Genomic DNA, 110,039 nt, shown 5'->3' with positions numbered 1-110,039 from the left:
ATCAAAATCTGAGTGTAAGGAGGGCTCATTGGTAGTGGTTTGGTCATTGTTTCTTGGTTTTAGTGGAAAGAGCTAGGAAATAAGTATTTAAGAAGAAACACTACATGAGTTTATACTGATACTTCCAATCCAGCTCAGGAGTACAGGGTTTTTCATGTAACCTCATTGATCTTACATCTGCTCTTCTTTCTCTCATTCTGAAGACCTCCTTCTCAAAATCACCAAAATAATTATACATTGTTTTAAATCCTCAGACTAACAATGCAATGATAACAAAATCATCATCAAAAAATTACTGAAAACAGTTAAGATTTTTCTTTCTCAGTTCTTTTTGTCCTTAGGGTTTCTGCTATTAGGGATGGACAATCAAATAACTTGGAATAGTTCCTCTCTCTGTGGTTATGCCCCAAGCTTGAATCAGGGTTATGGTTATCCGCTTTGTTTTGCTTAAATTTTTAGAGATTGTTTTAATTTTTAAAAGTAATTGTGTAAACTATTTACATGGTTCCAAAGTCACAAAATGAGCTGTAATCCGAGAAGTCTATATACTAACCCAGTCCCCTCCACCCTACGTCCTCCTTCTACCATAGATAATCCCGTTTTTTCCATTTTACCCTTCCACTTAAAAACATATAAACACATGATAAATGATAGCATACTAATTCATTTCACACTTTCCTTGATCTTGCTTGTTTTCCTTAACAATATATTGAATATTATCCCATAGAACCAGATGGAATGTTCTCCTATAAAATGCTCCATTATGAGGACATACCATTGTTTATTCAACCAGTCACCCTTGACTGACATTTGGGTTGTTTCCTTTTTTTTTTTTTTTTTTTTTTTTTGCGGTAGGCGGGCCTCTCACTGTTGTGGCCTCTCCCCTTGCGGAGCACAGGCTCCGGAGCACAGGCTCAGTGGCCATGGCTCACGGGCCCAGCCGCTCCGCGGCACGTGGGATCTTCCCAGACCGGGGCACGAACCCGTGTCCCCTGCATCGGCAGGCGGACTCTCAACCACTGCGCCACCAGGGAAGCCCTAAACCATAAGAACTTTAAAAAAGCATAACCTCAATATTAATCACACCTAAAAAATCAGCAATTCCTTAATACCTTCAAATATTTAGTCATTGTTCAAGTTTCTGAGTGGCTCGTGATTTTTTTGTTTGAATTAGGTCCATGCTCTGTAATTTGTTGATTCACTTCTTCAATCTCTAATCTGTAGCAGTGGTTCTCACGCTTTGGCATATATTGAGATAACCTGGAGGCTTGTTGGAAGAAGCCTCCTTTGTCCTTGTTAGAAGGTCCTTTGTCCTACAGAATTTCTCACAGTCTGGGTTTTCCTGAGTCTGTCTCTGTAGTGTCTTTTTTTTTTTTAACATCTTTATTGGAGTATAATTGCTTTACATTGTCTGTAGTATCTTTTAACATGGTCCTCTGTCCTATTTATTTCTTATATATCAGTAGTTATATTTAGAAATTCAAGCAGACTCCAGTTAGGTTTATTTTCGCAAGACTACTTTATTGGTGGTGATAGGTTCTTCCAGGGGGAGCCGTATCATCTCTAGTTGCCTCTCTTTTCTGATGTTAGCAACTACTGATGATTATTCCATAGATCCACTACTTCTTTAGGGGTTGCAAGTAATATTCTAGTGCTACTGTTTCTTTGTTTATTAGCTGGCATACCTTATAAGGAGAAACTTCCTTTCATCAGTTATTTGGTTACCCTGAGGTTTGGTTTGTACAGGAAAGACTGGGTAAATTTTTGACTTTTTCCCCTTTGTCAGTTTCCAGGGTGGTTCCCTGGCATCTTTCCAAGCTGTCCAGGGAGAGTTGTTTTCTTATTGGATACATTATGAACTCATGGTTTAAACATATTTGATATGTATGTTTCAATCCATTGCAGTTATTATCTTACCTGTCACTCAAATTGTCCTCTTTGGCTCTTGTGAACTGCTTCAAGTTGGCTGATTCTTTTTGACATGACCCTAGTAGTCTTTAAAGAGTTTTGTAGTTATCTTGTATGACAAGATGTTTCAAGCTCATCTTGTATATTTTATGCTCCAGCCCTGAAGTTATCGATTTTTTTGCCCAGGGATCCCTGGTCCCTTTCAGTGGGGAATGGTCATTAGAGATCAAAATCTGAGTGTAAGGAGGGCTCATTGGTAGTGGTTTGGTCATTGTTTCTTGGTTTTAGTGGAAAGAGCTAGGAAATAAGTATTTAAGAAGAAACACTACATGAGTTTATACTGATACTTCCAATCCAGCTCAGGAGTACAGGGTTTTTCATGTAACCTCATTGATCTTACATCTGCTCTTCTTTCTCTCATTCTGAAGACCTCCTTCTCAAAATCACCAAAATAATTATACATTGTTTTAAATCCTCAGACTAACAATGCAATGATAACAAAATCATCATCAAAAAATTACTGAAAACAGTTAAGATTTTTCTTTCTCAGTTCTTTTTGTCCTTAGGGTTTCTGCTATTAGGGATGGACAATCAAATAACTTGGAATAGTTCCTCTCTCTGTGGTTATGCCCCAAGCTTGAATCAGGGTTATGGTTATCCGCTTTGTTTTGCTTAAATTTTTAGAGATTGTTTTAATTTTTAAAAGTAATTGTGTAAACTATTTACATGGTTCCAAAGTCACAAAATGAGCTGTAATCCGAGAAGTCTATATACTAACCCAGTCCCCTCCACCCTACGTCCTCCTTCTACCATAGATAATCCCGTTTTTTCCATTTTACCCTTCCACTTAAAAACATATAAACACATGATAAATGATAGCATACTAATTCATTTCACACTTTCCTTGATCTTGCTTGTTTTCCTTAACAATATATTGAATATTATCCCATAGAACCAGATGGAATGTTCTCCTATAAAATGCTCCATTATGAGGACATACCATTGTTTATTCAACCAGTCACCCTTGACTGACATTTGGGTTGTTTCCAGTCCTTTGCTATTAAAATACTGCAACAATATGCACTTGTCTTTTTTGCATTTTTGCCTTTCTATCTCTAGGGCCTATTTTTCCTCCATAAGGATTATACTACTTTCTATCCCCACGAACAATGTATGAAAATTTGTGTCCCTAAAACCAAAGAAGGCCCCAGTGGTGTCCCCAGTTCTCACATCTGTGCATCCACCAGACTCTCCTTTGGAAGGACAGAGAAGCCTGAATGGAGGGCTATTCCACAGCTAGCCCACCCGCCTGTCCTGGACTTCTGAGTAGCAATCAACATTCACTAGGAAGACATGAGGGACAAGCCAACGGGATCACGGGCTCCTGAGGGATGGAAAGTTAGCTAGGTTTTGGGATAACTTTAAAAAATCATCTTATTTTTAAAATGTTATACTTACAACACTAGAAAACTAAAAGGAAAATAAGCCAAAAACAAAATATCACCGCATGGTCACAATAAACTGCATGGTCATGGTCACTGCATGGTTTATTGGGCATCTGAGCATGTGCCCCAAGGAGAGACATGGTCAGCCTTGAATGGGTCCACCAGCCACTGACTCAGCTTTCACCAAGATCACAGTGCAGGGAGAGAAAAGCGGATTTCTACGACTTTTACCTTGTACAATGAAAATCTGTAGGTGTTTATAAGCTGCATAAATATTCCTGGATATCTACAGTGTTCCAGACACTGTTTTAGTTGTTCAGAATACAATGGATGAGAAGATGGACAGAGACTCTGACCTCATGGTACTCTTACACTACAGCAAGTGAGAAGATAATATATATACACAAGAAAAGTGTGTGATTTCAAAGAGGGATGAGTGCTATGAAAATAAAGGCAGCAAAAGCGGGTGGTCAGTATATACTAACTGGATGCATAAGTAGACATAGATATATCATCCACGTAGCCTAGGTGTTGCAAACACTGTGATCGTGTGTGGTGACAATCAGATTTCATTTCCTGGTGTTTGGAATTAGGACTCAGAATCTCAAGGGTCTGAAGGAAGTCGTGATGTAAAGCAAGGCCTGGGATGACCACCTTGGGCTCATCTACACAGAGAGGACGATGATGCTACATGGGAAGAAAGGAAGCTTGCAGGGAGGGAGCCTAGTTTTCTGTTCTGGTTGTTACTGCTGTATAAAATATCCCCAAACTTAGCAGCTTAAAACAATTACTTTATTATGCTCATAAATTCTGTGGGTCAGGAATTCAGACAGAGCACAGTGGGGTGGTTTATATTTACTCCACAATGTCTGTGCCTCCCTCAGCTGGGAAGACTCCTTGGCTGGGGGCTGGGCTTACCTGAAGGGTCACTCGCTTGCATGTCTGGCCTGGGCTGGGATGACTCGGAGACTAGCATTGACAATGGGAAAACTATCCTTGGACTCTCCTTGTGGGTTAGCTTTCTCAGAGCATGGTGGCCTCAGAGTAGGCAGACTTCTGACATGGTGGCTCAGGGCTCTTAGAGTGCATGTCCCAGAAAACAAGGTAGAAGGCTGCATGGCCTTTATGACCCAGCCTCGGAAGTCACGTAAGGTCACCTCCACCACACTGTTGGCTGGCATAGTCACAAGCAGCCACTGAGTCGAGGGAAGTGGACATGGACCAGTGACCTCACTGAGTTGAGTTGAACCGAGAGGTTTCAAAGGATTTTAGGGCCATGTTCTTACCGTGCCACTCCTGCTTTCCTGCTTAGGGCTCCAGTGCCTCCTGAAATCTGGCTTCCGACCTGTGGGTTTCATCAGATAGCCCTTTTGGGTGTTCTCTGCAAACAGATGATCCCTGCGTAAGACAGGGTTTATACTCAGGCCGGGAGATAAGATCTTCACATATCTCACCAGGGACAATGGGAGAAACAGAGTTAAAGTCCCCATGCATGGTGCTGCAGGTTCACCAAGCTCAGAGGTCGAGGGAAGGGCTGCGACCAGTTCATGGAGGAGCTGGCATTGAAATGGTTCTTACTAGGGAACTCTAGTGGGACGTGCAAGCCATCTCCTGGTATACTCACTCGCACAAGGAGCATTGCCAACAAAATCCAGCATCAGCAAAGCCATGGGAAAGTCAGCTGACATGCACCCAGGAGAGTATTATGACTTGGTGAAAACTGGATTTGGGCTGACAGAATTTTCTGAGTCTGACCACCACCTTCAAATGAAAAATCAGATTTTCTCCGTCTAGTTCTTTACCTCCAGGAAGCTCTTTAGATACACTTTTTAGAGGAAAAACAGGCTCCATGGTACGTATACCTTGCTGGCCTGAGCCAGGATTCACAACCGTCACGTGGTGGCACCTGGACAGTATCTCGCCTTCCTTCCCTTTACAGTTGGCCGAGTGGTCAGACATGGTGCTGGAGATAAAGATCTCTGTTTCTTAGACTCATCTGTCCTCCCCACCCAAGCCATCAAGTTCCATCACAGGGAGAGTTTGTTTTGTTCCTCACCCCTTGCCAGAGTCCTGTGGGCTAAGCTGAGCTGTGTGCTCATTCCTGCCTTCCTGCCTTCAGCTGGCAGGCAGTGCCAGACTGGGTTGGGGACTGGGCCTTGGAAGCTGGAGAAAGGGCACCATCCTCTAAGGGGTCTTTCTCCCTCCAATGCTGGTTCTACAGTGGTTTGGAGTCTGCCCACGGGACAGATGTATCTCTGCAGTTACTCGGCCACGTGGAAACGCAACATGTTCAGTCCTGATCACTGTTGCCCTGAGTGCAGCCGGATCTTAGCGGGCAACCCCACATCCCAGAGCCCTGAGTGAGCTGGCCCCTGCCGACCTCCTGGACCACTGCCTGTGATGCTTCCAAACGCACCCGCCTCCTTCCTTGCCCTGGACCCTGCCAAGCCCACTCCTACCCTGGGGCTCCTGGGTCTGCCGTTTCCTCCTTGCTCTCTCATTCTGTTCTCCACTTGGGTGGGTTCCAAAATCCCCTCCCCAGAGAGGCCGTCCCAGCCGCCCTTGCCAGTGCTGCTCACCCATCTGCCATCCCTCTCGATTACCTTTCCCTGTTTCGCTTTCTTCAAAAGTACTTTTCACCATCTGAAATGATCGTATTTGCTTACCTGTTTTCTGTCTCTCCCCATAGCATGAAGCCTGTTGGATGCCCATCCAATATTCATTTCCCTTTTCCACCTTCCATAAAGAAACCTGTTCTGCTCAGAGCCCCTTCCCTCCTTGTTATGAGTTGAACTGTGTACCCACATCCCAATTCTGATGTTGAAATCCTAACCCCTAGTACCTCAATGTGACTCTATTGGGAAATAGGGTCTTTAAAGAGGTAATTAAGTTTAAATGAGGCCATTAGGGTGGGCTCTAATCCAACAGGACTGGTGTCTTTATAAAAAGAGATTAGGGAACAGACACACACAGAGGGAAGACCGTGTGAAGACCCAGGGAGAAGACAGCCATCTACAAGCCAAGGAGAGAGGCCTCAGAACTCAGCCTTGCTGACACCTTGATCTCAGACTTCTAGCCTCCATAATTGTGTCTTGGGTCCTTTGTGATGGCAGCCCTAGTAAACCAATACACTCCTCATTCCAGCCTGTGACTCAGGGGAAGGCGATCACCCACCACCCACCCTCCAGGCTCCAAGACAACCACAGTGAATGTCCCAGGCAGAATGAAGGGAACGGCTTTCTTATTACATGGTTGGAAAGGTCTCTATCTTTTCCACTGAATAAGAGGGAATATGTCCTCACGGTTGCTGCTGGAAACCATTTTACGGACAATGAAAGAAGCTAGTATAAGGAAAAAGCCTCCTGGTGAAAGGCAGAGCCAAATGGAGCCGGGGTCCCAACCGAAATACCCCTGGAAACTTTCCTGCCTCTGGACCTCCTGTTATATATGATAATGTGGTTATGGTTTAAGTGGGTTTGAGATGGAATTCTTGTTGTTTGTAGCCCAAAGCATCCTGGATCTAACTGGCTGGAATCCCAGCTCCATGAGAGCAGGCATCTTTCTTTTTTTTTTTTTTTGGCCGTGCTGGGTCTTTGTTCCAGCATGAGTGCTTCTCTATTTGTGGTGCGTGGGCTCCAGAGCACACAGGCTCAGTAGTTGCGGCTCGAGGGCTTAGCTGCTCCGCGGCACGTGGGATCTTAGTTCCCCGACCAGGGCTCCAACCCGTGTCCCCTGCACTGGAAGGTGAATTCTTAACCACTGGACCACCAGGGAAGTGGTGCAGCCCCAGCACCTGCTCTCCCCGGCAGGTGCTCAACACTTGCCTAGAGACTGATGACTGGAGAACTTTAAATCGTGAGGACCAACGTGAATGCATTAAGAGGGGCCACCCATCGCACCCACAAACAACTTGGCTTTAATTTAGTTTGTAAAGATCAGGGCCCTGAGGCAGTGGATTGGGGAAGGGACTATTAGAAAGATGAGTAGGAAGGAAACAGTAGTGAGAGCCTCCTAAAGATGGAAATCCTTAATGGAAACCCATGGACAAGGTGACAGACAAGCCGCAAAATATTGGGTTGGCCAAAAGGGTCATTCCACTTTTTCGCTATTGGCCAACCCAATAAAAGAGCTGGCGATCAGGGCAAACATTGGCAAATCTGGCCAAATCGCTCCTATTCTCCCACCTCTGGGCACTTCTGCCCCCTTGTGGTTCGGTCACACTACTGCAGAGTTCTTTCCCTTCCCTGATGGCATCTGGCCCCACTCAGGTGGAGGCTGCGCTGACAGCTTAGGTGCCTACCTGTGTGACACAGTGAACTGCTGGCCCACGATGTCCGCAGCATGAGAAAAATATCATCCTTGGTTGTTTCAAGCCACAGAGATTTTAGAGTTGTCACTCCAGCATAACTATCCTGACTGATGCAGGGCAGAAAGGGAAAAAAATAAAATAAGGGAGAATCCCTCCATCACTGATGATGAGATCATGCTATGGACTGAGGGGTGGGATGAACTCAACTCCTTATACGTGCTTAACACCAAACAAACACAAAAGCCACACACACAAGTGATACCTTAAACTGCAAAACTGGGCTACAGTGGTATGTCTCAAAGGTTGAGGTAGGCTTCCCAGCAACACGGAGGAGTTTTAGGAGGCCCCAAAGGCCCAACCTCTTGCCTCGGGAGCAGAACAGGCCTTGTGTTTTGGCGGGACTGTGTCCGCCAAAAAGGTATGTTCGAGTCCTAACACCTGGTACCTGTGAATGTGACCTTGCTTGGAAATAGGGATTTTGCAGATGTAATTAGTTAATTAAAATGAGGTCATACTGGATTGGGGTGGGCCTTAACCCAATGACCAGTATCCTCGTAAGAAGAGAAAACAGATGCAGACATACACAGGGAGAGAAGACAGAGGTAGAGATTGGAGTTAGGCTATCACAGCCAAGAAACGCCAAGGACCGCCAGTCACCACCAGAAACTAGATAGAGGCAAGGAAGGATCATCCCTTGGAGCCTTCAGAGCGTGGCCATGCCCACCCCTTGACTTCAGACTTCTAGCCTCCAGAACTGAGAGAGAATACATTTCCGTTGTTCTAGGCACCGAGTTTGTGGTCCTCTGTTACAGCAAATGAACACACCTTGTATCCTGGCCTCCTCTGCAGAGCATCTGCTGAGGGTCAACCATCCCACCTCACCGAGGGAGGGGGCACCTCCATTCTGGGGAACTTGGACAGCCACCCAGTGCCAAGCACACTCTTCTCTTCAAAAGCCCACATCCCAGCCTGGTCATTCTTTTCTTTGTCAATAATCTTGGAGCACTTACAAGTGATTAAAAAAACGATCAACTTGTGTAATTCCTGCTCAGTTGAGAGTCAGAGAAGAAGACCACTTTGCAATGAGTGCAGAGTCACGCTGGGGACGCTCAGGAGGCTAATTTTCAAACACTGTGGCCTTCTTTCTTTTTTTTGAAAGAGAAGTTGACTAATTTTATAACCAGCAGTGACATAATTCTACTTATTTCAGCAGTAAGAGCTGAAACAAGGGGCTCAATCAGCATATTTCATAAAGAGATTCACTGAGTCCAGATAAAGGAAGGAATTTGGACTCTTCATCCCAACCCTGGATTATGAGCCTAGAAGACTGGACATGAAATCAAAACCATTCTCCCCTCAGGGTCTGCAGGATCAAAAGCTTCCTCTCGCAGCTCTCCTCCCCTCCCCACAGCCCCTACCCTGGGTCCCCTGCACCCCTACCACCTCTCCAGCAACATTCCTGCAGCAGCAGGAAAGGCGGCTCTCCCTGCTCCCCCCTCCCCCCAAGTGCAGCCTCAGAAGTCCCCTCCCCCATGGTCTACAGTGAATGAAACTGCTGTCGTTCACAGCGGGGACATCGTGGAGCACGTGAAGTACCAGATAAAGTCAGGTTCTGCCCTAAAAACCGGAATGCAAGGCCTGCATTTCCTTTTCCTCTGACACACACAGAAGGGGAACACAGTTTATAAGTTAGATCAAAAGTGAGTCGAGGTATAAGCTAGATCAAAAGTGAGTCGAGGGACTTCCCTGCCGGTCCAGTGATCAGGACTCTGCACTTACACTGCAGGAAGCACTGGTTCCATCCCTGGTGGGGGAACTAAGATCTCCCATGCGGTGGGGCGTGGCCAAAAAAAAAAAATTGAGTCAAAAGAAATGGACAGGGAACTTCCCTGGTGGCGCAGTGGTTGAGAATCCACCTGCCAATGCAGGGGACACGGGTTCGAGCCCCGATCCGGGAAGATCCCACATGCCGCAGAGCAACTAAGCATGTGCGCCACAACTACTGAGGCCTGCGCTCTAGAGCCCGCGAGCCTCAACTACTGAGCCTGTGCTCTAGAGCCCCCAAGCCACAATTACTGAACCCATGCACCACAACTACTGAGCCTGCGCTCTAGAGCCCGCGAGCCACAACTACTGAGCCTGTGTGCCACAACTACTGAAGCCTGCATACCTAGAGCCCGTGTTCCACAAGAGGAGCCACCGCAATGAGAAGCCCGCGCACCGCAACAAAGAGCAGCCCTCCCGCCCCGACTTGTGTAGAAATCAGCAATTTTTTAGAACATGGCTGCTCTCATCTGCCGATGCTGGACTTCAGCTGCAACATGTCCAGCCTCCAGCTAACCCTGCTCGCTTCAGACTGGCCCCCACAATCTGAATTGGCTCTGGCCAGTCCATCCTGTTACCGAAGGCAGTGGTTTTTGTATACTGACAGACTCCCTCGGTTTGTCTCAAGTCTCAAGTCAAGGGAAGATTCTATTAGCAACCAAGGACCTCTGTGCAGTCCCGAATGGCGGGTTTTTCCTCCAATTCCAGGGATTGTTCCTATACTTGGTGCTCCTAAGTGTATAGTTATCCCACCCCTTAGATTGTCTAGTTGGTGAATATATTGTGCAGTGTTAAGTACATCGCACCCATAAAGCTGTTTGCCCATTTTGTCTTTATTTCAAAAATCTGAACAAATGGCTAGCATATGCTTGAACTCTTGGTGAAATTTAGATGTTAATAAAATAGTATACACCCCCCCAAAAAAAGAGTAGCCCCCTCTTGCCGAAATAGAGAAAGCCCATGCACAGCAACGAAGACCCAACACAGCCAAAAATAAAAAATATATATATAAAATAAATAAATTTATAAAAAAAAAAAAAAAAAAAAAGGACAGGAATTCCGCAGAAGTTCCTTCAGAGCCGGGGCCTTCCCTGAATGAGAAACCATCCTGCCGTGTCCTCGGGCATCACGCACACAATGCCCTCCCACTGCTGGACAGGAAAGGGTCATTTCCTAGCACCCCTCCGTCTCTTGCTTGCCACACTTTGATAAGAGCGAAAAACTGCTCGGCTGCCAGCCAACCTTAGGGGGAAACCAAAAATTGAAACAGAAGCCACAGCTTTTCAAAACAGGCTGCTCTGGGACTCACACCACCCAGAAACTACACCCATTCAGAGCGTGAGCATGGCAAACTCTCAAGTGTAAACTCCTAACACCTGCTCACTTGCAGGGACAAGACCACCGGCTCTTCCAGCAACTCTATACTTGACAAATTCTGCCCCACTCCCGTCAAGGCCATCCCAGGACTGACTCAAAAACTCTGTGTTGGGCTTCCCTGGTGGCGCAGTGGTTGAGAGCCCGCCTGCCGATGCAGGGGACACGGGTTCGTGCCCCGGTCCGGGAAGATCCCACATGCCCAGAGCGGCTGGGCCCGTGAGCCATGGCCGTTGAGCCTGCGCGTCCAGAGCCTGTGCTCCGCAACGGGAGAGGCCACAACAGTGAGAGGCCCGCGTACCGCAAAAAAAAAAAAAAAAGTCTGTGTTTATCTTTCCCTAACTCCCTCCTGTTGAGCTGCCCCCAGTCCCCAGAAATGCAATCTCTGTCTTGATGCAGCAAATTATAAACCTGCTTTGTGGACCCTAAGGGGGTGCCGGGTGGTCTCCTGACTGATGGGCACCAACCTCCAACGTGAGCCACCAGGGATCCACCTGCTCCCCAGATCCACACACACTGGTAGGCGGTGACCAGCTGGGAGGCGTGTGCTAGGTAGCTGGCGACTGGTACTAGTTAAGAGGCCCAAGTGTGGAAACGAGAGAAGGAACCGTGCCAAGCGTGGAGGGCCCCTCACCCGTGCACACGCACACGCGAATGTCACACAGAGGGAGGCGTGTGCGCGCCGGGCTGACACACAGGGGACCCTGGCCGTCAGCCAGCCTCCTTCCCTTCTGCCTGTCTGGGGACGTACCTGAGCAGAAGGACCCATCATCCCCATCTGCGCTGTTTCATGGTTTGGCCTCTACCACTTGAATTCTTAAACATTTTAAGAAATCACTTTCATCCTTTTCACCTAAAGGGCCACCCTTCTTCCTATGGATGGGGGAAATATTTTAATGATTAATGACTAGTGAGTGAGGGCCTTTTATGTGCCTGATCCTCGCAGGGCATACAGCCTTCAACAAGACAGAGACACTGCACACCCCTTGTAACGGTTCCAGAGTATCAGGGAGGGCAATTTAAGGGGTGTGAGGGCTGCTGAGCCCAATGGAGGGTGGAGGGCGAGGGATGCCCTTGCCTTAAGTTCGCTAAAGCTGCCCCCAACACAGAGAAAACGTGGGTGAGGCCTCAGAGAAGAGGGAAGGCCAGTGAGGGCCTGAGGCCATGGACACAACTGCTGGCCTGAACCCCCATTTCCCACTCCTGCAATTTGACCTGGACGGTTCTGAACAGACCCTCGCTAATTCGTGGGTGGGCCCAGGAGGCCGGTTCCATAGTCCTTCATGCAGCCGCAGCACCTCAGCCACGGTATCTTGCTGAAATTTGACAGAACAGGGGCCGAAGGCAGCAGCAGTGTCTCCCCATCTGTTCCTCCTTCCCCTCTTGCCTTCTGGCCCCCCAGATGGGGGGGCCTGCACATCCCATTCGAAAGTCACGGTCATTTTCCCCCTTCTTTTTTCTGGTGCAGATCTAGCTGGAAGGCGCATCCCCAAGAGCACAGCCCTGCAGAGCTGCTGGCGGTCTTGCGCGAAGCTAGGCGGCTTCTGTTTCCTGACGGGCGGCTCACATCACCTCCCCAGCTTGGGAAGAACACAGAACCCTTCACAGCTGCACAAGGACAGCCATTCAGCCCCTGAGACAATCAGGAATTCACTGGGACCAGGTTTTCCTTCTTCATGGACTGAAATGACTGTTCTATGTTCCTCTGGCTGAAATAAGGAGCATTTCTGTTGATTCCGGGTTCACCTAACTGAGCTCAGCTCCACGAGGAAGTTGAAGTTGGCTTGCAGTTCTCAGGCACACAGAAGGCTGAAAGAGCTCGTGTGTCAGCAGATATGGGCTGAATCACAAATCTGTTCAGGAAGTCCAAGATTAAAGTCCAGTTTATATTATTATGTAACAAACTTACCTGCCAAGCAACACATCCAGGCAAATAAATTGGAAATATTTTTGCGCAGGATACAGCTGGGATACAAAACTCGTATTTATTTAAGACTTATGTGAACGGTAAATAAGGCCACTTCTGTGGAACCACAGAAAAAGGCAGTTTAAACATTTGGAGCAGGAACGAAGGCCCTAAATACTCAGGAATGAGGAGCATCCTGCCAGGAAGATGAGTTCCTGGACCGCCAGGCAGGAAAGGGGGATTCTGAAATAAAAGGACCAGGAAGATGGCACACATTCAGTCTTCATATCAAAGATAAATATTTCTAAAGTACAGGCATGAAAAAAAAAAGTCAAATACTTAAAAGTGAACTGTTGGGGCTTCCCTGGTGGCGCAGTGGTTGAGAATCTGCCTGCTAATGCAGGGGACATGGGTTCAAGCCCTGGTCTGGGAGGATCCCACATGCTGTGGAGCGACTAAGCCCGTGAGCCACAAGTACTGAGCCTGCGCATCTGGAGCCTGTGCTCCGCAACAAGAGAGGCCGCGACAGTGAGAGGCCCACGCACCGCGATGAAGAGCGGCCCCCGCTTGCCACAACTAGAGAAAGCCCTCGCACAGAAATGAAGACCCAACACAGCAAAAATAAATAAATTAATTAATAAACACCTACCCCCAACATCTTCTTTAAAAAAAATAAAAAGTGAACTGTTGTTACCACTTCTGGAATGACAAAGAATCTCTGAAACCTACTACTCCATAAAAGGCCTGAGAGAACACTGGCAAAAACAGTGAAAATCAACTTTTTCAGAATTCTGGAAATTAAAGCCTTACAACAATTCAAAGAGAATTTACTCATGAAAAACAGCTGCATCTGGGTAAAATGCCTCGTGACAATGACTTGCCCTAATCTCACTCTCCTCTCCCCAGCTCCACAGCAGCCTTGAAAATCAAGAGCCCCAAAATGACAACTGAAAACCAGGACCCATAGTCCCCCAGACCAGGCAGAAGAGATGGGGAGCTCCTCAAAAGCTGAATTCACTCCTCCCTAAATGGTCTTTGATTTGTATGACAGTTCACACTACATTCTCAGGGCCTGTCTTCAGCTGACCAGACTCAAAAGCAATAAGCACATCCAGCATCCAGATCTTGGATTGTAACTACTACAGATTTTCCTCAACTTACGATGGGGTTCGGTCTCAATAAACCCACTGTAAGTTGAAAATATCATAAAAAATGCATTTAATACACCTCACCTACTGAACATCATAACTTAGCCTAGTTTACCTGAAATGTCTCAGAACATTTACATTAGCCTATAGTTAGTTGGGCAAAATCATCTAACATAAAGTCTAATTTATAATCAAGTGTTGACTATCTCATGTAATGTATTGAATACTGTACTGCAAGTGAAAAACAGGAGGTTGTCTGGGTACAGAATGGTCGTTAAGTTCTTGGTTGTTTACTCTCATGTTGCAGGGCTGCCCATCATGAGAGCGCGTTCTACCACATACCACTAGCCCAGGGAAAAGATCGTAACTCAAAAACCCAAGCATGGTTTCTACTGAATGCACATCACTTTCACACCATCGTGTGTGAAAATCACTAAGTGCAACCATTTTAAGTTGGGGACTGTCTTCTCAATTAAAAGGAATCTGGGCTCCTTAGAGAAATGGCCCACTCAAGGACCGAGCTAGGAACATACAAAACAAGTCTGGAGCACCTCTTCCAAGTTCTTAAAGCTGTTGGCAGGATTCAGTAATTTGTGGTTTTAAGACTGAAGCTCCCATTTCTTCCCTGTCATTCTGGATACAGTTCTGGATACACGGCCCTCTCGAAACACGGCAGCTTACTTCAGGGCTAGTAGGGGAATCTGACACTTCTAATCTTTGACTTCAGGAAGAGCCCAGTCTCTTCTAAGGATTCATCTGATTAGTTAGGGTCCACCTGGGATCATCTCCCTTTTGATTAACTCAGAATCAACTGATTTGAGATCTTAGTTACACCAAAGGTAAAAACCACTTCATCTTTGGCATATAATTTAAGTTAACCGTGGGAGTGAAGTCCATCCTACTCACAGTAATGCTCACACTCAGCAGGTTATACAGGCTGTGTTCACTGGGGACGAGGAATCTTGGGAGCCGTCTTAGAATTCTACCTCCCACAGAGGGGGTAGGAAAAAGGGAGGATACAGGGAATCACTCGTTTTCATTAAAAACCTTTTTATGTTTTCATAATTCATTAATCCAAAGTAAATCCCATAACAAATTTTATTTCACAGTAAATTTTTCCCTATATACATAATTTCATTTAAAAATTACATTCAGGGCTTCCCTGGTGGCGCAGTGGTTGAGAATCTGCCTGCTAATGCAGGGGACACGGGTTCGAGCCCTGGGCTGGGAGGATCCCACATGCCGCGGAGCAACTAGGCCTGTGAGCCACAACTACTGAGCCTGCGCGTCTGGAGCCTGTGCTCCGCAACAACAGAGGCCACGATAGTGAGAGGCCCGCGCACTGCGATGAAGAATGGCCCCCACTTGCCACAACTAGAGAAAGCCCTCGCACAGAAACGAAGACCCAACACAGCAAAAATAAATAAATAAATAAATAAATAAATAAACTCCTACCCCCAACATCTTCTTTAAAAAAAAAAAAAAAAAATTACATTCAACCAAATCTAAATGTCAGTAACTTAATAAGAGCCATCATTTTTAATGTACCAATAAGAAAAAATAACCTGCCAATGAAAATATGATATTCTATCAACTGTAAAGTGCATCCCAATTTCAGAGATGTCGACCACAAAAATAAATACACTCGTTTCTTACTGTGTGCTGCCTGCAGGAGCCCAGACGGTGAATACAGCCTCCGGTGAAGAGGGAGGTAAGTGGGGACCCGTGGCCTTTGGATGGACAAAAGTAGCTTATCCTTGGCTCACATGTATTAGCCTGCCTTTGGCTGCAAGTAATATAAAGCCCAAATCAAAATGGCTTAAAACAGTAAGGAGAATATATGATTTCATGTGCCATAACATGAAATCTGAAGGTTGGCTATCTCCTCTCTAAGAGCGGTGAATTCCATGGTTCAGTTGTTCTCACGGACCCAGCTTCTTCCCATCTCTTTTCTCTGTCATCTTCAGCTGCTTAGCTGGCTCCCCTTGAGGTCCCTAAGACCGCTGCATCAGTTCTGGGAGTCTATTTAGACATGGCAACGTCTAACCTCTTCCCGTCTATCTCAAGAGATGTTAGCTTTTCCAGAAGCACACCAGAGGACATGAATTCGTATTTAAAGCTTAACCCAATTACTGGCAAGAATGGCACTTCCATTAGTTGCTGAGACCAGTGGTTTTCAACGGCCGTATGTAGAATCATCTGGGAACTACTGAAAAATCTCATGTCCGCATCCCAGGCTTCCCCCCCAAACTCCCCAAAATCACAATTTCTGGGAGTGGGCCCCAGGCATCAGTATTTTTTTTAACCCCTCAATGGTTATGTTTATTAAAACTAGTCAGTGAACTGAGGTACCTGTGCTGGAAGTCAGGAATCCTATTAAGACAGGGAGCAGGTCATTCAATACCTCTGCGCCTGAATTCCTGACATTCTACAACTAGATCAACTTAACACACTGGAAGACTACATACTTGACTTATATTCTCTTACCAAACGACAAAAATTGAGTTTTGCTGTCACGTGGCTTTCAGTAACTGACCGTAAAAAAGTTATATGAAACCTGTCACGAAGAATCTTAGAAATAAGAATTCTCTCCATTCTACTCAGTGATTTCCATAATGAAGACCTACATAAGAACCGTTTTATGAAAGTATTATTAGAAGAGTTAGGCTTTGCACTCTCCCTCTTTTCTGAAAATGAGAGGTAAATAGATAACCACTTCATCCTTTTTATTTGGGCTCCAAAAAAGATCAGAGATAGGGCTTCCCTGGTGGTCCAGTGGTTAAGACGCCATGCCCCCACTGCAGGGAACATGGGTTCAATCACTGGTCGGGGAACTAAGATCCTGCATGCCACGCAGTGCAGCCAAAAGAATTTTTTAAAAGATCAGAGATAAATTTAATACAGCCATGATAACCATGCTGACCAAATGACATGTAAATCCATGTACAGCTTTCCCCATTACAACTTTCTTGCTTATATTTCCTCTGGTTCAGATTTTTTTTTACCTGTGGTATTATTATACTCATACTTGCTTGGAGCTGCATCAAGGGTCAGTGACATTTACTTCATAAGAGGAAACCCAGGGAGCAGAGAGGAGCAGAGGCCGATGGGCACTAGAGCCTCGTATGGCCGAGATGGCCAGACTTCAGAGCACTTACAACCAGGCAGACAGACAGACCCTGATTCAAGGTACAACACAGTGAAGGCATGACTGAAGCAGTACATTGGGAAATCTGCTCTGAGGAAAAGCTCTCTTTAGAGAATTGTAGAGAAGAAAGTGGAAATTGGAGGCTGGAGTCCAGTTAGAAAGGGCTGTAATAACCCACAGACTAGAGACCCACAGCCTGATGGCTGCTTTAGGTGCACAGGGCACATCTGAGGGAAAACGTCTCTCCCTCAACTTGATTTAACACAGGTTAAGAGATTTCACTGACACAGCGATGTTTGCCTCTTCAAAATAATGATAGTTGTAGCTATTTAAACTTCTCTAATTCTCACTCCCTCAAATCTCTGCTTGGTCTTTTAAGTTTACAGGTGAAATGGGTACTGCCTCTTGGAATATAAGAATTACTTTTTTCTTATACATAAACTTTATGTCAGCCAATGTTAGCTTACGTACAGATTGGCCATAAAATGTACCTTCTACAATTGTGCCCTATGACAAGATCTTGAATTCCTTTAAACTGCGTGTGATCTTTAAAGAAGATGTGAAGTATCAATTCTACAGGTAATATAACCACTCCCTTGCACAATTTCATTAAATTATTGAAGCTTCTTGTAATGAACCCTCTTAAAGCATCAACTCAGCCCCTCTCCCCTGTGACTTCCTCTGGATGATTCTAGTGCATCATCTTTCCCTCCTTCCTATCACAGCCATGGAGTGAACATGGAAGACTGCAATGGGCGCTGAGAGATGACTCACTCTCAGCTCACATACCCCTGATGCTAAAGGCCCAGGATCCATCGTTGTTTCTTACTTTCCCAGGTCTTGTCTGATATACCTTTGCTTGAGTATAAGCAATTCCCTTTCTTGCTTTTTTGGGATTAGGTTACAACCAAAATAATTCTGACTCATATTTTCAGACAAGACTTTGATAAGAAGCGTCACTAACTTTGGTAGACTCTAATGTATACAGCCAGTTAGTGATGCTATTATTTTTCCCAGCAATAAAACAATATTATGATAATAGTTTCAATTTCATTTTTCTAATAATAATCAGTACCACTATATAAAAGTACATATTTAGAATCTTATTATTCATGCTTGGAAAATTTTGTATCTAAATATTATATTAAAAATATCACCACACTCCTAAAATGTATGTTCTACAAGTGTATAATCTGACTACAGTTTATGAACCAATGAGAAAGATAACCGTTCTTATATTTTAACAACAAAAAATTTAAGAACTCCAGGTTTAGGAATGGTATAGCAAGAGACACTGCTCCGTTTTATTTATAACAGTAAGAAATCGGAAACAACTTTTTTGTTCAACAATAGGAAACTGGTTTTAAAAAATCCCAGAACCATAATTTAAGCCATAAAACAGAACTGCGAGCAAACAGTAAAAATATGTTGTGAATGTATTTAACGACATGAAAAGATCTAGCTGTATATTCATTGTCTATTATCCCAATGTCTTCCTAGTGGAACCTAGTAGTTTTCTCTCTTCCATCCTCACTCAGCCTAACCTTCTTCCTATTTTATTGAGAAAACGCAATCAATCAGAAGAGACTGCTGCAATCTACTACCACAACATTTACCCACCAGCCAGCATCTCTGTCACATATGCTCCTCCCCTGTTTCAATGGCTGGAACCATCTTGGTGAAGACCAACCCTTCACTTAGACACTACATTCTGTCCCTCGGCGCCACCCACTGAAGAGTTGCACATCATTGTAATGACACAAGAGGGCGCTTTAAATGAGGAATCTTGTAAACCACTCCAAATCAAGTCTTGAATAGTCTTGAACAGGCAGACACAAGCACTTTTCACCCATACAAAGCTACAGAAGAAAAGAGAAAACAGAAACACATGAGCTGGTAAAAATTACCAACTTAGCTACCGACTCCACCAAAAGCAACATGCACAGAAGAAAACTAACACAAAAATCCAAACTGAATTAAATATCCCAGTTTAGGTATATGAAAAAAAAAACAAACAGCTTGAATTGCAATTCAAAAACTTAAGTCCAAAACTGAACCAAAAAAATGGAAGTAGCCATAAAAAAAGAACAAAATTGAGTTATCTGTAGTGAGGTGAATGGACCTAGGGTCTGTGGAAGTCAGAAAGAGAAAAACAAATACCGTACGCTAACACATATATATGGAATCTAAAAAAAAAAAAAAGGTTCTGAAGAACCTAGGATCAGGACAGGAATAAAGACGCAGACATACATAGAGAATGGACTTGAGGACACGGGGAGGGGGAAGGGTAAGCTGGGAAGAAGTGAGAGACTGGCATGGACATATATACACTACCAAATGTAGAACAGCTAGCTAGTGGGAAACAGCCGCATAGCACAGGGAGATCTGTAAAGGGGCAGGAGAGGGAGGATGGGAGGGAGACGCAAGAGGGAGGCGATATGGGGATATATGTACATGTATAGCTGATTCACTTTGTTATAAAACAGAAACTAACACACCACTGTAAAACAATTATACTCCAATAAAGATTTAAAAAAAAAAGTAATGAAACAAAAGTTGACTGACCCAGAAATGACAGAAGAAATAGTAATCACATCAAAAATGAAGACTATAATACAGACCAGATTTGAATGGAAACTTAATAAGGGTAATTGGACAAAAGTGGAAGAATAAAAATTAGATGAAGAAAGTAAAACAAAGACCAAAAAAAAGAAAAACCATCAGAGATAACATAATATACATAGTAACTATAAATCAAACATTCTGTCATTTCAATAAATGTGAATGGATTCACTTACCAAAAGAAAAAAATGGATTTCTGGTTTGGTTCACAGAGCAAAACCCAACTATATGCACTATTAAAGAAACAAACCTAAACTGACTCAGAAAAGCTAAAAATAAAATGACGGGCAAATGAATATCAAAAGCAAACACAAACAAATCTCTGGCTGCAATGTAGAATCTGAAACCACATCAAGACATTTTCTGTACTGTTACATTAAAATCTATTAATCTACATTGTAGGTTGGATGTATATTTTATACACAGGCATATTTTATAATATCATGCATTATTTATTTGGAAAATATTACCTTATTAATTTATGCAGATCTTTCAAATGCTTCATTCTACAGCACTTTAAGAATCACGTTCTTTAATATCATCACCAACCAATCTTACCAAAAAGTCTTTAAGTATAGGAAAGCTTTCAAGCTCACAGAGGCAGATCCAAACTGTTCCAAAACTGTAATTTTTGCTCAAAAGCCAGAACTTTATCATCAATAACATATACTTTCAGTTGTTTTTTTTTTTTACATCTTTATTGGAGTATAATTGCTTTACAATGGTATGCTAGTTTCTGCTTTATAACAAAGTGAATCAGTTATACATATACATATGTTCCCATCTCTCTTCCCTCTTGCGTCTCCCTCCCTCCCACCCTCCCTATCCCACCCCTCTAGGTGGTCACAAAGCACGGAGCTGATCTCCCTGTGCTATGCAGCTGCTTCCCACTAGCTACCTGTTTTACGTTTGGTAGTGTATATATGTCCATGACACTCTCTCGCTTTGTCACAGCTTACCCTTCCCCCTCTCCATATCCTCAAGTCCATTCTCTAGTAGGTCTGTGTCTTTATTCCTGTCTTACCCCTAGGTTCTTCATGACATTTTTTTCTTAAATTCCATATATATGTGTTAGCATACGGTATTTGTCTTCCTCTTTCTGACTTACTTCACTCTGTATGACAGACTCTAGTCCATCCACCTCATTACAAATAGCTCAATTTCGTTTCTTTTTATGGCTGAGTAATATTCCATTGTATATATGTGCCACATCTTCTTTATCCATTCATCGGATGATGGACACTTAGGTTGTTTCCATCTCCTGGCTATTGTAAATAGAGCTGCAATGAACATTTTGGTACATGACTCTTTTTGAATTATGGTTTTCTCAGGGTATATGCCCAGTAGTGGGATTGCTGGGTCATATGGTAGTTCTATTTTTAGTTTTTTAAGGAACCTCCATACTGTTCTCCATAGTGGCTGTACCAATTCACATTCCCACCAACAGTGCAAGAGTGTTCCTTTTCTCCACACCCTCTCCAGCATTTATTGTTTCTATATTTTTTGATGATAGCCATTCTGACTGGTGTGAGATGATATCTCATTGTAGTTTTGATTTGCATTTCTCTAATGATTAATGATGTTGAGCATTCTTTCATGTGTTTGTTGGCAGTCTGTATATCTTCTTTGGAGAAATGTCTATTTAGGTCTTCTGCCCATTTTTGGATTGGGTTGTTTGTTTTTTTGATATTGAGCTGCATGAGCTGCTTGTAAATTTTGGAGATTAATCCTTTGTCAGTTGCTTCATTTGTAAATATTTTCTCCCATTCTTTTGGTCTTGTTTATGGTTTCCTTTGCTGTGCAAAAGCTTTGAAGTTTCATTAGGTCCCATGTGTTTATTTTTGTTTTTATTTCCATTTCTCTAGGAGGTGGGTCCAAAAGGATCTTGCTGTGATTTATGTCATAGACTGTTCTGCCTATGTTTTCCTCTAAGAGTTTGATAGTGTCTGGCCTTACATTTAGGTCTTTAATCCATTTTGAGTTAATTTTTGTGTATGGTGTTAGGGAGTGTTCTAATTTCATACTTTTACATGTACCTGTCCAGTTTTCCCAGCACCACTTACTGAAGAGGCTGTCCTTTCTCCACTGTATATTCTTGCCTCCTTTATCAAAGATAAGGTGACCATATGTGCGTGGGTTTATCTCTGGGCTTTCTATCCTGTTCCATTGATCTATCTTTCTGTTTTTGTGCCAGTACCATACTGTCTTGATTACTGTAGCTTTGTAGTATAGTCTGAAGTCAAGGAGCCTGATTCCTCCAGCTCCATTTTTTGTTCTCAAGATTGCTTTGGCTATTCGGGGTCTTTTGTGTTTCCATACAAATTGTGAAATTTTTTGTTCTAGTTCTGTGAAAAATGCCAGTGGTAGTTTGATAGGGATTGCACTGAATCTGTAGATTGCTTTGGGTAGTAGAGTCATTTTCACAATGTTGATTCCTCCAATCCAAGAACATGGTATATCTCTCCATCTATTTGTATCAACTTTAATTTCTTTCATCAGTGTCATAATTTTCTGCATACAGGTCTTTTGTCTCCTTAGGTAGGTTTATTCCTAGATATTTTATTCTTTTTGTTGCAATGGTAAACGGGAGTGTTTTCTTAATTTCACTTTCAGATTTTTCATCATTAGTGTATAAGAATGCCAGAGATTTCTGTGCATTAATTTTGTATCCTGCTACTTTACCAAATTCATTGATTAGCTCTAGTAGTTTTCTGGTAGCATCTTCAGGATTCTCTATGTATAGTATCATGTCATCTGCAAAAAGTGACAGCTTTACTTCTTCTTTTCCAATTTGGATTCCTTTTATTTCTTTTTCTTCTCTGATTGCTGTGGCTAAAACTTCCAAAACTACATTGAATAAGAGTGGTGATAGTGGGCAACCTTGTCTTGTTCCTGATCTTAGTGGAAATGGTTTCAGTTTTTCACCATTGAGGACGATGTTGGCTGTGGGTTTGTCATATATGGCCTTTATTATGTTGAGGCCTCTATGCCTACTTTCTGCAGGGTTTTTATCATAAATGGGTGTTGAATTTTGTCGAAAGCTTTCTCTGCATCTATTGAGATGATCATATGGTTTTTCTCCTTCAATTTGTTAATATGGTGTATCACGTTGATTGATTTGCATATATTGAAGAATCCTTGCATTCCTGGAATAAACCCCACTTGATCATGGTGTGTGATCCTTTTAGTATCCAGCATAGGTTTTTTGCAGAAATTTACAAGCTGATCCTAAAATTTACATGGAAAAGCAAAATACAGGCTAGCCAAAACAATCTTGGAAAAGAAGAACAAAACCAGACAGCCTGCAATTCCTTATTTCAAAACTTAGTACAGTCACTCCTCCATATCTGCAGCTTCCGCATCCACAATCAACTGTGTATCAGAAATATTTGGGAAAAAAACTCCAGAAAGTTCCAAAAAGCATAACTTGAACTTTCCATGCGTCAGCACAGCATTTACACTGTATTAGGTATTATAAGTCATCTAGAGATGATTTAAAGCATACAAGAGAATGTCCTTAGGTTATATGTAAATATGCCATTTTATATAAGGGACTTGAGCATCCATGGATTTTGGTATTTGTGGGATCCTGCAACCAATTCCCTTTGGATACCGAAGAACAACTATATAAAGTTATAATGATCAAGACAGTGACAGTATATAAGGATAAACATTATAGATCAAGAGAACACAACTGAGAGCCCAGAAATAAATCCTTACATTTAGTTCAACTGATTTTTGACAAAGGTGCCAAGGCAACTCAGTGGGGAAAGGGTAGTTTTTTAAAATGCTTGCTGGAACAATTGGGTATCTACATGCAAAACAAAAATTTGGATCCTAACTCACACCATTCCCAAAAATTAACTCAAAATGAATCACAGACATAAATACAAGAGCTAAAACTTTAATAGTTAGAACATAAAAGTGAATCTTGTGACCTTGGATTAGACAAAGAATTTTTAAACTCCAAAAGCATGATCCATGACGAAAAAAACACTGATAAAGTGTACTACTACAAAATGACAACGTTCATGCTTCAATAGACACTCTTTTTAAAAGGAAAGCACAAAGTGGGACAAAAAGACAAAGCCACAGATTGAGACAAAATATTTGCAAATTATATATCTGATAAAGGATTTGTATCCAACATATATAAAGAACTCTTACAACTCAATAATAAGCTTACAACCCAATTAAAAAATGGGCAAAGATCTGAATCCACCAACAGCACATGAAAAGATGCTCAACACCATTAGTCATTAGAAAAATGCAGATTACAACTACAATGAGATTCCAGCTCACCCCTAACAGAAAAGCTATAATCAAAACAGCTGACAGTAACAAGCATTTGTGAGGATGTGAAGAAACTAAAATCCTTCTGCATTGCTGTCTGGAATGTAAAATGATGCAGCCACTTTGTAAAACAATGTGGCAGTTCTTAAAAAGTTAAACATGTATTTACTGTCGGACCCAGAAATTCCACTAAAGTAGTAACCTACTCAAGATAAATAAAAATGTATGTCCGCAAAGCTAATAATAAGCTCATCCTGATTTTTCCGCCTACCAATACTTCCTTGATGCAACCTAAGGTTTTCTGTGATCTCAGGTAGTCACCTCTTGATCCCATGACCTAGAAATATGTCATCTCTGCTTGAGGAAATGAAAAAATACTTCAAATTAATACAGGTCCAAATCTACCCTGAACTGACAGCCACCCCACCAGCACCAAAAAGTTCCACAAAACCCACCTGTTCCTAATTGTACCACCAAAAGGGAAAAAAGTCCTTAGATGAGAAGTTCCTCAAGAGAATATTCATTTATGCATTTGGTAGCTTCGTAACATTGATCTTGTGTGATATCTCCAAGGCATATTTTGACAATATATTTAGAGTTCTCACTTTCAAAAAAAAAAGTATGTCCACAACACAAAGATTCACACACAAATGCTCACAGCAGAATTATTCATAATAACTAAAAATTAGAAATAACACAAATATCAATTGGTGGAAGGATTAAAAAAAAGTGGTATATCCATACAATGGAATAATGGAGCAATTTTTTTAAAAAAAATCACTGATATATGCTAAAGCACTGATGAGTCTCAAAACCATTACACTATATGAAAAGAACCAGAAGCAAAAGACCACATGCTGGGGCTGCCCTGGTGGTGCAGTGGTTGAGAATCCACCTGCCAAGGCAGGGGACACGGGTTCGAGCCCTGGTCTGGGAAGATCCCACTTGCCGCAGAGCAACTAAGCCCGTGTGCCACAACTACTAAAGCCCACACACCTAGAGACCATGGTCCGCAACAAGAGAAGCCACTGCAATGAGAAGCCCGTGCACCACAACTATAGAGAGCCCACGCGCAGCAAAGAAGACCCAACTCAGCCAAAAATAAAAAAAACGAAACAAAAACAAAAAAAGACCACATGTTGAAATTTATATGAAATATCCAGAAAAGGCAAATCTAGAAAATTCATTAGTGGTATTGGGAAGTGACCGCAAATGGGTAAAAGGAATCTTTTGGGGGTGTCAAAAACCTTCTAAAACTAGATTTTGTGATGCTATGCAACTCTGTAAATTTACCAAATAATATTGAATTATACACTTAAAACAAGTGATATATAAATCATACATCAATAAAGCCGTTTTTAAAAAAACTAACAAAGTAAAAGGGTCCAAAATAGTCAAGGTGCTCCTGAAGAACAACATTAGAAAAATTATCAAACTATATCAAAATCCAACAAAGCTCCAGTAATTAAGGCAGTAGAGTACTAGAGCAAAAGACAAAAGGAACAGAACAGAGACCCCAGAAATAGACCTCTGTTTGAAGGAAACTCGATATATACCAGAGGGGGCATGACAAATGAGTGGGGAAAGGGGAGTCTTTTCAGTTGAATGGTTCTGGGAGATTGGTTATCCGTATGGGGAAAAAAAAGAAAAGTCCCTAGAGCACACTGTTTAAAAAAAAAAAAAAATCAATTAGTCTTAATTCTTCCCTTTTCCCTATACCCACAGCTGCCCTCTTTTTCGTGTAATTAAAAAATTTTTAAATTGAGGTATAATTGACATATAACATATATTGGCTTTAGGTGTACAACACAGTAACTCAGTATTTGTATAGATTGAGAAATGATTGCTACAATAAGTCTAGTTACCACCTAACACCATACATACTTAACTTTTAGGATTAACTCTCTCAGCAACTTTCAAGTATGCTCTACAACATTACTGACTACAGTCACCATGCCGTAGACTACAGCCCCATGACCTATTTATTTTATTGCTGGAAGTTTGTACCTCTTGATCCCTTTCTTCACCTGTTTCACCCACTGCCCAATCCCCATCCCCTCTGGTAACCACCACTCTGTTCTCTCTATCTATGATTTTGGTTTGGTTTTATTTGTCCATTTGTTTTGTTTTTTAGACGTAAGTGAAATCCTAATGGTATATTTCTTTCTCTGACTTATTCTGCTTAGCATAATTCCCTCAAGGTCCCTTCAGAAAAACTTTCATGTAATTTAGCAATTCCTCCCACATGGAAAGTACAGAAAGTAGAGTATACTTTCCTACTCCTGACTTTGGGCTTGGCTATGTGACTTACTTTGGTCAACGGGTTGTAAGTAAACATGATGTGATACAAACAGGGCCTTGCCCTCTTGTCCTTCTGCCAATGCCATGAGAAAAACATGCCCCAGCTAGCCCCTTGGTCCCAGGAGGAGAGTGAGACAAATGTGGGGCAGAACCATCCCAGTGGTTCTGCTTTATGAAGCACAACCAACCCAGTCAGAGCCAGCCTGTATCAGCCTATTCCCAGCCAATCTGCAGATGCATGGAAAAAGAAATGTTTACTTTTATATGCTACCGAGTCTTGTGGTTGGTTTTAAACACCATATTGTGACAACTGTTAACTGACAGAATTTCCAAAGGATTAAAATATAAATGTAAAAAGCAAAGCTACAAAAACCTAAAAAAAATTAAAGTACTTTACAGCCTCATGATAGGGAAGGATTTCTTAAGTAAGACACAAAACACAAAACCTACCATAAAGAAAAAGATTGCCAAAACAAGTAATTCTGCTCACTGAAACACCTTTAAAAAAGCGAAAAGACAGCCCACAAAATGGGAGACTTGTCACACATACATCACAAACAATTTATATACAAAAATCAATTTATAAAGGAGAATCAGCCCAATAGAAGCATAGGTAAAAGACATTAATGGCATTTCACTGGAGATGAAGCTCCAAAGCCAGTTAAGCATAAGAAAAAATGCTGAACTTTATGAAAATAAAGCTATGTGGCACCATTTTTACACCCACTAAATTGGTCAAAAAGTTTAAAGTCGTGACAATATAAAGCATTAGTGAGTGGGGAGCAACAGAAATTCTTTTACACAGTTGATGGCAATAAAAACTGTTATAAGTACTTCAGAAAAGACTGGTATTATCTTAAGTTTTAAGATGATACAACAATTCTATTCCTTGGTACACTCAGGACAACTCACACACATTTTCATCAGAAGACACGTAAAACAGTTATTTATAATAACAGTTTATATTTTAAAAATTGAAAATAACCTCAATGTCCGTCAATAGTAGAATGACTAAATAATTTGTAACATATTCATAGAATAAATGCTATACAAGAGTAAAAATGAATGACAGCTGCATGCATATACATGAATGAATCTTACAAGCATAATGCTGAGTGAAACAGCAAGTCACCAATAGGTATAGAATATGATACTGTTTAATATCTAAACCCAAGCAAAACTAAATATAATATTTGGTGAATCATACACATTTGGTAAATTTACAAAGAAACAAAACAGGAGAATAAAAACACAAAAAGACAGTGACAAATCCAGAAAGGGAAGTAGGTCCATGGAGATCCACATATATATCTATTTATATGTATCAAATATTTTATAAGGTTTTAGTGGGGTAGGAGAGAGAAAAAGACTTCTATTTGAGAAAATGTAAAAAGGCCTATGTCCCCATGCCGATTTCTAGAGACATTTCAGAGGGGGAAAAAAGTGTTAAATCATTCATTTTACCTTTTTTATGTATCTTATTTTCATGACGACTTCTTTTCAGGATTCAAAACCTAGCATGGGGGAAAAAAATCACACAATCATTTTTATGCATTAAATTCAGGTACATCATCATACTCTTGTAATTGTCTAAAGATTCCAATAATACTCATCCTAGTAATCATCTAATAATATTTACTATAAGGGGAACTGGAAAATAACTTTTATATTTATCCCACATACATTCATGCTAATAAACAACCAAATATTCGGTATAATTTCTAATTCCAGGGTAACCCTTCATATTTCACAACTAAAAATATCCAGAAGCAAGGACCTCTGACTTTCTAATATTTGCATATAGTCAAGGGAACTTCTGCCGCAAGATGGAATGGTTTGGTTTTAAAAGAATCTTTTATTTTCACTTATATTTCAGTTTAATTTTGAAGAGACTAGCTCCGATTAACACATGGGAAATGAAAGAACATAAACAACTATTATTTTTCAATTATCTTTTCTTACATCTGAAAGAATATTTGAGGAAAACTTTGAAATAACTACTTAAGTATGTTTTGATGTAACCCTAAAATATTTATCAACCAATGATCCTTAACTTTCCTTCTAAGAGTATAACAGGAGTACTATTTCTCCTATTTGCTTTGTTTTCCTTTGGTTAACTTAGCTACTAAGGTTGCTAACTACACTGAAGGTTTTAAGAACATTCCAATTTACACCAGCAGTAAGTATAAATTTTCCTTTAAGTTACAAGGAAAAATATACAAATGAATTTTCTAAACTGAAGTAAATCCTTAGATTATCAGTCCTAATATAATCCATATGCTACCCTATGAGGCACTCTCCTTAAGGAACTGTGTCTTTTCAAATTCCACCCTTAGTTCAAAAGTATTCTTTAAAAAAGAAAAACAGGGCCTTCCCTGGTGGCGCAGTGGTTACAAATCTGCCTGCCAATGCAGGGGACACGGGTTCAAGCCCTGGCCCGGGAGGATCCCACATGCCGCGGAGCAACTAGGTCCATGCGCCACAACTACCGAGCCTGCGCTCTAGAGCCCGCGAGCCACAACTACTGAGCCCACGTGCCACAACTACTGAAGCCTGTGCGCCTAGAGGCCGTGCTCCACAATAGGAGAGGCCACTGCAATGAGAGGCCTGCGCGCCGCAACGAAGAGTGGCCCCCGCTCACCGCAACTAGAGAAAGCCCGTCGCGCAGCAACGAAGACCCAACACAGCCAGAAACAAAATAAAAAATAAAATAAATTTTTTAAAAAAAGAAAGAAAAAGAAAAATTAAAATTGTACTTACTTTAGCCAACAGTTCTTGTGTTTCAGCAGTCAGTGGATCATGTGAAAACTTGCAACATTCTCCCTGATAACATTTTGCTCCTGTATGGTAAAACTTGCAAGGATACTCATGTTAACCCAAATGTTAAGGAAAAGAACAACTGTAACCAACTAAAATAATTTGTTATTAATTTAGTAACTTTATTTTTCCTACGTAAAGTTCTTTTCTTCTAGTAGAAACAAATTCTCTATTTAAAATATGAGACAGTAAATTATTAACTAGGTTATAAGAAAAATCCAATTTTAGGATGATTATAAAGTTTATTGGCTATCACAGGACACTTTTATCCTTCATATCCATTCTTAAAATAAACTACAGGTATATTTCACCGATATAAGAGAGGGATGTGTATTTTAAATACTTGGAGAAATGGGATTCTTTTTAAAGCATTCTTTTGCGGTGGGGGGATTAAAGTCAATGACAATGATATGTCTTACAAATCTGGATCCTTCATATATTAGGTTTGTATAAAATAGGAACAATTTATACAGCTTCAATATTGTTTTCCAGGAAAAATTTCTCAAGTTAGAATTTGCGATTCCTTGTATTGAACGACTGAAGGCAAACAACTTTTGTGTTGGTCAATGGTCCAATTACCCTGAAATGTTTATGTTCGTATTTTTACAACATGTCTAGACCATTTACACTGAAGAGTTAGGGTTATTCTTCAAATTAAGGGACAATTAACCTCTATACAGTACAGAATGTGCAGAAAATGAGTACTCCCAAACTGTGCAATTCCTGCCTCTTTTATGAAAAGTAAAGTTACTGTACCTTGTGATAAAGGATATTATGCAAATACAGGCAGTTTTCACCTCTGGTACAATATCCTTGTACATAAAACTTACACATTTCCTTTTTCTTCTCTATCTCTGCAGCATGATCAAATTTACACTGGTCTCCCTGGGCCAAAAGAAGGACCAAGGAAAAACCATTATTCCTCATAGTTAAGTCATTACAATTCCTACTTAACTTAATGATTCTACAAGAAAACAAAGTCTTAGAAGCAGTACAGCCTAATTCTTAATGAGCTATCATAACCACATCCCATGTATATATCTACTTAAAAATCGGTCAAGTCCTTAATATTTTTAACACAAAGCATTTTAAAAAAATTATCTACTTTCGTAAACACAAAAGAATATTTCAGTAAAATTTTCTAATTGAAACTTTCCCAGAAGGAAATGGTTCTAAAATTGTACAGGTATGCTTTTGGAGTGTCTAATGGAAAGAGGAGTTGGTTTTAGTACATTTTTGCTATATCTTACATTTTAGTATATTTTTGCTTACACATTTTTTATACCTTAATACATTTCCTTTCAAGAAAATATTTACAAATTTGTTTTCCCTGGCGTTGCACCGTATGTTGGTTGATGAATCCCTGACTCATTCTCACAGGCTGCTGCTTCTCTTTAGGTTTACCATCCTTTGAAAACAAAAACAAAAAACTAAATGTGAGAAATAAAAAATTAAATATTTTATTCCATTGTACAAAAAAATGTGGTTTTAAATTATTTATTTATTTATGGCTGCATTGGGTCTTCGTTGCTGTGTGCAGGCTTTCTCTAGTTGCGTCAAGCGGGGGCTACTCTCTAGTGTGGTGCACGGGATTCTCACTGCGGTGGCTTCTTCTGTTGTGCAGCACAGGCCCTAGGCACACGGGCTTCAGTAGTTGTGGCACACGGGCTTCAGTAGTTGTGGCTCACAGGCTCTAGAGTGCAGGCTCAGCAGTGTGGCGCATGGGCTTAGTTGCTCCACGGCATGTGGGATCTTCCCAGACCAGGGATCAAACCTGTGTCCCCTGCACTGGCAGGCAGATTCTTATCCACTGTGCCACGAGGGAAGGCCATACAAAATTATTTTAAACCACCTTTAAAAACATTAAAAAGTAACTCTTCTGAATTGGCCTGCAGGTAAGATGTGGACTTTTGTACATCAGTTGAAAAAAATGTATGTTTTGTCAGTTTCAACAGCATTCCATCACTGAACATTATGAATATGAATATTTTATTGTACCTTGCCCTCCTTTTAAAAAATTAATTTAAAAAATTTAAAAGGAAAGTACCACTACTTCTGATTAAAAAGTGAAGTCTAAGAACAAGGCTCTTTAGAACAATGGGGACAAATCTCAAAATCATAAGGTAAACCGAAAGTAGTGTGATCTTTCATTACAATGAGATGCTCACTACGTGTGAGCTGAGTGTACTGACGAGCTCAAATTAACAAACATAATTAGAAATATACCCTCAAAAATGGCAATAAAGATATGAAAACAAAAGGGGAATTTCATTTTACATCTTTAGAAACATAAATCATTTTTCGTGTGTTAACTTGTGGTACAACTTACAGCTTCTATGTACCATATACCCGCATACAGTCTTAGGAATTCAGTAAGTACAAAGAAGGGAGCTGGCTGTATATTTATGTGATCTGCTTTGCAATAATGTCAGACTTCCACTTAGCACCATCAAAATTATGTATCTAATAAATGTCAGTTTTAACTCTGGGTTTTATTTTGATTATGTTATTAAATTCTAACATATATGTTTACAATTTGTTCCTCATGTAGCAGGGCTGTCAGCTTTGGCTGAATAATCATTTGAGTCAATCTAAACCAAACAAAAGGGGGGACTTCCCTTGTGGTCCAGTGGTTAAGACTCCACGTACCCAGTGCAGGGGGCCCAGGTTGTCAGGGAACTAGATCCCACATGCCACAACTAAAGATCCCGCATGAATCAACTAAGACCTGGCGCAGCCAAATAAATAAATAAATATGTAAATAAATATATATTAAAAAAAAAAAAGGAAAGGGAAACTACCTGGGTCTAGCCCTGCCCTGGCCCTTGTAACTACAGGCAGTTACCTAAACCCTAGGGCTTCGGATTCCTCCTTTGTAAAACAGATTTTATATAAATACATTTCAATCTATAATATTTGGTATTTCTAATATTTTACCACCCTCAACTGTTGCCTCCTGAACCAAGCCTAACAAAAAAAAAAAGGTGGCCATCCAGCTTAGAAGCCCTCAGAAGAGCAGAGTCCAGAGGAGTCACTTACTGTTCTACCGTGATCATATCGCAGACCAAGGAAGAGGAACTTCTACAAAGCAAAATCAAAATTCCAGGAGGGTAGGGAGTGTCTGATAAGGTCAAAGCTCAAAAATATTCATTTTTAATTTCCAGAGGGAGTCAAAAACCAACAGACCAGGGACTTTAAGAGTAGAAACTCTGTAAGACTCTGTGGCCTTTGGAATGTCCTCATGGCTATCTTATATTCTCCATGCCTCCCATATCTGTTTTTGCACAGCCCTCAGAAATCAGGGGGCTTGTGTGCATATATACAGGGGCAACAGGTACGACACTAAGGCCTGAGTGCGCGCTGGCAGGTAATGAGTGTGAGGGAAGGCAGCCCAACAGTGAGAAAGAAGAACCCACGGAGCCCACTGGAGGTAAGAGGAGATCCCACTGGGGTGCAAGATAAAAACCCAAGGGCAGGCAGTGCCCTCCGACAGGCGTATATTCTCATACCTGTTCCTGTGAGCCATTGTTCCTCAGGGAAGCATTTGATCCTTTGTCTCCAGTGCCAGGCCATTTTCGCTTCATTTTCTTCTGTTTACCATTCTTGTGAACAGCTTTAAGGTTTTTGTTTTTATTTTTATTTTTTTGTTTAACAGCTAAAAGCAAGAAAGTTAAATTTAAAGATGATATAAAAGTACAATAGCAGTTTACTCTTAAGAAGTATATTCTATAATAATCCAGGAAAACTTCTCCACTGCTCAAAGAGTAAAAACTAGGATGCTGCTGACCTGTCTTTCTAGAAGCTCTTGGATTAATATATTCTGGATCCCAAATTAACTCTTTGTGAAAATATATAAGGTATTATTGGGGAAAACAACAAGATAATTCATGAAATCAATCTTGCTAGCCATCAGCCAGATCCTTTTGAAGTGTTCAGAGTACAATGGATCTAAGTAGGAACTGCTGTAACACTGTAACAGTAAAACCTTCAAATGTTTTAAATGACCTCATATATGGCTGTCAGATTACTCACTGAAAACATTTTATATATTAAGTTTATCTATAGATCCATTTTAAATAGAAGAATATTTAAAGAGGGGAAAAAAATAAAATGAGAAGATTAAGAATTTCATTTACAATTGTCATTTATTCTCATATCTGTGGCTTAATTTCATTTTAGTAATCTAAAAGAATATATTTGAGTTTAGTCTGACACACTACCATCCCAGACATTAATTAAACCCATTCTTCTTTAGAGGACAGCAAACAGGTATTTCCTGTCCTTCACACATGCTGAGGCCAGGGATTTAGCATTCTCCCTTTCAAAGTAGTCATGTCCTTTGAAAACCCTCCTGCACTCTCCACTCCTCCAGCAAACTAAGCGTTTGTACACCAAGGGACCAGCTCACATTTGGTGTAAAGATCCAGGAAAACGTGATCTTATCATGAGATAAAATGCAAGTGAACCCCTCCCCCCCATCCATATATGGACAAATGTGACTGCTTCTCTAGATAACTTTAAATGATAAAATAATTGGGACTCTTACCTTTACCCTTCTGGGTATCCTTTGCTCCCTCTTTCTTCACAGATTCTTCAGGAAGAGATAAGGATTGAGTAACATTTGCCATCTCTTTAGCTTGTATATATTGTTGAAGCTCTTTAGCAAAATTATCTTCTGATTCCTGACTGCAGATATCATTATCACTATATACATCATAGTCCTTACTTCTTGATTTTCTACGTTGCAGATTCTTCCGTGATGTAGAGTTTCCAAAGTGCCTAAACTAAGTGAAAATTACATTTTCAATTTTTAAAACCTAGCATGATTCAAAACGATCTGGTTATAAAGAAGAAGCAAAGACTGGCCATGAATTGATCACTGTTGAGGTTGGGAGATGGGTACATAGGGGTTTCATATGCTATTCTTTCTGTTCTTATGTATATGAAATTTTCCAGAATTAAAAAAAAATCTATCCTTAAAGATGGTTTGAGGGAAGATTCTGAATTTGTACACTGTGTGTACTTTACTGAATTGAAAGACTAAAGCCCCGGTGGGTGGGACGAATCGGATTTTGGGATTGACATATATACACTAATCTGTATAAAACAGATAACTAATGAGAACCTGCTGTATAGCACAGGGAACTCCACTTTGCCGTACGGTAGAAACTAACAGGACATTGTAAAATAACTATACCCCAATAAAAGAAAAGAAAAAAGAAAGACTAACGCCCTATATCTTAATTATTTGATATAAAGGAACTACAGAATTATAGTTCACATTTTATTTCTCCCTTTGCATAGACTACACTTTTAAACGGTTTAACTCAATAGCTCGTCATTTCATAAAAGAACAAGTACACTGTAATGGCCCAACTGAAAATCCGCTATACTAAGTAAGATACATCACACATACCAAAGCCTATTTTTTCCCTGTAACTCACAGCACTGGTGGCATAGAATGTGGCAGCAATGATGAGAAGAAAGAATTGCCCCATTGCCCCATTCTCTGTAATTAAGTTAATTTTACTTTCAGAAATAGTCTTCTAACTCCATTATTGGAGCTGCCCCAAGGTGACAGCTACAAACACAGGCATCCACTGGAACAGGAACTCAGGTATGGCAGCTGACCCTGAAGCAGCCTGAGGTGATCAAAGCAGACAACTTAAAAGCATTTTGCATATAAAAATTTCCAAGTACTGGTTACACAGGTGTCTATACTTGGTGACACAGGTGTATCAAGCTGTATAATTACAACCAGTACATTTCAATTAAAAAGTTAATTTTTAAAAAGCCCAACTGCCAAAGGGCTCCTATTCTGATCTCAGGAAGAGATGATATGTCTATCATTAAATTGGCCAATTATCCTGCTCCAGAGCTTTTGGGCCTGGTCTCATCTATCTTCACATAACTGATGAAGGCAGCAAAGGAGAATCACAAAATATACTAGGTGGTCCAGTTTAATGGTTTACCTTTGATGGTTAACTTCCAAGCTAGGAGCTGTACCACTGGAGGGTTGACTGTAGCCTAGAAAATGAATTTTCCCCCTGCTTGAAGAATCCAAACAAGCTGAGAAGGTTGCCTAACCTGACAAGGGCTTCACTGTACATCTTATCTTCATTACACCAGACAAGACTACCAACCAATCCAATCTTCAAGCCTCCAAGTTTCTCATCTCCGAGTCCTCAAGAAAAGAGCACCCTTTTCCAACATACCATAGAACAAACTTGTAAACAGCTTCGGGTCAGAGGTTAGGCCTGGCCTCCTGCTTTTATAAATAACGTTTTGCTGGAACAGTCACACTCATTCATTCATTTATGGCTGCTTAGCTGTGACAGAGACGATATGGCTCACAAAGTCAAAAAGATGCACTTATCTGGTCCTTTATGAAAAAGTTGGCTGACTCCTATGATAATTATTATGTTTACCTTGGTTTTGGCCTTTAATTTTATTTAGTAGGCACAGGGAGAACCAAAAAATCATTCAATATGCAACAGTTCACAAGAAGTTTAGCTCAAACATGAGATTCTATTCAGTGCATCTGAATCAAAATATTACGAGGATCCAAATGAGTGATTATGTGTTCCCCCTCCCCCGCACAAGATGTGGAGGCCTGCAGTACTGAAGCAGACCCCTTTTCCTACAAGTAGTAACAAAACTGACTTATTTGTATTAAATGAAGAGATGAGATGACTTGGCAACATTATAAAACCAGGACAATCATCAACTATGTTGTTTTACTATAGAGAAGTATTTCTAATTGATATGATTCTTTTCAGAGGGCACCGAAATACACAAGATACAAATGATTGCTTAAATACTTTTCTTCGTGCAGCTAACTATAAACTCATTGCTTCGATGTCTGTTGTTCTCTATATAATTTGCAAAGTATAAGAACATGATATTACAACTTTTTTATGTTTTATAAAGGAGTCTACATAAAGCATTTTTCTTCTTTTTTAAGTAAAAGATTTTCTTGCATGTGATTCAGGATGGTATACAGAACTCGTATGGCCTCCTGAAATTCCACAGAAATAAAAGTACAGAAATACAAAAATTAATAGTCCTAAAATAGCGTGTGTAAAGGAGACGGGGAATGAAGTACACTCATTAGGAATTAAGAAAACTTCAACAAATTCCTGGCAAATTTCTGACGAACAAAAAGCAAGTTATAATGTGGAGGTTGGGCTTAGGGTGTGGTGTGAGAAATGGGGCTATAAATGAGAATGACTTAAAATTCTACATAAAAACAAACAAAGCTACTGTAACAAATTATCTCTGCCCACCCACCCCCAACCCAGAATACAATCAAACAAAAATTTACCCTGGGCAGGGGACTTCCCTGGTGGCGCAGTGGTTAAGAACCCGCCTGCCGATGCAGGGGACACGGGTTCGAGCCCTGGTCCCGGAAGATCCCACATGCCCCGGAGCAACTAAGCCAGTGCGCCACAACTACTGAGCCTGCGCTCTAGAGCCCACGAGCCACAACTACTGAGCCCACGTGCCACAACTACTGAACCCGCGTGCCTAGAGCCCGTGCTCCGCAATAAGAGAAGCCACTGCAATGAGAAGCCCGTGCACAGCAACGAAGAGTAGCCCCCGCTCGCCGCAACTACAGAAAGTCCGCACGCAGCAACAAAGACCCAATGCAGCCATAAATAATTTTTTAAAATCTATTAAAAAAAAAAATTTACCCTGGGCAAAAAGAGAGCTATTCGCTAAAGAAATGTATTAAAATGTCTGATAAAAGCCAAGTCTTCTTGTATGGGTACTAAGACCCCAGAGTGAAGTCCTCCATATTCTGACATTTGGGAGCAACTCCCACCAGAAAAACACTCTATCCACTCACCCTATATCAGGGTTCTTAACCTGCTGTCCAGAGACGGCTCCACCCCGCCCTGCCCCTGGCCAAGCGTCTATGGATAGAATTCAATGAACTTGGATAGTAATAAAAATCACACATTATTTTCATCAACCTCTAAATTGACATTTGGCATTTTCTTCTGCTTTGAACTACAGCAAAAAACCACAGTAGTATTAGCAGCAGCTGCGACTCTCACCACTAGAAATCACAGGCACTTTCATATATTATAGTTATTGCAGACCTCAAAATATCTTTTATGTTCATCACTATGTCAAAATTACAATAATTAGACCTAACGCTGGATCTTATTATTTAGTGCATTTATAAAGAGCATATTACTCCCACCACATTTGTTCTTTAATATTTTGATAACTGTTTCAATAAGATCAATTTCCATTATAATCCAACATATTTTATACACTTAAAAACATTATTATGAGGGGCCCATGGGCTTTACCAGACTGCCAAAGGGGGTGCATGGCACAAAGAAGGTTAAGAACTACTATGCTGCTGGAAACCTAGAGATGCACACAGCCCACTCACATACTGAATGCCCCATCAGGCTTTCCATTTAGAAGAAAGGCCTATGGAGACATAGACCTACCAAAAGACCAGCAAAGAACATCCATCAGCTCTCCAGGCCTTTCTTAAATCAAGAGACATAAAGAAAAACAAAAGCTAATGATGAAATCTAGAGCAGTGGTCATTAAAATATAACCAAGGGCCAAATCTATCCTGCTACCTGTTTTCATAATAGTCAGCAAGCTAAGAATGGTCTTTACATTTTTTAAATGGTTCGGGGAAAAAAAATGAAATAACATTTCATGACACGAGAATTATATACAATTCTAATTTCAGCATCCATAAAGTTTTATCAGAACACAGCCATGCTCACTCATTTACGTATTACACCGGCTGCTTTCAGAGCTGAGCAGATGCAAAAGAGACCGTAGGTGGCTGTGGCTCTCTCATCACTTTACACTCATGCTCAGCATACCATGAATTTCAGTGACAGGTATAACGTTTTAATAAATAAATAAATAAATTTATTTATTTATTTATTTTATTTTGGCTGCTTTGGGTCTTCATTGCAGCACGCGGGCTTTCTCTAGTTGCTGCGAGCTGGGTGCGCAGGCTTCTTTGTTGCGGTGCGCAGGCTTCTCATTGCAGTGGCTTCTCTTGTTGTGGACCACGGGCTCTAGGCACGCGGGCTTCAGTAGTTGTGGCTCACAGGCTCTAGAGCACAGGCTCAGTAGTTGTGGCGCACAGGCTTAGTTGCTCCGTGGCATGTGGGATATTCCCGGACCAGGGCTCGAACCCGTGGTCCCCTGCACTGGCAGGAGGATTCTTAACCACTGCGCCACCAGGGAAGCCCTGACAGTTATAACTTGACAGCATGTTGAATACGTCACATATCACCAAGTCATGATACTTTTTTGTTTCATTACCAGTGCACACCCACCATGTCAAAACATGAAAAGCAGACTTTGAATGCCATGCATTTAAGACACAGTAAAGTGTGGATTATTTTACTGTCAAATTAGATGGCAAAGCATTACGGTTATTACACAATGATACTACAGCAGTGTTGAAGGAACACAATATATGTTGACATTATTGACAATATTAAGCATTCATCACAATAATCCCAACTCACAGGAAGCCATGGTGAGAAAAATTAGAAAATTTAAGCAAAATATCTCATCACAAAATTATTTCCTCACAAAAATCAAAAATGAAAATGAGGTTGCAATCAAAGTAAGTTTCTGAGTGGTTCATTTGTTAGCCAAAGAAAGCTGATGGTGTGTTAATTAAATCATGTTTGATTGCAGCGATTGAAGAACTGTCCAGAGAAAAAGTTGTTTAAGAAAATTGGCCTTTTGGCAACAACAGTTTCTCAAAGACGTGAGGAAACTGGGAGAAACTCTGACAACTAAAAAAATAAGACAAATGATATCAAGTGGTTTTCCTTGGCTCTTGATGAGTTGACAGATGTTACTGACATTGCTCATATCACTGTGCTGTCCAAAGTTAAAAGAAGAAGCAAGATCTCTATTCTCACGCAAATTTGCAGTAGATTTATCTTCCAAGCTCAAACTACAGTTCCAGCAGTGTTTTTCAGATTTTAATATATATGCAAATGAAATCGCTATTTCAAAATCCATTTAACTGTGCAACTGAGGAGTTATTACCTAACCTTCAATTGGAAGTAATTAATCTGCAATGTAATGACATGCTAAAAGACAAATCTCAAGAGAAAAATCTAATAAAGTTTTAAAAATGCCTTCCAAGCAATGAATATACTCAATAACAATCATGCTGGTGAACTGATAAGAGTTTTCTGCAGTACCTACAGTAAAAAGACACCTTTAAAGATGAGATGTAGAGTCTAATTACAGATCGGCACTAACAGATGAATCTTTGCAATCAATTTTGATAGGGAATACTAACTTTGAACTCCAGTTAAACAAATTATTACCCCAAAAGAAGAATCCCCCCGTTCTCATTAGTAAACCTGTACAACAAAAAACTCATTTATTATTATATGTTAAATTTTGTCAATAAAAATGCTGTGGAAATTTGTTTTCTCCCACTTGTTATACCAGTAGCTACATTCTACCCTCAATTTTGCTTTTCGCTTGCAAAGCCTATCCTTTACAGAAAATATTTACTGACTCCTGATCTACAGAATAAAACAAAAAAGCAGGAGAAAGAGAAAACCTGATCCAGAAGAAGCAAATACAATTCAAGGAAAAGAAAAGAGCACAAAAAATTTTAAATAAATACACAAAGATATCAAGATGGTATATTTTTTTTAAATGCTAGAAAGCTATAACAACAGAATAAGAAAGAACTCTTGATAATTATGATTTATGAAATGAAGATAAATAGAAATAGAGGAAATGTCTTAGAATATAAAGAAAAAAGGCAAAGAGAATAAAAATAGAAGATATTCCCTGTACATGAAGGGTATGAGTAAACAGTCTCACCAAACACTTAAGCACAATGACTGAAAAAAGATTCACAGTCTCTAACAATACCAAAAATAAAGAGAAGACTCTGAAAGCTTCCAGGGAGAACAGGATACTTAACAAAGTAACTAGAATTAGATTGCCAAGACTTCACACTAGCAACACTGGACAGTAGAAGAAAATGGGGCAATAAGCTCAAGCCTAATTCTATTTCAGCCAAATTACCTATCAGCTATGAGAATAAAGTCAAGATATTTTCAGAAATGTTACAAGAACTCAAAAGTTTAATTCCATGCATTCCTATATAACAATGTATGCCAGCTAAATGAGAAAACAAGTTAGAAAATGGTGCTTAAAAAAAAAAGAAAAAGGATGTAACTCACAATAACCTCATCAGACACCTAGCAATAAATCTAACAAAAGGTATATAAGATGGAAGACATCTACAAAGAAAATTATAAAACACTGCTGAGGGCTTCCCTGGTGGCGCAGTGGTTGAGAGTCCGCCTGCCGATGCAGGGGACATGGATTCGTGCCCTGGTCCGGGAAGATCCCACATGCCGCGGAGCGGCTGGGCCCGTGAGCCATGGCCGCTGAGCCTGCGCGTCCGGAGCCTGTGCTCCGCAACGGGAGAGGCCACAACAGTGAGAGGCCCGCGTAACGCAAAAAAAAAAAAAAAAAAAAAACACTGCTGAGATAAATTAAAGAGGAGTTAAAGATTGGACAATCCAATATTCTAAAGATGTCAATTCTCTTCCAAATGACCTGAAGATTCAATGCATTCCAAAGTGAAAATCCCAACAGGATTTTTTGTGGAACTTTACAAACTCTTTCTAAAGTTTATATGGCAATGCAAAGGGCTAAGAATAGCTGAGACAGTTAAAGAAAACAACGTGAGAGGACTTGCTTATTTGATATCCAAACTTATTATAATAAAACTGTAATAATCAACACAGTGAGGTCTTGGGGGGAAGGGACAGACATATAAACCAGCAGATGAGACGAGAGAGTCCAGAAACGGACCCATCAGAACACAAACACTTGATTTTTCACACCAATGACACTGCAGACTCATGGGGGAAAAGACAGCTCTTTCCCCCCAATGAATGGTGCTGGAACAATTGGGTATGATAACGAAAAAAAAGTAAAACGAAATTTGTCCCCTCTACCTCATAGTATACACAAAAATCAATTCTGGGTCATTATAAACATAAATGGGAAAGAAAAACAACAAAACTTCTAGAAGACACGGTAGGGAAATATTTTTATTACCTCAGGATATTTAAATAAAACATATAAAACATTAACTATAAAGGAACAGATTAATAAATTTGAATACATTAAAATTATAAACCTTTTATCAAAAACTGTCATTGACTGGAAAGACAGCCACAAAATGAGCAGATACTTGCAACACACAATCCACAAAGAAGGGGAAAAAATCCCCTATATCCAGAATAAAGAAAAAAATGAAAAAAAGACTTAAAGTGGCACACAAAAAAGGCAAATCCAAGTTGGACAAACATGAAAAGATGCTCAATTGTAATCAAGCAAATGCAAACTAAATAACAATGAAGGTATCTCACCAGATGGCAGAAAATAAGAAAGGTAACAAATATCAAGTGTGCAGCAGTAGAAATACAGCCTCTCATACACTGCCTTTGGGAATAAAAATCAGTAGAACCACTCTGGAATACAGTTTGGCATCATGGTAAAGGGAAAGATGCTTGTACTCTAAGACCCAAGAGTTCCACTCCTAGGTAAACATAGAATAGATGTGCAGCAGGATACAAGTGAGAGACGTAGCAGCACTGCCCATAACCCCCAAAACTGGACATGAGACCAAATGTCTACCAACACCAGAACCTAGTATATTCAAATAATGGAATGCTATGCAGCTAAGAAAATGAACAAATCAGTATATGCCCCTTGTGTATACTACGTATATACTACATGTATATATCGTGTATACTATGATCCTTATAAATATAACGTTGAGAAAAATAAGACAGCAAAGAGCACATACAACACTATTCTATTTCTATAAAGTGCAAAAACAGGCAAGAGAAAACTGCATTCTGAAGCGTGACAGCATTAGCAGTAAAACTGTAAAGAACAAGGAAGTGATTAGTACACAAGTTCGGACAGTAGTTATCTCCAGGAGGAGAAAAGGGAATACAACTGAAAAAGGAGGCATCAGAGGCACTGTGGGTAAAGCTTTCTTGACTTGCACAGTGGCTACTTGGGTGTTCTCTTTTTAATTAGCTGTGATACTATACATTTATGTTTTACACACTCATAAGTAAAGAGCCTGGCCTGAAGTAAGCCTACTTAGAAATAATCTAGGTATCCATCTTCTCACAGTATTGTTTCTGGGAAACTCCTTAAGATAATCGTAGAAGGCTGTACCTGCCTATCTCCTGTGTGGTGTTATACACGGACTGGGGAACTTTAAGTGGGCATGAAAGACTGGGACCTACATGACTAAAATAGCATAAAAAGGGTGTGGGAAACCCAAACTGCAGTTCCTTGGTGTCAACCACAGCTCTCGTCCACAGCAGCCATATATGCCCCAAAGGGCAAAAGAAGTTATGTACTTGGGTAGCTGAGAGGCTTCCTGAGATGAAGATGCTGTACCTGCTGGATTTTCTGTCCTGCATCCTTTTATAAAGCTGAGTATAAGAATATCGTATTAAAGCCCATGTGTGTCTTGTGAGTCTCATTGCCAATTTGAACCCATTCTTTTGCAGTGCGTTAAAATTCACAATAAAAAAAGTTCAAAAAGAGAAAAAGCAAGAAAGGAGCAGATATTGGTGTTGCTGTGGGTGGACTGTGTCCTCCCCAAATTCTTATGTTGAAGTCCTAACCCCCAGTAGCTTAGAATGTGACCTCATTTGGAAATAGGGCCATTATATGTATAATTAGTTAAGATGAGGTCATTAGGGTGGGCTTTAATCCAATATGGCTGGTGTCCTTATAAAAGTGGGAAATTTAGACACAGACGTATTCACACAGGGAGAATGCCCTTCAAACATGAAGGTAAAGATCAAGATGATGCTTCTGGAAGCCAAGCCAAGGAAGACCAAAAATTGCCAGCAAACCAACCAGAAGCTAGGGCAGAGGCATGGAACAGATTCTTCCTCACGGCTGTCAGAAGGAACCAACCCTCCCGACAGCTTGCTCTTGGACTTCAAGCCTCAAGAAACACAAGACAATAAATTTCTGTTGTTTAAATCACCCAGTATGAGGTACTTTGTTACGGCAGTCCTAGCAACTGAATACAAGCTTCAAGCTATAAATCACTACGGTTAGTTAAGTTTAGCAAATCAAAATTTTTAATTTAATTTGAAAAGAAAGAAGTTTTTGAAACCGTTAACAACCATTTCAAAGATAGGGGAAACCAAAATACAGACAATGCACTAAAAACAGTTCATGTTAAACAACAAAGCTCTTAAATGATTAATTTTTTTTTAAGTATAACAAGGTTTCCTTTGATATAAGTAACCTGGTCTCAAATGCTGACTAAAAGGAGACAAAAAGGATCCCTAATCAACTTCTCACATCCATTTCTGTCTGTTTTTTCAATACATCAACTTAATCTTACTTTTTTGGAAATTTGCTCACACTTCAGTTTTACTTTCCATTTTACTTTCTCTTCTTGTGTTTCTTCAACTTCTGTATCATCTATTTCACCATCGATTCTGCAGCAAAAATATCAAATAACACAAGGGTTTTTCAACATGAAAAGGGTTCATACCACAACATTAAAATTCACTGCTTTGGTTTACCTTCAACTTGCCCTCAAAGAAATTCCAAATTCAAAATCTACCCCAAATATTCCAGAGAAATAAGGTACAAAATTAGGATGAGTAGTAAATGTCAACATATGTTTATGAGTAAACCGCAAAGCTGAAACTTTATATTACATAACCTTAACGTTTAACTATTAGCAGCTATAGAAATCATCCATTCACTCAACAAATACTGAGTATCCTCCGTACACCAGGCTCTGGACCTTAAATCCTGGAATACAACAATGAAAAAGACCTTGTTCCTGCCTTCTAAGAACTTTCTATCTACTTGGGAGAAAAAAAGAAAGCAACTTCAGTATGGTGTGCTAAGTATCAGTGCATACATGAGGAACACTTAACCTAGATTTGGGGGCCAAAAGTTTTCCTAACCTAAAAGATACGTAAGAATTAAAAACAAAGAGGAATGTCAGGGAAAAGAGCATTTCAGGTAGAATGCAGGGTGCCTTCCGAGGTCAGGAGAGAACTCAACTTATATTCAAGTGGGAAGATGAAAAAGAAAAGTTGTGGGGAGGGGGAAGGGTAAGCTGTGACAAAGCGAAAGAGAGGCATGGACATATATACACTACCAAACGTAAGGTAGATAGATAGTGGGAAGCAGCCGCATAGCACAGGGAGATCAGCTCGGTGCTTTGTGACCGCCTGGAGGGGTGGGATGGGGAGGGTGGGAGGGAGGGAGATGCATGAGGGAAGGGATGTGGGAACAGATGTATATGTATGACTGATTCACTTTGTTATAAAGCAGAAACTAATAAAAAAAAATAAAATTAAAAAGAAAAAGAAAAGTTGTTTTCAGGGTCATTAGGATCGAGAAGCTGAACATGCACAGATACCATCTGAGATGACTACTTGAGGTTATTCCAGCAAAACTAAAAATAACCCGAGAAAGATGAAGATGGGAAATAAAAGAAACAAAGAAGCCAATAAAGTGTACAGGTAAATCTAAATAATGGTTGATGCTACAGACACAGAAGTCTGAAGACAACTGTGTCTCAGCAAGTAGTGACCAAGAGATAAAAGCTTAAGATCTGAGTTGCACACCAGATAAAGGCAAGGACTAGGCAATGTGTATGTTCTCAAAAGAACATGTTGCGAGTGGAAAGGCACTGCTAGCACTGGAATGTGAAGAGTGGTTTTGTGCTCCTTTCAAAGTTACAGGAGGAGCTCAGGCTTCACAGCCTCATCCAATCCAACAGTTTACGACGCCCATCTGTCCCTAGTCAGAGCTTCAGTCACGTCCATCAGATGAGAGACCAAGGTGTGTGCCTTCTACAGAGGCCATCGTTACAAGAGCCAATAAACCAAATGCTGGGGACTTTCACTGTTCTAGTTTTCAGTTAATGAATCATCTTACGGAGTAGGAAGCAACCTCTCCTTAGGCAGAGCAATAATGACCACAGCAGCAATAACAGCAGCAGCTGACTCTTGCATTACGCTTACTCTGTGCCAGGCGCTGGTCCATGCACATTACACACATCAGAACAGCCCTATGACATATATACTATGGTTTAAAAGCCCATTTTACAGATAAGAAAACGGAATACGGAAGGCTTACGTAACCTGCCTAAAATCTAGCAAATGGTGGAGCTGAGATTTGAGTCCAGGCAGGCAGAGCCAACTTCCTATTCAAAATATGCACCTGGATATCTACTAGACAAAATCTCAATATATCCAAAACTGAACTTTTTTTTCCTTTTTTTTTGGCCGCGCTGCACGGCTTGCGGGATCTTAGTTCCCAGACCAGGGACTGAACCTGCGCCACGGCAGTGAAAGCGCCGAGTCCTAACCACTGGACCGCCAGGGAACTCCTCAAAACTGAACTCTTGATCTAATCCTCCTGCAATCTTAAACAGCAACTCCAACCTTCTAATGATACAGACCAAAAACCTTGAAGTTGACCTTAACTCCTCTTAACTTGCCCATCCAATCTGTGAGGAAATAGTTTATCTTCCAAATATATCCTTACCTGACCACCTCTTGTTGCTAAAACTACGATCCAAGCTACTCTGCGCCCCACCCCCGTTCTACTCTCCACATAACCAGATGGTCCCACTAATATGTCACTCTCGGCTAAAAACCCTCCAAGACCTCTCACCTCCCTCAGGGTAGGAGCCAGAGTCCTTATTACGGCACCTACAAGTCCCTACACAAGCTGCCTCCCTCTCCGCCCCCCATCCCAATACCTCTCGAGTTCCTCTCTTCCAGACCCACTATTCTTACTCCACGCCAGTTGTCTTTCTGGCTACTTCGCTCCCAACACCCCATCACGGCTAGCTCACTCCACCTCAGGGCCTTTATATGGAATACTCTTCCCACTAGATAATCAACCTCTCTCACCTCCTTCAGGTCCCTACTCAAATATTAATTATCCATGTTATTAGTGAGGCTTTCCTGACCTCCGTTCCTTAAAACACCTACCTCCTCCCTACCATCCCATCCTCTCTTACCTCCCTAAACTGCTTCCATTTTCTCCGTGGCAGTCTCAATGCCTTTTTCAACCTAAAGGAAACAGTATATCCCAATGGAGTTCGCTGCTCTATTATGGTCTTTACGATCTTCCGACGTAAATCAGGAGACTCTTTATCCCTCACCGCACCTCTGTTCTACCCAAAAGCGCCTACCTAGCACGTGTAGTGAGAATGACAAATGATCTCTGTCCCCTAGGAGCTGACTGCCTGCAAGGGCAAAGCGCTATGGGGCCGCAGGCGGGTTTCCACCCGGCCGGAGGGGCCGGGGCGCAGAGAAAGGGGAGCATCCCGGGCCTCCCTGGCCGTCTGGGCCCCGCCGCTCCCCCCGGCCCAGGCTCCCGGCACCGCTAGCCCCGGCGGCCTAGGAACCGGGCCCCATCCCCGGCTTCTAACCCCTGCCCCGGAAAGACCTGTGGGCGCCCGGCCGTCGCACCGGCCCGGCCGGCCCGACTCGCTCCCCGCGGGACCTGGCGGCCCTGCCTGCGCGGTCTCCCGAAGGAACAAAGGGGCGGAACCTAACTGCATCCCCTGGTTCAAAGCATGAAAAAAACGGGGGTCACCTTTGGTCAGAGTCCGTGGCGGGCTTCTTGCCGAGAGCCGGGTTAGGGGGTTTGGAGAAAAGATTCTCAAAATCCATCATTCTTGTCAGAGCCCAGCAGCTACCGAGGAACAGGCACAGCGCGAGGACAGCGCCGCGCACCACGAGAAAGACGCCGCGCACCACGGGCAGGACGCCCCGCGCATGCGCTTTTCCATCCCCGCCTCTGCGCATGCCCGCTCTCGCCCCCGCCCCCACGGTCCTGCGCAGGCGCTGTCCTCCTTCTGGCCGTTTGCGTGTATACTTCTCGACACGTTATCTCAAGTATTTAGTAGAATTTTAAAACTTAGTCCTGCTTTATTTCCCTTTAGTGAAAACTCTTCGATCGAAGTCACAGTGTTTCTAAGGCATGGTAGCTGACGTTTATTTGAGCGCTCACTTTGTACCAGGCATCATTTCACATTTTTGCTCACCTAATCTTAACAACAGCCCTCTAAGAAATACACTGTTACCTCCCACATTTTCAGATGAGTAACCAGAGCGGTGGACTGATTTTGCGACTTGCAGACTCTTTACAATCTAATGAGATTAAAATAAAGATGGCTTTAAGGCCGAAAAGTCCACTGAAAGTACCACGTGCTAAGAGAAATGTGTGGAGGGGGTCCAAAGGTTAAAAAAAAAATTGATTTAAATTAATTAATAAGTAGGTAGGTAAAATGTTTTTAAAAGACGCCCAGACTTTAGGAGTGGGGTCCGGGCATCAGCAGGTTTTGGGCAGTTCCCTAGGTGATTCCAAGGTTGAACCTGGGCTAATTCAACAGGTGGGCTTAAGAATGATCAGAGCCAGCTGTGTTCCTGACCTGGGTAGGCGTCCCTCCATTTCTTGTTCCCTGTTTTGTTTTTTTGCTCTGTGTGTTTTTTTTTTCTTTTGGGGTGGGTGGGGGGGTTGTCTGGGTTTTTTTCCCATCTTGTTAATGAGAATGGAAATGCTTGTTCTTCTTTCCTCTCAGACTTGTAGTAAGATCCTGAGAGAAAAGAGTTGAAAGGCTTTGAAAAATATCAACCACAGAATACACCTAAGATACTTGTTTTTCCTCGTTCTAAGTCTCTGCCACAGTGAGGCCTTGGAGTAGGGTTGCCAGATATCACAAATAGAAATACAGGAGACACAGTTACATTTGAATTTTGGCTAAGCTACAAATAACTTTTTTACATTTTAGTAGGAGTACGTTCCAGGCAATATTTAGGACTTATACATGTATACGAAACGCTTGTTTGTATTTTATCTTGGCGCCTCTTTCCCTGCTGCAACTAACAGGGGTGAGGGCCCTGGGCTTTTCACTGGAAGCTGCACACCTGTGGGGCTACCTTTGTTTGGGGGATTTTTTTTGTTAACCATCATTGTGAAGGAAGGCATTTCTAAATCTCTGATTTAAGAGGTGGGTCCTGTGTAACCAGCCCAAGCCAATAAAGGGCTGTAATGAGTGGTTGCCCCTCTGCTCTGCCAGTCACTGATTCTCACTGAGTGGAGAGCTTGCTTTTAAAATTCAATGAAGGAATATCCATTTATTTAGATTTTCTTTCATTTCTTTCATCAGAGGTCTGTAGTTTGCCTCATATAGATTATGTACATATTTTGTTAGCTTTACACTTCAGGGTTTTTTTTTTTTGGTACTAATGTAAATGATTTTAAGTTCACATTTCAGTTGTTCATGGCTAGTAGGTAGGAAAGCAATTGACTTTTGTATAGTAACCTTGCTTTAATTGCTTATTAGTTCCAGGATTTTGGGCCAATTATTTGGAATCAGCAGTTGCCAAGTGCTGGGTTGGGGGTAGGGTAGGGAAGGGGGAATGAATAGGAAGAGCACAGCAGATGTTTAGAGCCAGGACACTGTTCTGTACACAGTAATGAGGGCCACGTGTTGTTATATGTCTGTCAAAACCCATAGAATGTACAACACAGAGCGAATCCAATGTAAACTGTGGATGTTAATGTATCAATATTGGTTCAACAATGGTAACAAATATACCAAACTAACATAAGATGTAAATAATGGGGGAAACTTTTTTGGGGGGGCAAGGAAACTTTGTACTTCTCAATTTTTGTATAAACCTAAAAGTGCTCTAAAACAAAGTCTATTAAAAAACAGTTGATAGGGGCTTCCCTCGTGGCGCAGTGGTTGAGAGTCCGCCTGCCGATGCAGAGGACGCGGGTTCATGCCCCGGTCCGGGAGGATCCCACATGCCACGAAGTGGCTAGGCCCGTGGGCCATGACCGCTGAGCCTGCGCGTCCGGAGCCTGTGCTCCACAACAGGAGAGGCCACAACAGTGAGAGGCCCACGTACCAAAAAAAAAAAACAGTTGATGGGGGCTTTTCTGAAATGAAGATGCCCAGGGTTAGTTGGGGGGAAAAAAGTGGGTACTAAGTGCCAAGAGGATTCAGAAGAGAAAAAAGCACATTGGTTGGGAAGGCTTCTTAAAAGGGGTATATTTGAGCTTGGTCTTGAGGTAATTTCCATTCGAAGAGATGAAGTTAAATGGGCATCACACGTGGAGAGAAATGTATCAAGGCAGGAAAATAAAGTACAGTCTGAAAAATGGGGAATTATTTAGTTTTGCTTAATATAATGCCAGTATAAGGGAATCGTGGGGTAAAAAACCTCAAAAGGTAGGTTGGACCAATGATAGAGAGCCTGACTTGCTTCTCTTAGTGAAGGACTATTTGACTCCTGGCAGGAATCAGGGTCCACTTCACAGACAAGACAAGGGAAGTCCTTTGAAGCCAGACATCTTCCCAGAGAAGCTGTACTTTCCCCTGTTGTTTATATTATTGGCAGTCACCTTCTTTTGTACATGAATCATTACTAAAAATTAAGAGGGAAATTGAATTAAGCTACCTTTAGTATCCTTTCACTGGAGGAAAGTGCTGTATTTCAAAACTCAAATTATAGGACTTCCTGGTGATCCAGCGGTTGAGACTCCACGCTTCCACTGCAGGGGGTGCAGGTTCCATCCGCAGTCGGGGAGCTAAGATCCCAAGTTAAAAAAAAAATTATTACCATACATACTTTTTCACATAAAATGTCCAGCATACAGCAAAAGATAACCAGGCAACCAAAGGAAATTAAAGTGATAGGTTAAAAAAAAACACACACACACACAGGAAAATCAGCAAGCAAGAAAAACTTACCTGCAAAGGCTTCAGATACTAGCCTTTTCAGATAAAGACTATAAAAAGCTATACATATGTTTGTAGATTGAGTCCCAAATGGCCAGTAGCAAAAATGATTGTAGTGGTTATGAGTATTTCATGCTCAATTTGATATGAATGTGTATGTGCACACATACATGCGTGTGAAATATAAATATGTATATTTTACATAATATATGAAATCTTCCCCTCTCCCGTTCTCCTATAACACATGATATATTAATAGTAGTTCACTTTATATCTCATGACTCAAGTTATTTGATATGAAAGGAGTGTGACTGAGCTAAAGGAAAAACTAGAAGAATAAATATCACCCAAAGATGGAAAAGAGAGTTTTTATCCTTTTTAGGGGAAAGGGTGAACATGTTTTTGGCTGAACATTGTGTAGCTGCATCATAATAGGCAAAGGCATGACTTTACTATTGTTGTTATTCTGGATGGAAGTTAAGTATGAGTTAAAGTGGTACATATGGGTGCCTAGTTGAAAGGTGTGTACTTGGTGGTTTTCTAGTGTGTCATCTCGGCTGGGCTGCTCTACATTTTGCAGGATTCCTATCCTTGCATGTTTCCAGTTAGAATGGGCTATCAGAGAGATTTTTGCACAAAATTTGGAAGGTGGAAGTGAAAGAGCAGTCATATTGTTTTTATACTCAGGAAGTTACTGCAGGGGTGACAGATGCTGGTGCAACACATGCACATTATCATTTACCTGCTAGTTCACCCTGCTGAAATGGGGCAACAATCAGACCTTCAGCTGACACACTTTCTCACAGATCTTCCTTCAGCTTCTCCAAATTCTGGGCAAGGTATGTTTAGCTCCATGATAAAAGGCACAAGATTCTCCTTCAAAGCACCCACATCATAAAAGTTGGATGTGGTGAGAGACTAATACAGGTTCTAGTTTGTCCTTAAGGGTTCCAGTTCATTTCTACTGTCCTTCTTTACATCCAACTTCCCTTCCTGAACCCGTGCCTTGAAGATCTTAAGTTCTAGACTCAGACAAAAACTTTACAGAGATTATTTTAAACAGTTCCCACAACTGTATAAGACCAACTGCCTGTAAACGTATCTATCTCTTAGTGATTCTGCTTCTCTGACTGAACCTTGATTAATAAGACACTCTTTAATAGAAAACTAGACAGGGTGGAAGAGGAAATTAGTGAACTGGAAGACAAGTCAGAAGAAACTATCCAGAGAGACCTCCCCACCTTTAAAAAAAGAATCTACAAAAGAGACTATTAGAAATAGCAATAATAAATCAAAATGTCTAAATATAATTAACTTTAATCACGAGAAGAGAAAGAGAACAAGGCAGAGGAAATGTTTGAAGAGAAAAGGCTAAGATTTTCCAGAACTGATGAAACATAGCAATCCACACATCAAGACACTCAACAAATACCTAGCAAAATAATTAAATGAAATTCACGCCTAGACACATCATAGTGAAACTGCAGAAAAGCAGAGAAAAATTTGAAATCAGCCACAGAAAAAACAAGTAAATGTGTCAAAAAATTAGATGGATTGATGGATGGATAGAGGGAAATATAGATAACTAGTAGTACACTAAAGCAAATAGAGTAAAATATTAACAAAGTAACAAGAAACAGAAAATTGTAAGAAACCACTGGGGATCCAAGGGTAATGGTGGAGTTTACAGGAGGAGGTGCTACTTTGAAATGTTGTCCATGGTGTGTGTCTTGAGCTTGGGATGGGGGCAGCTTGGGAGGTTCGTGGGAGGAGAAAATAAAAAATAAACTTTTCTGAAACAGAATCACGGACATTTGAGAGAATTTATATTTTCTTAAGCATGCATGGAATATTTATAAAAATTAATCATGTACATAAAGCATCAATACATTTTAAAGAATAGATATTATATAGACCATGCCCTAGAACACATGATAGTTGAGCTAGAAGTTAAGGATGAAAGCTTTGGGCTATGAATTTCAGAGCAAGAAGCCAACAGGAGCCTGTGTTTATAATGACTTCTGTGAGCACTTGCATCAGTCTTGGACTCCTACATCCAGATATATTGTAATTAAAGAAACTTAAAACCTGTTTTAAGTTAAGCCATATAGCTGAGTTTTCATTATATGCAGTCAAGTTCAATTTTAACTGAGTAAGCACCCTTGACCCCAATTAGTATTTTGATAAATGCAAACTTCACAAGTGCAAATTATTAGACTCTAAGCTCCATGAGAACAGACATCCCAAGTAGTTTATCCACAACTCTGTGCTCAGAAAATAGCACAATATCTAAAGCATACTGACATGATCAATAAATCCTTGCTGAGTAAACAAATCAGTGATTCAATTCTTCTAAGATTAAAAGGTGGGGGTCAGGGATATATAGAGCTCAGCACATACCATTCCTACTACTGGAAAAAACAAACAAACCCACATTTCTACTGCAGGTGTACATAAGTGATATCCTAAAATAAAGACTATTTTTTTTTTGTTTTTTGCATCAGAAAATGCTTTCACAACTGCTGAGAGCTGCCTCTGAGTTCATTATCTTTGGGGAAGAATAATAAAGAATTTGGAGGCAAGTATTTAAGAAACAGGCTTAAGGAAGTTCTGATGACTTTTTTTATTTTTGGCTGCACTGTGGAGCTTGGGAATCTTAGTCCCCCGACCAGGGATTGAACCCTGGCTCTTAGCAGTGAAAGCTGGGAGTCCTAACCACTGGACGGCCAGGGAATTCCCCTGATATGACTTATTGACCTCTGAATTCTACGTTTGAGACAGACACCTGAAGTGTTCTATGGACCAATCCTGACCTTTTCCATCTGAGGCTATCAGAGAGCATGAACTAGAGAAGGGACCACCGCCGTCTTTTCTGGAGATGGAGCCTGCCATCTGTGTCAGTATCTTAATCTTATTTGGAGGCAACATTTTGAAAGCACTTTTGCAAAGCCTGGGCTAATATCCAGGTGCTTGTTTTTCTTTGGAAAATTTCCAAAGAATGTGATTAAAACAGGTATTTGTAATGCCCCACCCCCGCCAGAGACTGGGAGACAGGGGCTTATCTTCCTGATGATTACATTTCAAAGGAATGGCTTTTAGGTCCTTGAGAAAGACACTCCTGAATTGTAGGAGAAACAAAAGTACAGGGGTCAGGGGCCTGTGTCATGTGTTGGCTAGAACAAACAGTAATTCTCCTGGCAGCATTGAGCTTTCTCAGACGGGCGTTTTAATGGGAGGTGGGAGTCCTCCTAAAGGTCTGGTCTTATGCTGCTAGAAGTCATGCTAGAATACAGCTGTCTCTTGGGGCAGAGGTTTCCCTGGAGTTGTTATGTGCAGAGAGTTCTGCAGTTCTTATGGTCCATCTTTCAATGTTAGGTAACATTTACGTGGTTGAAAACTAACGACCTCGTTTAATCTCTGTGATGAATGCATGCCTTCTTTTTTTTTTTTTCCGGTACGCGGGCCTCTCACTGTTGTGGCCTCTCCTGTTGTGGAGCACAGGCTCCGGACGCAAAGGCTCAGCGGCCATGGCTCACGGGCCCAGCCGCTCCGCGGCACGTGGGATCTTCCCGGGCCTGGGCACGAACCCGTGTCCCCTGCATCGGCAGGGGGACTCTCAACCACTGCACCACCAGGGAAGCCCCCTTCTTAATTTACGCAGTTAAAGGTGAGGAATGCTGAGTTTGGATTAGCCCTCAACTTAGATATATTTTATCTAACATCTCTGAGCACTTTTAGATTAGAAACACATAGCTTCAAAGGAGCACCACCTCCTGCCCTCCATACCACCCACATTGTCACTCCCTTTCAGCTACCCAAGGGAAAAGACCAGGGCCTGATGGCCTATTAAGTGGTGTGCATCAAGGGTTAGGAAGGAGGCTTTTCCTCTAGGGAGAACTGTATTCATTGTTCCACACCACAGCAAACCAAAGGCCCTAAAGAAAGTTCGAAAGAGATCCTGATGCCCCCACCTATAGGGGAGAGGAAAAACTGAAGTGCAAAGAAGGAACAGCAACTGTTTACCTCAAACGTTCTCGGAAAACTGCAAAGAAATGTCTCTCCTAATTAGCTACAGTAAGATCTAAGTAACATAGCTACAATAGAGACAAAGTAGAGATTCTAATGCAACTCCAAACGCTCATATAGCTGCTTTTTAAAGTTTCCTAGAAATGTATTATGTCCAAACGTGGCAAGTGCCTCCAGAATTATCCATCAGTGTACATCTCCTGTCAACGGCTGCATTCAACTTAGAAAAAAAGAAAAAAGCGCGATTTTTTTCAATACACATATCCACATTTTTTAATTGAAAATTTAATCTAATTGCAATTGCTTCTAAATGCACTGCACTTATGCATCAGCAAAACACATTTACTCAAAGGAAGTCAGATATTTGAGAGGATTAATCAATCCATCACGTTAATAAAAAACAAGGACCTTCCTTCAAAACTAAGTAGCACACTAAACAGGCCTAAATGTTGTCATTAAAAATTCTTTTTCTGAAGATCACGTCCATAAGTGTAAAGAAATGTAATAGCTAGTTGTTTTTATTTATAAAATATTCGTATGTATTTTGCATATAAAATATCAACGTTTTTATGAAATAATTCAAAACCTATATGATTCTTTTAACGATTTTTCTGTCATTATTAACTAATAACCGGGTAGGTAAATTTAATATTAAATATCAGAAAAAGTTACATGCCAAGTTTTCCTCACAACGTGATTCTGAGTATTAAACATTACAAAAAGAGACATTCGCTACAACCTTGAACGAGAAAGTACATTTCCCCATTATTTAAGCAACCAAGGTTTTTTGTTTTTTGTTTTTTAATGACGACTCAAGAAACGGAATAAATGACGACTCAGCAGCCGCGAGTTATTATTACCCCACCCGGGCTCACAACCGCTCATGGCTTTAAGGGCCCGTTTGTTAGGACACGTCTGAAACTCCCCATCACTGGGAGGCGGCGTCTCGCAGGGAAAGCCTCGGACCGGCGCGGACCGGCCCTGGAGGCGCGGAAGGACTGCAGGTCCCGCGGGACGCCACCCCCTCCCTGAACTACAAGCACCGCCCGGCACCGCCATCAGAGACTGCCTCCTCCGCCGCTTCGCAGAGGAAGCGTGAGAGCTCGCCCCCGGAGGTGATTGACGGGGCGTCTCCTCCAATGGGCGGCGCGCTCGGCCCCGGCGGGCTGGGCAAGGGCCGCGGCACGCGGAGGAATCTCTCCTGCCCTTTAGTCCCGGGCTAGGTGTTGCGGCAGGCGCCATTTTACCGAGTCGCCTGTCGCGGGTGCCGCCATGTTGGTGAGGAGAAATCACCGTTACGGCCACTGTCCAAATCCCCGCGTCGCTGCGCGCCGCCCGCCCGCTCCCAAGCCTCAGCCACCGGCGGCGAATAGAGACTAAAACGGCAGCGCCGGCAGCGCGGGGCCGTGGCCCAGTGTTTGCAGTTAGAGCCCCACCTCTCTGGCGTGGTTGTTAATAGACTGGAAAGTCTGTGTCTGTGTCGCTCACTAGTAACCGTGAGTTTTTACCACTTCGTCACCTCCCGGCGGCGGCCGGGAGCAGGTACCCGCAGGCGGCGCAGGGATCCTCCCCGCGCCCCGCCGCCGCCGGCCTCGCAGACCTGCCCTCCAGCCCCGCCCCGTTCTTGACCAAACATGACAGACTCTGAACATGCAGGGCACGACAGGTCGGGAACCCTTCTTGTCTGTCTTTCTGTCGGCTGAGAGGAGGGGTCTGGGGCGGCGGGAGCGGGCCGGGGCCGCGCGCCTCCTGCATGACTTAGACGTCTCTGTGTGGCTCCATCCGTCCCATGACGTGCGCCCGGATGGAGAGCCCGGGCCCGTGGCCGCGGGGAGGCCGGCCCGGCCGCGCCCGCCTCCCCGCGCGGGGTCCTTCCCGGCCGGCCCCGCCCCCGGCCGCACGTGCGAGCCCCCCGCCCCCGGGCGGGCTCGGCGGCGCCGGGCGGCTCCCGCGCGCCGGCTCGGGGCTGCGGTCCAGTCCGCGCTCGGAGGAAGCGGTTCCCGGTGCGGGCCCCGGCGTCCCAGTCCGACGAGGACCCGCCAAGAATTGTCAATAACTGGTGATTTATTTGACTACTACCCTAGTACACTCCTAAAAATAAACATGTGTGGTTTTTTGGTGTTTTTCTAGGAAAATTTTAAGCAGCTCCTAAAGGCCGTGTATGTGTACAGGCTTACCCCTCGCAGTTCGAAATGGCAAGTTTCAAATGTTAACACAAAATAGTTAGACTTTGCAAACCTGAGTGTAGCACAGATCTCTCCTAAAGTAAAAACTCCACGGATCGTCCAGTCTAGCCCGATTTTCTAAATACTGTGATGTATCATTTGAACATTTAACTGAGATTCTGATTTTTTATCTTTACTATGGCTTAAGAGGCCTGTTCTTCGTTCCGTTTAACGGTTTGCGGGTATTTACTATTTTAAATAGCGCAAGTAGCATCCTTAAGTTTCGGTTAGGTTTTGAATTCATATTGATATCCATCTTAATCGTTAAAAAAGAAAGGGTGGGCTTTCATTCATTAAAATTGCTGGAACAAAATCCATTGCATCTGATTCTTATTTAGAATATTTAAAAGATCCAGAACCCCGGCAGTTACTCCCTTGTGAATAGCATTAATCAAAAGTATACGTTGTACTCTAGGCTGTATACAGATTGCTGAAGTTTTGCCTGTGGAGTAATGTGACCTGTTTTGGTAAAGTATACCAAACACTTTTTTTTTTTTATCCAAAAGTAGAAATCACAAACATTACTGAAATTTGAAATATCGAAATATCTGGCAACTTTGAGAGGGATAAAAATGTTATTTTAACAATCTTGGTACAGTAATAATAAATGTAGACAGCCAGAAGGAAGTTAATTAAACGTGTCGTAATTTTTTAGAAAGTCAAAGATGCTCTTAAAAAAATTATGGGTATGTAAGCTTGCACTTGACACATTTTTCATGATTATTTTACATTATCCTGTTATTAAAATGAAATTCTTGGAATGGGTTAACTAATAACCTGCGAAGTTTCCCACTCTGTCTGTGGACAAACCAATGATGGGGTTTTGCAAATACAGCCTAAAATTCTTTCTTTTGTGTGAAAGAAGGAAATCTGTTCTCCTCTGTTAGTTCACAGAGCAACTTCAATATGTAGAATTATGTATTCTACATAAGGAAGCAACCATGTTGCCCAATTCAGATATCGAATTAATTTTCTAGTAAGGAACTGTGATGCCAAACTTTAAAAAGAATTTGAAATTTTAAAATAGTTAGAAATTTAAAATAAAATTTTAAATAATTCTTTGTAAGATATATAACCAGCTTGGTTGTAGGAAGTAGGGATTAAGCAGTAGTGTATTTAGTCTTTTCTTTGTTTTATATTAGGATTAAGAAAAATATTTTCTAGTGATTTCTGAAGCAAAAAGATTAGCTCTGTTTTAATTTATCCATTTGGTAAGTGGCCGTACTATTCTGAGGCAAGAAGTTTTATCTTCACACCTTTTTTAGTCAACCTACACGAAAAACAAAACAACTATATCTAAAAACAAAGTGAACTAGGATTCAGGAGAAGTGGTTCTAGCTCCAACTTTGCTACCACTTAGCTTTGTGAACTTGAGCAGGCTTAGTCTCTTAATTGTTAAGAGGGTTGTGTAAGAATTTTTCGAGTTCTACAGAATCAGTGGTTCTCAACCTTCTCTGGGGAGCTTTTTAAAAAATGTTGAAATTGTTTCCATTGGTCTGAGCTTTAAGATTTTTTTAAGCTCCTCAGTTAATTCTAACATGTATCAAATTGAGAACCACTGTACTAAATCAATATTAGCTAATCATCAGAATCACTTTGAGGAGTAAAGATTTTTGTCCTGTCCAGAGCAACTGAATCAAAATCTCTAGGGGGGAAAAAAAATCTCTAGGGGAGGATTGTGGTAATCTGTATTTTGTTTGTTTGTTTGTTTGTTTTGCGGTACGCGGGCCGCCTCTCACTGCTGTGGCCTCTCCCGTTGCGGAGCACAGGCTCCGGACGCGCAGACCCCGCGGCCAGGGCTCACGGGCCCAGCCGCTCGGCGGCATGTGGGATTTTCCCGGACCGGGGCACGAACCCGTGTCCCCTGCATCGGCAGGCGGACTCTCAACCACTGCGCCACCAGGGAAGCCCCTAATCTGTATTTTTAATGGGCTCCCTGGGTAATTCTTAAGAAATTTGGGGAAAAATGGACTAATCTGTGGAATCCCCAAATATTCTGTGCTTTCATATTATAGTTATTTTATACTGTAATAAAACTTTCCGTGAATTAGATGGAGAAGATATATGAATTCTGGTATTTGGAGCTTGGCATTGTCTAAAGGATATTCTTTTTTTGTCATTTTTGAAAACATATTGGAAAAAAGATACAGGAAAAAAGTTAAATCTATGATTTTTATTTACAATTGCTATGATTATACAAATTAAAATATTACTGTGATTGTTTACATGAGAATGAGATTCTACATGTAAATGGAAATTCACAGAATGCACAATTTTTTCTTTTAAAAAATTTTCTTGTACATGTTTTATATGGTGAACATTTTGCATAGGATGTGTTTGCCAAATGAGTTAACTTTAAAAAAAAAACACCCATTTGTACTTTCCTTTAAATATTTTTGTAGACTGTTAGAAGAGGACTTCTGCATAGATCTTTAGAATTAATTAATAGAGGTGGAGGAGTTGGAGCAAGTCAAAGGGAGATTAAAGTTCTTGTCTCTCTTTGCATTCAGTTCTTCCCTTTCAGCCAGTTCTCTTAGGCACAGCTCCAGCCACCTAGCTTTATATTTCAGCTGGATGTTGACCTAATTAAAACAACTCACAGATAACTCTTAAAGGCTAAATACTATGAGGCCCTGCTCTGGACACATCTACAGTTGAGAAGGAAAGATAAATACGTGCCCAAGTAATTGTTACATATTTTTTGAAATATGCTAAAGGTAAAAAGTTTTAAGGGCCTACACTGGGGAAAAGGATAATTTTAACATGATCAGTATGAGAGCTTGTGATTCTCACAGTCTAACTGATAGGAGGTATGGGTAATACTTTCCTTTGGGAGGAAGTTATTCTTTGCCCATGATGAACAACCTTCCCACCCTCTTTCCCTCCTCTCCCCGCTTTCCTTCCTCATGTAAACTGAGATCACCAAAACTCCAGCTAGTCAGAATTGTAGTAGTTTATATTTCCCCTTCCTTTCTCTCCCCCACATAGCAATTGAAACCTTACACCGGAGAGTGTGAAGAGGTGAGGGTGAAGAAGATGATTACACTTTCCATTTGTAACGGGGCTTTCCTTTGATTCGCACATTAATCCCATGAGGTAATATAGTATTGCAATGTTCAGTAATTTCTCTGAGATCCCACAGATAGAGCCTAGGTAAGAATCCAGAATGCAAACTCCTACCTGCAGTGTTATTTTTAACCCTTCATTAAGTTTGCATGGGGAAGTAATCCAGTAAGTTCTAGCCTTTACTTCTTGAATTGTTTGGGATTGAAATGTGGTATATTTAAGAGAGCTCTGTTTTCTGAATGAAACCTTGGTTCTGATCCTAGTTTTTCCTCTAGCTTGGTTAATGCTCTCTTCTTTTTCATGATTATTTTTCTTATTTGTGAAATAAGGTAGTTGAACTAGATTACTTCCAATCTCCCTTCCTACCTTAAGAAGTCAATAATTTTCATTTAAACAGTTGCAGATGCCTTTTCTTACATCAGAGTTCACTTTGATGTCCTACACAATGTCTGGTTTTACAAACAACCAGTCAAATCATTATGCTGTACACCTTAAACTTACACAGTGCTGTATGTCAATTATATCTCAATGAAACTGGAAGAATAAATTAACTAATTGCCTAGTGAGGGAAGGCATTGACTCCAGTAAACAAGAGATTGGTAAATTTCCCACATTCACAGAGTAAATCAGTGGGAACTCAAATAATCTGACTCCAGAGCCCACACTTTTATGGTAGAATAGACATCTTCATCACATGAGAATGTATATATATATATCAGAATGCCAATTTAGTCATGTAAAACGAGGAGTTTTTAAGGTGTCCTAAGTTAATTATCATTAAAATTATAACGTAAAACCACATAAAAGTAATCTGTTTATAAAAGTGGTACAAAAATAACCTAGATTTAGAACTCATGATTCTCAATATTATACATATGTTGCTGTTTATCATTAACGTACTTGAATTCATTTGGTCCATATAGAAAGAACAGATATTAAGGTCTTCATATTATAGTTTCGGAAACAGATTTAGAGGGTAAATAACTTGACCAAGGTGGCTAAGCAGCTGAGAAGCACAATCTGTGTCTTATGGCATTCGGTTTCAGTACTCTCTGTTGCCTCTATTTTGTCATAAAGATAGGAAATCTGATACCAGATGCTGGGTTGGATTTGGGACACTTAAAAATTTTTTTTTTGGTTTTTTTTTTTTTTTTGAGGTATTGATCACAGACAATTTCATCCTAGTTCACTATAAATTCATCTTATATGACAAAGGGTTTTTCTAAATCTTAAAACATTAAAAGTTGAATTTATAAAGGATATTACTTTTTTCACATTATTTTAAAAGGGATTAGGAAATCAATGAAATTAACTAATTTAAATCTACAAATTTTTAACTATAGAAAACATAAGTTTCAAACTATTAAGGGAATTCATTGAAAATTCGTAAGAGGTCAGAAGAACCGATACCTCTTTGCTTGGATTTTCCTTGAATATTTGCAGCTGACAATAAAATGTTAGATCACTGGTACTTGTGTGTGGGGTTAAGTTCTTTATAACCTCTACTCTTTGGCCTATAAAGGAGGTTGTGGGTTGATTTCTACACCCTTAGAGTACATAGGAGTCTGTTTTAAAATTATGTTTTGTGCAAGCAAATAAAAATGAAATAGAATAACGCATCTAAGTTAGAAATATATTACATATATATATATATATACTTTTTTTTTTCCGAATGCCAAATGTCCAAGTGTGAAAAGCAGTATTTGACTAAAGCTAGGGCTGAGGCCATAGATTAAACTTTTGAAATATGTGAATAAATCTGAAATATTGTCCCTCAAATTATTACAATTTATTATTAGAAATTTTAGTGATCTAATTTTTAAAATAGGACATTACAGTACAGTAACAATAATTTTCAGCACTGCCTCTTGTTAGGTGCTCCTGTGATTACTGTAATGCACATGACCATGAATGGAGGGTCATTTTCAGCTGAGATTAGTGGAATTCAAGATAGTTGACGGAATTTTTTTCCTCTAACATTTTCTTTTTTATATATTTTTTAACTCTCTGGGGCAAACATGATTGATTATGTTGCACATAACTGGAGTTTTTTCTCATGAAATTTTGAGGTAGCAAAGTTAACATTTTGTTTTTCATTTATCCACCAAAGATATGAATTCCCAAATGGGATTTTTTTTTCTTGAAAGATTTATGGAATTAAATAATTAAAAACTAAACATAGTCTTTAGAAGTTATTTTGTTGAATGATGTGAATATTAGTATGCCAAATAATTGAACAAAGTTAGAATTATGACATATAATTTCTATTATTCTACTTTGCATTTTTTATTTAAATTTTTATAATTATTTGTCAGTTCAAAAAGGATATAATATTCTTTCTAAAGTCATCAACTAACTCTTGCAGTATTATTTCTCTATTTTTCTGTTTGACTATTTGAAAATTAATTTCTTTTGTATGTAAAATAGCTTTCATAATCATCAATTGTGACATTTTTCTCTTGCATTAATAATGTACATTTATACTTCATCTAATTCATAACATGTCAATATATAAAACACACAAGGAGATTCTAGTTCTAAACTGTACCTAAAATACCTTCTTAACTTGGAAATTGAATATTCAGATACTGACAGTAAATTCACTTGATATGGCCTTTTAATATATGACCTTGTTACACTAAACTAATGACCACACAATCCCTGATCATGTCACATTCAGGGATACCAGAGCTGACTTGAAGCAGGCCAAGGCAGAACGAAGAAAGGTACTTTAGTTGGATACTTCAGGCAAAGGCTATTTTGGATTTAAAAAATATATATACTCCCACCACACTCCCCAAATCCTGGAGCCCCAGTTCCTCATATTATAGTTAATCTGGTTATCAGTTAATTTGGGATATTGGACACTTATATACCAAGTATCCTTTTTGGATATTATTGGGTCACAGGCAGTTTTACCCAGCTCATTATAGATTCATTCAACAAGACTTCTTCAACTTTTGTTTTGATATCATGATGCCTAGAAGATTGTTTTCTGGCTTTCAAATTCTAAGGGTATTTTATTTGCTGAGGTTCATTTCTGTTGGATTTCTAGCTTCTCTGGTCAACATCAGAGGACCTAAATCAAAAGGATAAATTGAAAGGGAATGAAAGTAAATGAATTTTAGCTTAGTGAGATAGCAAAGATAGTGAATGAAATATAAAAAAGAATTTTAGGGAGAGGCCTACTGGTTAGGATTCTGGGCTTTCACTGCCGTGGTCTGGGTTCAGTCCCTTGTCGGGGAACCAAGATTGTGCAAGCCACATGGCGGGGCCAAAAAAAAGGAATTTTTTAAATGTAGTCTCAAAAAGAATTATGGCAAGCTAATTCAGTTTTAATTATGTTACAGTCTCTGCTCATGGCATGAAGGAAGTTTGAGGAATGGTATGGTTTTCCTTCATGATGTTAAACATACAAGTTTAAGGATGTGTTTAAAAATTTAATTTCATGAATTAATACACAGCAGTACTTATTCTAGCTGGCATTGGATGGGGACAGGGAATTAAGCATTAACAAAGATTTTATCAGAAACTAAATTTGTGAATTTTTTTGAAGGAACTCAAAAAAAATACATGGCATGCCTTCCTGTCTTACTAAATAGACAGTTACTGACTTAGCTGTTTCTTAGTTACTTAGGATCATCATGAATATGTATTGTCATCATAATCCCTCTGAATACTAGGTATTATACTCCATCTTGTGTCTTGCTGCATTCAGGAGACTTTGGAAATATGGAAGCTTTCACACAGACTGTCGCTGCTAGGTGTTGCTTAATGATAGGATAAGTAGAAATACCCTCAGGAACAGACTCCAAACTTAGTCTACCCCAGATTCCTTTCTGCTTCTACTTGTTTCAGATAGTTTTTCATTGTTATTCTCTGAAGGAAAACAAGAAAAATTTCCCGTTAGAATCCATGCTCCTTGGATTTATAACCTTTCCCAGTTTCTGTGGAAGTCCCTGTAGTCTAGCATACCCATTTTATTCAAATGCATGTATTTCAAGTAGATCACAAGAAGAAAGGAAACTTGCTGAGGGCTGTCTACTAGGTACAGTGCTAAGTAATTACCTAACTTTATCTCACTTAGTCCTTAATTCTGTGCTGGTAAATTGATTCATTACATTTTGTAGTTGAGGAAACTGAATATTAGAGGTTGGGATCATTTGTTCAAGGTCATGTACCTAGAAGCAGAATTTGAACCCGCATCCTTCCGGCTCTAGAACCTTTCTTCTTCTGCTATGATTTTTTTTAAGTATTCAGTTTTAACATATCACAAGTTTAAAGCATTAAATAGTCCTTTTAAGAAATCTGTTGTTGGTTACTTTTCTTGTTTAACACTCCTACTTTAATTTCCAGGTTCAGGTGACCTCACTTTGCCAGAGCCCTGGGTCCTCATTAAATAAGAGAGGTTTTTTGGCTCTTTGATTTTGGTTTGGGTCAAAGCCAACTACCTTATTAAGTATTACACATTCTTTTCTGGATGTTGATGCTTAGCCCCGTCTTGTTTTAATTGAATGGCAGGCCTTAGTAATAACATAGCAATTTTCGTTTCATTCAACATTCCTCTCTTTTCTTCCCCTCTCTGACTTTGATGTAGAGAATTTCATTTGGTAGGCGGTTACCTGAACTGCACCCCTTTTTATCAGCTTGCTTGGAACCCTGAAATGAAATAGGGAGACCCATTTTCCAGCTCTCATGATTTGATCAAGTCTTTTTACCTCTTTTTTTAATCTGTTCAATAAAAAAGTTTTCCTTTGAGCACTTAAAAACATACTATTCATTAAAAAGAAAACCCTATAGCATCAGTCCAACTGGTCTACGCTGGTGGCTCTGTTTCCTGACAAATATTAAAATAACTCCTGTGGAATTGAAGTAACTCACATTTACTCTTTTTTTAAATTAATTTTTATTGGAGTATAGCACATTTACTTTACATGTCAGAAATGCAACTTCCAGACTGCAGCAGTTTCTCTGTATCATCTCTTAAAATACCACCCAAATCATGTGTTGAAGTTTCTTTTTCCCCAAATTTTATTACTTTAAACATACAAAAATGTTGAAAAAATTTTTACAGTAAACACCCTCATGTGCTATCCACCATTTGGTACGATTCTTAATCTCTATATCAGCTACTATTAAGGGGTTTAGCTATTTGCACTTTCTTCCTAAGACCAAACACATGTTGTGACTATTATAGCAACAGGGTTAAGAAAGATGGGCCTGGGAATCAGACGGCCTAGGCTGGGTTCTAGCTCTGTCGTCTACTAGCAGAGTTAGTTAAGCTTTTTGTCTCCTTTCTTCACCAGTTTAATGGGGATAATAATAGTTACAGTTGACCCTTGAACAACACTGGTTTGAACTGCCTGGGTCCACTTGCACTTGGATTTTTTTTTCCAATAGGGAAGACTACGTACTACAGGAACCTGGGTTGGTTGAATCTGCAGATACGGAACCATGATTTTGAGGAACTCTGATATAGAGGGCCGACTATAAATTACATGTGGAGGGTCAGCACCTCTAACCCACGTGTTGTTCAAGGGTCAACTGTATTTCATAGAGTTAACATGAGGGTTAAATGAACTGACCCAACATGCCTGGCAGCCTAGTAAGTGCTCAGTAATTGTTAGCAATCGTATTATACGATGATATAAAAATAATTTTATTTTTGCACTACAAATTTGGATTAAGATGTTATTTTACTTCAGAATTAATATTAGTTTATCATGAACACATTAGGTGGAATTGAAGATAGACAAATAGTGAAATAATTAGATGACAAAAAGTATAGACAAAAAATTGCTGAGGAATGTTTTTAAATTATTTGTTGAAGTCATATATACATAATCCTCTGATGGCCCCAAGCTTTTGAAAGGTTCTGTTCCAGGCAATATTTTGGCCTTTATGGGGAAACAAAGTTAACTTACTACAGCTAAAATGGAATCATTTACACTTTTTGTTTGTTCCTATCTAGATTTGAATGCTTGCAGGACTAAGACAACCTGGTACTGTAGTGAATGGGGACTTGTAATGCTTCTTTAAAAGATAACTTTTAGTTTTATTTGTATTCTCTATTGTTTTTCTCTATTTTGTTGATTTATGTCCTCTTATGTATTATTTTCACTCTTCTTTTCAGTTTACCCATTTCCAAGTGCTTTAGTTGAATGTATAGATCATTTGTTTTTAATCTTTGTTATTCCCTGAAAATGTGTTTAAATAAAAGCATAAATCTCCCTCTAAGGACTCCTTTTCTTTGTTCAAAAGGTTTTTAATTTAATAACTTCATGGTGTACTCTGCACCAAATTTATACTGGGAAGTTCACCAGGAAGTTACATTGCTTGAATTTAGATGTTTCTTTATTATGCTACTGATACATTCATTACTGCATCAGGTAATTATAATGCCTTCTTTGAATAATTTGAGGCTTAAATGATTGGGATTACGTGCTGCTATGATAGAGAAGATTAACATATTATTCATTCATATCCTTACTATTTTTAAGGGGAATCTTGACCCTATTCAAAGGAATGGACTCAGCAATAATGAGGTGACATTTTAAAGGTATTAATCATGGGAATGTTTGTAATATTCACAGAGGATTGCCTGAAGGATAATGGTCTATTCATTTCTCGATATTAGTAGCTTTCAGCTAATTTTTTTTCTTTCTTTTTTTTTTTTGCCTCAACACTGTTGGAGAAAAAACATTCCTATCAGTAACAGAGTGACTGTATTCGAGTGGAGTGCGTCTAGTATCAGCATTTCCATATCTGTTCCATTCTTCTTTTGGACTCACGTTGGATGGTTGCAGTGGCATCCTGCTTTTCCTGTATCTGTTTTGTCTCTCCTCTAGATCTGTTTTTCACTCTCAAGTAAATTTGTATTTCAAAGTGGAGATCTAATTACAATGCCTCCTTTCCTGGAAACACGTCCAGTGTTTTTTCATTTCTCTAGGATAAACTCCGAACATGCCCAAAGCCCTGCATGACCTAGTGCTACCCGTCACTCCAGTATAATTATGAACCAGCTTCTCCCCTTTCCTCTGTGGTCCAGTGACACTGGCCTTGTCTCCGTTCCTGTCTCACTTCTCATACAAAGAAATTTTGCTCATCCTATTTTCTCTGTCTGCCAGAGGCCCTTCCCTACCCCTGTTCTCCTAGGCTAACTCATCATCTCAGTTCATTCATGACTTCCTCAGGGAAAGCCTTCCAGACTTCCCTGACAGATGATTTTTCCCCATTGTATACACTCGTAGCACTTTTACCTCCTTCATATATGGTTGTTATTTTATATTTATTTGTGTGATTCTTTGATGTCTGTCTCCGCCATCACTAGATTGAAAACTTCATGAGAGAAGAAAGCCGTGTCTTTTTTGTTTACCATCGTATCCCCAGTTAGACAGTAGTGAATAAATATGTTAAATCAATGAATGGCACTTTTTTTTTTTTTTTGCTGGGAGGGCAGAAGATTCTTATAAACATATAGTTTTTGAGAAATGCTGCTCTAGATGTTGTGGTTTTCATCCCTAGATTAAATCAGAACACCAGACAGTTGTATACTTGGACAATATTACTTTGTTTCCTCATATAATTGCTTCTTCTCAATTGAACTTTGGCATCATGCCCTTGGTTCAAATTGGGGTATGCTGTAAGTGATAAACTGTTGTATGAACACTATTGAAGATAGTGTCCATTGTATCGAGTACTGCCCATTGTATCTGATAATATTTATAAGGACTCAGAGGAGAAATTTCTCTCCCTTCTCACTCCTAGAAACAAAATTGTGCTTCTCTTGAGCAACTGATCTGTTCTTGTCCTAAAAGCACTGTTGTCTTATACCTTATCTTGTTTCCTAAAGCTCAGGGTCAGATTTGCAGCTTACATCTAGAAACTAGTCAGGGATTTCTGGCATGCTGCTATGTAACCTAATCTTATTCTTAGCATTGTTTTAATCTTTATAATTTTAACTGTGATTTATTTACATATTTTATAGTTTGTTCAATAAAAGTCTATAAATAGCTTCCAAGGAATAATAGAACTCTATCAGAACCTTAAAAAAAAAGGCAAAATTAATCTGTTAATCTGCTTGCTGGCTAAGAAACAATTTCAGTGGGTCTCTCCATGCTGAAAGTGGAAGGGATAAAGAGGAATATAAAATGTTTATTACATATTGGGAGGAATTCGAGGTATTAAGTTCTGATTGGTTCATTTGGGAAATAGAAATTCTTCCTTTTGATTTTTTTCTGCTTCTGTCACAAAAGCACAGGCATTGCTTTATGATGATGTCTGAGGAGGGATATGAAAGTGTCTGTTAGGCTCAAGGACACACAGCACTTTTTTTGTATGCGCATGTTGGGAACTTGGCAGAACCTTAACAGTATCCCCTTGTCCTACTCACATAAACAGCAAGTTAACATGTACACTACGATCTTGTAGGAACTCTGATTAAAGGCCTTGGCTTAACTGAGTCCCTTTGTTTTCCTTCTGTTATAAAAATAAATTTTTGTACCATCTCATGAAATAACAGCTGTGCAGTAGCGTATCTGACTCTGGAGACCAGGTGTTGAAAGAAAAGTAAGAGTATCCATGACTGTTAAAAGGAGAAACTGGAAGGCACTTGAGAATGATGACCAAAGATTCCTCACTTGACCAGGAGGTCAGATGTTAAGGCTCCTGCTGAGTCCACATTTGATAGCCAAGTTGTCTTTTAGTTTGAGTGTAGGTTGGTCAACTTTCCTTATGGAATTATTCCATAAGAAGCAGGAAGTATCAGCCATATTGTATATTTTTTCTTGGCTTGCCAGGAAGAAGTCCAGGGCTATGCTGTTATCTACAACCACTTGGATCAATGACTTTAGTTTGTTGTACTTTTAGGGCTTTACAGTATTATTTATTCTTTCAGTCAATGTTAATAACACATTTTTGATATATTTTTCAAGTTATATGACCCCCTTAGTTGAAGATAGAGCCCTAAGGATTCTAGCTTTAAGGGAGTAACAGTTTTTTTTTTTTTTTCTCTAGGGAGATCAGTGTCCCTTCTGACACTCCCAGAGAAGCATGGTCTCCCGAAGGAGATAGGAAGGAAATATCTAAAAATGTCTAATTATTACATTGTTATATATACTTTTTATTTATATATGCAAGTTAGGTTTTGATGAAGTAAATATGAGAAAGCATGTTGTTGATTCAGGAAATAAAGATTAGAAGGGTCACACATAGTTTTAAAAACAAAAGAGCAATTACTTGTAACAAAAGTAACAAAGGAATTCTCAGTTATCTCTGGGGTACAGATAACATACATAGAATTAAACAAAATTTGCAAAGGTTGTCATAGGACTATGAAGGCTATTAGGCTAGTTAAAGTATATAATTTTGCCCATATATTTGTACAAAATCCCATTCCTGAAGGAATTTGTATTTGGGTTGAGACTTTGACTAAGTTCTAAGACTAGCTTGGGGAGTAAAACAAGCCAAGTGAAAATTGCCATGGCTGTAGATAGTCATTTTAAAGGGATAAGCTGAGTTTCTGCAAACCAGTACATTCCAGAGGGTGTAAGAATGTATTGGGTAAAGGATAAGGATAAAAGTGACTTGAAGGCTGGTAGGTATCCAGATTTTACCACTGGTAATTTGTAAAGACAAACTTTCTCTGAAACAAATGGTGATAAACCACCTAGGATGTAAATGTTCAAGGTCCAGTTTGGGATAAACATAAAAGCACAAAAACTCAAGTTAGGTAGCTCTTTTTTTTTTTTTTTTTTTTTTTGCGGTACGCGGGCCTCTCACTGTTGTGGCCTCTCCCGTTGCGGAGCACAGGCTCCGGACGCGCAGGCTCCGGACGCGCAGGCTCAGTGGCCATGTCTCACGGGCCCAGCTGCTCCGCGGCATGTGGGATCTTCCTGGACCGGGGCACGAACCCGTGTCCCCTGCATCGGCAGGCGGACTCTCAACCACTGCGCCACCAGGGAAGCCCTAGGTAGCTCTTTTATGACCCCAGTATGGCCAGCCAGTGTTTTCCTTGAGGGGAAATACCTAGATTTGGAGGTATAAGGTAGGGAGTTAGGTTCAGGCTTAATCAAGAGGATCATACATAAACTATACAGATTGAGGGAAACAATCAGAGTAGGCATGGGCAAATCCTAGACCCAAGCAAGTTTTTTGTGACACCTGCCTTACAGGTTCAGCAAGTAAGATTCAGAGAGTTTATTTCATACATAGACGACAAATTCAATATCAGCATAGGGTCAGCTTCTTGTGTCCCTTGTCCTACAGGATAACACTGAAATCAAAGAGGCCAGAGGATTGTAGGTTATGTGAGTGGTAGGGCACTCTTGTTGCTGAGGAACAGTTTCCATGCTGAAGCTACGCAGTTTTCTCAGCCTGCAGCTGTACACTTAGGAGTGGGCAAGGTGGAAAATCTAAGTCCTCACCGGAAGCAGGGGAGGTAGGTGAGAAATTGCCTTATAGCAGCCTCCCACGAAGTAAGGAGGTGGGTGAGAAATAGCCTTGCAGAAGCACCTATCTTTCCATACTTTGGGGGGACCACAGGGCATCTGCTAAGGTTTAGGTCAGCCTGTGGTTGAGCCTTGCCTGTGTGGCCTATGTGGAGACATGTAGGGTTGCCAGGGCGCTGGTACAGAGCAGTTCCCCTACGTTATCATCCATGGTAAGGGAGAAATGACAGGATGAATTAGAACAAAGCATGAAAAGTGCTACAAGCAATCATTTTCAAGCATCTAGAAAATTGGTGTTCTCTTGGTTTTAGGATAATCAGTTTACTTCTATAAACTTGTCTACTCTGAAAAATGTCTTTTTTGTAGTGATCATTATCAGCTTATCCCAGGAAGCTTGTGTTCATGAGTAATATCTTTGTAATATCATCCATCAGGAGCACTTCTATAGTCTTTTATTTTATTTTATTTATTTATTTTTTTTGCGGTACTTGGGCCTCACACTGTTGTGGCCTCTCCCGTTGCGGAGCACACGCTCCGGACGTGCAGGCTCAGCAGCCATGGCTCACGGGCGCAGCCGCTCCGCGGCATGTGGGATCTTCCTGGACCGGGGCACGAACCCGCGTCCCCTGCATCGGCAGGCGGACTCTCAACCACTGCGCCACCAGGGAAGCCCTATAGTCTTTTATTGAGGCTTTTGTGTTACTTCCAGAAAACTCAGTTTCTGATCTATAGCTTGTAACAGGAGCCTTTAGGCAAGCATAAAGAAAAAGCAGACACTACCTGTGGAGGTAAGACTGAATGGTTCAGGTTAATTTATTTTAATAGCCAACAATATCAAAATGGAGAAAAGTAGAATTCTCTATTGAGGCATATCAATTTGTAAGGATTTAGTGACTAATTACCTCAGAATAAGAACAGTGAGGGCATTGACCAGTTTCGGAGTCTTTAATTTATACTACAGTGTATTATGATTTTCTCTAGTTGTCTCCAGTCTAGATATTTAAATCTAGAGATAAAATCTTTTAAAATTTTATTTTATTATTTTTTAAAATGACAGCTTTATTGAGATAGAATTCACCTTTTAAAGTATACATTTCACTGATTTTTAGGATGTTCCAGAGTTATGCAACTGCTACCACTATCTAATTTTAGAACACTTTCATCACTCCTAAAAAAAAACTCTGTACCTATTGGCAATCATTCCCCATTCTTCCCTCTAGTCTAACTGTCTTTATGGATATGCCTGAGAGAAATTCTTTTAAAAATAATTTTGTTTATTAACTGGATGGTTATGTACATGTCTGTGACATGAATATGACTCCTTCTAAAAAGGACATAATCATTCTATTATTTATTTATTTATTTATTTATTTTTGGCTGTGTTGGGTCTTCGTTTCTGTGCGAGGGCTTTCTCTAGTTGTGGCGAGCGGGGGCCACTCTTCATCGCGGTGCGCGGGCCTCTCACTATCGCGGCCTCTCTTGTTGCAGAGCACAGGCTCCAGACGCGCAGGCTCAGTAGTTGTGGCTCACGGGCCTAGTTGCTCCACGGCATGTGGGATCCTCCCAGACCAGGGCTCGAACCCATGTCCCCTGCACTGGCAGGCAGGTCCTCAACCACTGCGCCACCAGGGAAGCCCCCTATTTTTACATTAATAAAAAGTCACCCATATATGGTTGACTTAGGAACTTTTATTTTTTATTTATTAAATTTTAAAAAAATTATCTTGGGTTTAGTAACCACAACAGCTTTCATAATAGTGTTAATTCAAAATCTAGAGAATGCCAAGCACTCTTAATTACTTCTATTATCTCTTCTATTTTTGATTTTTCACAGAGCTGGATTAGTGTCTGATACATTGGTAGGTGCTCAATTAAGAAAGCTTTATTTTATTTTGGTGACAGAGCTAGAATTAGAATCCAGTTTTCCTCCTACTAAGTCTCCTCTTTCCATTATGCCACACATGCTTTCCATCTGTGCCCAAAGGTGGTTTTTTAAAGCATTGGAAGCAACTCATAGAAGTGTGGATCATTGTTCTTCATTTCCTTTTACTCTCCTTTTTTTGTAACCAAACATAAATTTACAAATTTAAATGTGTTATTGTATGAATGTTGAAATGATAAAGAGGCTAAAGGAAAAGAAAGAAAAATTTTAAAACTTTCAGTGTTTTATGTTTAATAACAAATATAAATTCTCATATGTGATAGGTAAAGAATTTAAGTAAAGTAGAACATAATCATGTGCAGCATTTTCAGCTTGAGTACTTTATTTAAATAGCTCTAGTTAAAAATGCTAATTATGAATTAGTGGTTTTAAGGTATGTTTTAAGGAGCTCAAGCTGGAGGAGAATGGTGGTAAAAGAAAGGATGAACACCTGTAGATTTTGTTGTTGTTTGCATTTAGATTTTACATATAGACAGTAAAATGCACAATTCTTAAATGAATTTTTAAGAATTGATGAATTTTTACACACATGTATATGTAGTAATCACCATACCCATCTATAGAGAGTATTTTAACATCCTAGGAGGCTTCTTAGTATTCCTTTTTTGTCAGCTATAGCCCTCCAAGAAGTAATCACTGTTCTAACTCACATGACCATAGATTAGTTTTGCCTGTTCTTGAAGTGCATATAAATGGAGTCAGACAATAGTCCCTTGTGTCTGGCTTCTTTTGCTTATGTCTATAACATTCATCGTATTATGTGTAGCAGTACAGTAGTTAATTTTTTTTGGCTTTATAGTATTCCATTATATAAATGAAACACTATTTATCCATTCATCTGTTCATGGAGATTTGGGTTGTTTACAGTTTTTTACCATCATGACTAAAGCTGTTAAAAAACTTTCTTATACTTGTCCTTGGGTGAATATATGCACTCATTTTTCTTGGGCCATAGGTATTACAGTGTTACGAAAGCTCGAAACTTTTTAAATTAAAACAGCCAGTATGCTGAACCTGCCTCACATGAAATTTTCAAGTCCACCTAAATAGACATATACCTCTGATTTTATGATGGAAACTGGAGAAAAACAACATGGACTTCACAGTCAATACAGGGTGATATTATGTGCCTGTTCTATAATTGCAAGGGTTATGGATATTTTACATTCAGTCATTCAGTAAAAAGCAGGGCACCGTGCTAGGGGTTAGGAGATACAGCTATGAAAGACACAGTCACATACCCCGCTTTCACCAACCAATAAGCAAGTCATTCAGACATAACGTGTAGAGTGCAGAGATAAAGACATGAGCATTATTAGGGGAGTGCTTAGGATGGAGCAGCTCACCTAATCCTGAGCAGTCAGTGGAGGCATCTTGCAGGAAGGGACATCTAAACCGGGTCCTAAAGATTGAACTGGACTTAGCCAGGTGAAGGAGGTGAGAGGGTGGACGTTGAGAGGAGCAGGGTAATGAGAGTTTTTAAGGCAATGTTTAAGGCTTGGGGACTTGAAGTTAGCTGGTTAATCAGGGACTCAATTATAAAGGGCCTTCTGGAGTCAAGGAGCGTTGGCATCATCCTCAGGTCAGAAGGGAATCACTGATACTGTCTTTTTTATTATGGAAAACTTCAAACACATATTGATAGAATGGTAGAATAAATCCTCATATACACAACCCACAGTTTCAGCAATTACCAACTCATGGCCAGTCTCGTTGAGACCACTTCCTTCATCCTCGGGATTGTTTGAAGCAAATTTGAGACATCACATCATTATTGAAGATTTTTAGCAGGAGAGTGCTACATGATCAGTTTTGCATCTTAGAAATCACACATTTCTAGTCATTTAAAAGTATCTTTAAAATGCACACACCATAGTTTGTGTGCTTCTCATTTGCTTCCAGTCACAAAAGACGTTTATCTTTCTGTATCACCACGTAACATTTGGAGTTGTTTGCATTTTTTCAAGCTGTATGGAAACAGGATAAAGTTAAAATTATTTTATGTATTTATCTTCCCATGTAGATCAGTTGGTTAATTTGCATTTAAAATACTGTTAGTGAACATTTGGGCTTCTGTAACTATAAAAATGTCATAATTAACATAAAGATTTATAGATTTTTGGTTTTACTCTGAATATTTTTTACAGATTCAAGTTGAGGAATTTATTATTCTGCTTTTGTGGTTCAGGTTTCAGTAGGTAGATTACTTATCTACCTATTGAAATTTGTCTTCTTATTGAAGTTTACTCTTATGGTGCGAATTAATATATTACATTGCTTTTATTTTAAAGCTATTTATAGCTGTCTACAGGCCACTAAGTTAAATTCCTTCCTGTAGTTAGAATGTTTGCTTCCTAAAGTGTTTTAATTTCTTTCGTCCTCCCTTTCTCCCTCCCTCCCTCCCTCTCTCCCTCTTTTTCTTTCTTTCTTCTTTCTTTCTTTCTTTCTTTTTTTAAAGAAGATGTTGGGGGTAGGAGTTTATTAATTAATTTATTTTTGCTGTGTTGAGTCTTCGTTTCTGTGTGAGAGCTTTCTCTAGTTGTGGCAAGCGGGGGCCACTCTTCATCGCAGTGTGCGGGCCTGTCACTATCGCGGCCTCTCTTGTTGCGGAGCGCAGGCTCAGTAGTTGTGGCTCACGGGCCTCGTTGCTCCACGGCATGTGGGATCCTCCCAGACCAGGGCTCGAACCCTTGTCCCCTGCATTAGCAGGCAGATTCTCAACCACTGCGCCACCAGGGAAGCCCCTTTCTTTCTTTCTTTCTTTCTTTTTTATGGTAGCTTAGTATTTAGATGGTAACTATTGCTGTATTACCTTGGGATAGTATTGCATTCATGCATTCATTCGTTTGTTGAGTGAGAGTCAATGCTCTTAACTCTAAATCAGAGGTTGGCAAACTATGGCTGCTGAAATTGCTTCTCACATTCTTGAAGGGTGTTGTAAAAAAAGAGAGATTTTGCAACAGAAACCATATGTGACCTGCAAATTTAAAATGTTTACTATCTAGCCCTTTATAGAAAATTGGCCAACCCCTGATCTAAATGAGTATAACTTAAATTCTTGGCTCATGCTTTTTTTTTCTTTTGGAACTGTTTCTGTAAGATTCTCTTTAGAATTGACATTTGAAAATTAAAATTTTCATTGTCTTTTACAGAGAAGATGGTGAATTAGAAGATGGTGAAATAGATGATGCAGGATTTGAAGAAACACAAGAACAGGAAGCAAAAGAGGATGAAAAGCAGAAAAATGAGAAAGCCTACAGAAAATCAAGGAAAAAACACAAGAAAGAAAAAGAGAAGAAAAAGTCCAAAAGGAGAAAACGTGAGAAACATAAGGTTAGTTAGAATCTACTTTTTATTCTTTTGGTAAATTTTTATGAAACATAAAACACTGAAAATTATAAAGTATAAATCATTGCCTATTTTCTTATAAAATATATGGATTAGATCTTTTCATGTGCTTAAGAAATTTTCTGAACATAAAGATTATATGAAATGTTTTAAAGATTTAAAAAATATTCATGAGAACCTTACTGTATAGCACAGGGAACTCTACTAGGTTCTCTGTGGTGACCTAAATGGGAAGGAAATCCAAAAAAGAGGGGACATATGTGTACGTATGGCTGATTCACTTTGCTTTATAGCAGAAACTAACACAACAGTATAAAACAACTCTACTCCAATAAAAAAATTAAATAAAGTCACTTTTAATGCAAATTAGAATAAATCTTTTAAATTGATGGAAGATTGTATGCAAGAATACTGAAAGCTTAAGGAAAGAAAGTTTCATTCTCTACAGATGTAGATTAACAGCATTAATTGTCCACCCATTCATTTATTTATTCATTTGTAAGTATTATTGCGTGCTTGCTGTGGAAATCTCTGTGCTATATGCTGGGGGTTATAGTAATGAATGAAATGGTCTCTGCTGTTATAGAGGTTACATTGAAAAGGGAAGGAGAGAGGCAGTAAACAATTGAAAAACAAATGCTATCAAGAGAGCAACTGGGTGCCGGATACAGAATAATGTGGATTGCGGTTGAGAAGAAGGGAAACCTATACTGACAGAGAACTCAGAGAAAAGTTGGCAGCAGTGGTGGCGTAGTTTTTGAAACTCCCTGAATTTCCCCCATAAAAACAGAGCAATTAGAATAGCAAAACCAAAAATTCATTGGCAACATCTACCAAAAAATGAAGTAACAAGTTATCTCCACAAACCTCAAAAATAAAAAAGGATAAGGCCAAACCACAGAGAGCAACAAGACCAGAGCAGGATCAGCAATTGTGTGAAATGAAGCAGAGGAAAGGTAAAAAGAACTTCCAGAAAACAAATTACCAACAGGTATTCATCTCAATGAAGTAGTCCCCAGTGAACATGGAAAGCCTGTCGGCCAAACTGAGAAACAGCAATGGAAACTGAGAGGGGGGCTTTACTAGCTCCCAATTCCCACATGAGTATAAGGTGACCACGTAAAATTGGATGGTGCTAGAATGGTCTGTGCCTGATGAATACTAATCAACTAAATCTCTTCTAGGACAGAGTCCCACCCTGAGGAGAAAACTGCTAGGAGTAGAATCTAAGTTGAGAGGACAAGAATACTAGGGCCAAGGAAAGAAAATGGGGGAAGGGAGCAGGGGTGGCATATCTCAGAAGATACACAGCCATGTTTTTTAATACTTCATGTGCTAACAACAGAAGAAATAACTCTAGAGAGTGAAGCTAGGAAAGTTTTCCTGGCTCATTCCTCCTTTGACACATGAGCAACAAGATTGGACCATGATCACATTCCATATAAGTTATTCTTATTAAAAAAAAGAGGAAAATGGGGAGAATAATATTCTTCCAGAAAGAAAAGAATGCCCACAAAACATGAAAAACTTAACATTTCAAAATGATTTTTAAAAATTAAGAAAATAATACAGACTATGATCAGAGAGCATCAGCAGAACTGGGGGAAAAGGGAATCCTTTGGTCATTTAGGCAAAAAGACCAAGCCACTTATTAAGAAAGGAAAATCAGATTTATAGAAAAATTTTTGATATCAACATTTTATGCCAGAAGATAATGGAGTAACATATTTGAATAAAATGCAAGCCAAGCATTTTATATCCAGCTAAATACCGAACTTCAAATATAAAGTCCTCAGAAAAACTGTATATAATAGAAGTCAGGAAATGTTATAAGACTTCTCATAGAATCTCCTAGAGCACACGTTCAGATAACCAAAATGGGTGAAAAAGTGAGAGTGATCTACATACACTACATATTAGTCTGTAAAGCTAAGACTAAATGATGGAGATGGGGGGCAGTATATTATGTATCGAAACATGACTGTAAAAAGTGTCAGGGAAAGCAGAAGAATATATGGCAAGCAGGATAACCTTCATGGTAGTTTTTTAGTTATTAACTGAGAATTTTTAAATATACTTCAACTTATTATCCTGGTAATGAAAGAGAGGAAGTAGAAGAAGAGGTTACTGCCTAATTTCAATATTGGTCCTACTAGTAAACAGATAGTATGCAAAGAAGGGATAGGGACTAAGGTTATTGGAAAAGGACAACTTGAAAGAAATAACTGAAACAAAAATATAATCTTTCTAATACCAAAAGATATACCTCCCAACAATGCAAAATCCAACTCTAAGCTATGTAAAAGAGAAAGATTTAAAAAGTGGGTAGGGCTTCCCTGGTGGCGCAGTGGTTGAGAGTCCGCCTGCCGATGCAGGGGGCGCGGGTTCGTGTCCCGGTCTGGGAGGATCCCACGTGCCGCGGAGCGGCTGGGCCTGTGAGCCATGGCCGCTGAGCCTGCGTGTCCAGAGCCTGTGCTCCGCAGCGGGAGAGGCCACAACAGTGAGAGGCCCGCATACTGCAAAAAATAAAAAGTGAGTAAAACTGTTGTAAAGCAATTATACTCCAATAAAGATGTTAAAAAATAAAAAAATGCAAAGTGGGTAAAGCTATACCAGGCAGATGCAAAGAAAGAAAAGGCAGAAATCACAGTGTTGATATATGAAAAAGTCAAATTTAGGTCAAAAAGGCATTGAAAGAAACAAAGAAGGGCATTTTATAATGTTAAGGTTATAATTCACAGTGAAGATTTATTTATTTATTGTTATTAATATTTAATATCCCCTTAAACATCAGTTTTCATAAAGCAGGAACTATAGGAACTATGAGAAGAAATAGACAGGAATACAGTAATAATAGGAGATACACCAGTATACCTCTCTTAACCCAAAGAGATTAATCAAATGGATGAAAAGGTGGTAAGGATATTAAAGAAATATTATAAATATATAGTAAGCTCTGAATCCTGAGAATATATCTTCCTCTCAAGTATACTTGGAATATTCATAAAAACAGACCATGTCATAGGCAACAAAAAAAACTCCAATTAATTTGATGGAGCAGAAATAGTACAAAGAGCAATCTCAAACCACAATGCAATAAAACTAGACATTAATAACAAAGTCGAAAGACAGAAACACCTTTGAATGCAGACGAAATCTGCCGAATTTCATGAAAATAATAATAGAATTTGACATATGGAAGATAGCTAAAAAATTATCAGAAGAAAAATTATTATAGTATTAAAATCTAGAAAACAGCAAAGTAAGACAGAAACAAAAAGGAAGGGCTTAAGTTATAAGCAGAATTTAACAAATTAGAATGAAAAGTCAGTAGTTTTTTTTTTTTTTGGCCATGCCGCACGGCACGCAGGATCTTAGTTCTCCCATCAGGGGTCGAACCTGTGCCCCCTGCAGCACGGGTTGGCCAAACTAATTAAGAAAAAAAGGATGCGCAAAAACAAAGTTAGATATTTTGAGGCTAAGAACTTTTAAAACCATCAAGTCCTGGTTCCTTTTTAACAGTTCTTCCTTTAATTCATCTATCTTCCCTCATAGATAGGTACTTTCAACATTTTGCTTGAAAATCTTAACTAGATCACCTAGTTCATTAGACACATTTTCTACTTTCCATATTGCTGAATGTAACAGTGTTGCTAGATTTCTGCCACTGCATAACAAGGATCTCCCTTTTTCCAGTTTTAATAAGATCTCTCTCACTTTCCTTTAAGTCGCCCCAAAGTCTAAAATTTTGCTAACAATCATTCAGGGTGATCTAGGCTTTCACTAGCGCCCTCTTAAAATCATTCCAGTTTCTATCCACTGCCTGGTTCCAAAACCAGTTCTACCTTTTAGATATTTGTACTGGCAGCACCGCATTTCCAGATACCAAAACCTGTATTAGTTAACTATTGCTGCGCAACATATTACCCCAAACTTAGAAGCTTAAAACAACAAAAGTTTGTCTCCTAGTTTCTGTGGGTCAGGAACGTGGGCACGGCTTAACTTGGTATTCTGGCTCAGCGCTTCCTGCGAGGTTGCAGTCATCTCCTGACTAAGGCAGATCCTCTTCCAAGTTCGGTCATGTGGCTCTTGGCAGGCCTCCGTTCCTCACCATGTGGACTCCTTTACATACCACTTCTTCGACCTCGTGCTTTGGCTGGCTTCCTCCACAGCAAGAGAGCAAGAGAGAGCACCCAGGATGAAAGCTACAGTCTTCTTTATAACCTAATCACTTCTGACAAATTCTGTTTGCTAGAAGCAAGCTTCTAAGTCTAGTCCACACTCAAAGGGAGAGGAATTAATCTCCACCTCTTGAGGGTAGGAGTAATAATGAATTTGTGGACAATTATTATTAGAGAAATGCCATTTAATTGATTTTATATTTTGCATTTTCACTTAATAGTACAGATAAACATTTTGTTGTTTCTATAAAATCTTATAAAATACCATTTTAATTGATTGCTCTGTATTGTATTATACTTTAGTATCATTCTCTTACTATTGGACATGGAGATTTTTTGTGATAAATCTTGAAGGACAGGTAGGAATTAGCTCGTTGACCAAAGAGACACAGAGAATACAAAAGCAAAAAGTGTGAAAAGGCTGGCATGGTTTGGGGAAGTCACTGAAGTCTCTAAATTCTTTCTGTTACTGTTTGAATATTTAAAGGGGTCACTAAATGGCTATCCTGTTAATTAGTTCTTGACTATGTCTTTTGCCCTCTTTACTCACCACGTTGTGGTGTCATGTTTGTTAAGAGTTCTATAGAAAGCATAATCACTGAGACTTGAACTTTATTTATTTTTAAAACATTTATTTATTTGGCTGGGCCGGGTCTTAGTTGTGGCATGCAGGATCTTCTTTGCAGCATGCGGGATCTTTAGTTGGGGCATGCGGACTTCTTAGTTGGGGCATGCGGACTTCTTCGTTGCGTCATGAGGGATCTAGTTCCCCAACCAGGGATCGAACCAGGGGCCCCTGCATTGGGAGCATGGAGTCTTACCCACTGGACCACCAGGGAAGTCCCTAGACTTGAACTTTAGTACTTACCAACCAAGTGTATTGAAATAAATAATCCACCAGTGTATGATAGGTAAAATAGCAAAGGAACACTTTCAAACACTAAACAGATACCAAACAATAACCAAAAAAAAGAAACTCAAAAATTCTGAAATTAAAAAAGTATACTATCCTTTTCACTTAAAAATTTAATAATTTTTAATTACTCTCTACTATTTCCAGCTATTTTTAATGTAGTCCAATTGCTAATTTTGGGTTAATAATTACTTCTTATTACTGTAGGTGAGCCACATACATATTTTTTTTATAATAGCCTTCCTAATGACTTCTTAAAGTCTGTGTTCTAGACTCATTTTTGGGGGCTAGCCTGAAGAATCTTCTCCCTTAAACAGAATCTTCTCTTCTCTGATGGCTCTTCCTGAAGCAGTGCCTTTGTTTGAACTTCTTCTTAAGCAAGCCTTACCCCTTTAGTGTTCTTCAAATGAAAGGTTTTCTTTTGAGCCAGAGCTGACTTCTGTTAGTAACAGAGCAAACTTGGCTTTTAAATGGACAATATTTATTTCAAGTCCTAACCAAAAAGATTAGGTAGTTAAGCTTGAAGCATTTCATAACATAATTATTAAAAGATCTTCATATCACCTATCAAATCAACAAAAGCAGAATTAACAGCACCCCAAAACTAAACCCCAGAACATTTAAGAACAAGGTAGAGGAAAACAGTTTGTCTTCTTAAACCAGCATTTAAGAATGGAGTAGAAGAAAACAGATCCTTCTACTGTAAAAGTATCAAGAGGTCAATTTAGTTTAGCACATTTTCACTGAGTTTGTTCTAGTCTTAGATGCTGGGAATGCAAGGATGATAAAATACAGAGGCAGCGTCTTTGTTGATAAGAACTTCACAAAATTTTTTTAAAGAGGGTGCTCAGGGCTTCCCTGGTGGCACAGTGGTTGAGAGTCCACCTGCCGATGCAGGAGACGCGGGTTCGTGCCCCGGTCCAGGAGGATCTCACATGCCGCGGAGTGACTAGGCCCATGAGCCATGGCCGCTGAGCCTGCGCGTCCGGAGCCTGTGCTCCGCAGTGGGAGAGGCCACAGCAGTGAGAGGCCCGCGTACCGCAAAAACAAACAAACAAACAAAAAAAGAGGGTGCTCAACCTGGGAAGGTAATTATTTTGTCTAGATGGAGGATATTTGGTGATTTTTTTTTGAAATTGCATTCATACTTGAAAAAGCTTATTCTTGATATTTGTCAATCACTGTCAATTACTTGTGGTTTGCATTTCATCTTTGTTCAATTTTGTGGGTTGGATTTATGTTATATTTATAATTTGGAATGTTTTGATATCTTTTAGATTTAGGGTACTTATGCAATAGATTAAGAACTCTAAAGCTGTTTTAGGTAAAAATAAATTAATTCATACTCTATTCATGTTCTAGGACTCTTTTTGGTGATGAGGAACCAATTTTATTTCCTTTAAGATTAACTTAGGGGCTTCCCTGGTGGTGCAGTGGTTAAGAATCTGCCTGCCAATGCAGGGGACACGGGTTCGAGCCCTGGTCCAGGAAGGTCCCACATGCCCCGGAGTAACTAAGCCCGTGCGCCACAACTACTGAGCCTCTGTTCTAGAGCCCGCGAGCCACAACTTCTGAGCCCACGTGCCACAGCTGCTGAAGCCCGCGTGCCTAGAGCCCATGCTCCACAGCAAGAGAAGCCACCACAGTGAGAAGCCGTGCACTGCAACGAGGAGTAGCCCCCGCTTGCAGCAGCTAAAAGCCCGCGCTCAGCACCAAAGACCCAGCGCAGCCAAAAATTTAAAAAATAAAGATTAACTTAAATTTAAGATCACTTTAGAGCATAGAGGTGCAGTGTTTTCTATTTGAAGTCCTTGGGCCAAAGGGATGATGGGAAAAATGCTGCCATTAAAATCCCCGAGAAAAGAGGAAGATGTACTATTCCTCAGAAAATTTCAGAGAAGTTGGGGTGGAGGTGGTCTTTGGAGCAAGAATTTTCCAGTTAATACTTCAGAACCTACTAGGATAATATAATCTATTGGTTGGCACCTCTGGCTGAAACAAGCTTATCTAGTTACTAGTTAAATTTTCTTCCTTTTGTAAATGTAACATTTTTGGTTTTTCCTTCTTTTAGCATAATTCTCCATCCAGTGATGATAGTTCAGACTACAGCCTTGATTCAGAGGTCGAACATACAGAAAGTTCCCACAGAAAAAGAAGTGGTTTCTACAGGGATTATGACATTCCATTTCCTCAGGTATTGCCTTTATTTTTATTGTCATAAAATTTACCATTTTAACTATTTCTTTTTCTCTCTCTCTCTTTTTTTTAAATTGGAGTATAATTGACCTACAACACTGTGTTAGTTCCAGGTGCACAACATAGGATTCAATATTTCTATACATAAAATGATCACCACAATGTTTGGTTACCATCTGTCGCCATACAAAGATATTACATTATTATTAACTGTTTTCCCTATGCTGTACATTTCATGCCTGTGACTCATTTATTTTGCAACTGGAAGTTTGTACCTCTTAATTTCCCTCACCTATTTCATCCCCATTCCCCTCTGGTAACCACTTGTTTGTTCTATCTGTGAATCTGTTCCTGTTTTGTTATGTTTGCTCATTTGTTTTGGTTTTTAGATTCTACATATAAGAGAAATAATAGTGATATTTATCTTTCTCTATCTGCCTTATTTCACTTTGCATAATGCCCTCTAAGTCCATCCTTATTGTCACAAATGGCAAGATTTCATTCTTTTTTATGGCTGAGTAATATTCCATTGTATATATACTGCATATACTGCGTGTGTGTGCATATATATATATATATATATATATATATATATATATACTGCATCTTCTTTATCCATTCATCTATTAATGGACACTTAGGTTGCTTCCATATCTTGGCTATTATAAACAATGCAGCAGTGAACATAGGGGTGCATATATCTTTTCAAATTAGTGTTTTTATTTTCTCTGGGAAAATACCCCAAAGTGGAATTGCTGGATATTTGGTAGTTCGATTTTTAATATTTTGAGAAATCTCTGTACTGTTTTCCACAGTGGCTGCACCAATTTACATTCCCACCAACAGCGTACAAGTGTTCCCTTTCCTCCACATTTTCACCAACACTTGTTATTTCTTGTCTTTTTTTTTTTTTTTTTTTTTTGTGGCACGCGGGCCTCCCACCGCTGTGGCCCCTCCCGCTGCGGAGCACAGGCTCCGGACGCGCAGGCTCAGCAGCCACGGCCCACAGGCCCAGCCGCTCCGCGGCATATGGGATCCTCCCAGACCGGGGCACGAACCCGTATCCCCTGCATCGGCAGGCGGACTCCCAACCACTGCGCCACCAGGGAGGCCCTATTTCTTGTCTTTTTGACGATAGCCATTCTGCCAGGTGTGAGGTGATATATCCTTGTGGGTTTGTTTTTTTTTAATTAATTAATTATTTTTGGTTGCATTGGGTCTTTGTTGCCGTGCACCGGCTTTCTCTAGTTGCAGGGAGCGGGGGCTACTCTTCGTTGCGGTGCACGGTGGCTTCTCTTGCTGTGGAGCACAGGCTCTAGGCACATGGGCTTCAGTAGTTGTGGCGCACGGGCTCAGTAGTTGTAGTTCACGGGCTCTAGAGCACAGGCTCAGTAGTTGTGGCGCACGGGCTTAGCTGCTCCGCGGCATGTGGGATCTTCCTGGTCCAGGGCTCAAACCCATGTCCCCTGCATTGGCAGGCGGGTTCTTAACCACTGCGCCACCAGGGGAGCCCTATCCTTGTGGTTTTGATTTGCATTTCCCTGATGATTAGTGATGCTGAGCATCTTTTCATGTGTCTGTTGGCCATTTGTATGTCTTTGGAAAAATTCTCTATTTTCACCATTTTAAGATATACAGTTCAGTGACATTAAATTTATTTATAATGTTGTGCAACCATCACTCTGTCCATTTCCAGGACTTTTTCATCTTCCTAAACAGAAGCCATGTACCTATCAAGCAATAATACCTAATTTCCCCCTCCCTCCACTCCTGGTAACCACTATTCTACTTTCCATCTCTGTGAATTTGCCTGCTCTAGGTACTTCATATAGGTGGAATCATGCTGTATTTGTCCTTTTATGTCTGGCTTATTTCACTTACCATAATGTTTTCAAGGTTCATCTGTGTTGTAGTACATATCAGAATTTCCTTCCTTTTCAAAACTGTATAATATTCAATTATGTGTATATACCACATTTTGTCAATAGATACTTGGATTGCTTCCACCTTTTGCGTATTGTGAATAATGCTGCTATGAGCGTGGGTGTATAGGTATCTCTTTGAGACTCTGCTCTCAATTCTTTGGAGTATAGACCTAGGAGTGGAATTGCTTGATGATATGTTACTTCTACATTTAACTTTCTGAGGAACTACCAACTGTTTCCCACAAAGGCTGCACCATTTTACATTTCCACCAACAATGCATGAGATTTTTCTGATTTCTCCACATCCTTGTGAAGCTTGTTATTTTCTGTTTTTGTTTGTTTGTTTTGTTTTGGATAACAGCCTTCCTAATTGGTGTGAAATGATATCTCACTGTGGTTTTTTTTTTTTTTTTTTTTTTTTTTTGTGGTACGCGGGCCTCTCACTGCCGTGGCCTCTCCCGTTGCAGAGCACAGGCTCCGGACGCGCAGGCCCAGCGGCCACGGCTCACGGGCCCAGCCGCTCCGCGGCATGTGGGATCCTCCCAGACCGGGGCACGAACCCGTGTCCCCTGCATCGGCAGGCGGACTCTCAACCACTGCGCCACCAGGGAAGCCCTCACTGTGGTTTTGAGTTACTACTTTTTAAAGAGAAAAATTAAACTTTCAATTTCATTCTTTGCTTTCTGATATTTAAAAAAATATTTTATAAGACATATGCTACAAATTTTAAACCTTTGAAAATAAAGAATACGTCATGTATTTGTCTGTTAGGGCTGCCATAACAACATACCACAGACTGGTGGCTTAAACAACAGAAATTTATTTTCTCACAGTCTGGAGGCTAGATCTGAGTCCAAGATCGAGGTGCTGGCAGGTTTGGTTTCCTCTGAGGGCCACAGGGGAAGGATCTGTTTAGGTCTTTCTCCTTGGCTTGTACATGGTCACCTTCATGCTGCTTTGTCCTCACATGATCATTCCTCTGTGCACGTGGACTCTTGGTGTCTCTGTGTGTCCACATTTCCTCTTATAAGGGCAGCAGTCAAATTGGATCAGGGCCCACCCTAACATCCTCATTTTAACTTAATCACCTCTTTAAAGGCCCTTTCTCTAAACACTCATATTTTGAGGTACTGGGGGTTAGGGCTTCAGTATATGAATTTTGTGCCACCTACCTCTTCAAGTGCAAACATTATTTGATGTGTTTTAAACAGAAAAAAAATTAAAACAACATGATATACTTTATGTCTTCCTTAAATATGTTGCACTGTATGAACAGAATCTTCAATCTAAATACTATTTTGTGCTAGAAAAATCCTGATGCTCTCAGGAGCACTGAGCAGTATTCAGGTCAGTGTGCATGTATCTGAAAAACCCCAGACTTTCTGAGTTCTGGTGGGTGGGGGTCGCTAAGACTTCCGCTTTTTCCACACTCTGGACTCCTTTTGTTCCCAAAGATTGAAAGGATAGTCAGAAATGCTGTTGAACCTTTCAGATGATTTTTCATGCTGGGCTGATGCTTTCAGAGCAAAAACAGCTCCAAATACTGCTCACTTCTGGGGATTTTCATCTACTCCATGGGTAACGGTTCAGTAATCCTTCACTAATTTGTTAGCTCTCTGATGTCTACAGTGGTCTGAAAAAAATATCTTGTCTATCTCTGCATTTTTTTTAGGAGGAGGACTGATCTGAATTAAATTACCTAGTCTGCCATTAGAAGAGAAAGTTCAGGATCATTTCCTTCACATATGGTTTAGTGTTGACTCACTGAGGTTAGAAAGTATATCCTAAAAATCTCATTTAATTAGATAACAAGTATCTACTGTATGACACTTCTACAGTTATAGGCCGACAATAGAATATAGTATTAGCATCTAGCTATTAAATTAGAGGACTTAATATATCTCCTTTTTCCTCATCCTTGTTCAGGGTCTCCTGTTCTCTTATTTCATGCTTAGAGTGATAGCCTGTGTAACAGAAACCAAATCTGCCCCCACAGACATTCTAGCAGGTAGATAGCCTAATAATCAATAAGCAAAGTGATGAGAGAAACTATATCCTTCAGTAAAATTTATAGTCTTTTTCATTTCTTTTATCTTCAGGAGGGCTTTTAAAAATACTTGCTAGATCTTTGCTGGTGAGTACATTTTGTTCATTCCAAATGGTGAACATGTGAAGCAGGAGATACTGTCCTAGAGACCTGGGGCTGCTCTGTAACCCCTCATTCATTTAGCGCTTCCTGGAGAGCTTGCACCGCATGGGTGGTGCCCTGATGCAAACACTAAGCACTGCAGCAAGCCACATTAGAGTCTGTCACTGCAGAAGAAGCCCTGAGGTTTGCATAATTAGAGGGCTATTAGGATTATTTGCAGTTGGGAAAACAAGGGAGGGATGGATTGAAAGTTTAGGGATAATTCTGCTTGAAAAAGTAGGAATTATGGAGATTATTTTTGTAAAGGCTGTGAAAAATCAGAGAATTGGATTAATATTAAGACTTAAAGCTTTTGTGAAAAGCATCTAATCTCTAGAGAAAAATTCATACTCGCCCATTAACAGAGAGTAATCCTTGCTCATTAGGCATTGAAATATATTATTGAAGAATTAATGTAATCACAGTTTTTATAAAAGGAAATGTAAGTACCACTCAACTAATTAATTAATCTTCAACTTAATCAAAGCAATTATTTTTTGTTTTATTTTCATAGTGGCTTTTTTTAAAACGTAAGAAACTGCCTTTTGGCTATAATTGTAAATCCCCTTCTGAATTTCTGAAGTGCTAGACTGAGAACAGTTTATAAACTTTAAAAATGTTGCTTAAAAAAATTTGGAAGTCTAATATAATGTCTTCAAAATTTCAAATTGATGAGCTAATTGATTTTCTTGATTGCTTTAGTTATATACTTTTTCTCTATTTTATAATTGCTGAAAAGGACTTAGTATTTCTCTTAATTTTACTTTTTATTTTTTTTGAATTTTATTTTATTGTTATTTTTTATACAGCAGGTTCTCATTAGTTATCTGTTTTATACATATTAGCGTATATATGTCAATCCCAATCTCCCAGTTCATACCACCACCACCACCACCACCACTACCACCTGCCCCCGCCCCGGCTTTCCCCCCATGGTGTCCATACGTTTGTTCTCTACATCTGTGTCTCTATTTCTGCCCTGCAAACTGGTTCATCTGTACCATTTTTCTAGGTTCCACATATATGAGTTAATATACGATATTTGTTTTTCTCTTTCTGACTTACTTCACTCTGTATGTTCTCTGCATTTTATTAAAAACACAGTCTCATGTTGGTATTCTGCCAGGGCAGTATTTTTATATCACATTTAAAATGTACTAAACTGTAAATGAGTCATGGTCTGACTTTTTCTAGATCCTCAAGCTATAATTATGTGCAATTTTTTCTTGCTTTCTTATAAAAAGATTGAGAATAGATATGATAGAAGTAATAAAATATTTCAGTGAATAGAGTTATACTTGAATACTATCATTAAATGAACTTCTAGGACTACAATGTATTTTTTGTTTTTACATGCTTTAGTAAAAAGCAATAAAATTAATAATGTATAAGTGCAATAAATAATTTCTAATGAGCAATTTATTCATTAGATGTTTTTTACTATTAGGGAAATCTCTGTTTTTTCTATTAGACCTCAAATATAAATATTTTCTTTTTACAAATTTGACTTTACATATAGTTTTTTAATTAAATATATTATGCTTAAACGTGTCATTTGGGAATTTTTGAATCTTAGGAGACTCTATATATTTTCTACCCTTGCTCCAAGCTATTTCACTATTCTTTTTTTTCTGTTCTCAAAAAGACCTCTTCAGTTTTTTGGAGACGGAATTTCTGTATGACAGTATGGATTTTAAAGTACTCTTATGTGTATAAATATCGAGGCATGGAGCATGAGAAACATAAGACATGGACATGGAAAACAAAAAGTGAACAAGACACACTCTCCAGCAATGTTCTATGAACATTATAATGTTTAATAACATCAGAGTAGCATTTAGCTTTTTGAACTTAGTTTTAAATAGTGCCATAGATAAGTTCTAACCAAGAGGCAGAACTAATAACTGTCTTTTCCCCTTCTTTCTCCCAACTTTCTGGGGGAAAAAAGATGTCCTGTGTTACTATCAATGCCTACATATAACTGAAAAATCTTGATAATGGTTGTGCGTTTTCACTTAGCATGGACATATATCAGGAAGCTACATGGCATCAAAGAAGAGTCAACATAACAGAAAATTTAAAAGTAAAGAATATGATGAGTACAGTACCTACAGTGATGATAACTTTGGTAACTACAGTGATGACAACTTTGGTAACTACAGTCAGGAAACAGAGGAAGATTTTGCCAGTCAGCTGAAACAATACAGGCAAGCTAAAGAAACCTCAAATACTACTTTAGGATCATCATTTTCTAAAGAACCAGGGAAAAAACAAAGATTGAAAGGAATTCAGCAAGGTAAGTTTGAAATTGTCTGTTTTTTAATATGAGAACCTTATTAACACAGGTAAATATGAAGTAAAATCTTAAATTTCTTTGCCCTTTCTCATGATCAGCTTATTCCTGTGCTTCCTGAATTCGTTTTTATTTATTTTGTAGACCTTGAGGACAAAAATCTACAAATATTTCAATCTGCATGATATCTTAAAATTTGAATTTAAAAGATTTCTTAATATTTTTAAAGTGTATAAAAATGTAAAACAACTTTCCTGTTATGTTTTTCCCCTCCCTTCTATATGGTATCAGTATACTGAAAGAAATAACCTACCTTTTTCAGCTGTCTCTGTTACTCTGTATTACTTTATGTTTTAGACCTGTAAGGACAGAATCCTGGGAAGCTATTCTTTTACTAGGCTTTAAAATGTAGTGATCATCTTTGCTATGTAAATGTACTCAGGACAATAGACATTCTTCAGGATCAGAAATAAGAACATAATCTAAAGAAATTTCTAGAGTGATAACCTATTCATCTGCTATATTGAGGTACCTCGTCCCTGGAGAGACCAGTACAAGATTGCCATAGAAATTATGGGTCACATCAGGGTCAAATCAGCCTTAAGAACTGTCCAGTCAATATGTCTGCTTCAAGAAAACTGGAGCGAGATGAGGCTGAGGTGAAGTAGTGAGCACCCAAGCCCTATGTAACTATCATTTAATTATCATTGAAAAAAGGAATCAGTTATGAGTAAATTTGGTTATTTTTATGGCTTTATTTTTTCTTGATTTCCAAGCAAAATTCCTTTGAAAAATGTGGATCTAGGCTTTGTTGAACTAAAGAGACAGGAATTTGTCTATGCATATGCTATTGTAATTAGTAAGTTTGTTCCTGGAGTCCAGACATAGTGGTGTCAGGGATCATTCCACTTGGGGAATAAGGGGAATGTAGAGGCCTTGTTCATCCCTTCCCACCTGGGGTTCTTCCTTTCAAACTCTTTCTGTTTGTTCTGTTAAAGAATTGAGTATTGCATTTTATTTTGACTTTCATTTTTCCCCCAGAATTATGAAAATAATATATGGTCAAATGTAGAAAACTTTTTCTATGTGTAGAAAAGATAACCCAGCAAAGATCAAAGATAAAACAAAAGCAGTTTGAATCCCTACTCCCAGAGACAATTACTATTAATATTTTTGGTATACTTTTTTTTTTTTGGCTGTGCCACAGCTTGTGGGATCTTAGTTCCCCAGCCAGGGATCCAACCAGGCCCCCTGCAGTAGAATCACGGAGTCCTAACCACTGGACTGCCAGGGAATTCCCCGGTATACATTCATCTAGATTTTTTTTTTTTTTTGCCGTACGCGGGCCTCTCACTGTTGTGGCCTCTCCCGTTGCGGAGCACAGGCTCCAGACGCGCAGGCCCAGCGGCCACGGCTCACGGGCCCAGCCGCTCCGCGCCATGTGGGATCTTCCCGGACCGGGGCACGAACCCGTGTCCCCTGCATCGGCAGGCGGACTCTCAACCACTGCGCCACCTGGGAAGCCCCATCTAGAATTTTTTGACAATTATTTTTTAACAAAAAACTATACACTGTTATAACTTGGTTTTTTCCCTTAACTGTGAATTGTATCTCAGTCATTCTTATGTTAATGAGTAGATTTTAATGTCTACATTCTATTCAATTAAATAGATATGCCGTAATTTGTCTAATAAACTGTTAGGTTTGTTTGTTAGTAATTATTTGGGATTTAAGTTGCACCCATTTTTAAAAATTCTGTGATTAACCCTGCATATCTATACATATCTTGGCAAACATTTTTTTTTTTGAGAGTAAATGCTGAAATGTAGAATTGAGTCAAAAGACATAGCTACATTTGAAGATTTTTGATCCATATACAAAGTTGATATCCAAAAAGGTGATGTAGCAATTTATAACACCCCTGCCAGTGTGTGCAAATGCCAATTTCTTCAAATCCCTACCAACATTATTCTTTGAGGTGAAAATAGTTATGTTATCTTTAAATTTTTAATTTCTTTTATTTCTTTAATGAAGTGAAACATTTTTCTATATATCTATCGGCTATTTTGTAGGTTTAATATCATTAGAAAACTTATTAGTTCAATATGACTTTGGTATAATGAGAAATCACTTTGTATTATAACTTACTACTCAAATATATAATTTTAGTCATTTGAGTATCTCTTTAGAGACTTTTAAATATCAAGTTTTTCAAAAGTAAAAGACAAGTATAAATTTTGCTTGGAGATATATGTGATGTCTATTCAACATTATCAGTAGAAACTCAATTTGCCACAAATTAATCACTAATACCTACAATGTCTTCCTTAGAGATGAATGTACTATTTAATTCTCTTAAAAACAGAAAATATTGTTAATTGCTTATTCTAAGGAAAATGGAGAAGAATAAAACTAGATTTGACCTCTCCAGCCATGTATATATTCTTGTTTCTTGCCTTCCTTGTGTTGATAACATCCCTTAAGAAACAAAACAGTAAGGAGCAGTACCCACGAAGCAAAATGTAAAGACAATTAATTTTTTTCACTGAATCTAAAGGGAAAAAAAGAATACACTATACATTATAGACTATTTAAAATATGCTATTCCCTGTAAACTAGTAGATTGTCTAGTGTGCCGTTTTTTTTAACTATCTGAAGTACATTTTAACTTTTTTAGGTATTGAACAGAGGGTTAAAAGTTTTAATGTTGCTCGTGGACGCGGCTTGCCGAAGAAAATCAAACGCAAAGACCGTGGAGGAAGGGCCAATAAAGGGCCTAATGTGTTTTCAGGAACGGATGACTTTCAAGAGGTACTGAGAATTTATATATAATGAGGAGAGGAGCTTTTCCATTTTGTAACTTATTTGGCTGCAAAAGAAAGCATTGTGATTTTTTTTAAAATTTATTTATTTTATTTATTTACTTTTGGCTGCACCGGGTCTTTGTTGCTGCGCGTGGGCTTTCTCTAGTTGCAGTGAGCAGGAGCTACTCTTCATTGCCGTGAGCGGGCTTCTCACTGCAGTGGCTTCCCTTGTTGAGGAGCACGGGCTCTGGGTGCGCGGGCTCAGTAGTTGTGGCATGAGGGCTCAGTAGTTGTGGTGCACGGGCTTAGTTGCTCCGTGGCATGTGGGATCTTCCCGGACCAGGGCTTGAACCCGTGTCCCCTGCATTGGCAGGCGGATTCTTAACCACTGTGCCATCAGGGAAGCCCAGCATTGTGATTTTAATGCTACTTTCCTAGTAAATGAAACATTTCCAGTTCAGATCGAATGAGTATAGATGAATTCCAGAAAAGAAGTATTGTTTTAATTAGTTTTGATAGCAGTACACAGATGCACGCTTTGGTGCCCTCGAAATAAAATCGGTAAGTTGCAAAGCAGCTCAAAATAAAATTGATACGTCTGGAAGCAAACATGTTTGTTCTATGAGTTCTCTGTTGTACTTTCCTTTCCTAGGAGTCATGGTCCCTAGATGGAAGTGGCAATAAAATGCTAATAGCTCAATACGTAGCAGGACCAAGAGGGGAGATAGTGGTAAATTCACTTACTTATTACAGTTAAAATCATTAAAAGAGAAGAAAGGAGGTATAAATGGTTGGAAAGATGAATTTATGAACTATGTGTATAGTAGATATTGAATAAATATATGTTGAATTTAACAGTACATTTCAACCTTGTAGCGACTTTCTGGATTAGAGTGGTCCAATTCCTGTATTCTGCCACTGTTCCAGTAAGATTTGATTGAATTGTACAGAGCAAGGGTGGGTTATCAGTAGCTGCAACCTTGATTGATAGAAAAGGGATAGTAGGGGCTTCCCTGGTGGTGCAGTGACTAAGAATCCGCCTGCCAATGCAGGGGACACGGGTTCGAGCCCTGGTCCAGGAAGATCCCACATGCCGCAGAGCAACTAAGTACGTGCGCCACAACTACTGAGCCCACGTGCCACAACAACTGAAGCCCACGTGCCACAACTACTGAAGCCCATGCGCCTAGAGCCCGTGCTCCGCAACAAGAGAAGCCACTGCGATGAGAAGCCCGCGCACTGCAACGAAGAGTAACCCCCGCTCACCACAACTAGAGAAAGCCTGTGCACAGCAACAAAGACCCAATGTGGCCAAAGTTTTTTTTTTAAATTAAAAAAAAAAGAAAAGGGATAGTAACATATTGTAATTGGAAAATGCTCAGTTTTCTCATTTATGGGTTTAAAGATAATGGGCAAAGATTTCTTAATATGTACTCATTAATGTACTACTTAGGGAGTTGTTAACAGAAAAAAGAAATTTGGGCCCAAATGAATTTGTGAAACCTAGCACATGCTACGCTACTCTTGGGGATTCTCAGTCAACATTAATGTATTAAACACTCTGAGCAGGTTAGGCATAAAGAAGTCTGTTTTACTTTGTTCAACCCATCATTTTCAAAATTTACTTGACCATGAACTCTTTTTTTCCTACACACCTACTAACATTTACTCTTAACTCACTGCTCCATGGAAACAAACTTAGAATTTCTGAGTGACTATAACCTGCCTGTCCATCTTTCTAGACAAGTATAGATGTCTAGGATGTGCTGCTTTCACTAGACCAAATTAATATGAATGTTTTCTAAATAAGCCTTCTCCTATATTCAGTACTTATACCCTATATGTGAAAAAAAATTAGCTTCCAAGAAAGTATGGCATTGATCATGTTACTGCCTATCTCTGAGCTTCAGTTTGATCGATCTGTAAAATTAGAGTACAGTAACTCTAATGGCCTCTAACTAATGGCTTCTTCAAGCACTAATATTTTAGATGTTTGCAGATCTGGGCTGCAACTAAAAGATTTCTTTATCATGTAGTAGAAAATCAGAATAAATTCTTTCTTTTACATTTATCAGATTTAGAATATTTTTCCTTTATCAAGATTAAAATATGTTATCAACACTATGTCAGTTTATTGGCTCTCATGAGAGATTTCTTCTTACGGTTCCAGAAATAAGCAGGAGCGTGTCAGAGTCCAAGGAAGCAGCTCATTTTCAGGAGTGCTTTGGTGGAGGCCCATCCAGGGTAGAGTGAACATACTTGGAGTGGCCAACATAGATCCATTTTTACCCTTGCCTTTTCAAGGAGTATAAGATCCTCCAAAGGCCAGATAAATTTAGGAATACCTGCATGTCCACACTAATTTTCTTGAAAACTCAAGTATAGTCACAGAACATGCAAACTTTTGATGGATTTTAAAGACTTATTCATTCTTTTGGCCATAAAACTCCTAAAATTTTTTAGTCTTTATAGTAGCTATTAAATTTTTTTATAAATACATATTCTTTTCCCAGTAGATCCTTTAATTTCCTCCTCCTTTTAGTATATTTAAAAAATCCTTTATGCTCTTGTTCCCTATACCAATATAATACATCCTCTAGAGTAAATAAATTTTAAAATCACCAAGTGGGTAGTTTGGTTTTTCCCTCCCTTTCTCTGTCTTTTCCTTCTCTCTCTCTTTCTTTCTTTCTTTTTTTTTTTTTTTTTTTTCTGGCCACACCACACAGCTTGCGGGATCCTAGTTCCCTGACCAGGGATCAAACCCATGCCCCCTGCGGTAGAAGCGCAGAGTCCTAACCCTGGACCACCAGGGAATTCCTTCTCCCTCTTTCTTGAATTGTGTTTTCTTTGAAACAGTGTGATATAGTGCAAAGAGTTCTATCTTGATTCTACTAACGTGAAACGTAACCTTTGGCAAGTCACTAACTTCACTAATCTTCAGTTTTCATATTAGTCCAATAAGGGTGATGAACTAGATTACTTCTGTCATTCTTCCAGCTCTTATAGTTCATAAAAGATCTTAAGGATAGAGGACAACACAACATTGTGAATCAACTATACTCCTATATAAAATAAAAAGTAAATTAAAAATTTAAAAAAGGATAGAGAACATTTGTGGTTCTTCTGTAGGCTCAAGCTTAAAAGATCAGATCTTCTAGGCACTTTATTTTATCCTGAAATTTTGTTTAAGTTGCTTTAGATTTTCTAGAATACCTTGATTATAGTCAGTTTTCCCATAGTTATTGGTACTGCAATACTTACTACTCGTTTAAACAGAACTAAACTGGAAAAAAACAGCCCCCCGCGATCCTCCATTAAGACAACGAGGTGTATCATTAGAAAGTAACATAGAAAGAGAGAGTTATTAAAGAAACATAGGTACAACTTGGTACATTTTTTCAGTGTTTTTTTGGGGGGGAGGATGATTACCTAATATTTTTACTTTTTAATTTCAGAGTTATATTCCTCAAGTTGGCTCATTGACTTTGCACAATGCACTCTCTTTGGCTGCCTTTTTTTGTTTGTTTTCTTTTCTTTTTTTGCGGTACGCGGGCCTCTCACTGTTGTGGCCTCTCCCGTTGCGGAGCACAGGCTTCGGACGCGCAGGCTCAGCGGCCATGGCTCACGGGCCCCGCCGCTCTGCGGCATGTGGAATCTTCCCGGACCGGGACGCGAACCCATGTCCCCTGTATCGGCAGGCAGACTCTCAACCACTGCGCCACCAGGGAAGCCCTGGCTGCCTATTTTATTACAGCCACAATTCCTTGTACAGAAGGCATATGTGAACTGGTCATTTATATCTACTTGTTCTAAGTGAGCCTAGAAATAGAAAATGTTTGTAAGTAAAATTTACATAGATTTAAGACTTTTTAAATGATCCTATCAGAGTAGAGTATAAGCAGTTTCTTTGCGTTTTCCTTGGGCAATTTGGGTATATATATATATTTTTAAAAGAACCTCAAAGATTATCTATTTTCCTGGTATTCTTATACTTTTTTTCAGAATTCTTCTAGTAAAATATATATTTCATCAGTTGGGAGTGCTGAGGGTCAGATTTAAGTTTAGCCATCTGTTTCCTTAAGTGTTTGCTGTGAGGCAGTTTCCTGTTTTCAGTAGATTGTGCTTTGTTCTCCATCTTCTAACAGATTGAGGGAAAAGGGAAAACTGATATCAAATCAGAAGAGCAAATATCAATAGTTATTAAGCTCCTCGATGTTCAAGGCACTATGCATGCTAAGAGCCTGAAAAACAGTGATGTTTTATAGCGCTCATGTGTGGAAGTCCTTAGCTTGGCTAAGCATCATACTCTCTTGCTACTCAACCCTCTTATACTTGTAGCAAAAGTTGAATAGGGGACTGAGGAGAAGAACTAAGAAAAATAAGTAGGGCTGTGAGATTTTCTACCACATACTAGTTTTTCTTAATTTTTTTAATTTAAAAGTTAAAGATAATACATCCTCCATTTTTTTGCTATAGAAAGTACAAAATAACCACACACGCAAGCAATCTGTAATTTTTTAGAGATACATCTAGAGACATACACTGTCAAAGGTAGGGGTATATTCTTTTAGTCTTTTTCTTTGTCTTTATTATTATAAACTGGGGTCACATTTTCACTTGGTAAGGTATTGTGAACATTTTCTTATGTCCCCAAATTGTCTTTCCATCCCATGATTTTTTAATGACAGTATAATATTCTACCACCTAAATGTATCATAATGTGTTTGACTTGTCTCCTAGTTTTGGATGGGTACAGTATTTCTAGATTTTGTTTTGTTTGTTTGTTTTACTTGTAAATAATTCTGCAGCAGTTATTTTTGTGAATAAATCTTTGTGTGCCTTCCTGATAATTCCTTCAGAATAATCCTGAAAAGTACAAATTTTGTGTCAAACAGTATGGATATTTTACGTCTTCTATCAACAGTACATGAGAGTAAATATTTTAGTGTACCTTTGCCAAAGTACTATTGTTAATTTTCAAGATTTTCATAATTTTATTTTGAAAAACGTAGTTGTGTGTCCTCATTAAATTAGAAATAGGGTTCTTTGCAACTACTAGTATAGCAATAAGCACTTTTCTAGAAGCATATCTCTCTCCAAGTAAATGAATAACATCAGAATGTCCAGTCTTCACTACTTTTAATAATCAATGTATACTGCTTTCTAGATTCATTTGACTATAAATTTTAATACCTTTTCACTACTTCATATGTTTTATTTAAATAATTTTTTTTTCTTGCAGTATAGTAAACCAGGGAAAAAATGGAAGGTTATGACTCAGGAATTTATTAATCAGCACACAGTGGAACATAAAGGAAAACAAATCTGTAAATACTTTCTGGAAGGGAGATGTATTAAGGTAAATTTATAGGGGTATCATAAATCATTTTAACTTCTGAAATAATCTTTAAAATTTAAAGTCATTTTAGGGAGTGGTTAGTTTTTTCGTTTCTCATATAGTTGTAATAAAACTGGTTCTTCAAAATGTATCTTGCATTGAATACTGTATATCAGAACTCATTTAATTATATTCTGGGGCAGTAATATAACTTGTTGAAATGACATTTTATTTAACAAACCCATGATGCTGACTGTATGGCAAGTACTGTTCAAAGTAGATTACTAATATTAAATGTTTTAATCTTTACAGTGACACAGTGAATTGTAGTCACTGTTATTATCCTCATTTTTAACATGGCCAAACCAGGAGGTTAAATAAGTCCCCAGAGTAGCCCACCTAGAAATGGTGAGTGCTGGTGGAGCCAGGCAGTATCCTCTGAGGTCATGCTGACTGTGCTGGCTCTCTGCACAGAGCCACATCCACTGTCTTGGGCAAGAATTCTAAGGACTGTTTGAATTATTATTAGCTCATTATTTAAAGACTGGAGATATGACCATAGTTCTACCATGAAACACCATGGAGAAAATTCAATTCGGTGGTTTCTTTTTTTTTTCCTCTTTCTTTCTTCTTTTCTTTTTTTGTGAACAGGGAGATCAATGTAAATTTGATCATGATGCAGAGTTGGAGAAGAGAAAAGAGATCTGCAAATTTTATTTACAAGGATATTGTACCAAAGGAGAGAACTGCATTTACATGCATAATATCCTTTATTAAAAACATGTTAACCAAAATATTGCAGTTTTCAAGCATCCCTGAGGCTTTAAAAATCATAAGTACAACCCAGAAAGCCTAGTTTGGTTTTAAATTTAAAACAGCACGTTATATAAACCAGGTCTAATCAGGCTTTGCACTTCAAAAGGGCAAACTGAGTTTTTTTCTTTAGGGAAACAAAATAACTTCCCTTTGGAAAAAAATCTATGAAATAAATGTACTTTATATTTAATATACTCAGCTTATAAGTATTTCAAGAGACTGTGCTTCCTGAAGGAGTAGTTCGCAACATATTTATTCTGTGACTAAATGATTATTTACTTAGGTTCATAAGTAATAAATTGCCATTGTTGGAAATTATAAAACCAAAGTCTAATCAAATCTTACCACCTAATGATAAGCACTATATATTCTTCCCTACTTCTCCCTTTGGAAATCTATACATTTCAGTTGTATTCCTACCTCTACCCCATGGCATTTCACTGTATATGGTCCTTTAAAAAGAAAAAAAAAAATATATATATATATATATATTTATACTGTCCTTCAGTAAGGACCTTATTTTTTTCCAGATGGTTAGCTCATTGTCCCCTCTTCACAGATTTAAAAGGTCACCTTAACCATATTCTAAATTCCTCTGTGCATAATTCTGCTTCTATACTACTATTACACATTGTGCTCTTTGACCATTCCCCTCTGTAATATTATATTTGATATTTACTAGGGCAAATACTCCTTTTTTCTTTATCAAAATGTTATGATAAATTTGTCTTATTCAAGCAAAGAAAAATTTTTTTCAGATTTGACATACTTCTTTAGAAACCAGATACCTTACTGAACTGTTAAAGTTTTCCATTTATTCTTATATTTTTCTCCATAGTCATGCCATCTGTGGCATGACAATTTCAACTGTATTGTCTATACTTCCAGAAAAATGTTAAATAATAGTGATTGTGGCAGCATAATACATGTTTCAAAGATAATGCCCTTTTGCTTTGGCTTATGGCTATAGTTTTAAGATTTATTAAAAAACTCAAGTATCCTTATTTTACTAAGAGTTTTTAATATCAAAAAAAGATCTTGAATTTTATCAGTTGCCTTTTGTATCTGCTAAGATGATCACATGATTTTTCTCTCTTGACCTTATCAATGTGATGATTACAATAATACATTTCCTAAAACTACCCAGAAATTTCCAGAACATACACTACCTGAAAATGGCATATTTTTCACTATACTTTTAGATTTAATTTTTCTTTTTTTTTGCGTTACGCGGGCCTCTCACTGTTGTGGCCTCTCCCATTGCGGAGCACAGGCTCCGGACGCACAGGCTCAGTGGCCATAGCCCACGGGCCCAGGCGCTCCGCGGCATGTGGGATCTTCCCGGACCGGGGCACGAACTCGTGTCCCCTGCATCGGCAGATGGACTCTCAACCACTGCGCCACCAGGGAAGCCCTATATTTAATATTTTCTTTAGAAGTTTGTCTCCAAAATTTTAAGTAAGATTAGCCTGTAGTTTTCATTTTTGGGATATTTGACATATCAGACCCCTTTATTTTCTTCATAGATATGAGCTCTTGCTACAAAATTTATTTGTTCTATATTTTATTTTATTGAGTAAAGTAACAGAGTTTACATAATTAAATTACACTATAATATTTGCTATAGCCATCATAAATATTTTTACTTTAAAAAATTGTTGTCTTGGGCTTCCCTGGTGGCGCAGTGGTTGGGAGTCTGCCTACCGATGCAGGGGACACGGGTTCGTGCCCCAGTCGGGGAAGATCCCACATGCCGCGGAGCGGCTGGGCCCGTGAGCCATGGCCGCTGAGCCTGCGCGTCTGGAGCCTGTGCTCCGCAGTGGGAGAGGCCACAGCAGTGAGAGGCCCGCATACCGTAAAAAAAAAAAAAAAAAAAAATTGTTGTCTTGAAAAAGAATAGATACATATATGTGTAACTGAATCACTTTGCTGTATACCTGAAGCTTACACAACATTGTAAATTAACTATACTTCAATTTAAAAAATGGTTATTGAGAAAAAAGAATATTAATGGAATTAGCTAATTATCCAAGCTTAACATTTATACTTAACATTTCAGTATCATGGTACTCTCAACAAACTATTGAAACTTTAACATGACTCTTTTGATCAGTGGTGAAAGCATCTAGATTTTGCACAGAATTTTTGGCATAATTTATATGATGGTAATTTGGGAGATGATTTGTGAAATCTTGACCCGAAGCTCTTTCTAAGGAAGTCTGTGTTAATTACCCACATTACTAACTCTGCTATGATAGAAGATATAAACATCTATCACTGACAGAAAAAAATAACAGGTAATATAGTTTGTGCAGTCAAGTTTTTTTTAAATAAAAAAGTTAAGCTCTTAAAAAAATGTTTTCTAGTTTTAATAGAGTAGAGGAGACTTAAAATTTTTTGAATGTTTTGCCATGTATTTAAAATATTTAATCTTAAAATTAAAAATTAAATAAATAGTGTGATTATAGAAAATTTAGTACAATATATAGTAATAAAGTCATTGATTCAGCAGTTATGTTTTTTGGTATAAAAATATGAGAGTTTGATTTTACGTGGTCTATTCCTTAATATTTTTATTTACATGAATTTCCATGCAAGTTCTATCATAGTGGAGCAAAATGTTACCAAGGAGACAATTGTAAATTTTCACATGATGATCTGACTAAAGAAACAAAGAAACTTTTGGACAAAGTGAGTAATATTTTTGCACCTTGATTACAGATTCATTTGACTTGAATCATGTTTTATAAGTCATAGTTTATAAAACTCTGCTGAGAAATCAAGGACTTGTTAGTTTATGTTTTATTCTATTAATGTAATGTGTTAGAAAAGCAGGAATATTGGACTAAGAATTAAGAATCTTTTGTTCTTAAAAGATTAAATTATGTGATGTATATGAAACACTTCATACCACTCCTAGTAAATAGTAAATGCTCAATAGTGGCACCTATTATAGTATCCTTTACTTATTAATGATAGTAAGTAATATAATTGCCTTAACCTTAAAAAAAACCAGAATCTTTTGTTCTTATCATTGTTCTGCCATTAGAAAACTTAATTTTTTCAACCAGTCCCTCATAAATTTTATTTCTCTCATTTGAGCTTCTGTTCAAATGCAGTTTATTTATTTTCCAGTTTTACTGAGATATAATTGGCATACAGCACTGTATAAATTCAAGGTGTACAACATAATGATTTGACTTACATACATCTTGAAATGATGATCACAGTAAGTTTAGTGAACATCCATCATCTCATATAGATACAAAATTAAAGAAGTAGAAAAGATTTTTTTCCTTGTGATGAAAACTCTTGGGCTTTACTCTCTTAACAGCTTTTATATATAATATACAGCACTGTTAATTACACTTACCATGTTGTACTTTACATCCCTAGTACTTATTTATCTTATAGCTCGAAGTTCGTACCTTTTTAGTACCTTCATCCAGTTCTTCCTCCCACTACCTTGGTAACCACAAAATTTGACCTCTAAAAAAGCTAATTTACTTTAAGAAATATCCTTTACCTCTTTGAACCTCATATTCTTTATAAAAAAGTAGTTAGCTATCTCTGATCTATTTCAACTTTAATATTGTATTTTTCTAGTAACAAAATTAGTTTACTCAAGTCTTCACAGTTTTAAATGTGAGGAAGAAAGCTTGTTTTGAAATAGTAATCCTTGCCAATTATTTTTAGGTGTTGAATACTGAAGAAGAAGCTACAAATGAAGATGAAAGAGAGTTAGAAGAACTTAGAAAGCGTGGCATAACTCCTCTTCCCAAACCGCCTCCAGGAGTTGGGCTTCTGCCAACCCCACCAGAGCATTTTCCCTTTTCTGATCCCGAAGATGATTTTCAGACAGATCTCTCTGATGATTTCAAGAAAATTCCATCTCTCTTTGAAATAGTTGTAAAACCTACTGTGGATTTAGCACATAAAATTGGGAAGAAGTAAGTTAAATTTTTCAAAAAATGGCTGCATTTTCCCCCTAAAAATTCTTATTAAGAAACTAACTTGTATTCCATGTCAATCATATAATTAAACTTAGGTAGAGGTAGCAGATATCTGGCATGCACCCCAACTGCTGCTTCCAACTTCCTTTTTGCCCCACCCTCTGCTGCCTGCCATCAGTGCTTTTCTGTACAGAATCCTTAACACAGTTTCAGAACCCTCTCCACACACTAATCCTGAAGGGCACTGCCAGGTGGATGGAACTGGCATTCCTACCACCTTGTTATGAGGCAGCACTGTCATTGATAACATCTTCAAATAGTGGGTAATATGTCTCCAGCATATTCATTCTTTTAGAGAAGTCGTTCCTTGGACTATTAGAGGAAAACCTCTGGATAAGGCTGCACCCAGGTTTGCATTTTCCAGTCCTGCTTCCCATCCACCAGGGTCTGTGTACCTGGGCTCTAAGTCCCATTGTTGATTATTCTTTTAATCCTGAAGACTCGGGGAAGCAATGAGATCTCAGCAATTGAGGAATTAGAAATCTGTAGCAAATATCACAGTTAATATGAGCCATTAAAAGTATTTCTAGAGCTTCCCTGGTGGCGCAGTGGTTGGGAGTCCGCCTGCGGATTCAGGGGACGCGGGTTCGTGCCCCAGTCTGGGAGGATCCCACATGCTGCAGAGCGGCTGGGCCCGTGAGCCATGGCCGCTGAGCCTGCGCGTCCGAAGCCTGTGCTCCGCAACGGGAGAGGCCACAACAGTGAGAGGCCCGCGTACCGCAAAAAAAAGAAAAAAATAAGTATTTCTATTAAAGTCAAGAAGAAGACAAGTCTGTCGACTGCTTGGCTAAATATTATAGATTAGATCCTAGTCAATGCAAAAAGAGAAAGATATAATAGATATGATAATAGATATGATTAGAAATGGAGGGGCAGACTCATTATTTGGGCATTTTCCCTTAGTGAACCCAAAGGAATCACTGGCAAAACTATTAGAAGTTGTACAGTTGTTCCCGGGTGTCTGAGGAGGATTGGTTCCAGGAACTCCATGGATACCAAAATCCACAGATGCTCAAGTCCTTTATATTAAAATGGTGAAGTATTTGCATATAACCTTCATATATACTCCCGTATACTTTAAATAATCTCTGTATTATCTATAATACCTAATACAATGCAAATGTTATGTAAATAGTTGTAAATACAATGTAGATACTGTGTAAATAGTTGCTGGAGTACAGCAAATCAAGTTTTGCTTTTGGAACTTTTTGCAATTTTTTTCTTCTGAATATTTTAGATCTGCAGTTGGTTGAATCTGTGGATGCAGAGCCTGCCGATATGGAGGCCCAACTGTAATTAAATTAGTAAGATGCCCAGAAAGAAGAGCAGCATTCAAAAACTAAAATCTTTTTATATCAAGCAATAACCAATTAGAAATTGTAATACAAGCAGTACGTTTATATAGTATAATTCTAATTTTGTTATAAAAAGGTCTGTGTGCGCCTAGAAAAAGGATTAGAAGAGAACCTATCAAAACTTTTATCTCTGGGTGATAGGATTAGAGATGAATCTTATTTATCTTTGTATTTGTCTATATTTTTCAAAACATCAGTATTAAGTTTTAGAACAGTTTTAGAACAGTAAGCAGCAATTTAGAAAACTGGTGCTAAAATGAAGGCAAGATACATATGTTGGTGTTTCTACTTATAGATAATATGGAATAAATTGCTTCTTAAAAATATAGTTTTCTGGGCTTCCCTGGTGGCGCAGTGGTTGAGAGTCCGCCTGCCGATGCAGGGGACACAGGTTCATGCCCCTGTCCGGGAAGATCCCATATGCCGCGGAGCGGCTGGGCCCGTGAGCCATGGCTGCTGAGCCTGCGCGTCCGGAGCCTGTGCTCCGCAACGGGAGAGGCCACAACGGTGAGAGGCCCGCGTACCACAAAAAAAAAAAAAAAAAAAAATAGTTTTCTCTTCTGATACTGTAAAACATTCAACCAATATCTGTTTAGAAATGTAACATTCTTGTTTGCCTCTTTTCTTTGAACTAAGAAATATTATTCTTTTGTCTACAGGCCACCAGCATTTTATAACAGTGCCTCACCACCAGGACCACAATTTCAGGAAAGCAGCCCACATACTCAACATATGTATAGTTCTGGGTCAAGTCCAGGTCCCGGACCTAATATGTCTCAGGGACACAATAGTCCTGTGATGCACCCAGGTTCCCCTGGACATCATCCATGTGCAGGACCTCCTGGTCTACCAATGCCGCAGAGCCCACCTTTGCCGCCTGGTCCACCTGGAATTGTAGGCCCTCACAGTCAAGCGGGAGTACTTGTTCAACCGGATACACCTTTGACACCACCAAATATGAGTGGCGCTTACCATTGCCCTGGCTTTCCAGAACACATGATGAAAGTACCTAGAGAGAATCACTGTTCTCCAGGTTCATCACACCTGCAAAGTCCTGGTGAAATGCAGCTCAATACCAATTATGAGTCCTTACAAAACCCAGCTGAGTTTTATGATAATTACTATTCACAGCATGCTGTACATAATTTTCAGCCACCCAATAACTCTGGTGGTAAGCTTACCTTTTGAAATAACTCATTTCTAATTTAAAATATCTGGAGTCCTATTTTTCTTTAAAAGCATGGAAAGAATGCATGTTTTAAATAAAGCAACGTAAAATGTGATGAAATTGAAACATTAAAATATGATTTAAATTTAACCAAATATTTGTAACAATAGACCTTTAGATAACCTTGAAAAGTGCTTACAATCACATAATAATCTGATAATCAAATGTGATACTATTGTAACTCAATTTTTTACAACTCACAGTGGTACTTGTCTAGTGGAGTTTTATGCTAAATCAGTGTCTCTTTCTGTGTTATGTATGTAGATGGGACGTGGCATGGTGAATTTGCCCAGCATCAGCCTCCTATTGTTCAAGACTCACCTACCCGCGGGAGTGGGTCTGACAGCAGCAGTAATGTGACAGGCCATGGCCCCCTGCCTGCACCAGGTCTCCTCCCTGCAGTGCAGAGAGCTCTTTTTGTTAGACTTACTCAGAAATACCAAGAAGATGAAGAACCAGGCAGCACCCAACCTCAGAGGGCACCAAGCAAGGAAGAAGGTGTGTCAGGTGGTATGATAGCATCTTACCTATTTGGATCACTCAGTTCCTGAAATGGTCTTGAATAGTTAAAATTTGAAAAATGAGTTCCTGTGAACTATCTATTCTATTTCCAATTTATCTCATAGCTCCTATCTTCTTGGGATTGATTGTAGTTTCCAGTGCCATTGATGCATTAGTAGTTAATTGCAAAGGGTTTGATTTGAAGCAATAAAGAGATCTGAAGCTGGAGTGTGAGGCCTGGGCAAGCAGACTTGCTATTAAGCCTTTTTTCTTTTTTCTTTTTTTTTTTTTTAAAGAAAAGAAATAGAACAGGAACAAGATACCTTCCTGTTCAGGAATTTTAACCTTAACTCAAGCTCAAAGTTATTTGATTATTAGATTTTCATGGGCAGAGGCTGTATACTTCAGGTTCTGCTATGTTATTAAAGAATATTATTTTTAATGTAAAAGACTACGTAGGGACACTTAAGTTTCCCTTAGTATTTTTGATATTGATAAGTGTACAGCAATTAGTTAACTCAGTTAAGGGCAGAGAACTTTAAATAAGCCAGTTCTTCTTATGAATTACAAAATTGATGTGCTTGGCCACTCTTAAACATGAAATTTAGGACTTCCCTGGCAGTCCAGTGGTTAAGACTCTGCACTTACACTGCAGGGGAGACGGGTTTGATCCCTGGTCTGGAAAGTTTTGCATACCTCTAGGTGCAGCCAAAAAAAAAAAAAAACATGAAATTTATGAATAACTATGTAAAACTAGATAACACTAGGTAGCTACAAGCTATTATATAAACATTGTTATGTTTTCAAAAAAGGTATTATTAACTCTTCATTTATTTAGCATGACAGGGAAATGAGGAATTTCTAATAAGTTAATTCCTGTAAAATTTATTATCTGTACTCTTTTAGGTGCTAATTTTAATACGCAATCATTTTAATGGTAATCTTTCTTTAAAGTGTAACAAAGCTTTATGTTTTCATAAATAAGAAAATTAAAACTTTTCAACATGATATAAAATTTTATACTATAATACTATAAAATTGGTAATGTTTTATGAGGCTTGTTTTCTCGGAATACAGAAAACTTCTTAAACAGCTAGGTTTTTTGTGTTTTTGTTCATTGTTAGAAATTTTATTGCCTTTATAAATTTTATTTGTCCTTTGATAAAATGCTGATAGAAACCTCTTAACTATCATTTTCTATCTAATATCTGCTTTCCACTGACCTTTCTCTACTGTTCTACTTTCTTTCTGCTCTATATTCATTCTTATTCCAGAAAGAATTTAAGACTGCTTATAAAATATATTGATATGAAAATAAAATAGCATCTTACCTATTTGGATCAGATTTGGATTGTCTTACCTATCTGGATCAAGTACCAAATTCTATGAGGAGTGAAACACCTATACAGAAATATTTAAAATAACTACAACAGCTGAAAGTGAATCACAAGTCTAGCTCTAGAGTCAAAGAAAAAAAAAAAAAGGATCCGGTGTCTAGAAGTAGTTTTTTCAGACACTGAGATATGAGTAAAACTTTTTGCCATTGTGATATAATATTGATATATACTATTTTAAGCCACATCCCCATCCTAAATACGAGTGCTTGTTTTTGTTGTTGTTGTTGTTTTGGTTTTGGTTTGGGCTTAAACAACAGATATTTATTGTCTCACAGTTCTGGGGGCCAGAAGTCTGAGATCTAGGTGTCGGCAGGGTGGATTCCTTCTGAGGGCTGTGAGGGAAGGATTTGTTCTATGTATTTTTTTTTAACATCTTTATTGGAGTGTAATTGCTTTACCGAGTGCTTGTTTTGTCAGCACTGTTCTGTTCAAACTAAGTGTGTAACACTAAAGTTCGATGTTGTGGAAACACCTTAGTGAGCAGTGAGATGAGGTAAAAGTGAGAATATATATGCTATTCTATTGATCCAAGATATTATATATATATATATATATATATATATATATATATATACACATATATATGTATGGCCAATTCAGAGATAACCTATGTGTGTTTTAATGGAGAGGAAGGAGACTCGCCCTCCTGAAACATCAGGTTTTATTCCCTTCTCTACTAGAGAGAAGACCTCTGATGGTTAAGCATCTTAACATTGTGCCTGATACACTAGGGTTACATAGGCTTTAAGAGTAAGGCCCAAAGTGTTCTCATAAAGTTAAAGTATATAAATTTTAGGCTGTTAGTTTTCTTTGTTGTTTTTAATTTAATGTTTGAATAATTAATATATTCACATAGGTCAAACATCTAAAAATATAGTATGAGTGAAAAGTCCCCACCTGAGCCCACACTTGCTCGGTTCCCTTTGCTTCCTTAACCATCATTGTTAGTGTTTTGTTTTCTTTCCAGGTATTATTTTTTATAGCTCTCCCTTGTTATCCTGATAAATCCAGAGCTATGGAGTTTAAGGGATTGCTTGAATTAAAGAGAGCCAAAACATTTTGGTATTCCTTTTCAAGAGTGTTTTCCCTTCTCCCCCAGCTCTATCTTACCACACATTTCTGAGCTCCCTTTGGCCAGTTGGAATGAAAGGTTCAGACTGTTCTCTGACTAGAAGGACATCACACATGTTCTAATATCATACTTCTTTCTTTATGAAGTATAGTGACTGAATTGTTAATTGTTATACCACATCTTATCTTGTTCCAGCATTGAAACTCTGTCATTTCTATGATGCATTTTCTTGAAGTTAGACTACACTTATTTCAGAAATAGTATATGTGTTTTTTTCATCTTAATTAAGGCCAAATATGAATGCATCATTCTTTACCATAGTTTTTGTCTGCATTTAGATGATACTGTTAACTGGTATTCCAGTAGTGAAGAGGAGGAAGGAAGCAGTGTCAAGTCAATACTGAAAACATTGCAGAAACAAACAGAAACTTTAAGGAGTCAACAACAACCTTCCACAGAACTCAGCACTCCGACTGATCCAAGACTTGCTAAAGAGAAAAATAAAGGAAGCCAAGTTGTTGACCCTAGACTTAGGACTATCTCAAGGCAAGACGTTAGAAAATCTTCTGAGTCTACCCCACTGGATCTTAGACTTGCGTGGGATCCCAGGAAATTAAGAGGGAATGGAAGTGGTCACGTGGGTTCTTCTGTTGGTGGAGCAAAGTTTGATTTACATCATGGAAATGCTGGCCCTAATGTCAAACACAAAAGAGGAGACGAGGACGATGAAGATACAGAAAGAGAACTGAGAGAAAAAGCTTTCTTAATACCTTTGGATTCTTCCCCTGGTATAACGCTCCAGGATCCAAGGTCACAACTGAGACAGTTTAGTCACATTAAAATGGATATTACCCTAACCAAACCCAACTTTGCAAAACACATCGTGTGGGCTCCAGAAGACTTACTTCCAGTCCCTTTACCTAAACCCGACCCAGTATCTTCAATCAATTTACCTCTGCCCCCACTTATAGCTGATCAGAGGCTCAGTAGGTTATGGAATACAAAAAGTGATCTTCGTCAGAGCACAGTGCCCACTGATGCAAAACTAGCAGCCAAAGCCAAAATTAACACAGCAAACAGAGAAGGCTACCTGGAACAATTTGGAGACGTACATAGTTCAGGAAGTAAATTAGGAGATCCTAGGCTGCAAAAAAATTTTGATCCTAGACTTCACAGACTGCATAATACAGAGTCTCATCAAGCAGTTATGAAGGATTCACATACATCAAAGGGTGCCCCTCATTTAGCCAGATCAAACTCTGGTTCATCACAGCCCTTAGGGGCAGTATCTAGCAATTCTGGTCCTGGGGCTTTGCCTCCATATGCCCCTAAACTCTCATCTTCAGCTGGCCTTCCCCTGGGAACTCCAGGTTCAGTCCTTAGTGCTATTAGTTTGTATGACCCTAGGGAGCATAGTTCATCATCTACATCAGAGCTAGCAACAGAAAATGCAGAGAACCAGAAAAAAAGTGGTGGTTTAAAAAGTAGTGATAAAAACGAGCCTCCTCCCGGAGAAGCGGTCCTACCACAGAAAATCGCTCCAAACGTGGACGTCCCTGTTGATGGGCCAGCTGACCCACAGGCAGATATTCTTGGGAGTTCCGGTACCGTTCAGGTCCCAGCAGTGCACAGTCTTCCGATTCAGGCATTAACAGGCTTAATTAGACCCCAGTACAGCGATCCAAGACAGTCAAAGCAGCCGGGTCAGGTGAGCCCCACCCCAGATGATGATCCTCGTAGAGCAACAGATGACAAATCTCTGAAAGAGGTTTTTAAAACTTTTGATCCAACTGCTTCACCGTTTTGTTAGCTATTGTGTAATTAAGCAGTTCTTTTCACTCTTGTGACTATTGCAGTCCCCTGCTGTTTTGTAACTGGTTTACCTCTATAGTTTATTTATTTTTAAATTATAAACACTTTTCAGCTGCTAGTATCAGAACCACATGAAGTTATATCCTCTAAAGCCTGTGGTATTTTATATAATATTTTTATAATTTTAAGAGACTGTAGTAATTGACATAGAAACCTATATATCATGTTAGCTTCAGTAAAAGTACTTTTATTGTAAATAAACCACCATGAACTCAACACTCTGCCTGAATATATGCCAGTTGTCTTTCATAATCAGTGTTTAGATAAATGATTACCACTTTTATATGGTTATTAGTTTCAAGCAATATAATGTACATTACTTTTCAGAAACAGTATTTTGACTAGGATCCTATTTGTCAACCCAGAACTGATTAATATGTAATGCTAACTGCTAGCTAAAATGTAAAATGAAGTAAAACATTTTTAAAATCATAATTAGCAGAGCAGTTCATGTTTAAGGGCATCACTTTTATTAGTACTGGCAATATTATTTGTGTAAATGAAGCATTTGAATGTTGTACCTTTTAAAAGTATTTTATGGTATACTGTATCATAGAAGTTGGAGATATATAAATAGAGTGTTTTGCTAAAGTGAAAACTTCCCGAGTTCTCTAACATAACTTTTTAAATTTAATTTTTCATATTAATAGTTATGAGTTACTGCTGTGTTACATTACGATGTTTATGCGTTTCGATGTTTTTTGTCTTAGCAGCATAATTTATATTACTTTTTCAAATGATGTAGCTGCAATAATTGTATTCATCATGACTTTGGCAATTTTTAACAAAATTTTAAAAGATCCAGTGAGTCTGTGGTGATTATTTCATTGATAATGTTTTAAATGTCCAGGTTCTATATTTTTTCTTAAATAGTGAGAAAACACAGAGATGGTATAGTCAACTGTATATGGCTACCAATAAAAAATCTCTTTCAGATCTCACCTGACTGGCATTCTGTAACAGAGGA

The 110,039-nt window shown here is 39.2% G+C and overlaps 2 protein-coding genes across 3 annotated transcripts; one reads left to right on the top strand and one right to left on the bottom strand.

Moving 5' to 3' along the window:
* Window positions 1-12,898: 12,898 nt before the first annotated feature.
* On the bottom strand, window positions 12,899-46,930 carry ZC3H8 (zinc finger CCCH-type containing 8). 2 transcript variants are annotated; one of them, XM_079720403.1, is made up of 9 exons: window positions 46,769-46,930; window positions 43,536-43,632; window positions 33,642-33,879; window positions 32,605-32,750; window positions 30,381-30,503; window positions 29,869-29,980; window positions 29,039-29,148; window positions 27,743-27,792; window positions 12,899-13,009 (listed from the first exon to the last, which is right to left on the bottom strand). In XM_079720403.1, the coding sequence occupies exons 1-8, from the start codon at window positions 46,846-46,848 to the stop codon at window positions 27,763-27,765; spliced, it is 936 nt and encodes a 311-aa protein (XP_079576529.1). In that variant the 5' UTR covers window positions 46,849-46,930; the 3' UTR covers window positions 12,899-13,009; window positions 27,743-27,762. The 2 variants fall into 2 exon arrangements, with proteins under 2 accessions (XP_079576529.1, XP_079576528.1); XM_079720402.1 differs by lacking the exon at window positions 12,899-13,009 and adding an exon at window positions 18,338-18,921.
* An 8,526-nt stretch (window positions 46,931-55,456) lies between these two features.
* Window positions 55,457-109,010, top strand: ZC3H6 (zinc finger CCCH-type containing 6; the record flags this gene model as incomplete). Its single annotated transcript, XM_079720399.1, has 12 exons — window positions 55,457-55,617; window positions 74,785-74,965; window positions 82,146-82,268; window positions 88,403-88,679; window positions 91,354-91,487; window positions 96,723-96,839; window positions 97,470-97,581; window positions 100,216-100,325; window positions 101,331-101,584; window positions 103,662-104,173; window positions 104,495-104,728; window positions 107,539-109,010. Exons 1-12 carry the CDS (start codon window positions 55,586-55,588, stop codon window positions 109,008-109,010), a joined length of 3,558 nt encoding a protein of 1,185 aa, XP_079576525.1. The 5' UTR covers window positions 55,457-55,585.
* Between the last annotated feature and the right edge of the window lie 1,029 nt (window positions 109,011-110,039).

Source organism: Hyperoodon ampullatus (assembly GCF_949752795.1).
Source record: "Hyperoodon ampullatus genome assembly, chromosome: 15".
Taxonomy (NCBI): Eukaryota; Metazoa; Chordata; class Mammalia; order Artiodactyla; family Ziphiidae; genus Hyperoodon; species Hyperoodon ampullatus.
The sequence above is the reverse complement of the archived record's forward strand: the minus strand, read 5'-3'. Positions and strand labels throughout refer to the sequence as shown.

What these genes read in the sequence shown, in the direction of transcription:
- ZC3H8 (XM_079720403.1), bottom strand. Translation starts at nt 46,848, where the DNA reads ATGATGGATTTTGAGAATCTTTTCTCCAAACCCCCTAACCCGGCTCTC. An exon ending in ACAATGGCTCACAGGAACAG is followed by an intron (nt 30,504 to 32,604) that starts GTATGAGAATAT and finishes TTGTTTTCAAAG; the next exon opens with GATGGTAAACCTAAAGAGAA. An exon ending in CACAAGAACTGTTGGCTAAA is followed by an intron (nt 27,793 to 29,038) that starts GTAAGTACAATT and finishes CCCCCATGCTAG; the next exon opens with GTTTTGAATCCTGAAAAGAA.